General features: G+C 33.7%; 14 protein-coding genes and 3 pseudogenes across 20 annotated transcripts; 10 read left to right on the forward strand and 7 right to left on the reverse strand.

Annotated features, from left to right (window-relative positions):
- The first annotated feature begins 2500 nt into the window (after window positions 1-2500).
- Window positions 2501-4169, forward strand: LOC123898019 (1-aminocyclopropane-1-carboxylate oxidase homolog 3-like). Its single transcript, XM_045948861.1, has 3 exons — window positions 2501-3121; window positions 3272-3593; window positions 3760-4169. Exons 1-3 carry the CDS (start codon window positions 2610-2612, stop codon window positions 4009-4011), a joined length of 1086 nt encoding a protein of 361 aa, XP_045804817.1. The 5' UTR covers window positions 2501-2609; the 3' UTR covers window positions 4012-4169.
- Window positions 4170-8021: 3852 nt separating this feature from the next.
- LOC123899012 (F-box/kelch-repeat protein At3g23880-like) lies at window positions 8022-10805 on the forward strand. 2 transcript variants are annotated; one of them, XM_045950069.1, is made up of 2 exons: window positions 8022-9269; window positions 10688-10805. In XM_045950069.1, exon 1 carries the CDS (start codon window positions 8145-8147, stop codon window positions 9240-9242), a length of 1098 nt encoding a protein of 365 aa, XP_045806025.1. In that variant the 5' UTR covers window positions 8022-8144; the 3' UTR covers window positions 9243-9269; window positions 10688-10805. The 2 variants fall into 2 exon arrangements, with proteins under 2 accessions (XP_045806025.1, XP_045806024.1); XM_045950068.1 differs by having other exon boundaries at window positions 10641-10767.
- LOC123899013 (1-aminocyclopropane-1-carboxylate oxidase homolog 1-like) lies at window positions 10234-12758 on the reverse strand. The gene is made up of 4 exons (XM_045950070.1): window positions 12497-12758; window positions 11851-12403; window positions 10650-10971; window positions 10234-10517 (listed from the first exon to the last, which is right to left on the reverse strand). Exons 2-4 carry the CDS (start codon window positions 12390-12392, stop codon window positions 10266-10268), a joined length of 1116 nt encoding a protein of 371 aa, XP_045806026.1. The 5' UTR covers window positions 12393-12403; window positions 12497-12758; the 3' UTR covers window positions 10234-10265.
- Window positions 12759-15383: 2625 nt separating this feature from the next.
- Window positions 15384-17676, forward strand: LOC123898743 (F-box/kelch-repeat protein At3g06240-like). 2 transcript variants are annotated; one of them, XM_045949757.1, is made up of 2 exons: window positions 15384-16607; window positions 17182-17676. In XM_045949757.1, exon 1 carries the CDS (start codon window positions 15474-15476, stop codon window positions 16575-16577), a length of 1104 nt encoding a protein of 367 aa, XP_045805713.1. In that variant the 5' UTR covers window positions 15384-15473; the 3' UTR covers window positions 16578-16607; window positions 17182-17676. The 2 variants fall into 2 exon arrangements, with proteins under 2 accessions (XP_045805713.1, XP_045805711.1); XM_045949755.1 differs by having other exon boundaries at window positions 17191-17676.
- A 4671-nt stretch (window positions 17677-22347) lies between these two features.
- LOC123897614 (F-box/kelch-repeat protein At3g06240-like) lies at window positions 22348-24007 on the forward strand. The gene has a single exon (XM_045948327.1). It carries the CDS (start codon window positions 22640-22642, stop codon window positions 23732-23734), a length of 1095 nt encoding a protein of 364 aa, XP_045804283.1. The 5' UTR covers window positions 22348-22639; the 3' UTR covers window positions 23735-24007.
- Window positions 24008-25471: 1464 nt separating this feature from the next.
- LOC123899196 (1-aminocyclopropane-1-carboxylate oxidase homolog 1-like) lies at window positions 25472-28497 on the reverse strand. The gene is made up of 3 exons (XM_045950268.1): window positions 27668-28497; window positions 26643-26964; window positions 25472-26336 (listed from the first exon to the last, which is right to left on the reverse strand). The coding sequence occupies exons 1-3, from the start codon at window positions 28210-28212 to the stop codon at window positions 26085-26087; spliced, it is 1119 nt and encodes a 372-aa protein (XP_045806224.1). The 5' UTR covers window positions 28213-28497; the 3' UTR covers window positions 25472-26084.
- A 1938-nt stretch (window positions 28498-30435) lies between these two features.
- LOC123896853 (1-aminocyclopropane-1-carboxylate oxidase homolog 1-like) lies at window positions 30436-33116 on the forward strand. 2 transcript variants are annotated; one of them, XM_045947260.1, is made up of 4 exons: window positions 30436-31090; window positions 31762-32083; window positions 32410-32672; window positions 33057-33116. In XM_045947260.1, the coding sequence occupies exons 1-3, from the start codon at window positions 30567-30569 to the stop codon at window positions 32647-32649; spliced, it is 1086 nt and encodes a 361-aa protein (XP_045803216.1). In that variant the 5' UTR covers window positions 30436-30566; the 3' UTR covers window positions 32650-32672; window positions 33057-33116. The 2 variants fall into 2 exon arrangements, with proteins under 2 accessions (XP_045803216.1, XP_045803215.1); XM_045947259.1 differs by lacking the exon at window positions 33057-33116 and adding an exon at window positions 32865-32936.
- Window positions 33117-44660: 11544 nt separating this feature from the next.
- Window positions 44661-45761, forward strand: LOC123896854 (1-aminocyclopropane-1-carboxylate oxidase homolog 1-like). The gene is made up of 2 exons (XM_045947261.1): window positions 44661-45014; window positions 45339-45761. Exons 1-2 carry the CDS (start codon window positions 44736-44738, stop codon window positions 45576-45578), a joined length of 519 nt encoding a protein of 172 aa, XP_045803217.1. The 5' UTR covers window positions 44661-44735; the 3' UTR covers window positions 45579-45761.
- A 376-nt stretch (window positions 45762-46137) lies between these two features.
- Window positions 46138-48692, forward strand: LOC123896855 (1-aminocyclopropane-1-carboxylate oxidase homolog 1-like). Its single transcript, XM_045947263.1, has 3 exons — window positions 46138-46870; window positions 47498-47819; window positions 48259-48692. Exons 1-3 carry the CDS (start codon window positions 46362-46364, stop codon window positions 48559-48561), a joined length of 1134 nt encoding a protein of 377 aa, XP_045803219.1. The 5' UTR covers window positions 46138-46361; the 3' UTR covers window positions 48562-48692.
- Window positions 48693-50846: 2154 nt separating this feature from the next.
- LOC123897725 lies at window positions 50847-52278 on the reverse strand (annotated as a pseudogene).
- Window positions 52279-60728: 8450 nt separating this feature from the next.
- LOC123898860 lies at window positions 60729-61435 on the reverse strand (annotated as a pseudogene).
- A 2887-nt stretch (window positions 61436-64322) lies between these two features.
- LOC123895426 (elongation factor 2-like) lies at window positions 64323-69160 on the forward strand. Of its 2 annotated transcripts, XM_045945780.1 has the most exons (5): window positions 64395-64887; window positions 65146-65300; window positions 65391-65443; window positions 65576-65663; window positions 66508-69160. In XM_045945780.1, exons 3-5 carry the CDS (start codon window positions 65441-65443, stop codon window positions 68946-68948), a joined length of 2532 nt encoding a protein of 843 aa, XP_045801736.1. In that variant the 5' UTR covers window positions 64395-64887; window positions 65146-65300; window positions 65391-65440; the 3' UTR covers window positions 68949-69160. The 2 variants fall into 2 exon arrangements, with proteins under 2 accessions (XP_045801735.1, XP_045801736.1); XM_045945779.1 differs by having other exon boundaries at window positions 64323-65300.
- A 10931-nt stretch (window positions 69161-80091) lies between these two features.
- LOC123895541 lies at window positions 80092-81356 on the reverse strand (annotated as a pseudogene).
- A 4013-nt stretch (window positions 81357-85369) lies between these two features.
- LOC123895714 (elongation factor 2-like) lies at window positions 85370-88781 on the forward strand. Its single transcript, XM_045946198.1, has 3 exons — window positions 85370-85560; window positions 85628-85757; window positions 86188-88781. Exons 2-3 carry the CDS (start codon window positions 85667-85669, stop codon window positions 88626-88628), a joined length of 2532 nt encoding a protein of 843 aa, XP_045802154.1. The 5' UTR covers window positions 85370-85560; window positions 85628-85666; the 3' UTR covers window positions 88629-88781.
- A 99-nt stretch (window positions 88782-88880) lies between these two features.
- LOC123895715 (UDP-glycosyltransferase TURAN) lies at window positions 88881-94842 on the reverse strand. 2 transcript variants are annotated; one of them, XM_045946201.1, is made up of 17 exons: window positions 94718-94842; window positions 94473-94588; window positions 94079-94112; window positions 93605-93660; window positions 93380-93520; window positions 92141-92289; window positions 91753-91842; window positions 91053-91119; window positions 90896-90959; window positions 90700-90814; window positions 90444-90610; window positions 90251-90361; window positions 90106-90167; window positions 89823-89875; window positions 89646-89721; window positions 89291-89419; window positions 88881-89109 (listed from the first exon to the last, which is right to left on the reverse strand). In XM_045946201.1, the coding sequence occupies exons 1-17, from the start codon at window positions 94722-94724 to the stop codon at window positions 89092-89094; spliced, it is 1455 nt and encodes a 484-aa protein (XP_045802157.1). In that variant the 5' UTR covers window positions 94725-94842; the 3' UTR covers window positions 88881-89091. The 2 variants fall into 2 exon arrangements, with proteins under 2 accessions (XP_045802157.1, XP_045802156.1); XM_045946200.1 differs by having other exon boundaries at window positions 93380-93660.
- Window positions 94843-94913: 71 nt separating this feature from the next.
- On the forward strand, window positions 94914-102894 carry LOC123895716 (DNA polymerase zeta processivity subunit). 2 transcript variants are annotated; one of them, XM_045946203.1, is made up of 6 exons: window positions 94914-95017; window positions 95100-95180; window positions 96080-96192; window positions 97488-97677; window positions 101051-101265; window positions 102453-102894. In XM_045946203.1, the coding sequence occupies exons 1-5, from the start codon at window positions 94987-94989 to the stop codon at window positions 101248-101250; spliced, it is 615 nt and encodes a 204-aa protein (XP_045802159.1). In that variant the 5' UTR covers window positions 94914-94986; the 3' UTR covers window positions 101251-101265; window positions 102453-102894. The 2 variants fall into 2 exon arrangements, with proteins under 2 accessions (XP_045802159.1, XP_045802158.1); XM_045946202.1 differs by having other exon boundaries at window positions 94915-95017; window positions 101051-101270.
- Window positions 102895-137047: 34153 nt separating this feature from the next.
- LOC123898942 (probable BOI-related E3 ubiquitin-protein ligase 2) lies at window positions 137048-138872 on the reverse strand. The gene is made up of 3 exons (XM_045949987.1): window positions 138518-138872; window positions 137972-138392; window positions 137048-137796 (listed from the first exon to the last, which is right to left on the reverse strand). Exons 1-3 carry the CDS (start codon window positions 138571-138573, stop codon window positions 137155-137157), a joined length of 1119 nt encoding a protein of 372 aa, XP_045805943.1. The 5' UTR covers window positions 138574-138872; the 3' UTR covers window positions 137048-137154.
- Window positions 138873-143433: the final 4561 nt, after the last annotated feature.

A 143433-nucleotide genomic window follows, 5' to 3' on the forward strand; every position in this document is an offset into this window, starting at 1 on the left:
TTCAAATTCATTTCTTACAAAAAAAAAAACCTAATTGATTTATTCTCAAATTGATCTATTCCCAAATTGATCTTGAATCTAAGAAAAACAAATCTGAAAAATCTTAAGAACAGATACAACATCATCAATATCATTATAAAAAATTACAGATCGCTCAACCCATTCACTCTCCCTCTAGAAGTCTTCATCATCCCCTCATCGACATTAATGTCCTCTTTCTCATCGACACTGACAGACAACATCATCGTCATCACTCTCCTTTTTATTGTTGTTATTCAATTTGGTATTTTTCATGTTTTATGGATTAAGGTTTGTTCTTCATTTATTTTCTGCAACCAAATGTTAAAAATATGATCTTCCACTCTTTGGGTTTTGGGGTTTGTTGTTGTGGATGAATTTTACTTTGAAGGAGAGGGTAATAGTGATGGAGTGTATGATTGTGTTGATAGAAAAATATGATGAAGGATGGCGATGGTATTGAAGATGATTAAAGAGAGAGATAAAAAAATATCAATTACTAATTAATCACTACAAGAAAACAGCCATTTATTGGCGGCCAAAAGCCCTCAAGAAGAGGCAAAAACCGCCAGAAAGTGAAGATTTAGTGGCGGCCAACTGGTGGCCACGTTACGCCAGTAAATAAGGCGTCAGTAACGTTCTTGGCGGCCCAAGCAGTCGAAAACCATCCTGGCGAAATATATTGGCGGCCTAGACCGCCACAAGCCAGCAACTGTCACTTCAAGGACCACAGGAGGTACTGGCGGCCTAGACCGCCGCTAACATATGTTGTGTCACTAAAGCTTAGACTAGTTAGAGACGGCCTGAGCCGCCACAAAAGCTTAGTCGATTTTTAAAATAAAAACGTTTTTAATTAATTATTTTATTGTTTTAAAATATTAATTGCATTTAAAAAACGTTTTATTTTATTTAAATATAAAATTTAATAGTTTTAATTATTTTGTTTATATTTATTTTTAAAAACCGTTTTTTTATTTAATTTAAAAATAAGATATATTTATTTTAAAAAACTGGGTAGTGTCTGACTTTGGAGTTATTTAGACTAAGCTCTCAACCACGGCAACCGACGAACCATTCATGAGTCTCTAAATAAAGAACAGAAAAACTTGCATAAAAACAAGAGTGAAGAAGAACAAGAGTGAAATAATAAAGAGTTGGAGAATATTTAGAGAGATGTTGGAGAAATTTTAGATAGAGAATGAATTGTGGAAATGAGAGTTGTGAAGTGAATGAAAAAATATATATAGATTGGGAAGGAAACGTCGAAATCTGTGTCTTGGAGCTTATTGGCGGTCAAAGCCGCCACAAAGCCCAAGGACGACAGCATAGGCTATTTTTTTTTAAAATTCCCAACACATTTGCGGCGGCCAAGGCCGACAGTAACTGCTGGGCAGTTTCCAAAGCGCGAAGGGCTTTTTTTTTTTTTTTGAATTCTAGCCAAGTTTCTGGCGGCCTGAACCGTCACTAACTGAAAAGCCAGTTATAGACGGCCAGTACCGCTAGTAATCGTTTCGTTCCTTCAGTTTACTGGCGGCCTGGACCGCCACTACCAGAAAAGAAACTTTTTGGCGGCCAGGACTCCCGGTAAGTTTGACGATAATCATTTAAATAATAGTTTTTTAGTTTGTGGCGGTTTTTTATACTTATTGAGGGCTTAGGCCGCCAAAAATGTATAGATGGCCTAAACCGCCAGTAATTTTCGTCGGTAAATGACTGTTTTCTTGTAGTGAATATATTTAACTTTTTTATAGATTTTTTAAATTTTCTTAATATTTAAAATATATTTATTGTAATAGAAGAAATTTTTTAATGACATGGATATTATTTTGGTCAAGTATGCAATGTCATGTCATTAATGACCTTGATATGTCATCAAAATTGACCATAAAATAGAGTGGGGGATCAAAACTCAAGAAAAATTAAAATAGGGGACCAAAAAGTTGGTTTTTAAAATAGGGGATGAAAACTTCAAGAAATTAAAAATAGGGAGATCAAAACTGCATTAAAGTCTAGTATTTAATATAGAAAAATAAATAAATATTATTTGTAAATCAATCAGAATCACCCACCTCAGCAAATGTATCGATACATATCTGTTAAATATGCTTGAATCTCATCTCCAAAACCTAGCTCAAAGGGTGAGGTTGCCCTCACACATTTATACACTTCACATCCGGAAACCTAAGCAATGTGAGACTTCAAACAATCTCCAACAACACAACTAACACATTCAACAATATCCATATAACATGTATACCGAAGAATTCACCTTATATATATATATATATATATATATATATATATATATATATATATATATATATATATATATATATATATATATTGAGTACTCCTTATATGTCTCTTATTAGAAGGATGGATTTGAAGTACCTTTTTATAAGGACGTTTTTGTAATTTCCATAATTTAGGAGTCAAAAATACCAATTGTTACAAATTTTAGTGGAGAAATTGGTGATTCAATATTATTTATGAGACCATGCATGATAGTATCATAGTATAAATATTTCACAATTCTTCTCATTGGACAAAGAATTTTCTCTCTCAGACCATAGAAAACCAAAATCATCAACATGTCTACTACTACAGATGAAATTAGGCTACATGAACTCAAAGCATTTGATGAAACAAAAGCTGGTGTTAAAGGCCTTGTTGATCAAGGTATTCTCAAAATCCCAACCTTATTTCATAATCCACCTCATAAGTTTTCAAAGGCCACAAATTCAACCAAAAAAACACATACTATTCCTGTTATAGACTTTACAAATATTGGTAAAGACCCAAATGCAAGGCAAGAAATTATAAGCAAAGTAAGGGAAGCTTCTGAGACATGGGGTTTCTTTCAAGTGATCAATCATGGTATTCCTTTGAATCTTCTTGAGGATATGAAAGATGGTGTAATTAGATTTCATGAACAAGATAGTGAAGTGAAGAAAGAGATGTATTCAAGAGATCTAACAAAGCCACTGGTTTTTACTAGTAATTTTGATCTTTATAGTCCTGCACCACTCAATTGGGGGGATACTTTTGCATGGGACATGGCTTCTAATACTACAAAACCAGAAGATTTTCCAGTAGTATGCCGGTGAGAGTTTTTCATTTTTTTGAAACAGTCATAATATTCAGTTAGGTTTTTGGTTTTTTAAATAGAAATTTCTGTGTTTGTCTTGAAAAGATACAATTCAATTTTACAAATTTGGTACTGTTTGACTCGAAACGATACAATTTGTTGTAGGGATATAATTCCGGAATATGGAAGACATGTAATGAAACTTGGAATGGAACTCCTTGAATTAGTATCAGAAGCTCTTGGATTGGATCCAAACCATTTAAAGGACATGGATTGTTATAAAGGGAATATGTTACTTTGCCATTACTATCCACCTTGTCCTGAACCAGAATTAACTATGGGAACTGCTGGACATTGTGATGCTACTTTTCTAACTGTGCTTCTCCAAGACCATATTGGTGGCCTCCAAATCCATCATCAGGACAAGTGGATTGATGTACCACCAATACCTGAGGCTCTTGTTGTTAATATTGGCGATGTTATGCAGGTAGTTTTCTATTACTACATTGGTTACGCGTATCTTCTTTTGATGTTTATATCATCAGTGAAAACAGAAACAACAAACAAACATCAAAAGTTCTTATATGGTATCATTAGTATGTGAAATGAACTTAACATGACTCAAGCTAATTATAATTTTTAATGAACTGCAGCTTATAACAAATGACAGATTCAAGAGTGCTGAACACAGAGTGCTGGCAAATAACATTGCTCCCAGAGTATCTGTTGCATGCTTTTTTAGGGCAGACCTTAGATCACAGGAAAAGCTCTATGGACCTATAAAAGAATTATTATCAGAAGACAACCCTCCTAGATACAGAGAAACCAGTTTTGCTGATTTTGTAGCCTACTTCAATGCAAAAGGGCTTGATGGCACCTCTGCTCTTCAACATTTCAAGCTTTGAGTTGGCTAATGTGGATTGAGCTGGTTTATATATTAAGCATAATAAATGAATTGTAGAATTGTGGAATAATTTCTGAATATATATCATGTTCTTCTATATAAAATAATTAACACACAATATCATGTTTCCATGAATTGAGTATTAATTCTTTTTGTTCATTAAGTTGTTTACTACTTAATTAATTTCTTAGTAACCAAGCTTTCACACAAACATTTCTCTCACTGATTCAAATAATTCTATTTGTGTTAGCCTTGTTGGATTTCAACAATATGTCATTGCACACAAAATAAATCTTAAATTCATGGAAGTTAAGTGATTGTCTACCTAAACATTTTTGAAAAAAAGTTGATTAATTTTCACATAGATTGTGATCCCTTATCAATCTTCATGATAATTTTACGATTAAGTTCACGGTAAAATGCACTTAACACTTGATCCAATAGATCTCCTAGTAGATTTCTCTACTTTGAACAATTTTAAGATTAAGTTCACGGTAAAATACTCTTAACAAGTTTTAACACATAAATATAGTTCATTGAGACTTGGACTAAATTTCTAGCTATATTGACAACTTCACATATTGACATATTGATCTCTATACCGTATCAAAAAAATATTACAACATCCAGATTTTCTCTGCATATAGTTTTGTGAGAATATTTGATGGGGTCTGCAGTAAATACTCAAATAAGAAGAAGATGAAGACGAACATGATGATGGTGCACATAAATTCCAAAGCGTGTGCGGATACATTAAGCTCTAGGTTCGATTCGCCCCCATCAGTTTATGCAAACCGGATGCAAATGAGTTATACCGAGGAATCCCCTTCAGGATACTTTGAAAATCATGATATGAATTGCACACTCATATCAAGCATATCCATCAACACCACATAAAGAAGAGATTAGGCAAAAATGGTGGCAGCAAAACAAGTTTTATGGTAGTGGCTATCCAAAAGGACAAAAACACATTGCAGGATGTAGAAGTGTGGAAATAGCTTTTTGGGAGAGAGGGGTTACACTTACACTACACCACATATTTTGGGCACCGCATCAAAATATAAGGGTAAATAGGGTTTTACCCCCTGCAAAATAAGCTAATTTTGCATTACCCCCTGCAAAAAAAAAAATTGGGATTACCCCCTGCAATATTAAGATTCTCTCTTTTTATCCCCTGCTTGACAACTTGGCATAGAATCTTTATTTTTTATGAGGTGGCATGCATATGTGGCATTTAATTTTTTTTTTATTTTTTTTAATTTGCACATGTCATTTTTATTATTAAATAAACTAAAAATAAAAAAAATAATAATAAATTCTTTTCTAATTTCCCCTTCATCCCTACCATGATAACTTTCATCATTCAACAAGAACAACAACATCAACACCACCAAGAACAACAACAACATCAACAAAATCATCAACACCACCAAGAACAACAATCCAAAAAGAACCCAATTTTTTTTCTTCCAAAAATCAATCTCGGTAAACCCATAAACATAATCATAAATTTCTTTTGTTCTTCTATTCTTCATCCCTTTGCAACAACCCAATTTCTTTCTAACCCAAAAACATAATTCTTCTTCCCAATTCTTCATCCCATCAATTCAATCCCTAACCCATAAATTCAAAAACTCAGTTTCTGCCTTTATAGGAAATCTGGTTCCTAGTTCCTGCCTTTGTTCTCATCAATCATTTGTTTCGATGAATTCGGCGGAGTGATTCGGGGGATTTCTAGGTTTTATTTTAGAGAAAAAGGATTTTGGGATTCTGAGTTTGTGTTAGAGAAAAAATAATTTTGGGTTTTGAGAAGAAGAATGAGAAGGAGAAAGATTTGTGTTATGTTACAGGAAAAGATTGTGAGTTTTTTTTTTTTTTGTTAGAAACAATGGATTAACATATCTTTTTGAATTAACATATTTTATTTTTAATAATTTTTTTTTTGACGCAATATTTTTTTATTTTTTTAAAAACTAATTAAGTGGAATTTTTTAAATATTTGTCACAAATTTATTTAATAATAAAAATGACATGTGCAAATTAAAAAAAAATGAAATAAATGCCACATATGCATGCCACCTCATAAAAAATAAAGATTATATGCCAAGTTGTCAAGCAGGGGTAAAAAGAGAGAATCTTCATATTGCAGGGAGGTAATCCCAAGTTTTGTTTTTGCAGGGGGTAATGCAAAATTGGCTTATTTTGCAGGGGGTAAAACCCTATTTACCCAAAATATAATAATTATTTAAAAAAGATAAAAAGTAGTGAAAGCTAGGGGTGCTCGCGATTCGATTTGTATTGGTTTTGTGGTAAAAATCTATCCAATCCATAGTTAAAATTACTCGCGGTTCGGTTCGGTTTTGGATGGCTAACTAAAAAAAACCGATCCAATCCGATCTAATTTTGTGCGGTTTAATTTGGATCGGTTTTTGGACATCCAAATTACAAATTAAATTTTATTTAATTAAATATTAATATTATAAATACATGGTAAAATAATATATTTGATGTAAAATATAACACATAATATGTTAAAAATTAATATTTTGCAATGACAATTATCAAATATATTTGAAATCTATGAAATAGTAAAAATAAATAGATGAATTGAACTAATAAGTATTATTGAGAAAATTAAAAACCAACAATTAATATGTTAATACAATATATCATACTAATAAAAAGTTAAATAACTATTAAAAATTATGTATGCGGTTTGGTTCGGTTTTGAAAAATCAATCCAAAATCCGATCCGATCTAGCGGTTTTCACAAAAGGACATCCAAACACATCCAAAAATATTCGGTTTTTTGCGATTTTCGATTTTTTTAGATCGGTTTGCGGTTATTTTTTGGATTTGAGCACCCCTAGTGAAAGCGTAGGAGGCTTTCGCAGAATTCGTAGATTAATGTTTCATAGTAAATAGCACCGCTGTTAATAAAAATATAATTCGATCTAATTTTGTGCGGTTTAATTTGGATCGGTTTTTGGACATCCAAATTACAAATTAAATTTTATTTAATTAAATATTAATATTATAAATACATGGTAAAATAATATATTTGATGTAAAATATAACACATAATATGTTAAAAATTAATATTTTGCAATGACAATTATCAAATATATTTGAAATCTATGAAATAGTAAAAATAAATAGATGAATTGAACTAATAAGTATTATTGAGAAAATTAAAAACCAACAATTAATATGTTAATACAATATATCATACTAATAAAAAGTTAAATAACTATTGAAAATTATGTATGCGGTTTGGTTCGGTTTTGAAAAATCAATCCAAAATCCGATCCGATCTAGCGGTTTTCACAAAAGGACATCCAAACACATCCAAAAATATTCGGTTTTTTGCGATTTTCGGTTTTTTTAGATCGGTTTGCGGTTATTTTTTGGATTTGAGCACCCCTAGTGAAAGCGTAGGAGGCTTTCGCAGAATTCGTAGATTAATGTTTCATAGTAAATAGCACCGCTGTTAATAAAAATATAATTTTTTAAAAAACAAGTCATTCTCTATTTAAATTGTAAATAACAGGGTTGGGTGGGGTAGCTCAGTTGGTACTTGCTGACTGAGCAGGTGTAGGCTGTTGGTCAGGGGTTCGATCCTTGGCAGCAGCAATTGTATTATTTTCTTTGTAAATAAGTTGGTGGTACTTATAAACCATCAACTTTTTAAAAAAAAAAAAAAAATTGTAAATAACATAAAAAATAGTCATCATAGTAAATAATATCTAAAAAGCGACATATTTTAATCAATAACATTAAAATACATCTTCAATAATATCATTTTCAACTTTACATTTCCTTCGGAAAAAGAAAAAAAAAAAAAATTCTTGCCATTCCGCTCATTCCGTTCATTCCGTTCTGTACCATCAATACAAACATAGCCTTATGGAGAGATTGATACAAAATAATAATTAGAAAATAAAATAAATTTGATAGTTTTTGGATCTGGATTCACTGTGCATTTGATATTTCTATGCAGTCAATGGATCGCCACTGTTCCCATCATCTAATGCTCCATATAAGGCCACGTCATCTCCCTCCCTGACCATAAAACTCGTTGGAAAGGGGGAAATGGCAACCATTACCGACTGAATAGACATCTGCGGCGGTGCCATGGACACAGCGACGTATCTTCCTAATGAATTGATCATTCAAATTCTGTTGAGGTTACCGGTGAAATCTCTTATCCGTTTCAAATGTGTTTGTAAGTCTTGGTTTTCTATAATCTCTTCTGATTCTCATTTTGCAAATTCACAATTTCAACTTACCGCTTCAACACACACTCGTAGAGCTTTGTTTATAGAAACTGGAACACCTCATGAAACTGGATCTATTGATTTAGAACTATCACTTGATGATGATATCGTTTATGCTTCACTCAACCCCCCTAATTTTTTGCCCTCCAAACCTAATTCCTGTATTGAAATTAAAGGTTCATGTAGAGGCTTTATACTTTTGTACTACTATTCAAGCCTCTATCTATGGAATCCATCCACTGGTGTTCATAAAAGTATACCTTTCAGTTCCAATTTAGATGCACGTGAAGAAGTTGGTTATGGTTTTGGGTATGATCACTCAGCAGATGATTACTTGGTGGTTTCAATCTCATCTGATAGAAACTCCTCCTACTTGGAGTTTTTCTCATTGAGAGCTAATAATTGGAAACAAATTGATGAGGGTACTCACAGTCACTATTGGAATGCCACCGGAGATTGTCGCCAAGCAGGGTCACTCTTTAATGGGACTATTCATTGGTTTGCTCATTGTCTTGATTTACAAAAGAAGGTTATTGTTGGCTTTGATTTAATGGAAAAGAAAATTTTAAATATGCATTTGCCAGATCAGTTTGACCTTGAAATCGACTACCACAGTCGTTTGTGGGTATTTCGAGAATTTCTCAGTCTATGGGCTACGTGTTATGATAATCATACACTTGAAATATGGGTGATGAAAGAATACAGAGTGCATTCGTCTTGGACAAAGACTCATGTTCTTCCTACTGATGCCATTCCTCCTAGTTCCTTTTTCCCTATAAGCTATACAAAAAGCGGTGATATTGTTGCAACAGATGGTTTAACTGGATTTGCGAAGTATAATGATGAAGGAGAGTTGTTAGGGCATCACTTCTACTGTTACGATCCATATGGATTCGATGTGGCCATGTACACAGAGTCTTTGCTTTCACTTCCCGATGACAATGTACAAGGTTAAGATGATGGCACAAACAAGAAGAACTAGGTTGGTGAAATATTCTTCATATGGTTCTTGATATTTATAATTATATTGTATTATGTACTCTTGGGTGGCTTCATTTGTAGGGTAATATGGGTTTTGCTGCAATTGTAACATGAGCTGATACAATATGTCATGAAATTTTTATTGCTTAACTATTTGTGTTATGCTTATTTGAAATGTTGAGTCCTTTGTTTGTGTAATTTCATCGAGTTTTGATGTATGTTGTGGTCACTACTTGAAATTGTTTTGTATGATAAATTAGTCTACAAGTTTATGCATTTTAATCAAGAGCAAATTTCATAACATGCTTCAATTTAAAAAGATCATCAGAAACATCAAAGCTAAATCACCTCATGAACCTAAATAGTACCGGAATTACAACTTAGAGTTTTCAAAGAAAGGATTTAAGAAAAAGAAATGCAGTTTACAAGGTGATAAGCTTCCTAGGAGGGTGTTAAACTGTTAGCCATAGGCATAAATAAGGCAAAGAAGCTTTTTGTTAGAGTTTGATTAGATTGGTGGTATATCTTGTTTTAAAGTGAAAATTTCTTAGGCATTCCAATGACTAGCATACTGGTTTTGCCTTTGTTGTATCAAAAGTAGTGTATTTTCCCTACATATTCAAATCCAACTGGTTCAAATTCTGTGTACCTGGTTTGGTTGAAAAAGACAAGGAAAAACATGTACATATTTTATAGAGGAAAATGCTTCAAAGGAAACAGGATAGAGAGAGAACTATTTTATTGACAATTATAGAATGATATCAAAGCTTTATATGCGTGCAAATGTGTTCAGGGATGTGAAATTTGAACAAGAAACCAACTGGAATTGAGATGTAAGTTATAAGAATCAACTAGGTTGTGAAATCATGATATTTTGAAACCAAAACCAAACAACAGTTAGAAATAGGTCCAAGAATAAATCAGATGTACAATCATCATATTGAAAAAAAAAAATTATTGTCCAACTTATAAACCATCTCAATCCATATTATCCAACTCAAAGCTTGTAATGTGGAAGAGCAGAAGTTCCATCAAGCCCTCTTTCACTGAAGTAGGCTACATAGTCAGTAAAAGTGGTTTCTCTGTATCTTGGAGGGTTGTCTTCTGATAACAATTCTTTTATAGATCCATAAAGCTTTTCTTGTGCTTTCAGACCTGCATTGAAAAAGCATGCAACAGATATTCTTGGACCAATCCCATTTGCCAGTACTCTGTGCTCAACACTCTTGAATTTGTCATTTGTTATAAGCTGCAGTTCATTAACAATTATAATTAGCTACATTCTTTGGAAAATTTATACATGGTTTTTCACCTCACAAGGTTGTAATTATACTATGATCATCATAACACTAACACTAACATATACTAATAGAGAACTTGCCTGCATAAGATCACCAATATTGACTACAAGAGCCTCAGGTACTGGAGGTACATCAATCCATTTGTTCTGGTGAAGAACTTGAAGGCCACCAATATGGTCTTGGAGAAGCACCGTGAGAAAATTAGCATCAGAATGTTTGGTGAGTCCCATAGTTAATTCTGGTTCAGGACAAGCAGGATAGTAATGGCCAAGTAACTTATTCCCCTGAGAACAATCCATTTCCTTTATATGGTTTGGATGCAATCCAAGAGCTTCTGATAGTAATTCAAAGAGTATTGCTCCAAGTTTCATTGCATGTGATCCATATTCCATAAGTATATCCCTAAGATAAATCACCAAAAAATTGATTAAGTTCCCTATGATAGAAATATTATGTTATAAGTTAATCTCCTAGCCTTTTATAATTAGTTGTGAATGTACTTGAACCCCAGGGTATATGGTTCGATTCCCACGAAAGGTAAAAACTCTACTAGTGAGGAGGTAGAAAGATCGTGAGGTAACAGTGCTGGGACTGCCTAAGATGGGGCCCTAGGCTTGTTACAAGTGACATCTTTGATTCATAATAGTGATATCTTTGATTCATAATTATTCATGTTCTTTAGTGGACACAAAAATAAGTTAAGCAAATGAATGTATGTAATGTAAGTGTTAAATAACATCACATGTTGGATACTAGATACGTCTTTAATTCGAAGTGTCGGTGCCTACTTAGATAGAATTCTTGATGGTTCAGTTCGGGAAGGAAAATGGACCCGGACAGAACTGTTATAACAGTTTGGTAAAATTGAACCCAACTTTTATTGGTTATTCCTGAGCCGAACTGAACTAGTATAAAAGTTTCCGAACCGAACTGTACTTTTTCGATCTAAATTGATTCATTGTGAATATAACAATGCCAAATTGTTATTATAAACAGATATTAGGACCATTAAAACAATCTAAACTGGACCAAAATATTATGACCTTTTTAGAAAACCTCCAAAACTGAATTGTATCGAAAATAACCAAACTGTAACGGACATTTCACGAAAAGTTCTTTTCAGTGCGATCTGGTTTAACGATTCAGTTGTTTTTGCTTTTTTATGATAATCAGAGCTGGAGACACAATTTGTAGCCTATTTTGCTAATTAATACAAATATATTCAATATTGATCAAAGTGGCCTAAAATTTGAGGCAGTATATATATAAACAAGAACTAACCTGCATACCACTGGAAAATCTTCTGGTTTGGGAGCATTAGGAACAAGGTCACATATAAAAGTATCCCTCCAATTAAGTGCTGGTGAATTATACAAATCAAAATTGCTATTATAAATCAATGGCCTTGTTTGATCTCTAGTATACATCTCTTTTTTCACTTCAGTATCTTGTTCAAAGAATCTAAGGACACCCTCTTTCATATCCTCAAGAACTTTTAAAGGAATGCCATGATTAACCACTTGAAAGAAACCCCATGTTTCAGATGCTTCTTTTATTTTGCTTATAATTTCTTGCCTTGTATTTGGATCTTTACCAATATTTGTAAAGTCTATAACAGGAATAATGTGTTGTGTGTTGGTTGAATTTGTGGAGTTTGAAAACTTATTAGGTGGATGATGAAATAAGGTTGGGATTTTAACAATACCTTGATCAACAAGTCCTTTAACACCAGCTTTTGTTTCATCAAATGCTTTAAGCTCTTGCATCCTATCAGAGCTGAATTTGAACTTGCCTTCAATTTCATCTCTAGCAGTAAATCCCATCTTAGTGTCTTCTGTTTACAATGAATGAAAATATGCATTGTCACACACTAAATATATAGCAAGGTTAGATCTAAATATAATCCAAAGAAATGTTGCCTACTTACCAAGGTTTGGATTTTAAATTTCATCCAATTGTACATATAGCACTACTATGTTGCTTAACTCTTAATTTGCACCCACCGAACTAGTCTTTTAAGTTGGACTCTTCTCATGTTTTTAAGTCTTAAATAGTGATTCTTTTAAGGTACTCTACTGAATACTAATAGGCGGATGAAGCCGCTTGAAAGAAACGAGCTACCATCGAGTAGTACTGATACAGGAAAAGCCGTCGTGAATATCTGCTATTAAAAAAGATCGGGCAATATTAACCATTCCACCTATTGAACTAATCTTTTGTATTGGATTATTCTGTATAATATTGATAGTGGTCTGTTGTTTAGGTATTGTACAATAAATGCTTCTTATTTAGCTGCTTTATTAGATACAAGTTGACACGCCATAATTTATTTGTCACAATTTTTATTGATGGAATTTAATTGTCACGTGTTAAGTCGCCAGGTATATAAATAAATAAATAATAGCCATACATCAGCTAATTCAGCTCTTGTGGAATTAAAATTAAGGGTCATGCTAAACAGTGCCTCCGGGGCACTTGTTAAGCATACCAAAAAAAGAAATAAAAAATAAAATAAATATTGAAAAGACAACTTTTGATACTTTTGATGTATTGAATGCACGTATTTCGAGACAGAATTTCTATTTTTAAATGCTTAACCAGTGCCCTTCCTAAAATTAAATACAAGTTGACACACCATAATTTAATTGTGTCATATGTAGTTAAGCAGCCAGGTAGACAAAAAAAATACAACACAAGAGGACTGTAATAGCCATAGCCCACAGCTAATTCAGCTCTTGTGGGAAAAATTGTCAGCGTAAGGATTTGAATACTAAATTTACTAATTTATCTTCGGTAGTTTTAACCACATTCTAAGTTTTGTATCATTGTAATTTTACTAAAAAAATATAAGATAAATACAATAAGAAATGATATGCTTAAAAATTTAATCTAATTCTATAATATAATAAAATCGATTACTACCAAATTAACTAATTTATCTTTAGTAGTTTTAACCACATTTTAAGTTTTGTATCATTCATTGTAATTTCATTAAAAAAATATTTTAAAAAATATATAAAAAGAATATAAGATAAATACAATAAGAAGATGATATGTTTAAAAATATGAATAAAACAAATTATAGATATGAACAAAACAGAACAATCTATATGCATAAAAATTTTACTAAATTTTTTTTTAAAAAATAAATATAGAAAAAATATAAGATAAAAATAAAAAATTTCACTAAATAAATTTTTACCTTAATATAATGACAAACTTAAATATTGAATAAAAGTCAATAGACCCGTGCGATGTGTGATTCACACGGATGTTTAACTAGTTGCACATTAAAAATCATAACCAATCAATAATCTATTAATGTACATCTAATATTTTTTGAAAATTAAAAATATATAACTATTATTATAGCGTCTCAAGATTTTGAGGTCCGATACCGTCGCACATCCGACACATGGGTGTAGGCGGAGCCCGAGTAGGGAGTTGTTGGTGATTGTTCAGTGTCATAATCACATTTGAAACATTTGATTTAGCTGTAAGATTTAGGAAAGACATATCTTTTGCAAATTTCAAACTCTTCCGCATAGCTAAAGTTTCTCTTACATCTAAATCAGGTAATAAAAGAACTTGCCAATAGATAGCAGCAACCACAACACAATCACAATCTGTTATAAGTACATAAATCTACAACAAACGCGGTGCAAATAAAAAAAATATTTTATAGAAATACTAGATTAACGTTTCGTAATTTTTGTTTTTGATATAGTTCAAAATCATTTATTTAATTCTACTTCCAAGTGATTTGCGGGATCTTTTACTTACAGGTGAATGATCTATTAAGTTTAACCCTCAAATTGTGTATGAAATGATCGTAAAGAGACATGGCAACAATTAGGCGTCAAAGCTTCACACCTTTGGAATGAGTGGCATGTTGTACGGGAGGTCAGAGGTGCACGTAACCGGACTGTACAACAGCAACACACTATGTAGTGGCGAAAACTCAATGTTGGATGATTTAAGTGCAACGTTGATGCAGGTTTTTACAATGACCTAGGCAAAACTAGCACAGGATGGTGTATATGAGACTATCATGTGAGATTTATCATTGATGAAACATTATGGATGATGCATGAGAGATTTTATGTTATTGAAGGCGAACCATTAGCATTGCTTGGTGCTATGAAGGAAGTTGTTCGAAGAGGACTAACCAAGGTAATTAAAACCGAACCGAACGATCGAACCGTGAGTTGGCCCTTCATTTGGTTCGGTCAGTAAGAAAAGTAAGAGAGATATGGTAAATTAAATGCAATTTGCATTAAATTTCATGAGAATAAGTAAAAGTAAAAGTAAAATTTGAAAATGATAAAAATAAGTTGTTCTTACTTATAATTTAGGAAAAGAAAAAATGATTTTATTATTTCTTTAATTATAAATTGGAACAGAGGGAGTGTATCCGAAAGGAGAGAAAGAGAGCACCAGAGATTGAGAAGAATATAAATTGAAATTTGAAAGTGTTAAAAGAAACTTGCTTTTAATACATTCTCCTTATCAAATTATACGTCGCAGAAAAAAATTGTATGAAACTATAAGTCATATTACATTACCAATAAAATATTTGATGCTATTTTTATCGAACCTAGGACATTTATACATACTACTAAAATCTCTCACCACTAGACCAAACCTACTGATTTTTTTTTTTTAATTCTTTAATTTATTTTTCTCATAATGAAGAACAATTTTATAAATTAGAACATAATTTTTTTATCTATGCAACATTAATTAGTAATTACACTTTTAATTTACGTAGATATGGATGAAATATTTTATTTTTTTATTTTTTTTGGCATTGAAGAGAGCAAAAAAAACAAAATCCGGTTGAACACTAATCCCCTTATATTAGGGTTACGGAAGCAACAGTCGCACGCAGAGGAGGAAGACACATGATGAGGAAGGTGAAGAATCCAGTGCTCTATCTTCCTCATGAATTGATCATCCAAATCCTCCTGAGGTTACCGGTGAAATCTCTTATCCGTTTCAAATGTGTTTGTAAGTCTTGGTTTTCTATAATCTCTTCTGATCCTCAATTTGCAAATTCACAATTTCAACTTACTGCTGCAACACACACTCATAGAGCTTTGATCATATCAATTGTATCACCTCATGAAACTCTATCTATAGATTTAGAAGAATCTCTTGACGATGATAATGCTTCTGTTTCACTCAACCCTAATTTTCTGGCCTCCGGTATTGCTATTAAAGGTTCATGTAGAGGCTTTATACTTTTGCACTGTTCTTCAAGCCTTTCTCTATGGAATCCATCCACCGGAGTTTACACAAATATACCTTCTGGTTACAATTTAGATGCAGATGCAGATGCAGAAAATTTTTATGGTTTTGGGTATGATCAGTCAACAGATGATTACTTGATTGTTTCAATTTCATCTGATACAGACTCATCATACTTGGAGTTTTTCTCAATAAGAGCTAATACTTGGAAACAAATTGACCCGGGTACTTACATTCACCATACGAATACCATCTTCGATGATGATCCCAGAGTAGGTTTGTTCTTTAATGGGGCTATTCATTGGTTTGCTCATTTTCTTGATTTAAAAAAGAAAGTTATTGTTGCCTTTGATTTAATGGAAAGGAAACTTTTAGATATGCATTTTCCAGATCAGTTTATCTCTGAACTTGACTATTGTGGTTTGTGGGTATTTCAAGAATTTCTTAGTCTATGGTCTATGAATTATAGTAATGATACAGTTCAAATATGGGTGATGAAAGAGTACAAACTGCATTCGTCTTGGACAAAGACTCATGTTCTTCCTTCTGATACCAGTTCCACTTTGTACTTTTTCCCTTTACATTGTACAAAAAGAGGTGATATTGTTGGAGTGGATGATAATACTATATTGATGAAGTATAATGATGATGGACAGCTGTTAGAGCATCGCTCCTACGATAACGATCCATGTGGATATCATGTGACCATGTACACAGAGTCTTTGCTTTCACTCCCCGAGGACGATGCACAAGCTTAAGAAGATGATAGAAACAAGAAGAAGAACGAGGTTGTGAAATATTCTCCTTCATCTTTTTCTTGATATTTATAATTATATTGTATTATGTACTCTTGGGTGGCTGCATTCATAGACTAATATGTGTTTGATTGCGATTGTAACATGAGCTGATCCAATATGTCATGAAATTTTTATTGCCTAACTTTGCTTATTTGAAATCTTGATAGCTTTGTTTGTGTAATTTGATCAAGTTATGATGTATGTTGAGGTCACTAGTTGAAATTGTTTTAAATGGTAAATTAGTCTTACAAGTTTATGCATGTTGAATTGTTGATCCTAGGAGGGTGTTAATTGTTAAACAGCTAGCCATATGCATAAGAAAAAGAAGCTTTTCATTGGAGTTTGATTAGATTGGTGGTATATTTTCTTTCGAAGTGGAAGTTTCGTTGGCATCCAATGACTAGCATTCTGTTTTTGCCTTTGTTGTATTTAAAGTAGTTTCTTTTCGCTGCATATTCAAATCCAACTGGTTCAAATTTTTGTACCTAGTTTGGATGGTATTGTGTGTACCTAACTTGGCAAGATTATCCAATGATATCAAAGCTTTATATATGCATAAAAATATTGTGTGCAGGGATGTGAAAGAGATGTAGACATTGAGTAAGAAAGTGAAGTAGGTGGCGAAACAAGTGATGAGGTTCATTATAGCATTGTGTTACACACTGCAGAGTAGCATGGAGTAGGAAAAGAACGAAGAAGTTAGTGACTGATACAATGGGCAACACCTTCTAACAGCAGAAGAAGAGAAGTGGGTGATCCAATATGTGAAAGATCAAAGCAAGTCTGTTTTCATTTTGCTCATCTTGTAGTCGTGGCCAATGCTTATGTCTTTGCTGTCATATAACAGCACAATGTTGCCGGGGAATGCATATATGCATTTGTTTGCAACAATTGCAGTGGAGTTTTCATTATATGGTTGACTAGTTGCAAGTTGATTTGTCATTGTGTTTGTGTCGTTTGATGACTCAATTTAGAATTGAGTGTGTATGTTTCTTTCAGTTATGCATATTAACTCAATTTATCTCTCAATTGGAATATATATGGAATAAGTTGTCCACAATTCCCCCACTTTGTCAGGTTGGACGTTATGACTGGGGTTTGAACCCCGGTTAACTCCAGCTCCCCCACTTTGTGTGTGTGAGTTTTTAATAGTTTGTCATTTCGTCTATCTACTAAATAGGAAAAAAAAAGGACTAACTCGATCCTCATAAAAACGTAAGGAATAACACATCTCTGTGAATGTTTACTACTATAGAGCTCCATGGATAGGAGTTATATCAATCCATTTATTTGTCATGAAGAATTTGAAGTCCACCTATCTGATCTTGCAAAAGTATGGTTATGAAATCATTGTCTGTGTGATTGCTATTTGCCATAGTTAATTTTTGTACAGGACATGGAGAGGGTAATAGTGACACAGAACAATAACTCACCATATCTCTGCTAATATATTATCAATGCATCAAGTATACACATAGGACTATTTATAATGTAAGGACTAAAATGACGGATTTCATGTAGTTTAGAGACTACATAGGACTAGGAGTATTTTTCCCATATTTATATACTATAGGCACTAAATTAATCGTTTATTCTGAACCTTTCTAAAATAAATAAAAAAATCTGCATTCTCTTAACCTCAAAGATCCTATATCATTAGTAAATTATTGTTTAACTTAAATGATAATGGTGAAAGCAGTATTAAAAACAAACCTGCAAACTTCAAAGATCCTAACAAGACCTATATGATCAGTAAATTATTATTTAACTTCAATTATTATTTGTCAATAATAATAATGACTGCTGTATTTTATAACTTTCTTTTGAACTCAGTGAGCTAATGACTATTTAATGACTACTGTATTTTATTGACTAAAGAATTTAATTTTGTTCTCTTAAGTTTTTATTGAAAGATTATTGATCAATTGCATATTCAATCAATGATTTCGGCATCATCGTTGTATGGAAGCATGGACAATTGGACATTTCAGTGACTTTAAATTTATCATGTTATTTGTATGCATTTTGTCGTCTTTTCCTATTAACTTGGATGTTGTGAGTTTGTTGGCAGATTCATCCTTTTTGTTTTCAGCGATGTTGAATTTGTACTTGCATCTGATGTACTCTATCAATTATTGGAATGAATGAATATTGTTGTTATTTTTAGTCAAAAAAAAAAAGTTATAATTTGGTCCTTCAAGTTTTTTCATTTCATTTTGGTCTCTTAAATTACAAATATTAGAATATTTTCATATACTCAATCCGTTCTTTTTTAAGTGTTTTTTGACGTCGAATTTAGCTTTCCTATTTAATTGTCATTTTGGTTCTTTAAGTCTACGATTTGTCAATTATACATTTATACCCTTTGTCAATTACTCTTAATACATTTTATCGTTAATTTTTTTGAAATGATGCATGTGTGTCTAACACATCATATTTGGGGTTGTGCATGCATATCTCATTTTTCAAATTTGATTCATGAGGGGCGAGGAACTCTTAGATGGGCACAAACCCAAATGAAATACATTTAGGTACACATACATGAATGAGAAAAAATAAAAGTTAAATAAAATAGTCACATCAATTAATATTAATTATCTCTTTTATCTTTTAATTTTTTAAGATGATGTGAGTGTGCCTAAACAAAAAAGATTTGTAGTTGTGCCTATAAAAGTATTTCTCATGAGTGGCCTAACATATCATCTTTTCAGGGTCTCATTCCTAGGCACATGCATGTAGTATTAAATAGTACTCTTGGTTGGTGTATGTCATTGTCATGAGTCTTCAATGACAATAGTGAACTGATTAAGTACTCCATATTTTTATTACTTATTGAATTACAAACTTTTTTTTGTATTCTGAATTACAAACTTTAGTAAACCAAAAAAATATTACAAACTTTAGTTTTTTTTTTAACCAAAGTATTCCGAATAATTACAGAGACTAATTTCGAATAATTACAAAGATTAATTTTTTAAAATAATTGAAATTCATTTAAGAGATTTATTTCTTCCAATAAATATTTTCTATATGCAATGATAAAAAAATCAAGGTCTAAAACAAATATTGATTGGTCACATTATAAGACTCTAATCTCTTCTGTCGGACTCGGCACATGTTAATAAATTGAAGAAAAAATTTATTCAACCCAATTGAAAATTAATTTTAGAAATGGTGATGCTATACAGACTTAGTCCTCTCTGAACCGCAGGAGATATATAGTTGTCTATCATACGGCTCACCACCTTCACTTGCCTCTATGGGAGACTCGCTCCGGGCAGGTTCAGATTACAATACACAGCTCTATGAAGGAAAGGGTTTGTGGGTTGGGAACGTTTTCAATATCATTCTTTTTCTGTGAAGAGAAATACAAGACGAAAAAGGAACCCATCTTTTCGACCGGGAAATGCGAGTTTGTTATATCCACTTTATTGATATCTAGATGCCGTTAATTTATATAAAAAAAAGTGTGCAAAATTAGTGACAAAGTAATACTTTAGCAAAAATTCATATCTCATTTCATATATATACTTGAAGGGATAAGGATAAAAAAACTTGAAGCATTATGTTCTTTATGCCAATGGCAAGGACAAGGTACTGCTCAATTACAAATTTGTAGGACGCTAGTGAAGTACCTTTTCCTTAAGTCTTTTCTTAGCTGGAGCTTCCTTTAAAAGAAAACACAGGCATAAGATATGGTGTATAAGTCTTTGCTTATGCACACCATGCATAAATACCCAAGATTGCTTAACGCGCCCCCCAGTTTGCTTAATGCGCCCCCATAGTGCTTAGCGCACCCCTCAGATTACTTATCGCCCCCCCCCCCCAAATTGCTTAGGGCGCCCCCACCCCCAACATAAATAACACACAAAACCATTCCACAAGCAGAATGATTTTGGATTACAACCCTCTAAAACCATTCGACAGTAAAAATGGTTTTGGCATTATAAGTACATCTAATGTGAAACCATTCCACAACAAAAATGGTTTTGGGGGTGCGCGAGAAAATTTGGGGGGAGTGCATAAGAAAAAATTGGGGGCGCGCAAGAAAATTTGGGGTGCACTAAGTATATGGGGGGGCGCTAAGCAATTTGGGGGGTGCATTAAACAATTTTCATTATTTATACATGATGTATAAGGAAAAAGCTTATGCACCATAACCACTCCCGGAAACACATGCACGCACGCACATACACACACTAAATAAAAAAAGGATGCCCCTAAAATTTTGATGTCCTGTGCGATCGCTAGAGCCGGGTATACGGACCAAGGTCCGTGGGCCGACCCGTTTAACCCGCAGCCCGCACGGACTTAAGACCAATTTTTTTTGGCCCGTTTACATTTTTGCCCGTGTGGGTTGGACCGTTAAAACCGCGGGTTATGCGGGTTAAATCCGCGGGTTCGCGGGTTAGCCCGTGGCCCGCCTTCTTTTTTATATATAATTAATTACAAAATTTATTAAACATAAATAACTTAATCCATGTCCAAATTCAACTTTTTTAACCACAAAAAAAAAAAAAAACTTAGTCTAAACCCTAATTATAAAAAGCAACAACACACTCTAATTTTAATCAAGTAGACAACAACACAAAACATCAGGATTCAGACATGTTCTTCTACTTATAATCTTTTGTTCTTTTTCACTATCTTTTACTTTGTCTTAGCTTTATATACATTTGCTAGTATTTAAAAAATGCATGTCCAAATGGGTAGTTATTTTTCTTGGGGGTATTTTCCGCTATTATGTTTTGAATAATTTGGTTACCTTGATGTGATTTAGTTAAGTTGAATCTGTTAATCTTTTTATGTTTTTTTGGGTACATGTAGAAAGTTTTTCTTACTAAAATGGACGGTACAAATATGACGATAAGAATTGGTTGAATTTGATTTTAGTTGCATTACTTACAAAGAGAAGATAGATAAACTCAATGATATCACAAACTTTATTTATTTTTATTTGTTAGTTACAATTTATATGTTATAACATATAAATATTTTACTAATATATTTATTAATAATATATTTTTAATATATTTTTTTAAGCTTTCATTATATCAATATTTTACTAATTTAGTTTATTTTTTGAAAAAAATGATTTTTTATTTTTTTTTGGTAATAGTCCGCGGGTTAACCATTTAACCCGCGGGCTTATGCGGACCGGACTCGGGCTTAATATTATAACTCGTTTATATTTGCCGACGGGCTTGTTCGCCCCGTTTAATATGCGGGTTTATGCGGGGCGGGTTAATCAGGGCGGGCTAGCCCGCATACCCAGCTCTAACGATCGCTCTTCTCGAACACCCTCTTGAACCCTCCTGTTTTCCTTATTTATGAAATACTCCTAAATAGAAAAATGAAGAAGGTTTTGGTTTACGATTTCAAATTATTTGGTTGGTTCCTGTGTGTGTTATGCAGAACCACCAAACTCAAATTGTGCCCAAAGAAGCCTTTCTCTTGGCTTCTCTTTTATTTTGAGACGAGGAGTGCTAGCAACACACTCTTTAACGAACACACACTAACACACTCTCTTCTATTGGTTAACATTTATATGGGTCCACATTTTAATGGGATCCATGTGAATTTCAACCAATAAAAGAGAGTGTATTGGAGTATATTTGTTAAAGAGTGTGTTGCTAGCATTATTCTTTTGAGATACTCCCTCCGGCCTCATATAGACAAGATATATATATATATATATATATATATATATATATATATATATATATATATATATATATGAGTCCGGAGGGAGTACTATATAATATAGAATTTAATTTATATGTACCGTCGGTGTAAAGTTATTTTGCACATGCGTCCAATAAAAAACTGACACATCATGTATGATCATTAAAAATACATGATGTGTCACATTCATTAAATGACGTGACAACGTGTCATTGAATGTATGTATAAAAATAATTTATACCGACGGTGCATAACAATTAATCTATATAATATATACCCAGTAAAGAGTAGGGTAGTATCAAGAAAGAAACAATTGCAGTCGCAGAGGAGAGAGATCCATGGACATGATGAAGATGTTGTATCTTCCTCATGAATTGATCATCCAAATCCTTCTAAGATTACCAGTGAAGTCTCTTATACGCTTCAAATGTGTTTGTAAGTCTTGGTTTTCTATAATCTCTGATACCCATTTTGCAAATTCACATTTTGAAGTTACCGCTGCAACACACACTCATAGTCATAGAGCTTTGTTCATATCACGTGCGTTACCTTATGAAACTCGATCTATAGATTTAGAACTATCAATTGACGATGATAGCGCTTTTGCTTCACTTAACCCCATTAATTTTATGCGCTCCGAACCTTTTATTGATATTATAGGTTCATGTAGAGGATTTATACTTCTGTTTTGTTATCCAAGCTTCTATATATGGAATCCATCCACTGGACTTCACAAACATATACCTTTGTCTCGTATTAGGGTCAATTTAAATCACTTCTATGGTTTTGGGTATGATCAATCAACAGATGATTACTTGATGGTTTCATTGTCATCTGATACAATCTCATCATACTTGGAGTTTTTCTCATTCAGAGCTAATACTTGGAAACAAATCGACGAGGTTACTCATATTCACTATTCGAGTGCCACCAACGATGATTGCGAAGCAGGGTCACTCTTTAATGGGGTTATTCATTGGTTTGCTTACCGTCGTGATTTAGAAATAGATGTTATTGTTGCCTTTGATTTAATGGAAAGGAAACTCTTAGATATGCATTTGCCAGATCAGTTTGACCATGACCTTCGCAATTGTGGTTTGTGGGTATTTCGAGAATTTCTTAGTCTATGGGCTAGGAATTATGATAATGATACAATTGAAATATGGGTGATGAAAGAATACAAACTGCATTCCTCTTGGACAAAGACTCATGTTCTTCCTATTGATGCCATTCCCGCTGGTTTCCATTTCCCTTTAAGCTCTACAAAAAGCAGTGATATTGTTGCAACAGATGGTTTTACTGGATTTGTGAAGTATAATGATGAAGGACAGTTATTAGGGCATCACTCCTACTTTAACCAGACATATGGATCCCGTGTGGTCATGTATACAGAGTCTTTGCTTTCACTCCCCGGGGACAATCTACAAGCTTAAGAAGATGGCACAAACAAGAACAACAACGAGGTTGTGAAATATTTTCCATTTTTTTCTTGATATCTATAATTATATTGTAGGGTAATATGTGTTTAACTGCAACTGTAACATGAGCGGCTCCAATATGTCATGAAAGTTTTATTGCTCAACTATTTGTATTAATGCTTATTTGAAATATTATGTTAACTTTGTGCAATTCAATTGAGTTCTAACTTCTAATATATGTTGTGGTCACTACTTGAAATTGTTTTATATGGTAAATTAGTCTCACAACTTTATGCATCTTGATCAAGATCGAAATCAAAATTACAAGACTTTTACTCAAGGCAATTCATTAAAAATCACATATGTCTAGGGGTGCCAACATAGTTGGGATGTTTATTCATTACTTGATGTCTAGATCCTCTTAACTTATACTAAAAAAAAACATATGTAATTGAAGGGAAAAAAAGGTTATGTTTTATTATTTTGGTGTAATAACTTTTGCTTTTGCAATTTCTCTGTTTCAAACCAAAAAAAAAGAAACTGATTTCAAATTAATGCTCTGCTCTACACATGAACAATTAAATGAAATTTTAACACTTTAGAAAGAGTTTTCAACGAAAGGGATTTATAAGCCACTAGGTTTGGTCTAATGGTGAGGGATTTGAGTAGTATGTTATAGGTCCTGAGTTCGATCCCCAGCTCATTGTAAACAAAAAAGAAAGAAAGGGATTTATGAAAATTTTAACCTAAATAGTACTGCTATAATATAACAACTTCAGAAGTTTATTTATATAATATATTTTATATGGTAGATCAGTCTTACAAGTTTATGCATGTTGATCCTAGGAGAGTTTAATTGTTAAACCGTTAGCCATCTGCACAAGGCAAAGATTGTTTTTATTGGAGTTTGATTAGATTGGTGGTGTGGAAGTTTCTTTGGCATCCCAATTACTAGCATATTGTTTTTGCTTTTGTTGTATCATAAGTAGTTTCTTTTGACAGTAGGCCTGAAATCACTTGTTTCAACCGGTAAAGACGAATAACTTTTTCGCTGTAATCGTCAATTTAGTGAATCTCAATCGTATTTGACAGTTTACTGCACAGGAATTGCTTACAATACAATTTTGTACCAAGGCATGAGATTCTTGTGCAGTAAACTGTCAAATAGGATTGAAATATCAATTGTTGCAGGCACTAAAATTCTTGCGCAGTGACATGAAATGGGATATAATGATTAACATATTTGTATTGGTAGTACACTGAAGCATTGAAGTTAAGTAACAAAGTATTTGTTACTGCATAAATTCAAAAGTATCATGACAATATGAATTAAAAAATTCTGTTACATTAAGTACTTAAATACACCGAGTTAACCATAGAAAAACTCTGTTACATTCATCAAAGCTAAACAACCCCAACCTAACCTAAAACACAAACTCCACTAATAAAGCTGCTAAACCAGAAACAGACCAGCAAGTTTGTTGAACAGCAACACAACAGCAGAAGAAAAACCACAGAAACATGGCACGATCCATGAGTTTAAACATCTCTTGCATGTCTCTCTAAAACACGATCCAACATGAGTTTTGTTAAGGAATGAAGTGAATTATTATTAGCAAGTAACTCCTCATGTCTCTGGGCATCTATTGCAGAATCAAACCTCATCCAAAATTCAACCAAGCTAATAAAAAGAATTCTCACTTACTGACGGTGATGTTGTTCTCAATATCCCAGCCAATGAAATATGCATATTGACTCGATTACTTGACATTATATATAATGAAAACTTAATTTACAAAACTCAAGGGACTAAATCCGGACCAAGTTAATCCTTATAAAAACATAATTATATACAAGGAATAACACATCTCAATAATAAAGACTTTTTTTATTATAAAGTACTTGAATCATTCACCATAACACTTTCATATTACAGATTTAGAATATAATATACAGGTGCTTTAACATAACAATACAAATAGAGGTAGGGCTAAGCACGGACCCGCGATCCGACTCGAAACCGATATAGCAGACAACATATTGAAGCATTTGGTCGATGCGGTTCAGGTCTCGGGTAAACAATTGCGAAAAATTAGACATGGGCGGTTGCATGCGGGCGTATGCAGGTCTCTAAAATATAGGAGAGAAATGTTGTATTTTATAAGATTACAGAGAAAGTTAATTTTTATAGTGCTTTATTCTCTTTATTTTAGATATGCCACAAATGAACATGACATACACATAAATTGAAGCTGCATTTTCGAAATTCCTTATATTGAACATGGCAAATATTATTGTTTTCCAACTAATTTAGTTTATTCATTTATATCATGCTAAAAAACAAGCTCAATCCACAACAACCAACTCAAAGCTTGAAATGTTGAAGAGCAGAGGTTCCATCAAGTCCTTTTCCATTGTAGTAGGCTAAATAATCATCAAAAGTGGTTTCTCTATATTTTGGAGGGTTATCTTCTGATAATAATTCTTTTATAGGTCCATAGAACTTTTCCTGTGCTCTAAGACTTGCCCTGAAAAAACATGCAACAGATATTCTTGGAGCAATGCTATTTGCCAGTACTCTATGTTCAGCACTCTTGAATCTGTCATTTGTTATCAGCTGCAAGAACATAAACAATTGATCACAGCTAGCTAAATTATAATTAACTGCATTAATGTAACAATAAATCAAACAGATAAATTAATTAATAAAACGCACACAAGAGCATAAACGTGATCACATATTTCGGTCAATTGTGCTTAGTTGTCCGACAGTAGAGTGCCTACAATAGCTTTTTTTATAGTTGCAATTCTTAAGGTTACGGAGTACAATCTAAAGTTTACATACTATATATAGTTCAGTTCATAAAGATGCTCCTAAACCTTAGTAAGGAGTACATAAGCAAAAGCGTAATAGAGAACTTGCCTGTATAACTTCACCAAAATTAACAACAAAAGCCCCAGGTATTGGTGGTACATCAATCCACTTGTCCTGGTGAAGAATTTGAAGGCCACCAATATAATCTTGGAGAAGCACTGTGAGAAAACTACTATCAGAATGTTGTGTGGTTCCCATAGTTAACTCTGGTTCAGGACATGCAGGATAGTAATGGCCAAGTAACATCATTCCCGTACAACAATCCATGTCTTTTAAATGGTTTGGATTCAATCCAAGGGCTTCTGATAGTAATTCAAAGAGTGTAATTCCAAGTTTCATTACATGTGCTCCATATTCTAGAATAATATCCCTACAATAAGATGAAATCACCAGCAAACACATTGAGTGTATTCCAAGTAATTATATCCCTACAAGAAGATATGATTTAGGAATACTTTTATATTACTTTGTAGCTCTATATATGAGCCATATAGTTATGAATAATCAATATCGATGAGAAAGAGAATAAAAACAAAAGAATATGAGTGTATTCTCTATATAAGAAACTTTCTTCTAATAAAAATATATCCCATCAAATTTAAAACACACACACACACACACACACACCTAAAACAAAAAACCATATGTATTTGGCCTAACTCAACCATACGAAATTAGCCTACAGCGTGAGAGTTTGTTCTCATTGATAAACTTATATATCTTCAGACCTTTACTCATCTACGATGAGACTCTTAAGTCTTAACAATAACCTCGTAGCCTTTCATGGGTTAGAACTGAGAAGGGTAGCTCAGCTGGTTGGTTGAGCTAAGAGTTAAAGGAGTTGAAGGTCTAGGACTCAAGTCCTGACAAGGTGTAAAAATACCAAGTGCTGTGCTACTCAACTAGACATAGGACTGTTCATTTTTTCGAATTGAGCCGTACTAAATTGCTTTTATTAACTGATATTAAGACTGTTAAAACAAAATCAAATCAAATATTATGATTGTTTGAAAACCAAAAAATTGAACCGAAACAAATTGTACCGAAAAGAATCAAACTGTTAAACTCATCACCTGCATACTAAGGGCAAATCTTCTGGTTTGGGAGCATTAGGAGCAAGGTGGCATATAAAAGTATCCCTCCAATTAGGTGCTGGTGAACTAAACAAATCAAAATTACTATTATAAAGAAAAGGCCTTGTTTGATCTCTAGTATACATCACTTTCTTCACTTCAGTATCTTGTTCATGAAATCTAATTACACCATCTTTCATATCCTCAAGAAGATTCAAAGGAATACCATGATTGATCACTTGAAAGAAACCCCATGTCTCAGAAGCTTCCCTTACTTGGCTTATAATTTCTTGCCTTGCATTTGTGTCTTTACCAATATTTGTAAAGTCTATAACAGGAATAGTATGTTTTTTGTTGGTTGAATTTGTGGCCTTTGAAAACTTATGAGGTGGATTATGAAATAAGGTTGGGATTTTGAGAATACCTTTATCAACAAGTCCTTTAACACCAGCTTTTGTTTCATCAAATGCTTTGAGTTCTTGTAGCCTATTATCAGAATTGAATTTGAAGTTGGCTTCAATTTCATCTGTAGTATTAGACCCCATGTTTGTTGTTTATTGTGGGTTTGCACTTTGCAGTGAATTTAAGAATGAAAATTCACAATTTGTCTATGTTGAGAAGAATTGTTTATATTATACTATTATACTATGCCAATGCCCCTAAAAATCCATGGTCCCAAACGCATGGTCCCTACTATCACCGTTCTAAGTTCTAACTCGTGTCTTGTACCAAATTACCTACGTAATTGTTTTAGCCATATATTGCAACCAGGTTGTTTTAGCCATACATTGAGCCACCAAACAACTAAAGAACTTGTATATCTATCTGACTCCTTTGCTTGCACGACTATAAATATCCTATAATGTGTATTCATTTGCTTGCACGCCTAGAATATCGTTAATCTTGGTGAGTCTCAATAATACATAAAATGATTTTCAATTTTTCAAAAATTTGTATGAATGATCTATATGATATAAATTCTCAATTCCACAGTAAATTTTGTAAAATTCGTATTCGTACTTGGCAATATATGTCTTACGAGACATATAATATGCACAAATTTCAAATCCATGAATAACATTTATAGTCATATTGGTCTGTTATTATTTTCAAAGGTTAATAGGTTTTTAAACCTCCGTGCAATGTGGGCGATTTTTGGTCTAATCGCCTACATTGCCGGGCGGGGTGGGGGTAAATACCTATTATCCATTTTCCAAATTATTTTGTTTATGTTGAACTCAAAACCAATCTCACTGATATATAGGCGCACGATGAGCTCAGGCAAATAGGCGCAGGATGTGCGCAGAATGCACAGGGAATAAGCACAGCTTAGGCACTTTAAAACTAACTCCACTAATTTAGCAACTGTCAATTAACTACTCTTAACAGAATTTTAAAACTCTAACTAACATGTTGCTTCTCATACATGTAATCAGTTTAGCTCTTATGAATTAAACACAACAGTTTATTCATTTATATGATATTCTCAATCCACATTATCCAACTCTAAGGCAAAGCTACAAATATTCAAGAGCAGATGTGCCATCATGCTCTTTTGCACGGAAGTATAAGCTACATAATCAGAAAAAAAGTGGTTTCTTGTCCCCTGAAAAAAGTATGCAACAAATATTCTAGGACCAATGGTATCTGTCAGTAGACCAAATAGAACCTATATGAGGCAGAACCTATATTTAAACAAAATTTTGCTTGGTTCACTCATCTTATTCTTACTACCCACACACATATATGTGGCAGAATCACGTGCTTTAAGATTAAGTCTTACCCTCCACTGGAAGAAACCTAACATGTGTCCTACAAAATATAGAAAATTAGTCTCAAAATTTATGTATTTAACTTTTTTAAAGTCAAAATCTTATTTTTCTCAATACAAAACTTTCATTTTTAAGTTGCTTAACATAGGCACATATTAATAAGACCCTTATTATAATATAAACATAAATAAACTTGCCTATAAATAAAAAATACAAGGCTGGAAAACACAAATACTTGCCATAAAGTCTTTAAATAACTCATCCTTAGTTTTAATGGGATAGTATTTCCACTTCTCAAATAGAGCCTTATCTAACATTAAAGTTCAATCGTTAATTGATTCAATGATGATTGATGCTGAACTTGGTAGGGAGGATCACGGTTCGATCCCCCACAACTGCGATTGGGAGGGGGTTGGAACCACTTGATGCCAGAACTAACCGTCGAACCAGATTAAACTTGTGGTGAAAGTTAAAAAAAAAAACATTAAAGTTCAGATATTAAAATTGTTACCCGCGTAGATATAGATCTAAATACCCAGAAGTGATTATCACCGAAATAAAAAAAGACATCTTGAATTTCCCACAAGAGTAAAACTATAATAGTATCTGACTCATATGGCGGCGGGGGCTGTGTTTTCCTCTCTTTCTGCTAGATGGGGAGTGCATCGGTCGGCTATGTCCCTAAATATTTTTTTGGGTGGAATGGTTATCTCAAGTAATCAGTTGAGCTAAAAGATAAGAGGAGTTGGATGTTCGGAGTTCAAGTTCTAATAAAATGTAAAAAAATAACATAGTAATAATTTATCATTAAATAAAACAAAAATACAAATATTTTTTAAAATGCGGATATAGATCAACCGATACTTTATCCATTATCATCCTGCTCATTATATTATTAAGAGTATTGTTATTCAAACAATTCAAATTGACAACTTATTATTATTTATGAAAAAGAAAATGATTTATTGAAGGGGAAAGTAGCGGTTAAATTAGGTCCACGTCATAAGTAAGATAAGAGACCATGCTATCCTCTGCATTTTTCCACGCTGCAATACATACGTGTGTGATGTTAAGCCACGCCAAGACATTTTTCAGTTTTCACTCTCAACTCAAGTCCCACTGCAAACATGGGTTCTTCTAGTACTATTGAAGCCAAGTTCAAATTCAATTGTGATAATAGCCTACAAGAACGCAAAGCATTTGATGAAACAAAAGCTGGTGTTAAAGGCCTTGTTGATCAAGGTATTCTCAAAATCCCAACCTTATTTCATCATCCACCGAATAACTTTTCAAAGGCCACAAATTCAACCAACACAAAACATACTATTCCTGTTATAGATTTTTCAAATACAAGGCAAGAAATTATAAGCAAAGTAAGGGAAGCTTCTGAGACATGGGGTTTCTTTCAAGTTGTTAATCATGCTATTCCTTTGAATGTTCTTGAGGATATGAAAGATGGGGGGCTTAGATTCTTTGAACAAGACACTGAAGTGAAAAAAGAGATGTATACTAGAGTTAGAACAGGTCCATTCATTTATAATAGTAATTTTGATTTGTATAATTCACCAGCACTTAGTTGGAGGGATACTTTTGCATGTCACTTTGCTCCAAATGCTCCTCCAAAACCAGAAGAATTACCAGTTGTGTGCAGGTGAGTTCTGTTAGCGGCCAACACTAGGTGGGATTTAGTCCCACATCAGATAGATAAGACTCTTGAGAAGAGTTTATAAAGAGGAGGCAATCCTCACCTTACAAGCCGGTTTTGTAAGGATGAGTTAGGCCTCGATATTCGTGACATGGTAACAGAGCCTATCGGGTCTATCGTTGGGCTTCCGACATCGTTCACGCTTCAGGCCCATTGGGCCGGGCTGAAGCGTGAGGGGGTGTGTTAGCGGCCAACACTCGGTGGGATTTAGTCCCACATCAGATAGATAGGACTCTTGAGAAGAGTTTATAAAGAGGAGGCAATCCTCACCTTACAAGCCGGTTTTGTAAGGATGAGTTAGGCCTCGATATTCGTTACAAGTTCTTGTCTGTGTATGCTGCCTCAAATTTTAGGCCACTTTGATGGATATTGTATATACATGTATAAATTGAACTACAACTCTATCTGGTCCTTAATATAAGAGAAAGTTTACCATTTAAATACAATGAATAACTAATGTATCTGACAAATACGTTAGTTATTTAATGAAACTAACAATTAAACTTTCTCTTATATTAGGATCAGAGGTAGTAATAATAAAAAGCTTGGAGGTTAAGTTAAACATAGCATTTTTACCATAGGGAACTTAATTGCTTGATGACTTCATCTTCTTGTAGGGATATACTTCTAGATTATGGAGAACATGTAGTGAAACTTGGAATGACACTCTTTGAATTACTATCAGAAGCTCTTGGATTTAATCCAAACCATTTAAAAGACATGGATTGTTCTAAGGCGATTATGTTACTTAGCAACTACTATCCTGCTTGTCCTGAACCAGAATTAACTATGGGACTCACCAAACACTCGGATAGTAGTTTTATCACATTGCTTTTACAAGATCATATTGGCGGTCTTCAAATTCTTCATCAGGACAATTGGATTGATGTACGACCAATACCCGGGGCTATTGTTGTTAATATTGGTGATGTTATGCAGGCAAGTTCTTTATTACTATTTTGCTTATGTGTATTTCCTGCAATAACAATTGTGTTCTTTTTTTCCATCCAGTGTCTGTGATGTGAATCAAACTACATGGTAGTTTTTGCTAAGGGTGGGAATCGAACCTCTTACCTCCTTAGCACGCCACTCCAATTTTATAACATTAATTATGGATGTATATGAAATATACTCAAACAAGGTTATTGTTGAGTATGGCTCATATATTGATGTACTAATTTAGTATTGCACAATTAAGTTCTTATTGTATATGTGAAATGAGCTTAACATGAACGTAGCTAATTAGAATTTTTATTGAATTGCAGCTTGTAACAAATGACAGGTTCAAGAGTGTTGAACATAGAGTATTGTCCAATACCATTGGTCCCAGAATATCTGTTGCATGCTTTTTCAGGGGACAAGAAAAGTTGTATGGACCTATAAAAGAATTATTATCAGAAGACAATCCTCCCAGATACAGAGAAACCACTTTTTCTGATTATTTAGCTCACTTCTATGCAAAAGGGCTTGATGGCATATCTGCTATTGAATATTTCAAGCTTTGAGTTGGATAATGTGGATTGAGATGGTTTATTTAGTATCGTAAACGAATAAACTAAATATTTAGCAAAATAATAATAGTTCAATATGATTGTAGATGTTATTCTTGGACTTGAAGTTTATGATTAATGTTTCTCCAAGTACATTGCTGTCATATCTAAAATAAAGCTGTATGAAAACTATATCTGTAATAATATATGGAAGAAATTTCTATTTACAGGTAACATATCTAATGTGTAATTTTCTCTCTAAAACAAGAAATGAAATATCTTACTGCTAATGTTATGCATCACAGTGATGAAATTTCTATGTACAGGTAACATATCTAATGTGTAATTTTCTCTCTAAAACAAGGAATGAAATGTCTTACTGCTAATGTTATGCATCACAGTGATGAAATTTCTATGTACTGGTAACATATCTAATGTGTAATTTTCTCTCTAAAACAAGGAATGAAATGTCTTACTGCTAATGTTATGCATCACAGTGATGAAAATTTTTGTGGATCACACCCTGTTAATTTATATCTAATGTTTAACTTACTCGTTTTTTCACGATGTAGCTATCATAGATTTATTTTTGAGTGGAGGTTTTTGTTTTTGCTTTGGACAATCATTTTTGTAATGTCCAAACTGATTGCATCCATAACATTGAACCTTGCTCAAGTCACTTTCATTTATGGTGTTGTTTCTTCTATTTTGGGATGAGTTTCTTATCTGGTTTCTTCTCATCATCAATCTTTGAATTCTTCTTGAGATGAGTGCAAATTCTTCCTCATTATCTTCTTGAAGTGAACCATCATTATCTGTGATCAGATTGTTCTGAGAGTGTTCCATCACTTGAGACTCTAGAGCAATCATCATTTTCTGTGTAGGTTTATCTTCTTGAATGATTGATTCATGAGCTTTTAGAGATCCAATCAAGTCTTCTAATTTGAGTTGAGAGAGATCCTTTGCTTCAGTGATAGCTATTACAATATGCCTCCAATCTTTTGGTATGCTCATTAGAATCTTTCTTACTCTTTCATGTGCAGTATAGGTTTTCCCAAGGGAGTTGAGTTCATTGATAATGATTGTGAATCTTCCATACATTTGATCTATGGTTTCATCTTCTTTCATTTCAAACAACTCAAATTTTCTAACACCTATATCAATCCTTGTTTCTTTTACACGACTTGATCCTTCATGATGATTTTGAAGAGTTTTCCACATTTCTTTGGCAGTTTTGCATTCCATGATTCTATCATGTTCTTCCTTGTTCAAAGCAGATTTTATAAATAATTTTGCTCTAGTATTTAAATGTACCCGATCAGATTCTTGTGTGGTCCATTGATCTGAAGTTCTTGGAGTTGTTGAATTTTTAGTTGGTGGTGGAACATATTCTCCAACTTCAATTACATGCCACATGTTGTTGTCTTGTGATCTAAGGAACAACTCCATTTTATCCTTCCAATATTAGTAATCTTGTCCTTCAAATAAAGGTAGTCTTGTTGAGGAACCTCCTTCATTTATATACTTTAACATTACTTCCTTCCTGAATCTTTTTCTCTAGCACTTGTTAGGTGCTCAACCTTAGAGGTAGAGCTCTGATGCCAATTGAAGTAGCAAAGTTTTTCACAAGAAAGGGAGGATTGAATTGTGAACCTATTAAAATTTACCTTTTAAAAATATAACTCAACAGAAAACGTTATAATGATCTCAGAAGGATCTGGTTAGCAGTAAAACTAATTCAAAGTGAATTGTGTGCTTAGTGTTTGCTCAAAATAAAAGATAAGGGAAGAGAGAATCAACACACAACAATTATACTGGTTCACCCCGAATAGTATGGGTTACGTCCAGTCTCTCACGCTCCGTGAGTATCCGCTATAATCTTGAGATACTAGTAATCTCAAATTACAAACCTCTTTGATCTAAACCAAGATCAATAACCTTAAGCCCTACAAGCTTAATATCTACCTCGGTCCTACAAACTAAGGTGTCACTCAATCAATAGTTACGTATTGACTTGAGCCAATCTTTTTACAATGAATATTGTTCGGATCGCAAGCTTTCAAATGAAGAGAAAATCAAGTTGAGAAGCTAATAGAAGACTACACTCAGTTCACTCAATGATATACTGATCCAAGTATGTGATGTTAGAGAGCTGGAGTGAGAGTGAAAGATTTGATGACTTATTCGAAAAAGACAAGTGTAGATCTTTGAATTTTGTAGTTGAAACTCTTGAATCTTCAAAGCATTCAAGTGTGCTATTTATAGATGTTGTTTGTCCTTTGTTTCGTGGTCTCCAAGCAATTTTGAGTGGAGCACAAGACTAGCTGTTAGTCTTTAAAAAATCAGATCAAATATTATTCAAATAATATTTGATGAGAGAGAGCATGCTTCTTGAGAATGTTCTTAGAATGATGATGTCATGAGGAGGGTGAGGTTGAGCATCTTTGAGCTGTATGAACTTGTTCTCCAAGATTAAACATTGTTGAAGCCTTGGAAGATCAATTATAACAACTGGATACAGCTGGAGAGAATCTTTCGATCAAGAGCAGGAAATCTGCTTGATTCTGGAACGTTCTTAGATCGTTCTCCCAGAGTATTTTCTGATTCTTGGCCTAGATCAAATAGAGAGGTATGATTTGCTTGTTTTGATTTCGTGGGCCTCAAGATATTCATGATGATCATAAGATGATAGCTGGTCTTCTTATCCTTTTACTATTCGTGTGTACTTGCAAAAGTACAAGTAGCTTTCCATTGTAGATCAATGACATAGTAGAATATATTTTATGAAGTCATTTGAGAAGTACCATTTCAAACTTGTTGTCTCCTTTTCATTGGTCCATAAATGTCTTCAAATAATCTCTGAATAGAGCATGAGTTTGAGAAATAAAATGTCGAAGACATGTTCATGTTTATTCCTTAAACATGACCAAATAGGAAGCTTTCTTTTTGCTATCATTTAATCCTTGCCTTAAATGACTTATATCCTGTAGAGATTTTCTTCAATGAAGTCATTTGCAAAAGTGCTTATTTGTCTCTTGTTCAGATGATATCAATTAAGTGCTTATTGTTATTAGAATTTGAGAGGCCTATACTCAACCACAAAAGCTAGCCTAAGAGTTGAGGTTTGCACTACACTTATAAAGGCTATCTTTGTCATATCTCTAGCCAGTGTGAGACTTCTAACACACCCCCTCACGTCCAGAACTGAACAAGCTGGAACGTGGGATCAACAACGGGTGGCCCAAATATGGGAGATCTCCACAACAAACAACAAGTGGATCTAGGATAGGCTCTGATACCATATTAGAATTTGAGAGGCCTATACTCAACCACAAAAGCTAGCTTGAGAGTTGAGGTTTGCACTACACTTATAAAGGTTATCTTTGTCATATCTCTAGCCAATGTGGGACTTCTAACAATTGTTGGTGTATAACTTTGCACGTGAGAAAAAGTGCAGACTGAAGAATATTCTCTGATCATTCTCATAAACTTGCAGTTTTCAATCAATTTAAGTGTAATGATATATAATGAATGAGCTTTTGTTCCTGTCTATATTAATCACTCAAGAGCACTTGTTAGATCACAAAAAGATCAGAATTCACTTAAGATATAATTAAGATGTTTATTATCTTTAAATCATCAAATTAGTATTTTGCCTCAACATCTTTTTATACTACGTGTAACTAAACTACCATGATTGGTCCTTAGGGATTCTGATTATTATTTCTCTTGAACCATGTGATTATCATATGTTATGATCAATGAATTACAAAGTTAGTTTCTTCAATTATTCTTTGTGCTTAATGCTTTACATGACTTGATCAATTGTGTGATGATTTCAATTATTTGTTTTACTATGACAATAGGAATGAATGATCGATCTAGAAATAATTGATCAATTAACTTTCACTTAAGACATTTCAGATTGTTAATTTAGATTAAAAGATTAAAGTTTGTAAACCTCAATTGATCATATATTACCTAAGACATTAGGAATCGATGATCAAGGGAGAGGATTATGTTACCAAGACATTGGACATAATCATTTTTTATTTAATCTAATTTGTAATCATACACGAAATTACCAAGAGAAGTAGTAATTAGATGAACCAAAAGGATCAATCGCTTTTCTTCTATTGATTTTAATCTTAAGTTATTTCCAATTTTTATGATCGAAATTTTGAACCAAACAAATTCCCCCCCCTCCCCCCCACCCCCCCCCCCCCCCCCCCCCCCCCCCCCTTTTTTACATTAACCCCCGCAAAATAAGCAAATTTTCGTTTACCCCCTATGCAGTTTTTTTTTCTGTTTACCCCCTGCAAAAAATAGATTCACTCATTTTGCCCCCCATGTGTACAGCAGGACATGTGAATGTGCAAATCTGCTAACATGGCTTGTACACGTGGAAAAAATAATTAATATTTATTTTTTAAATTCCACGTCAGATAATATATTTTTTTTTAAAAAAAATTCCTACAAAATAAAAAAAACCGATTTTCTTTTTTTTTTTCCCAAAAAAATCCTACAAATAAATTTTTTTTCCTACAAAATTTTTTAAAAAATTTCCTGCAAAAAATAAATATTTACTCCAAAATAAAGTTTATTTTCAAAATAAAAATTTTAAAGATTTATTTTCAAATCTTTTTTAATTAAAAAAAACATGATCTTTATTTTTTAAAAACAAAACATTATTTTTTTGTTAATCTCTTTGAATTAAAAAAAATAGAAAAAGAAGTTTTATTCGTGTTTTCCTCTTATACCAAAATCATTTGCCCTAGAGCTAGAAAAATAGAAGGAAGCAAAAGACAATAACGAAGTAGAAGACGATTCCGGTGATTGAAGAAGACGACGACGAATATGATCACGACGGTGGAAGCAAACCGGCGAAGATTCTGTTTTTTTTTAAATCAAAAAGATTTGAAAATAAATTTTTAAAATCTTTATTTTGAAAATAAACTTTATTTGGGAGAAAAATATGAAAATTCGTTTTTTTATTTTAGGAAAAAAATAATAATTTTGTACGAAAAAAAACTATTTGTAGGAATTTTTTAAAATTTGTAGGGAAAAAAAATTATTTGTAGGATTTTCTTTTAATTTTGGAAAAAAAATTCGTTTTATTAATTTTGTAGGGAAAATATTTTTTGAAAAAAATATTATCTGACGTGGAATTTAAAAATAAATATAAATGTTTTTTTCCATGTGTACAAGCCACGTCAGCAAATTTGCACAATCACATTTCCTACTGTACACACAGGGGGCAAAATGAGTGAATCTATTTTTTGCAGGGGGGGTAAACAGAAAACAAATCTGCATAAGGGGGTAAACGAAAATTTGCTTATTTTGCGGGGGGGGGGGGGGGGGGGGGGGGGTGGGGGGTGTAAATGATCATTTACCCTTTATTTTTTTAAGTATGAATTCAATTTGTGTTTGAATTACAACAATCCCTGAGGATCGATAATTTTACTACTTGACGGCTATAATTGTATACTTGCAAATTATTCATCACCCACGTAGATATAGATCTAGATACCCAGAAGTGATTGAATTTCTCACAAGAGTAAAACTATAATAGTATCCGACTCATATGGCGGCGGGGGCTGCGTTTCCCTCTCTTTCTGCTAGATGGGGAGTGCATCGGTCGGCTATGTCCCTGATCAGTGCAATTTGGCACATATTTTATGGCTTTGTGCTTTGACATATTGGAAGCTTTTCTAGCCGAATATTAACTTTTTACCATGTTTCTAAACTTTGGGTAATAATTGAGCTCTAATGTATTTCTTTGATTAATTTTCGGATTTAATTGCATATTGATCCTTCTCACTCTACAGGTCATAACTTGAGCTACAAGTATCGGACTGAGGTGTGCGAATATGCTTTAGAAAGATAAGAGAAAGAGCTACAACTTTCATGTTGAGTTCAGAAGCCAGTTCAGAGCGCAAATGAGTCATTTACTTACGTTTTTATTCCAGACTTATAATAATAATTAATATCGGGTTAAACATTGTTTTTCGGCCCGATTCTTTAAGAGCCCAATTTTCCTATGTAATATAAATAGCAAAACACAGCCTAGGTGTGATCATTCTGAATTCACGCAAAATAGAAAAGAAAGGCTGCTACATTCTCATGGAAAACTAGCAACCCTAGGTTGATTCATTGGTATACGAAAACATCTTTCATGACTTCTTGAGGTTCGATTCTTAATAGTAATTCAGTTTATTTATTTACTGTCTTCTCTTATCAATTCATGCTCTTTATTTATTTATGAAACTCGAATATAGTGATGTTTAATCTCTGTTTCGAGTTATATATTGTGAGACTTTTCGGATTGATTCGTTGCTTGTATGACTAGTTCGAATAGGAATTGATATAGGTTTTTTTGCGCTTAGCAAAAAGGGTTGGTCGAATTCTGTCATGATACAAACCGTGTTCTAAGTGACGCTTGTTCACTACCCATGGTTAGTTGAACACATTCTTTACTTAATTGAATGAATTCATATAAAACTGTTTATCGCTTGTATAATCGGTCTTATAAACCAACCAAGGCATGAATATATAAACAATATTTTATGTGAACCGATGATAGAATCATAAACGAAGTTTTCCTAAAACAAATGGATTGATCGTCTTTTTATCAATTGAATTTCTAATACTCTTTCGATCTAAACAAACCCAAAACCCCATATTTAATTGTGTTATTCATGTTCTTATTTTTACTAATTATCATATCAGAGGTTCTTGTGAGACGACCTATAAAGGAATGAATAAAGTTGTATATTGCATTACTTTTGAGAGTTTACAAGAGGTGTATATATACACAAGTATAGTAACCTAATTGGAGTAAATTAAGGAACAAATATCTCCAACAATTAAGGTGATTGACTCTATAGACTTTATACAAATCCTAAAATAATAATGATAATAATTAAATACTAATTATGCTTGATATCCCCCCGCAAGTTGGGCGACCTGGAAGAAAGATGCAACTTGGATAGTAGAAACTCGAACCGGGGGCGAAGCAGAGGCTTGGTGAGAATGTCAGCAAGCTGGTCGTTGGTAGAGACGAAGGAAACACGAAAACGGCCACGTTGAACGTTTTCACGGACAAAGTGATAAGCTAAGGCGATGTGCTTCATTCTGGAGTGGAAGACAGGATTAGCACTCAGATGTGTAGCACCAAGATTGTCGCAGTAGATGACAGGACCAGCTGTAGGAGTGTGACCAAGTTCAGTGAACAAAGAGAGTACCCAAAGGAGTTCACTGGCCGTGTCGGCCAAGGCTTTATATTCAGCTTCAGTGGATGATCGAGCAACCGAGCGTTGCTTGCGGGAACTCCAAGAGATGGGGGTGTCGCCAAGGTAGAGCAGGTAACCAGTGGTAGAGATGTAATCATCTTTGTCACCCGCCCAGTCCGCATCTGAGTACGCATGAAAGTTCAGGGGAGTAGTCGCGGAGATGAAAATGCCTTTGTCGCAAGAGCCGGCCAGATAGCGAAGTAGGCGCTTGAGAGCCAACCAGTGCATAGTGCTCGGATTCTGCATGAACTGAGCAAGTTTGTTGATCGCGAAGGCAATGTCTGGTCGAGTAAGACTCAAGTATTGGAGACTTCCAACTAGTGCTCGGTATTCAGTCGGGGAGGGCAAGGGATCACCAGAGTTTTTGAGCAGCGGAGGAGTAGCAGTTATTGGAGTGGACGCTGGTTTAGCTTCTGTCATGCCCGACTTTTGAAGGAGATCAGTGATGTATTTCCGTTGTGAAAGAAACATGCCCGCAGCGGAAGGAATGACTTCAACACCCAGGAAATAATTGAGATAGCCAAGATCTTTCAATGAGAAACGGGCAGCGAGTGTAGCAATGAGACGAGACAATTCTGTCGAGGAGCTCCCCGTAACAATGATGTCGTCGACATAGACGAGCAAGTATAGTGTCGCGCGTGGTGTTCGCTGAATGAACAAAGAAGCATCGGCGGTGGAATTGACGAAGCCAATGGAGAGCAGGAATACACGAAGTTCCATATACCAAGCGCGAGGAGCTTGCTTTAACCCGTAGAGCGCCTTCTTTAGGCGACAGACATGATCAGGGAAGCTTTTGTTAACAAAGCCAGGTGGTTGAGCCATGTAGACCTCCTCGTTGAGCGTCCCTTGAAGAAAGGCATTGTTAACATCAAGCTGGCGGACGGACCATCCTTGTCGAACTGCCAGGGCGAGGATGATCCGAATTGTCACTGGTTTGACGACGGGGCTAAATGTTTCTGTGTAGTCACAACCAGGGCGTTGATGGAAACCCTTAGCGACCAATCGAGCCTTGTACTTATCAATGGACCCATCTGGATTTCTCTTGATGCGAAAGACCCACTTACAACCAACCAAATTTTGAGCAGAGGAACGACCAACGAGTTCCCAGGTGTTGTTGCGATGTAGGGCATCAAATTCAGCCAACATGGCGGAACGCCAGTCCGGATCACGAAGGGCTTGGGTAATAGTACTAGGTTCCATCGGGGATGAGGGACGGACATGGAGGTTGAGTTTGTGGATGGGTTTGACGATGTTGTTTTTGGACCGGGTGATGATCCCACCGCCATGGGGTTCAGTGGTCGTTGTGGGGGGAGAGGTCGTTTGTGGTTGTGGGGGCAATGTTGGCGGTAAGGAGGAAGGGGGGTCATTACTGGTCGTTTCATTGCTCGTTGTATTTGAGGACGAGGATTGGGATGTGGTCGGGGAGGAAATGCCAGGCGGGGAGGGAGGCTCAACAAGTGAGGTATCCGGGGATGTGGGATTGGTGCTCGTAGTAGGTGGAGCGATGGTCGGCAAGACGGGCAGTTGGAGTGGACCAGTCTTTGAGGTCGTGGACGTGATCGGTTGGGCCACCAGAGAACGGAAGGGGAATTCAGTTTCGACGAACTTGACATGGCGAGAGGTGTAAATCCGTCCAGTTGAAGGATCGAGGCATAGATATGCATGTTGATCAGCTGAGTAACCTACAAAAACACACATAGTAGACTTTGGAGCAAGTTTATGGTTAGCATAAGGTTTAATCCAGGGAAAACACAAACATCCAAAACATTTTAATTTATGATAATCCGGACTAATGCGGATGAGTTTAGAGTAAGGTGATTGGTGCCCGAGGATTGGGGTAGGGAGACGGTTAATGAGGTAGGCTGCAGTGGTCATGGCGTGAGGCCAGTAGGTGAGGGGAAGGCCAGCGTGGTGAAGGAGGGAGAGACCGGTTTCGGCAATGTGCCGATTCCGCCGTTCAGAGATGCCATTGTGTTCGGGTGTATGAGGGGGAGTGGTGTGGTGACTTATGCCATGAGTACTTAGAAAGGAACGAAGACCAATGTATTCGCCACCATTGTCAGTGTATAGGACTTTTATTTTGTGTTGGTAGAAGTTTTCAACTAGTGTTTTAAATTTGGGAAAAATAGATTGCACATCAGATTTTAGTTTCATGGGATATAGCCATATATAGCGAGTATAATGATCAACAAACAAACAATAGTAACGAAGACCATCAATAGATAAAACAGGGGAAGTCCATACATCAGAAAAAATTATTTCTAATGGATAAGTAGATGTAAGAGTAGATTCATGAAAAGGAAGTTTATGACTTTTATTAATTTGGCATGAATTACAATCTGATTGCGGAAATTTATTTGAACCTAAAGAAAAATGATGTTGAATAAATTTAAAGATGGAAGTTGAAGGGTGTCCAAGCTTGTGATGCCAGGAAGCAGAGGATTCCACTTGGACGGTGTGGGCGGAAGGTGAGGTCGTGGGCAACAGATAAAGTCCATTCACACATGAGCCTTTATGGGTTGTTTGGCGTGTCTGCAAGTCCATGACATAAAAAGAGTTTGGTAAGAAAACAACGGCAGAGTTAGTTTGTTTGGTGAGTTGAGAAACAGAAATGATTTGTTGTTTCATGGAGGGAACATAAAGAGCATTAGACAAGGATAAATCATTAATTAAAAGTGTTCCAGAGTGAGAGATGCTTAAACCTGAACCATTCCCCATGAAGAGGGAGTCGGGACCAGTGTATGGATGGTGAAGTGCCAGATTTGTAAGGTCGTTGGTCACATGATGTGTTGCTCCACTGTCGAGCAGAAAACCAGGCGAGGATGTGCCAGCAGTAGCGGTGTGTGCCTGGGCCTGGCTAGTGGTGCTCGGAGAAGAACGAGGAGGTGCGGGGACGCTGGGGTGTTTGGTCCGAAAGAGTTGGCAGTCAGCGAGGACGTGTCCCTTGGTGTTGCACCATTGACATCGACCAAGGAATGGTTTGCGATCACCTGGGCGTTGGTTGGTCGGTGCAGGTGCCTGACTTGGTCGAGGCTTGTTGTTGGTCGACCTTGCCTGAGCGTGCAGCGCAGTAACAGGAGCAGGTGATTGGCGTTGAGCAGCAGCAAGAGAGAGTTCCTGGATGAGGAGCTTTTCGAGGAGATCATCAAAGGTGATTGGAGTGTCCCTTGCGTTGACCCCATCAATGACTGCTCGGTAACCGTCATCAAGGCCGCGCAAGACATGGTCGGTCATGTCCTCGACGGAGACAGCAGATCCGAGAGAGGCGAGGAGATCAGCAGTTTGCTTCAGAGAGTGCATGTAGGTCGTGATGGATTGAGTACCTTTCGAGGCCATCCGAAGACGTTCCTTGAGTTGTTTAAGGTGACTGCGGGAGGCTTTGGCATAGGTGTTCTTGAGAAGCTCCCAGAGGTCGTGCGAGGTCTTCGTCTGGGACACCAAGGAGGCCACCTCGTCGGAAAGAGTGGTGAGGATGGCACCATAGATGAGGCGATCCTGGCGACGCCATGTTTGAAAAGCAGGGTTTGGTGATGTTACCGGAGGCGTTGCGGTGGTGGTGATCGTTGCTGTCGGCGCAGGGAACGATCCATCAGTGTATTTGAGTAGATCAAAACCATCAAGGAAGGCTTCTACCTGGAGTTTCCAATTGAGGTAATTGGTAGGGAGAAGCTTGGTGACACCGCTGAGGGTGATACACGCAAAGGGTTTGGAGGGTTCATAGGGGTTAGCTATGGAGCGAGAGCCATCGGAAGCCATGGGAGGCAAAGTGTTACGGCAAACGGAGAGAAAACGGCGTTTTCTGGTTTAACAGGGTAGGGCTGGAACGTTACCAACTGATACCATATAAAGGAATGAATAAAGTTGTATATTGCATTACTTTTGAGAGTTTACAAGAGGTGTATATATACACAAGTATAGTAACCTAATTGGAGTAAATTAAGGAACAAATATCTCCAACAATTAAGGTGATTGACTCTATAGACTTTATACAAATCCTAAAATAATAATGATAATAATTAAATACTAATTATGCTTGATACGACCAAGGTTTAAGTTTAACTACCTTGTTACTACGTTTTGTAATTATAATACTTATTTTTGACCGCGCACGACAACGATCAATCCCTAAATATTTTTTTCGGTGGAATGACTATCTCAAGTAATCAGTTGAGCTAAAAGTTAAGAGGAATTGGATGTTCGGAGTTCAAGTTCGTAAAAAAATAACATAATAATTAACATAGTAATAGTTTATCATTAAATAAAACAAAAATAAGAATATTTTTTTAAATGCGGATATAGATCAACCGATACTTTATCCATTATCATCCCTGCTCATTATATTATTAAGAGTATTGTTATTCAAACAATTCAAATTGACAAGTTATTATTATTTATGAAAAAGAAAATGATTTATTGAAGGGGAAAGTAGCGGTTAAATTAGGTCCACGTCATAAGGAAAATGATTTATTGTATGCTGCCTCAAATTTTAGGCCACTTTGATGGATATTGTATATACATGTATAAATTGAACTACAACTCTATCTAGTCCTTAATATAAGAGAAAGTTTACCATTTAAATACAATGAATAACTAATGTATCTGACCTATACAAGTCAGATACGTTAGTTATTTAATGAAACTACCAATTAAACTTTCTCTTATATTAGGATCCGAGGTAGTAGTAATAAAAAGCTTGGAGGTTAAGTTAAACATAGCATTTTTACCATAGGGAACTTAATTGCTTGATGACTTCATCTTCTTTGTAGGGATATACTTCTAGATTATGGAGAACATGTAGTGAAACTTGGAATGACACTCTTTGAATTACTATCAGAAGCTCTTGGATTGAATCCAAACCATTTAAAAGACATGGATTGTTCTAAGGCGATTATGTTACTTAGCAACTACTATCCTGCTTGTCCTGAACCAGAATTAACTATGGGACTCACCAAACACTCGGATAGTAGTTTTATCACATTGCTTTTACAAGATCATATTGGCGGTCTTCAAATCCTTCATCAGGACAATTGGATTGATGTACGACCAATACCCGGGGCTATTGTTGTTAATATTGGTGATGTTATGCAGGCAAGTTCTTTATTACTATTTTGCTTATGTGTATTTCCTGCAACAAAAATTGAGTTCTTTTTTCCATCCAGTGTCTGTGATGTGAATCAAACTACATGGTAGTTTTTGCTAAGGGTGGGAATCGAACCTCTTACCTCTTTAGCACGCCACTCCAATTTTATAACATTAATTATGGATGTATATGAAATATGCTCAACAAGGTTATTGTTGAGTATGGCTCATATATTGATGTACTAATTTAGTATTGCACAATTAAGTTCTTATTGTATATGTGAAATGAGCTTAACATGAATGTAGCTAATTAGAATTTTTATTGAATTGCAGCTTGTAACAAATGACAGGTTCAAGAGTGTTGAACATAGAGTATTGTCCAATACCACTGGTCCCAGAATATCTGTTGCATGCTTTTTCAGGGGACAAGAAAAGTTGTATGGACCTATAAAAGAATTATTATCAGAAGACAATCCTCCCAGATACAGAGAAACCACTTTTTCTGATTATTTAGCTCACTTCTATGCAAAAGGGCTTGATGGCATATCTGCTCTTGAATATTTCAAGCTTTGACTTGGATAATGTCGATTGAGCAAAATAATAATAGTTCAATATGATTGTAGATGTTATTCTTGGACTTGAAGTTTGTGATTTATGTTTCTCCAAGTACATTGCTGTCATATGTAAAATAAAACTGTATGAAAACCATATCTGTAAAATAATACACCGAAGAAATTTCTATGTACATATAACTTATCTAATGTGTAATTTTCTCTCTAAAACAAGAAATGAAATGTCTTACTGCTAATGTTATGCATCACAGTAAATTTATGGGCTTAATTAGTCTATTGGTCACTTAAAGACATTTTATGTTTCACAGTGGTCCCTTAAAAAAAAAAAAGTCTGGATTGGTCCCTTAAAGATACATCCGTTAGTCATAATGGTCCTTCCCGTTATCTTTTAACTCTAAATTTATATCTAATGTTTAACTTACTATTTTAGATTTTCAATATTTCTCCATTGCCTTTGAATATTTACATTTCATGAAGAAGAATCAAATAGAGAGACTCAAATGTCTCTTTAAAATATTATTAGGGCCTAAAATGTCTCTTTAAAGGTTCGGATTCACAACAAAAATGTGCTATCTATCATTTAATGACTGGGGTACCTCTAGCTGAATATCACACAAAGTTATATGGTTCACCCTTGCTGCTGTATATGATTTACTGAGGGGACCATGCATTTAGGGACAGTGGCATAATCATAGTACTAGTAGTACAATATAAGCAAAACTTCACAACATAGACAAATTAAGATTTTTCATCCTCAAGTCCACTGCAAACATAACAAACCATCATGGGATCTACTACAGATAATAGGCTACAAGAACTCAAAGCTTTTGATGAAACAAAAGCTGGTGTTAAGGGCCTTGTTGATAAAGGTATTCTCAAAATTCCAACCTTTTTTCATCATCCACTTGATAAGTTTTTAAAGGCCACAAATTCAACCAACACACAATACACTATTCCTGTTATAGATTTTACAAATATTGGTAAAGATCCAAATACAAGGCAAGAAATTATAAGCAAAGTAAGGGACGCTTCTGAGGCATGGGGTTTCTTTCAAGTGGTTAATCATGGTATTCCTTTGAATGTTCTTCAAGATATGAAAGAAGGTGTCCTTAGATTCTTTGAACAAGATACTGAAGTGAAAAAAGAGATGTATACTAGAGATCAAACAAGGCCTTTTATTTATAATAGTAATTTTGATTTGTATAGTTCACCAGCACCTTATTGGAGGGATACTTTTAAATGTCACCTTGCTCCTAATGCTCCCAAACCAGAAGATTTGCCAATAGTATGCAGGTGAGTTTTTGTTTGATTATCATAATATTTTATTTAAATTTTTTTTAATTGTCTTAATATCAGTTAATAAAAGAAATTTAGTAAATAGTTCAGTTCAAAAAAGTATAGTTTAGCTTTCTGTAAAGATAATTCTAGCTATGCACAAGTTCGGTGAACCAAACTGTATAAAAGTTCGGTTTGATTTTCATTCCTGAACCAAACTACGAAAAGTCCTGTATCCAACTGTGTAGCAGAACACTTTGTATTTAAAATGTGTCGGTGTCTGTCACCAACATATGTAGTTATATTCAATTGCCTACGTGTATTTAAAACCATATAAGACATGTTTGAGTTACCAACATAGTTATCACTATGTCTATACATGGTAGTGTTGTTTCCGGTATTTATTTCATAGTCTCCATTAAACCAACTAATTATAAAAGGCTAGGACGTTAATGTCAAGACTCAAGAGTCTAATACTAGATTTGTAAAGATCTGAACATAAGTTTATAAGTGAGAACAACTCTCAATTTACAAACTAGTTTTGCTGGGTTGAGTTAGGCTAAACAAAGATTCTATGATTTAGGTTAAACCTATTTCTACCCTACAGATCTTAATTAATTGCTTGGTGATTTCATCTTATTGTAGGGATATTATTCTAGAATATGGAGCACATGTAATGAAACTTGGAATTACACTCTTTGAATTACTATCAGAAGCCCTTGGATTGAATCCAAACCATTTAAAAGACATGGATTGTTGTAAGGGGATGACTTTACTTGGCCATTACTATCCTGTTTGTCCTGAACCAGAATTAACTATGGGAACCACCAAACACTTTGATAGTAGTTTTCTCACAGTGCTTCTCCAAGATTATATTGGTGGCCTTCAAATTTTTCACCAGGACAGGTGGATTGATATACCATCAATACCTGGGGCTTTTGTTGTTAACTTTGGTGAACTTTTGAAGGCACGTTCTCTATTACTATTTTGCTTATGTGTGTATATTTCCTGCAAATAGCTTTTGAGTTTTTTTCCCTACCATATTATCTCTGTGATGTGGATCAAAATCAAGCAACATAATGTTATCCTAAATAAATGCCTATAAGAGTTTATTTAACTGATACAGACTTCCTTCTAATACCCCCTGCCATGGTTATTGTGGAGTATTACTCATATTCACCGATAAGTGGATAGCTGCTCAAGCATAGAGCTGTAAGTACAACGAGCGTAGCAGATCAGAGCGAGAGCATCTGCCCTTTGGGCTTGGACTATTCGAATGTTCGGTTTTAACTAGGAGGTCAGAAAGGGGGCAAAGGTCTCTGAGCTACGGTTTAGGGACATATTTATAATCTAGAACGTAGTATTTAAACTTTGTATTGTTTTCCACATCTATTAATGAACTGCAGCTTATAACAAATGACAGATTTCAGAGTGTTGAACATAGAGTACCGGCAAATAGCATTGCTCCAAGAATATCTGTTGCATGTGTTTTAAGGACAGATCTTAGAGCACAGGAAAAGCTCTATGGACCTATAAGAGAATTATTATCAGAAGATAACCCTCCAAGATACAGAGAAACCACTTTTGGTGATTATATGGCCTATTTCAATGCTAAAGGGCTTGATTTTCAAGCTTTGAGTTGGATAATCTGGATTGAGCTGGTTTATATATTAAGCATGATAAACAAAATAGATAATTTGGAAAAATAATAATAATTTCCATGTTCAATACGATTGTTATAGTTTTATTCTTGGAGTTGAAATGTGTATTTTACTTATGTCTCACAAATATATTGCTAAGTACATTATCATGTGAAATGAAGCCACGCCAAGTAGATTTATATTTCTCTAAGTACTGGAACTTTCTGCATAAAATAAAGAGCATAAAGCACTATGAAAACTATCTCTAAAACAAGAAATGCTGCTTAATTTACAGTGTGCTCGGTCCACTGTTGCAGAAAAGTGTGGCCGTCAAAATACTCATTTCCAAGTTCAATAATCCTTTCTGCGTCGTTGGACTTTTACAAGTTTTTTAATGATAGCAACTCCTAGTCATTCAAGTTTTTCACGTGGCTAACTAAAGTTTGAATTTCCACTTAAAGAGGTGCCCACATTTAGTATCTGACACGCATCAAATAGAATTACCTCGTGGAAGGAACTTATGGGAAGGATTGATCAAGTTCTCTTCACAAAAATGACCATAAAAAAAATGCATTTTTGTTGCTTTTGATGTACCTAATTACAAAGGTTTGGATTTTAAATTTCATCCAATTAAACAAATAGTATAACCCATGAATAGGGAGATGGTAGTTTCTTCATTTTTGTTTACTACTCCATGATTCTATTTCAGCATACTTATGAGTCGCAAATCCTATCCCTGCATGTATCTAACACACTGCTATAATGAACCACATCACTTGCTTCACTGCCTACTTCACTTTCTTACTCAATGTCTAATTTACTTTCCAGCTCTTCCTTATGACTTCTATTCCGATTCTAACTAGTTGCCTACTTTGTCAGGGATTGACTACTATGGAAAAGAAACTACTTTTGATATAATAAAGGCAAAAACAGTATGCTAGTCATTGGGAACAGTATGATACTTCAAAAGAAGATATACCAACAATCTAATCAAACTCCAATAAAAAGCTTCATTGCCTTATGCTTATAGCTGGCTAACAGTTTAACACCAGCCTACGAAGCTTATTATCACCTATTGCAAACTGCATTTCCTTTTTCTTAACTTAAACCCCTTTCTTTGAAAACTCCAAGTTGTAATCGCAGTACTATTTAAGTGAATGAGGAAATTTAGTTTTGATGTTTTTTATGATCTTCCTAAAGTATTAAAATTTCATTTAATTGTTCACGTGTAAAACATTAATTTGAAATCAGTGTTTTTTCCGAGTGCAGCTTTGCTCCATTTTCTAGGGCTCCTTTTCCTCCTTTTCTTTTTATAGATTAAAGACACGTGGCAGCAATAGATCTGATGGCTAGGATTTAAAGAGTATAAAAAATTTAAAACAAAATAAAAGAAGGAAAGCGAGTTACGTTCACTGTTTGGTCACTCCATCTTCTTCTTCAACTCTGCCAGCCACCACAACCACTGCAGCACTACTGCCCCTTTCCGGCCGTTCCAGGGCGGCGGTTTTCCTCCCTTTTCTCAATCGACCATATCGTCGTTAGCATTCGCTGTTTTGCCGCCATGACCGAACCCAACCATCTGATAGCCGCTGCGAAGCAACCCAGCGTTGTTGCTAATATTCATGAATGATGAAGGTATTATTCCTTTTGAAAACTACACTTGTGTTTTCTTGGTCTCTTTGTTATTGTAATTGTATGTGGAGAAAGAAATACTGTAAAATTGAATTAGAATTGTGTTGTTATTGTGCTGCCATGGAGTTTTCACTCATTTGCTTCATTTGAATTCATGAAATTTTCACTCATTTGCTTCATTTGAATTCATGAAATTTTCACCATTTGAATTAAAACAGTGGCGGCAGCGGTGGCTGCGGCAAGGACGAAGAAGGAAAGAAGAAGTAACACGCGTTTTGAGTCTTTTGTTTTGTTCTGTTTTAAATTTTTTATTATTTAATTATAGTCATTAAATATCAACCATCAGATCTATTGCTGCCACATGTCTTTAATCTATAAAAAGAAAAGGAGGAAAAGGAGCCTTAGGAAATGGAGCAAAGCTCCACTCGTTTTTTCCTGGTTTGAAACAGAGAAATTGCAACAGAAAAAGTTAGTTCACCGAAATAAGAGAACATAACCTTCTTTTTCCTTCAATTACATATGTGGCTAGGATCAAATTTTTAATGAATCGCTTTGAGTCCAACTTGTGTAACTGTGATTTCGATCTTGATCAACATGAATAAACTTGTGAGACTAATTTACCATATAAAACAATTTCAAGTAGTGAATACAACAAACATCAGAAATTGATTGAGTTACTCAAACAAAGCTGTCAATATTTCAAATAAGCGTAATACAAATAGTTAGGCAATAAAAATTTCATAACATATTGAATCAATTCATGTTACAATTGTAGTCAAACACATTACCCTACAAATGCAGCCACCCAAAAGTAAATAATACAAAATATCAAGAAAAGTATGAAGGAGAATATTTCACAACCTCATTCTTCTTCTTGCTTGTGCCATCTTCCTAAGCTTGTACATTGTCCCCGGGGAGTGAAAGCAAAGACTCTGTATACATGGCCACTTGTAATCCATATTTATTGTTACAGTAGGAGCTATGCCCTAACAATTGTCCTTCATCATTATACTTCAACAATCCGGTATGATAATCTATTCCAACAATATCACCACTTTTTGTAGAGGTTAAAGGGTAAAAGTCCTTGGTGGGACATCAATAGGAAGAACATGAGTCTTTGTCCAAGAGGAATGCACTTTGTATTCTTTCATAACCCATATTTCAACATCATTATCATAATTCCAAGTCCATAGACTGAGAAATTCTCGAAATACCCACAAACCACAATGGTTAAGTTGATGTTCAAACTCATCTGGAAAATTCATATAAAAAAGTTTCCTTTTCATTAAATCAAAGGCAACAATAACATGGTTTTCTAAATCAGGGCAATAAGCAAGCCAATGAATAGCCCCATTAAAGAGTGACCCTCCTTGGCGACAATCTCCGGTGGCATTCCAATAGTGAATGTTATTACCATCATCATCAATTTGTTTCCATTTATTAGCTCTGAATGAGAAAAACTCCCATAATGATGAGCTTGTACCAGAAACCACCAAGTAATCATCTGTTGACTGATCATACCCAAAACCATAAAAATTTTCTTCAAATATATCTGAATTGAAACTAAGAGGTATTTGTTTGTGAAGTCCGGTGGATGGATTCCATAGATAGAGATAGCGGCTTGAAAAGCAGTAAAAAAGTATAAAGCCTCTACATGAACCTTTAATTCCAATACAGGAATTAGGTTTGGAGGGCAAAAAATTAGGGGGATTGAGTAAAGCATAAACGCTATCATCATCATCAACTGATAGTTCTATAGTTTCATGAGGTGTTAGAGTTGCTAATAACAAAGTTCTATGTGTTTGTGTTGCAGCTGTAAGTTCAAAATGTGAATTTGCAAAATGGGTATCAGAGATTATAGAAAACCAAGATTTACAAACACGTTTGAATCGGATAAGAGATTTCACCGGTAATCTCAACAGGATTTGAATGATCAATTCATTAGGAAGATACAGCAGTTGATTCATCGTCTCCGGCGTTGTTTCTCCTCTGCAACCGTTGTTTGTTTCTCCAGGGTTTTTTTTTTGACACATTTTTTTTTTATAGTGTTTGACACAATTTATTTTATGGTGTTTGTTTCTCCCATAAAGATTAGTACTTCACGCTATTTCTTTTTTTTTTTTAAAAAAAACTCTCAAATACCAAAATTATCCTTTATTAAAAATGAGAAATTCTTAGGTAGTCATCACCTAAGCATTAATGATTAGGCATAACCAATCACATAATTACAACTCATTATTATATGGAAAATGATCGGTGGTACGACAAAAGTTGTCGTCCATATTGCACGACTAGTGTGCTGTTTTCAAATTAATTTTTGTCTCTTATTTTATTTTGAGTCAAAATCATTGTTTTGGTTTGTGGTGCATTCTTAAATCTTATTAGTACTACATCACAAATATCTTTTTTTAGGTAGTGGTACTCCAAATCAATACTATCAATTATTATTATTAGGCTTAAATATTATTTTGGTCCCTGTATATCCATGAATTTTTTGTTTTAGTCTCTGTATTTTTTTTGTTGCAAATCTATATTCTAATATTTAAATGATGTTGTAAATAACATAAAACGTATCCATTTCAAACAAATAAAATAAAATAAATTAATATAATTAATATAATATTATAATATCATAATATTATAATATTATAATAGTATAATATTAATTATAATATTAATATTAATAAGGCATAATCTTATGGAGATAAGAAAAAACGAAAATAATTAATATGTGATTGAATGATACATTATTGTTCATTTGTGGCTTTCAATTTGTGTGATTTTATTTCTAATTTCAAATTCAATTGTATAAATTGATGAGTATTAATCCACAATTACTTTTTTAGGTTTACAGCATGCATAAAATAAGGGGATAATTATTTTGATCTCTTATATTTTTAGCTATAAATAGTGCTCTTGATTCTCACACATCTCACACCAATTTTGAATCACGGTTGAGTTTTTCAAAAGTTTTCTTTAAATTCTATTTTTTTTCCTCTTTGGGTCGTTGTCATTTTGTTCATAGTGCGTTTCTGAAGTTGTTGCAAAGTTATCAATACTAAGAACATTTTTGTTATAATTTGTAATTTGCTTCATATTATTTTTAATTGTTATTGTAGTGAGTTAGTCATTTAATTTGTTGGTTTCAGAATCATGTAAAAGGTTCATAATATTCCTTATTATGCTATCTATTAAGAAGTTCGCTAGATCATTAGTTCTACATAAGTATTCGCTATTTTTAAGCGAAAGATAATATATTGAGGAAAATCCTAATATGAACTGAACCTAAAGATAATATTCACTATTTTGAGTACATTTTAATAATATATTGAGGACACGTAGAGACAAGAGTAATTTTCTTATTCATTAATTCTATAAAAAAAAAAGCTCTCTATATATTATATGTTTAGGAGTTTCTCTCTCTTGATCACTTTTCACATGTGGCATCCTCTCATTTATCATAATCCATGTGGCAACTTGTGAGAACATCTTTTCCTATGTGGCAACCTTTGAGAATATCTTCAATAAAAATAAAAATTATGTGTGGTACTCATATAAGGAATGTTCTTTTCTTTGGTGTCCTTCTCAATCAAAATTTAATGCTAATTCAAAAATAATTATTCAAAAGGAAACAATTGAATACATTTTAATTTTTTTTAATAACATTACCAATTCTCTTTAATTTCTCTTTACAATCATTATGAATTATTCTTATTATATATTTTTTGACCAATCCATTTTTATAATCTTTTTATTCACATTTGATTTTTTTCATAAAAATTAAAATTCGAAATTTACTTTTAAATAAAAAAAATAATGTTTATTTTTCAATAATATTTAAATGATGTTGTAAATAACATAAAACGTATCCATTTCAAACAAATAAAATAAAATAAATTAATATAATTAATATAATATTATAATATCATAATATTATAATATTATAATAGTATAATATTAATTATAATATTAATATTAATAAGGCATAATCTTATGGAGATAAGAAAAAACGAAAATAATTAATATGTGATTGAATGATACATTATTGTTCATTTGTGGCTTTCAATTTGTGTGATTTTATTTCTAATTTCAAATTCAATTGTATAAATTGATGAGTATTAATCCACAATTACTTTTTTAGGTTTACAGCATGCATAAAATAAGGGGATAATTATTTTGATCTCTTATATTTTTAGCTATAAATAGTGCTCTTGATTCTCACACATCTCACACCAATTTTGAATCACGGTTGAGTTTTTCAAAAGTTTTCTTTAAATTCTATTTTTTTTCCTCTTTGGGTCGTTGTCATTTTGTTCATAGTGCGTTTCTGAAGTTGTTGCAAAGTTATCAATACTAAGAACATTTTTGTTATAATTTGTAATTTGCTTCATATTATTTTTAATTGTTATTGTAGTGAGTTAGTCATTTAATTTGTTGGTTTCAGAATCATGTAAAAGGTTCATAATATTCCTTATTATGCTATCTATTAAGAAGTTCGCTAGATCATTAGTTCTACATAAGTATTCGCTATTTTTAAGCGAAAGATAATATATTGAGGAAAATCCTAATATGAACTGAACCTAAAGATAATATTCACTATTTTGAGTACATTTTAATAATATATTGAGGACACGTAGAGACAAGAGTAATTTTCTTATTCATTAATTCTATAAAAAAAAAAGCTCTCTATATATTATATGTTTAGGAGTTTCTCTCTCTTGATCACTTTTCACATGTGGCATCCTCTCATTTATCATAATCCATGTGGCAACTTGTGAGAACATCTTTTCCTATGTGGCAACCTTTGAGAATATCTTCAATAAAAATAAAAATTATGTGTGGTACTCATATAAGGAATGTTCTTTTCTTTGGTGTCCTTCTCAATCAAAATTTAATGCTAATTCAAAAATAATTATTCAAAAGGAAACAATTGAATACATTTTAATTTTTTTTAATAACATTACCAATTCTCTTTAATTTCTCTTTACAATCATTATGAATTATTCTTATTATATATTTTTTGACCAATCCATTTTTATAATCTTTTTATTCACATTTGATTTTTTTCATAAAAATTAAAATTCGAAATTTACTTTTAAATAAAAAAAATAATGTTTATTTTTCAATAATATTTAAATGATGTTGTAAATAACATAAAACGTATCCATTTCAAACAAATAAAATAAAATAAATTAATATAATTAATATAATATTATAATATCATAATATTATAATATTATAATAGTATAATATTAATTATAATATTAATATTAATAAGGCATAATCTTATGGAGATAAGAAAAAACGAAAATAATTAATATGTGATTGAATGATACATTATTGTTCATTTGTGGCTTTCAATTTGTGTGATTTTATTTCTAATTTCAAATTCAATTGTATAAATTGATGAGTATTAATCCACAATTACTTTTTTAGGTTTACAGCATGCATAAAATAAGGGGATAATTATTCTGATCTCTTATATTTTTAGCTATAAATAGTGCTCTTGATTCTCACACATCTCACACCAATTTTGAATCACGGTTGAGTTTTTCAAAAGTTTTCTTTAAATTCTATTTTTTTTCCTCTTTGGGTCGTTGTCATTTTGTTCATAGTGCGTTTCTGAAGTTGTTGCAAAGTTATCAATATTAAGAACATTTTTGTTATAATTTGTAATTTGCTTCATATTATTTTTAATTGTTATTGTAGTGAGTTAGTCATTTAATTTGTTGGTTTCAGAATCATGTAAAAGGTTCATAATATTCCTTATTATGCTATCTATTAAGAAGTTCGCTAGATCATTAGTTCTACATAAGTATTCGCTATTTTTAAGCGAAAGATAATATATTGAGGAAAATCCTAATATGAACTGAACCTAAAGATAATATTCACTATTTTGAGTACATTTTAATAATATATTGAGGACACGTAGAGACAAGAGTAATTTTCTTATTCATTAATTCTATAAAAAAAAAAAGCTCTCTAATTTATTTCAACGAGAAAAAAAATAGGATTTTGCCGTCAATTAGGGAAAAACATGGATTTGTTCCTTAAAATTCAATCACACAGAGTATTAGAGTATTTCAATTATTTTATTCCTTAAATCCAAACCATGAATTATATTGGATTGAGTTTCACAGGGACACCTATCCATAAAATTAACAACTCAGTTATTATGGTCAAGTAAAATGTAGGAAACTGTTAAATTTTGAGAAATGGTAGTATAAAATTAACAGGGACTGAGTTGTTAAATTTTATGGTCAAGTAAAATATAGGAAATAAATGTTGATTTGAGAAGATGTTCATAATTTTGGTTGATTTTGATCTTATCCACTTAATCTATTGTAATTATTATTTCTCAAATCAACATTTATTTCCTACATTTTATTTGACATTTGGTTAATTTGGAAATTCAATCATTTCTCAATTATTTATAAATCGTATTTAATGCACCTATTAAAAATAAATTAAAAAGGAATTAACTCAAATTCAAATATACATGGTGATTTGTACCAAATAAAATATTATTATGTGAGGGTTATTGATAAAAAAATAACATACATGGAAGTATTAAGCAAAGAATATCTTTTTCTGTATATTCGAACATTTCACCGTGTTTATCTGTATATTTGCTCATTATATTTTTCGTATAGCAAAATAAGTGTAAGATGTGCTAAAAGAAATTGAATTTATCAAAATAATAAATACATCTTGATTTACATATAAAACATAAAATGTACAATAATATATTAACAAAAAAAAGAAAGTATGTTGACTTTCATCTACAAAATAATATAGAATTTAATTATTTAATTTTTTTTATGATGTTATAACATGTGAGTTGGAAACGGAGAGTCGAGTATCACTATCACTCTCTATTCCGTCATTCCTCTCTTAAATATTCAAAATTTGTATCATTTATCATATTTAAATAAATTATTACATTAAATATAAAATTAATTTTACAAATAATTAAAAAATCAAAAAATATTAAAATTTTAATAATTCATATTTTTAATGCGTCAAAAAACTGATCTTATATTTTTTATTGAGCATTAACCCGTGCGAATGCACGTGTAAGTTATACTAGTAAGTCCTTGTATGTTCGCGAATTGTTGGTTTTAGTCCCTAAAGTCAAAATCCGCAGGAAAATCTGCAGTTTTCATGCAAATTTTCCTTCATATTTTTCTGCGGATTTTGACTTTAGGGACTAAAACCAACAAATTTTGTACATTCAGGGACTTATTTGCAACAAAAAAACATACAGGGACTAAAATAATTGTCAAATAATTACTTTATAAAAATTAATATAGTACATGAATTCATGCTAATTGAAAAGGTTGTGAGAAAATGGCATCTCAACAAATGCTTATAGAGAACATCCGAATCATTTTGAGGAGGAATAAAAATTATATAAGAAGTGATGATTAGTGTTTTTTCTCGTGAGATCTTGAAATTGAACCCCAAACTATAAATATTGGCTAAATTACAAAATACAATCATTAAACCTAAAACTACAAATCGTTCTATATAATAGACATAATTAAATTATTGAAATCTAGCATCGAATTTCTTGTTGCATGAAAAATTATGCTTGTAACTGTTCCATCTAAAATAACGACTATGTCCTTAGGATCATGGATATATATGGATTTAACGCATAAAAAATCACCTGAATCACATGAAGAAAAAAAATTAGATCATGAGAAAAAAATATGAAAGAAAATAAAGAAGAATAAAAGAAAGAATGAATGATGGGAGAAAGTTGGAAAAAATGTATCAGAAGAGTTGTTTATATTTATACTGAGATGTGGAATACAATATTAATTAACATTCCTTAATTTGTCATTTTGGTTCCTACCATGATATAATTAGTAACAGAGTATTAAAACAATTAAATAGAAAATGTGTAATAATTAAGGCAATTGTGAGAATGGTGGTAGTGATTGATTAATAATATAAGATCAAATTAATTAAGAAGATAAGATCGAAATCAAAATCAACCAAAATTGGATATGTAAACCTTAAGGAGTTTTAACCAAACGACACATAAGCAAATGTGGTCTTAGAAGATGCCATGTAAGATTAGAAAAAAATTGGTTGATCAAGAGAATGCCATGTATGAAAGTTTCCATGAGAAAAAACTCCTAAACATATAAATAATTGATATTTGTTTACACACTATACAATCAAAATGTTTGCATGCCACTCATGCGGTGGTCATGAGTTCTAGTACTGTTGACCCTGTTTTTGATTTTCTATTTTCTTTCTTCTTTTTAAATAAATCATGTTCCATACCAAAATTTGAATCCACACTCTTAAAGACAAAGTATTTTCTCAAGCCACCGAACCAATAACATTATAACACTATTTCATAAAAAGTTTTTTTATATATCAACACAAACAATTGACGATTTCTATTTTTTTTCTTCCAAAAAACAACACAACAATTTTCAAATAAAACAATCATTGTCTTTTAATTATATATGTAATATGATAAAATATATAATTTTTTAATGATCAACTTTGTACAAGTATTAACTGTAAAAAAAAAACTTTGTGCAAATTTTTGTTTAAAGTAATAATAATTTCAAGTCACTTGACACACGTAGAATATTATTCAGGATATGCAATTTAATTTTTATTACATGATCAAATTTATGTTTTGTATTACTTAAATTTTTGTATGAAATATATTTTTTTTGACAGCCCCCTCGGAGTTTATTTCCTCGTTCCGCCACTGATATAGACTACTCTTCATAACCTCAAGGTGGAGATGAACTACTCACGCCTGCATCATGAGCAACACACAATACTAATATATGACTATGAACTAAGAACAAGAACAAAAACAAACTATGGATGAAAAGGATTAAGGGTTACAAAACAATAAATAGCAATACGGAGGGGCAAACAAAATGAGTTTTGATGTCAGTTGGTGGTAGGGATGAGTATCATGAATAAACCAAAATAATCGTTCATAACCAATCCATAATCAAATACCATAACCGGATATTAAAAGTTAAAACCAAATATCATAACCGATTTGGTTTTCACAAAACCAGTTATAAAACCGGTTATGTCCATAACCACTTTTATAACTGGTTTTTGCTTTTAAAAACCGGTTTTGGTTTAATAACTGGGTTTTTTTTTTTTCAAAACCGGTTTTTGAGAAAAAAAATCAGTTTTCAAAATTGATTTTTAAAAAATTCTGTTTTTAATTTCAAAGTTTTTTCAGGAAAAAAAAGTATCCGATCTTTTTTCAAAAAAAAAGTTTTGATATTTTTTCGGAAAAAAAGTTTATGTTTATGGAAAAAAGTTTTTTAGCATTTTTCTACTAACTTTTTTTTTAATAAAGACACAAAATAACCCTAAATTGATTATGTGTCAAAAAATAAAAAAGGGGTAAATTGAGAATTTCATACGTATCTTCTTTTCATATATTGTATGTTGGTTCCAAAAGTATAATAAATTAATTCATATGGCTTAGTGGTAAATGCAATAAGAAGTGTAACTAAAAGGTTAGGGTTTGAATTTTGCTAAGAATTTTTTTAGCATTTTTCTACTATTTTTTTTAATAAAGACACAAAATAACCCTAAATTAATTATGTGTCAAAAAATGAAAAAGAGATAAATTGAGAATTTCATACGTATTTTTTTTTCTTTTTCGTAGATTTTTTAGGTTAACGGTATCACATCACATCCTCCATGGATACAGCCAAACGTTGTTATGGCAATGTGAATAAACATGAAGCTCATATAAATTGAATGCTATAGTTGGCTTAACTTGTGTAATTTATAAACAAATGGAAATACAATTATTTTTTGTCGATATCAAGATCGGTGTATATAAATTAAACTGATAACTAATGATTTTAATTATTACTTTGGTATTTGGCAATGTCTGAAATGATTTTTTTTTATCAAAAAAACGTCTAAATGTTGAGAGTAAGAATTGATTTATGGAAAATGTTAACCGGTGTCTCCGGAGTACTGGTTAAAGTAACTAAAGATAGTAATATTATATTGAAACTTGTGAAGTCAACATCTTAAAAATTTAAATTTTTGTTTTTTCAAAACAATTTTTTTCTTCTATTTCCCTTTTTAGTTCCTTAACTAGTGCCCCGGGGCACTAGTTAGCATGACCCTTGATTTATTTATAAAAGCAAGATTCCTTTATAGTTATATGTCTCTTTATTATTTTAGGATAATTGAGATTAAAATTATGGCATAGTCAAACATTGGTTTAATCTTCTAAACATTCAATCTCTTTGCAATTTGTACTTTCATTAATTATTATTCTTTGAATGATCGACAAATAAATTAATTTAAAGAAAACATTATTAATATTAACATATGGATTGATAATTGTGGGTTAACACAAATGAAAGGGTTTATTGTTTTTTTTTTTTAATATATAAAAAGTAGTCATTCAACAATGGATGGATCAAATTAAATCATCCTCTAAGAAGAGTATTCATGGGTTGTGAAAGCTTCATTATGTTTGCGTAGATATACGGGGTTTTGATGAGCTCTTAATTTGATTTTGATTTTGTCATTGGAATTAAAAATAACCATTGAAATTGAAGTTAAACAAAATAATATAACATGAATTTGTGGTACTTCTTCTTACATTAATATAAGTGGTACTACAATTTAAAGATATAATAAAGTGAAAGACATATAATTTAGAGAAAGATGTTCATCCTATTATTATATGCATGAACATGAAGTAAGACTATAAGTTCATGTTTTTGTTTTATAGTATAGTGCATGAAATACGATACACACATCCATGCACTTTTGTTTTCATGGGTGTCTCTTACGCACTTCATTTTCACTATCTCCTCGTTGTCCCCAACCTCTCGTACCTTTCAATTCCCAACCCTCTCCAATGTGTCCAATTTTGTTGTCTCTTCCATTTTCATTGTGTTCACCTTTTCCCTTTGAACCTCCACCATGTCTACCTTCTTTATCTCCACCACCATATCCTTGTCTTCCTCCCACCCTCCAACCTTCCCACTCTCTCCATTCATCTATTTCAATTTTTGTTTTGAATTCTTCTGTTGCACTTGCACCATCTACAAATAACACAAACTCTTTTTATTAAATATAATAAAAGAAAAAAGCAATACAATTTATATATAATAATACATTTAATCTCATCTTTTAATGTCTTACTTGCCACAATAGAGATATGAATTAGTGCACATAGAAAGAATGTGAAGATAAAATGCTTGATTTTCATCCTTGATCAATTAAGAGTATAATGTAGTAAAATATGAATATTATCAACAACTATTTATAGTGATCGTCAGAAATATATATATATATCATTTGGCTGATTGTAAAGATAATAGGTCATCAACACTTAATTGAGCAGTTGAAGGGTTGAGTTAGAAAATGTTTACCAAACTAGGTAAGAAGATTTTTCACACAATGACAACTAACAAGTGATTAAGACGTTCAATAATTTATTTAATCTTAAACATAATTATAGTTATTGTTCGAAAACTATGCCAATGTGATGATGAATTGATGGTACTTTTATTTGAGCTCAAGGCCTTGTGTTCAATTCTTGTTTGATAATTGCTTTTTTTTCATGATCATGAGGTGTGTCATAATGGTAAGATTTTGACTTTGTAACCTCAATTGTTAGAGTTGTTGCTAAATTTTATCGTCCACCTTATTTTTTATGATATTGTTAAATTGGATGTTTAGTCCCTTACACATTTACCTTTAAGGGTAGGCAACAAATGACTACCCAACTGAAATTTGCTATATCCGACAACAAACTGAGACTTGTGGGCGGGTAGTTTCTGGTGAAAGGATGGATGAAACATTTTAAAACGATCCTAATCGGGCAGGTGTGGGTCTCATTAAAGAATTTTTTCAGTGACCTAAATCGACCGATCTATGCAGAGATTTTGTATTTTTTTTTAGTCATGGCTGCACTTAGATTTTTTGATTGATTTTCTTTGTATAAAATTAAAAATAAGAAGAGGAAAGTCATGTCTTGAGAGTTGTGACTTGTCATCTTAGCACCACAACTACTCATGACATGCCCTGTACTCTACACTAGATAGCAACAACTTTATTCCTTTCGACATTCTAAAGACAAAAAGAAAAAATAATTTTAAATTAAAACAATTAAAAATAGATATACACACATCAGAAAAAGTTCATAAAAAACATACACCAACATGTAAGGAAAAACAAATTTCTTTTTAAAGGAGAAATAAATGCTTCTTTTTTTGTTTGCTCAAAGTCTCAAACACACACACACATATATATATATATGCAAAAATATTGGAAGAATCAATTTTCTATAGTAGTGAAACGGTATCGAATTTCACAAAAAAAAAACGGTATCGAAGTAAAGTAACCAAGTCATTGAGTTCAAGTGGTTAATGAGTTTCACCAAAAAGAACGGATTTCGGGAGAACTCGAGTTCGATTTCTGGGTGGAACAATTTTTTGGCCAGACTTTACTTACCTCGTAACCGAACTCTGGACTACTAGGACCTCTCTTTTCTAGAAACTAGAGAATTATAAAAAAAATATCAAAGTATGTATGATTCCATGAAAAACATTGAAGCAGTGCCCAACTCTCTAACTCTTTCTTATCAATTCTCAATTTCTCTCTATTAAGACTTCAACTTATTTGTTTCTTCACATTTCTCTAATTTGATTTGTGACTAGAATTTTTTATTTTGACTCTCTACGTTTAAAAAATTTCAAGTTGGTTCATTATTTTGACATCACAGTAATTTAGTCATTTTATTTGTAACCAAAAAAAAAAATTAGTCATTTTATTCAAACTTTCATTTAAATCATCCATGTAGCTAACATAGGTGCATACATGGATAACATAGGGGTGCCACATGGGAGTTATAAATAGAATTAATTCCAAATTTATTCGAAAAGTCAAATTTATACTGACATTAGTAACGTAAGAGATCAACTTGAAACTTTTAAAACATAAGAGTGTCAACTTGTAAAGTAAGTTGATATATCCCTAAAATTTGAGAAATATTTCTTCATTAACTAATATACAGACTCAAAGTTACGAGTTTGACTTCCATCAGTATCATTGAAGGGAGGGTTAATGTAACTTCATTTGTAAGTACATTTTAAACCTCAAAGTTTTCTCTAAATTACATTGGAACATGATCACCTCACCCTAATTTTTTTTTACTAAAAAAAACAATATTCATTCGTTCAAATTGATAAAGAAAACCAGATACAAACATAAATTCAACATCACTAAAAAATAAATAATGAATCTACAAATAAACTCATAACATCAAAGTTAATAGCATTAAACAACGTACTCATGCCTATAAATAATGACAAAATCAAAGTAATCGAAATACTCATGCATTAGAAATTGATCGATCAATATGAACCAAGCGACCATCGCACCAAAGCAGAGAATTAAACAACATCGCACTGAGACGACGAAATCACGAAGGGAATAAACACAAAAGAAAAATTTGATTCATGTAAAAGTCACTTATTTAAATTAAACGAGAGGGAAAACATATCACCTCACCCTAACATTTATTTTAAAAAGAAGGGTTAAAAAGTTTTCAACCCCTTAAAATATACAAATTTTGATTTTAATCTGGATGTTTTTGTCCTACCAAAAATTTTCATTTTATTTTCTATCTCTAATGACCGACTTATATTCATGTTAATTTTGAGATCGTAACCTTTTTATGTAAAACATTTAAATGTCTATATTTTTTTTTAATCAAACAAACTTAATGCATTTCATTAACTATTAAATGTTCAATATATAAAGGAATAATCTCAAATCTATGGAAGCTAGCCCAAGAATTGGCCACCCTAACAAAAGTATGAGCAACCGAATTCGTTTGCCCCCTAACAAACTACGTCCATTAGAGACCAAAATTACGTCCATATTATGATAAAGAGATGTGAAAAAGAATGTCAAAATTACGTCCACTAGAGACCAAAATCAATTTTTTTAAAAGGACAAACTAAAATAAAAAATCATTACATATTTTTGAGAAAAAAAAATTATTAAATTATGTATCCTTAAACAAACAAAGAATAAAACTTTTATGGGCAATGTTAACTTGTACACCTAATGCACATGATAAAGAGTAATAAATGATGGTCGGTCCCACCTATTTTATTTTGGACAAAGAAAAAATTAACTCCAGTCAAATAAATATAAAAAAGTGTGCTTTTATTTTTTATTTTGCCTAAATTACCCTCATCTTCTCTTCTCTTTCTCGTTTTTTCTTATGACTCCTCCATTTCAATAATATAATATTCCGCCACAGCGCCGCCATGATAGATCACCACTCCGTTATGCTTTTCTTCGTTCTGCAAATTAGTTCCCAAATCTTTTCAAAGTGGTCAAAATAATTGCAGAATTATTTTTTTTACAAAAACGCGGGATTGCTCTTCTCACAATACCCTAGTTCTTCTTCACCGTTTCAATTTCCCTTTGACAGATCAAAAACCCAGTCTCTCTTCTCCTCACAATATTGTTTCTCAAAACAATTATTTTTTCCATATCTCTGTAGAAACAAATCTTTGTCGCCGTGAAACAACTTTCCATCTTTCTTGTGTTTTTTCTCCGACTTGCCGTCGTCGTTCCCTTTTTTCAGTTTGAAATTGAAGAGTTTTGGATTGAAATTGAAGACTGATTGTAACCAATTTTAAAGTTGGAAAGCTTCAGGGTAATAGAAAAAGAAGATGAAATATTATATGTTACTTCAATTTCAGGGTAATAATAGAAAGGAAAAGCCTCAGTTTTTTTTTTTTTTTTTTTCATATATGAAGAAACGTGATATTGATAGAAAGAAAGAAAATTTGACGAGTTGTGACAGATTCTCAAGTGGGTGTAGGGCAATTTTGTCTTTAATTTTTTTATGAGACATACTTTATGATACTGCTTATTTCAAAGTAAAATAAATGAGATCTACCGTCATTTATTACTCCTTAACATGTGCATTAGCACCCAACTTTTATTTGGGCCATGCAGACACGTACCCATCTTCTCCGGCCCAACATTGCATTCTGGAAGCAGCAACCCTACCAATAAAACCCTAATCAACTGCTCATTCTCATTCTCTCTCACAGCCGTCTCGTCTCCTCCTACTGCTCATTCTGTCGGTGGAGATCGGCATTCACTTTCGTGTAATTCTCTTTCATTTTTTCTTCTTTTTCGATTTATTTTTCATACTACTTTCAATCTATTCTAATAATCTTTTGTGTTTTATGTTTCAGTTCTCAACTAATTCTGTTTTCTGTGTGGATTATTTACAAGACTAGTCAAGATGGTAACTTATACTCAGATTATTATTTTTGTTTAGTTTTAATCGAATTGAATTTCAATGTATATGAATATGAATATGTGATAATTTATAATCTGAATTTGATTTGATTTGATTTGTGTGTGTTTGAATTTGCAGGTGAAGTTTACAGCTGATGAGTTACGTCGTATTATGGACTACAAACACAACATTCGTAATATGTCTGTCATTGCTCATGTTGATCACGGTATGTTTTTTTTTATTCATAATTTCTTGTTACTTTTTTTATTATTGTTTTGATCTTTACTTTTGTGTTTGATTAACATGAAATTAATATTACTGTCATGATTTATATATTTTTTTATTACTGTCATGATTTATATATTTTTTAATATTTGATCTAGAAAAAACTGTTAATTAACAGATTGATGTTGATGTTGCTTGACAAGAATATATGAGTGTCATGATTGTATATTTTATATTTTTTTAATAAAATATTTGATAGTGAAAATCTATTTATAATATTTATAGGAAAATTTGTTTTTTAGTGTTTATAAAATCCTTTTTTTTTAATGTCAGTTTATAAATTTCAATTTCGAGCAATGTTGTCAAATTGGACTGCTACAGTGTAGTCGAATTTAAACGAATTTTTATTGTTGTGTCATGCTATAGTAGAACTGAACAAACCACTATTTTTCATGCACCTGATAGACAACATTATATTCTATATTAATTAATTGCATTATAGGGACTAAACTTGAAAAATGGTTATTTTACAGGCACTATAACATGTTTATTGATACTATTTATTTCAATTATAAGTATCTTTTTTATGAAAATGATAATGATGTTGAATTATTTTTTCACACAATTGTTTAGTTTTTTATTCGGATCCGGTATCATAAGTCATATCGTTTCTACTTTTTCGGGGGCCTCTTTCCCGCCCCCTTTTTTTTTTTTTTAATTGCTCTTTTCTAATAAGCAACTGCTAATTGGTTTGCTGTTGATGCAGAGTGTTTTGTAATATTTTGTGATGTTATTAGAACTATTTTTCCTGTGAGAATAACAAATGATTGTGTGCCCATTTTCAGGAAAATCAACTTTGACAGATTCCCTTGTTGCTGCTGCTGGAATTATAGCACAAGAGGTTGCTGGAGATGTTCGGATGACAGATACCCGTGCTGATGAAGCTGAGCGTGGTATCACTATCAAGTCAACCGGTATCTCTCTATACTATGAGATGTCTGATGAGTCTCTCAAGAGTTACAAGGGAGAGCGCAATGGGAATGAGTATCTCATTAATCTTATCGATTCCCCTGGGCACGTCGACTTCTCATCTGAGGTTACCGCTGCACTACGGATTACTGATGGAGCACTAGTGGTGGTGGATTGTGTTGAGGGTGTCTGCGTACAAACTGAAACTGTGCTCCGACAGGCCCTTGGAGAAAGGATCAGGCCTGTTCTTACAGTTAACAAGATGGACAGATGCTTTCTTGAGCTCCAGGTTGATGGTGAGGAAGCTTATCAGACCTTCCAGAGAGTTATTGAGAATGCTAATGTGATCATGGCTACATATGAAGATCCATTGCTTGGTGACGTTCAAGTGTATCCCGAGAAAGGAACTGTTGCTTTCTCTGCTGGTTTGCATGGTTGGGCTTTTACACTGACCAACTTTGCAAAGATGTATGCCTCCAAATTTGGTGTTGACGAGTCAAAGATGATGGAGAGGCTTTGGGGTGAAAATTTCTTTGATCCTGCCACTAAGAAATGGACAACCAAAAATACTGGTTCAGCTACTTGCAAAAGAGGGTTTGTTCAGTTCTGTTATGAGCCTATAAAGCAGGTTATTAACACTTGTATGAATGATCAGAAGGACAAGTTGTGGCCTATGCTGACAAAGCTAGGATGCAGCTTGAAGTCAGAGGAGAAGGACTTGATGGGTAAGCCTTTGATGAAACGTGTCATGCAGACTTGGCTCCCAGCAAGCAGTGCACTTCTTGAAATGATGATCTTTCATCTTCCCTCTCCATCTACAGCCCAGAGGTATCGTGTTGAGAACTTGTACGAGGGTCCCCTTGATGATCAATATGCTAATGCTATCAGAAACTGTGACCCTGAAGGACCTCTGATGCTTTATGTGTCAAAGATGATTCCCGCTAACGATAAAGGAAGGTTTTTTGCTTTTGGACGTGTATTTGCTGGTAAAGTTTCAACTGGTTTGAAGGTCAGAATTATGGGACCAAATTATGTCCCTGGGGAGAAGAAAGATTTGTATGTGAAAAGTGTTCAGAGAACTGTCATTTGGATGGGAAAGAGACAGGAGACTGTTGAGGATGTGCCCTGTGGTAACACAGTTGCTATGGTTGGTTTGGATCAATTTATCACCAAGAATGCTACATTGACAAATGAGAAGGAAGTCGATGCACACCCTATTCGTGCTATGAAGTTTTCTGTCTCACCTGTTGTCCGTGTTGCTGTTCAGTGCAAGGTTGCTTCAGATCTTCCTAAGCTTGTTGAAGGTCTCAAACGTCTTGCTAAGTCAGATCCTATGGTTGTTTGTACTATTGAGGAGTCTGGAGAACACATTGTTGCTGGTGCAGGAGAGCTTCATCTTGAGATCTGTTTGAAGGATTTGCAGGATGATTTCATGGGTGGAGCTGAAATTATTAAGTCTGACCCTGTTGTGTCATTCAGAGAGACTGTTCTTGAGAGATCATGCCGCACAGTGATGAGTAAATCACCAAACAAGCACAACAGGTTGTACATGGAAGCAAGACCTTTAGAAGATGGGCTTGCAGAGGCCATTGATGAAGGCACAATTGGACCAAGGGATGACCCCAAGAACCGATCCAAAATCCTGTCCGAACAGTATGGTTGGGATAAGGATCTTGCCAAGAAAATTTGGTGTTTTGGACCTGAGACCACTGGACCCAACATGGTGGTTGATATGTGTAAGGGAGTCCAATACTTGAATGAAATCAAGGATTCTGTTGTTGCTGGGTTCCAGTGGGCATCAAAAGAAGGTGCTTTGTCTGAAGAAAACATGAGAGGCATATGCTTTGAAGTATGTGATGTTGTCCTCCACACAGATGCTATCCACAGAGGAGGTGGTCAGATCATTCCTACTGCCAGGAGAGTCTTCTATGCCTCACAGCTGACAGCCAAACCCAGGCTTCTTGAGCCTGTTTACATGGTGGAAATTCAAGCTCCTGAGCAAGCTCTTGGTGGTATATACAGTGTTCTTAATCAGAAACGTGGACATGTCTTTGAAGAACTACAGAGGCCTGGTACTCCACTCTACAACATCAAGGCATACCTTCCTGTTATCGAGTCTTTTGGATTCTCCAGTCAATTGAGGGCTGCAACATCAGGACAGGCTTTCCCTCAGTGTGTGTTTGATCATTGGGACATGATGTCATCAGATCCATTGGAGGCTGGCTCACAAGCTGCAACACTTGTTACTGATATTCGTAAGAGGAAGGGCTTGAAGGAGCAGATGACACCCCTCTCTGAGTTTGAAGATAAGCTTTAAATGGAAGACTATTTTTATTTTTATTACTATTTTCTCGTTATTTAAACTGTTGCCTATTTTTGAAAGTTCAGTATCTTGAGTTGTCTTTTTCGTTTTTCCGTGAATTGTGTTGTACTTTGGATGATTTGTCTGAGTCGGTGTATTTTTGGTCTGGTTTGGATTTGCGCAATCGTGCTGTTCAGCCTTATATTATATGCACATTTTATTTTAAACTGTCTTTTTCAATAACTCTCTTACTTTTATAAGGTGGTGTGGAAATTGATCAAATTATACCACTGCTACTGCCAAATAGAGTAGCATCCTTAATAAGGTTGGCTAATTACCAAACCAATGACAGTGATATAGATGAAATGCCATAAGTGCACTAAGGCACATTGTGCCTTATTAATGTGTACTAGGTCTCCAGGTTTTCCCCCATAGTAATACCCAATTTGATTCACATTGCCATGAAGGCATTAGGGGGCATTGTCCCTTAATATGTGCCTTAACTATGTATTCTTCCTTTGGATGGATGGAACTGGACATGGTTAGCATAGCTGTGAAGTATAATAGAAGCAGTATCATTCTGAGTTATTTTCTTGGCATGTCATTGAACTATGCCATTTCAGAGAAGAAAATCCATATACTTGACACAAAGAATATGGTTTTTGGGCACTGTAGGTTTCATTCAGCCATGCCACGTTGGATCATAGTTGGTGGGCCATGGAGTGTTGTTTTAAAATGGTATAATTCTTTTTTTTTTTTTTTTTTTTTTTGCGACCTGTGTATGGAAGAAACTTTTACGCGTAGACGGCTCGGCTAGGGTTCCGAATCAGAAAATTCATTGAATCTGGTCGAATTTCATCTTTATGTTGTTGATTGATTGATTCGTCTAATGGGTTCATCTGGGGTGGGTGCATCTGGTGGAGGTTGAATTGCATGTTATGATTTTTCCCCCCAAAGAAGATTAGGGTAATTTGAATTTTGAATTCTATAACATTTTCCCTCCTAATTGGATTTCTACTAATTCACTGGCCTATAAATTGAGGATGGGGAAGAGTTGCGATGCACAAATTGAGACCAACAAAGTATAGTTAGGGTTTGACAGAGGTTAGTGATTTTTACAATTCTGTCTCATATCTTTGGTTGTATTTCATAGATGGTTATATCTTTATTTACATATGTATTATGCATATTCTAATTTGTTGATTATTGTTCATAGATAGTTATACCTTTATTGATTGTTGCTAAAGATGTGGAAAGTGATGCCCTTGCAACTCATATCCTAAATAAGCTTCGCGAGGTTTGTTTTCCCTATCTGTAGCATATTAGTTATTAGGTGCTTTAAAATTTTGGATTCTTAGTTTTGCTTATTATATTTGGTATTTGTTGCATGGTCTTACTCTTAGGTATGTGCCATCAAAGCCCATGTTTTTGGTGAAAATCGGAAATCTGGTCTCCAGGATCTCGTGAAAGTGGAACTGGAAGGAAATGTCTGGCTCTTGCAAAAAGGTAACGAATTTGCTTAATTGTTAATTTTAATGCACGGTTGGGTTTTGGTATTCTTTATTGGTTAATGTTCGTGAATTTTTGGTTTTGGTAAAGGATGCACTTTCCTTGAATTCTTGGGTTTTTTTTGCATATCAAAATTCATGAAATAATGATTGCTTCTTTCTCTGTTAGTGTTTAAAGTGTTGAGATATTAGGATATGTCCTCATTATCTTTTGTTATTTGTTTTTGGAAGGGAATAAGATGTACCTTTTCCATGAATTTTGTCCATGAATCTGGTGATTGCAGGCATGACGCATGTGGTCTTTAGTATGGATATTATGGAGGAGCAGCATGCTACATGATGATTTTTGTTGCAAGAACAAGGTTGGTCTTTTTCTTCATTCTCTTTTTTTTGCTACATGATGATTTTATTTTTTTTGTGTTTTCTCTCATTGTTTTTCTGTTCAGATGTATTTAATTTCATAATATAACTACATAATTACATTTGCAGTCTTTATCAAGTTTTGATCTCTGATGTGTACCTCAAATTACATAAAGATTGTTCATTTTTGACTTTAGTAAGAAACTACTAATGATGAAGTTGTTCCAATTGTTTCTACCCAGTTTGTTGATGGAGAAGTGAGGAAAAATTTCTCCTTTTTAACTTTATATGTTTGTCTGGTTGGATTGAATTTAATAATGGATGGCACATGTTTATCTTCTTTATTTTATGCAGGTAACTTATTCAAACAAAATTCTTAATAAATATGAAAATAGCAGTCCAGCTCCATATGACTCTTGCTTCCAATGTGAAAAAAGAAACACAAAGAATGGCATGTCAACATATGTTGTGAAGTTTGTATATGCTAGGAGACATATTTAGATCCGTGTTTTGATTTCAGATCCATTGGTTGCTGTGAGATTATATATCACTAATGGATTTTGTTGCAGTGAAAGGGAGTATAATAAAGGAGACGAGATCGCGTGGTATGCTGATGGAGATAAGATTGTTAGAAATGAGTATAATCCAGCTACTGCTTATGCATTTGGTATTGTATAGAATCATATCATGTTGTGTTATTACTTTTGATTTTGATTGATTTTGTTGTGGTTTCGAGTTTAATTAGTGTAGAAATGAGAAACTGTGGATGTTAATTTTATAATTCTGATTTTTTATTACTGACAGAGTGACAGATAGAGTATTTGGACCACATACCGTATCAGATGAGGTGTATGAAGTATTAGCCAAGCCTGTGGTGAAAGTTGCCATGGAAGGTGTCAATGGTATGAAATGTTAATTCTCGAATTGAGTGTAATTTATAATGTGATATGTGAGCAGAGTCTAATTTTGTACTACCATGTCATTTTCATGGATTGATCAAAGCTGCTTTAGTTTTATTTGATATCTTTATTACAATAACTAGGGTGACTGGTTAGTTATATATGCTGCTTAGTGTTAGAGTGGCTAATGAGTCAGCTGAGTTTTGAGGATAACTTTTTTCCTTTTATAAAGTTGTTTTGGTTAATGGAAAGTAACTTTAATTCTAAACATTGCAGGGAGACATATTTAGTTGAGATAACAAAACAAAATGTAATGTGTTCTATATGTTCTAAATGTAATGTGTGTACTGGAATAATGGACCATGTCCTCTTGTGTTCTATATGTACTAGATGCTGTACTAACTTCAACTTGAAGACATGAATGTGTTCAAGGCATACAAGGCATGTGCCCCAATCTCTATATAACTCTGGTGAGGGGCATTCCAGGGACCAAGAAGCAACATAGGCGCACTTTAGAAGCACTGCGCCTTGGGAAGTGCAATCAAAATGTCATGCGATGGAACACACCTACTGTTAGGGGAATGATCCAACAGGTTTTCGACGCATGCTCTATCAAATCCATTTTGAAAGGACCCATCTCTTTGTATACTAACAAAATAACATTGGTTACTTTTCGTAGTTGATATAGGTCAAGAGGTTAGTTGTTGTTGAGACAGAGGAGATGTACAAGGCCTGCAAACAGAAGGACGAAGCCCACGGAGCTCTTCGCCCTCCATTGATCATAAACCATAAACCTGTTTCTGCTTAGGGTACCCTGTAGTGTTTGATGTGTTCTTAAAGATATGATCTTCTTACTACTAGAAGTCTACAACTTTCAAATGCCTAAGTAAGAAGTTGTGCCTCAGATGGTTAACTTGCTTTGAAAATCATGTTAGTTCTAAATCTATAATTTTGAAGTTGTTTCAACTGATGCAACATTAGTCAAATTTAGGCCCAGAATCAATTATTCTATAATTTATTTTTCTATGTGTTTCTTCTATGTAATGTAATCTAATGTAATTTTGTTTGTGTTTTATAATGATGTAGTTCCTAACGTAAAAAAAAAATGGTTTTCTTGGCATATGATCAAATTTTTCAATGTTTAGTATAAAGTTTAGTGTTTTACTCAATCTAATTTTTAGTTCTTATAAAAGTGGTTTTCATAGTATCATAAACGTGTATAAGAAAAATCATTATGAAATATCAAAGCCTTGAAAAAAAAATCTTTATAAAAAAGTCATTTTGAAATATAAAAGTGTTGGAAATCAGTTGCTATCTGCATGCATTTGCAATACATGCTATAGTTTTTTATTAGAAAGCGGGTGTTTGTAAGAAAACATATATATTTAGTAGTTTGGGTTGGTGAACTATCATGTTTAATAAATCTGTAAACTGTGTATTCTCTTTATAAATCCCTGTTTCGTGATAATGTAGAAACAAGAGTTAGAAACTTCGTTCATTTTATAACTTTGTTTTAATTCATTTGTTATATATTGTATACATGAAAAGAAAATCTGATTATAAAAAAAATAATTAGTGGTTCATAATTCACTTTCTTAGGCATTCGACTTTAAATGTGTTTTTATAAGATATATGTTTGTTACGATAAAGTGGGGGTGTTATTATTAAAAATAATTCATTTGAGTAATTGGTTAGTGAAAAAGTAATTGTGATAAAATGGACCTTTTTATGGTATTACATAAAATATTATTTGGGTTTCGCAGCATGAAAAGTCAAGAAGTCAAGAATATTGCTTATGGAAATATACAAGACATTATTTTGATTCATTTTATAATATAATAGCTGGCTAGGCAGGCGCGTTTCGCGTCTACCTGTGTCTAACTTATATCCAAGAAAAAAAATCTTTATGTTATGGTCAGTTTGTTAATAAAAAAAATTTGTGTTAAAAAAAATGTACCTTATGGTGAGTTTGTTAATAAATTTTTTTTGTTGCTACTAAAAAAAATTAAGGATATTATTGGTATTATGAAAAGTTTACACCAAAACTCATGTATCCTCTTTATATATAATATAGATATAAATATAGATATAGATATGCAATAGAATAAATCCATATACATGACAATAAATAATGAGCCGTAACTCAAAAAATAAAATACTGGGCCGTGCGTAAGCACGGGTAAAAAACTAGTAGGAAGACAATTACAAATCAAGAGCTTCATATCAATCTGTTCTGAGCCTTTAACTTACGTGTGCTAGGGCTTGTGTATCTGTGTGTCACTTAATGCGGCACATCACCACATAGCACCTAGATAAATATTTTGATAAGTTGGGTGAGAATTTTTAATTTATTTTGACGTAGGAACTTAATTATAGTGGACGAACTCAAAAAATAAAATACTGGGCCGTGCGTAAGCACGGGTAAAAAACTAGTAGGAAGACAATTACAAATCAAGAGCTTCATATCAATCTGTTCTGAGCCTTTAACTTACGTGTGCTAGGGCTTGTGTATCTGTGTGTCACTTAATGCGGCACATCACCACATAGCACCTAGATAAATATTTTGATAAGTTGGGTGAGAATTTTTAATTTATTTTGACGTAGGAACTTAATTATAGTGGACGAACTCAAAAAATAAAATACTGGGCCGTGCGTAAGCACGGGTAAAAAACTAGTAGGAAGACAATTACAAATCAAGAGCTTCATATCAATCTGTTCTGAGCCTTTAACTTACGTGTGCTAGGGCTTGTGTATCTGTGTGTCACTTAATGCGGCACATCACCACATAGCACCTAGATAAATATTTTGATAAGTTGGGTGAGAATTTTTAATTTATTTTGACGTAGGAACTTAATTATAGTGGACGAACTCAAAAAATAAAATACTGGGCCGTGCGTAAGCACGGGTAAAAAACTAGTAGGAAGACAATTACAAATCAAGAGCTTCATATCAATCTGTTCTGAGCCTTTAACTTACGTGTGCTAGGGCTTGTGTATCTGTGTGTCACTTAATGCGGCACATCACCACATAGCACCTAGATAAATATTTTGATAAGTTGGGTGAGAATTTTTAATTTATTTTGACGTAGGAACTTAATTATAGTGGACGAACTCAAAAAATAAAATACTGGGCCGTGCGTAAGCACGGGTAAAAAACTAGTAGGAAGACAATTACAAATCAAGAGCTTCATATCAATCTGTTCTGAGCCTTTAACTTACGTGTGCTAGGGCTTGTGTATCTGTGTGTCACTTAATGCGGCACATCACCACATAGCACCTAGATAAATATTTTGATAAGTTGGGTGAGAATTTTTAATTTATTTTGACGTAGGAACTTAATTATAGTGGACGAATTTCAATGCTATTGCGATTTTTTTTTTCTACCTCAACATTTAACCCTTTATTCCTACAAACAAACCAACATTTCCACTTTACCCTTCTTTAAAAAATTAGTTTTGAACATTTAGCCACGGTTAAATATTTTTCGGAATCCTAAGTTTTCTGGTAGCAAGTGTAAACCCGAACAATTGGAAAAAAAAAAGTTCCGGGAAGCATTAGCCATGGTTTAACCATGGCAAAAATTAAAATCTGAAAAACTTAAGGAAAGTGTTCCGAAAAATAGTTGTTCTGCTTTACACTTGCTACCAGAAAACTTAAGGAAAGTGTTCCGGAAAATATTCCATTTAACCGTGGCTAAATGTTTAAAACTTAGTTTTTAAGTTTTTCACAAGGGTAAAGTGGGAATATTGGTTTATTTGTAGGGATAAAACGTTAAATGTTGGGGTAGAAAAAAATTTCCTGCTATTGGAAACGGAAAATAATTATTTTAATTGATACAGTATTACATTTCATTCAATAAATTTTGATGATTTGGTTCTATAAGTACAATTCAGTTGGGCTGTAAGAATTTTATATGTTTGAATTTCAGATTTTGTATACTTCTGTATGAGTTTAGACACTAGACTATTTAGAGATTAGAGATTTTTTTTTTAAAATGATCAGTAGAACTGTGATAAATCTCATCGAATTAATGTGTCTTGGGAGAAGTATGCAAGAATGTCAGGTGTTAGTGTTTTTTTTTTTGGATACAAAAGGGGCCGAAGCCCATGTGTTAGTGTTTTATATATAGGGTCTATTTGTTTAAGTTTTTTTTTTTTGTGTATAATATTCTTCCTTAAAAAAATGTGTATACTATTGTAAAAAATTATTTTCTTCAAAAATGAATTTTAAGTTGAAAATAAAATAATTATTTTGATAAACTTTTGAAGATTTATTTTAATAGAAGAGATAGAAAAAAGATAATTTATGGTGCTTATAATCTTTCAATTATATTAATGAAAAACTATTTTATCATGCATAGTTTTCAAGTTGATTTTTCAATTATATTAATGAAAAACTATTTTATCATGCATAGTTTCCAAGTTGAATGATTTTTTTGATCATGGCATATATTTTTCTTTAAAAGTCTTTGAAAAATATATTTTACTAAATTATTTATAAAAAAAATATTTTTTTAGAGAATCTAAGCAACCCATTATTTTAATTTTTGAAAGTATTAAATTGTTTTGGGTTAGATTGATTAAAAATTAGGGTGAGCACGAATCCGCAACCTGATTCGAAACTGATATAATTGACAACACGTCGAAACATCTAGTCGGATGCGAGTCGGGTTTCAGGTCAAAAGTTGTGAAAAATTGGTTATGAATGGTTAAATGTGGGCGAGTGCTGCCTTTAAAAATCTATCTTTTGGTAACCGAAATTGACCGAACAACCACTACGCAAATTAATTTTTTTTTCTCCTCTCTCTCAATCTTTTATACTATTAGCTTTGGGTTTGTCTAACATGTGCAATATTGCACATGTTAAAGTAACTAAAAATAGTACTCCTTAATAAGTGTGCAAAAAAGAATTTTTGCTTACAAAAGAGGCCGGAGTAGTAATTATTTAATGAAAAATGTAACGCCCGGTTTTTATTATTCGTTATTTATGTGTTTAATTAATTGTTGCGATGACTTTTAATTAATTCAGTGGCGAATAATTATTTATCGAGAGCTAGTTTATGAGACGTTTGTGAGCATTAGGCCTTGGGCTTTGGCCCATTGGGCCTATGCATCACAAAATGGGGAGAACTATTAATAGCTCAAAGTAGAGGGAGAAACTCATTTTCTCAACATTGTGAAGGAGGTAGAGAGAAGAGGAGAGCTTGAAGAAGAAAGAGCTGAGGCAAGAGGAAAGCTTAAGAGATAAGAGAAGGACTCAAGATTTCGTCGGATCTAAGGTAAGAGAGTTAGATTACATATTCTTGAGTGATTATGGAGAGGGGAGGATGTCGATTCCTCCATTCCCAAACAGTGATGGAGCCAGAAATTTTAAGTAGTGGAGGCATCATATACATAACTTCGAAGCATTTTATTTTGTAGAGCATAAATATACATCACAAATGTTCTTTATAATTTGATGTTTTTTTAATGCTTTTCTCAAAAATTTTGTTTGGCTTTTTCACCACCAGTTTAATGTGGTTCAGGGGTTAGTTCTGACATTAAGTGGTTCCAGCCCCCTCCCAATCGCAGTTGTGGAGGATCGAACTGTGTTCCTCTCTACCGAGTTCAGCGTCAATCATCACCGATCCAACTAACGATTGGTTGCTTTTCTCATGTTCAATCTCAATAAAAACATCTCTGCCTATATAAGTAACTGAATAATCATTTAATTATCGATCTCTCGTACTATTTCGCAACTCTTTTGGATGATATATAAGGGCCATTTAGTAAATAATATCTCATAAATTAATCTCTTCTCTATCACTTAGATGGTAATATGATATTTTTGGCCTCAAACTAGATCATTAGGAAGCGTTTTGGAATATAATTCCAAAAATCTTATTACTACAAAGAAAACCACAAGCTATGTTCAAATCATACTACAAATAATCAAACAACTTAAAGCACAATACACACCATCGAAAAGAAAGATAGAGGCACTACTACCATGAGCTACCAAAGAAAACAAAATCATTCCACAACACAGGTCAAATACAACAAATAGAACCTCCTACACACAAACAATCCATATGCTCTATATAAATAAAAAAAAATTAAAAACTTTGTGTGGGCATGTGCCTTCACACTCTAATACATGCATCCGTCCCTATTCCCAAACTCTCTACACTCATTTTCATTTTGGTTTTGTGGGTGATTTTCCTAATAAAAGTGAAATCTTTGATCACAAACATGTTTATTAAACTCTTTACAAGTAGTATGAACGAATTTGTCGCTACTAGAAATCTCAGTTGTAGAGACCGAACTGGCGACAAATTTAGAGACCGAACCGGCGACAAATTTCGGCGACCGATTTAGAGACCGAATTCAGAGACCGAACTCAGAGACTAGCATTTGCGATGCGTAGTTTGACGCTATTAGCGACTGATTTAGTGACCAGTCTTAGCGACTGTTTTTGCGACATATTAAATTCGATTTCTATTTCAGTCTCTAAGGAGTTTTTTTTAATTATTATTATTATTAATTAATTTACAATCCCTAAAGTAATTTTTTAAATCTAATTTAATATCTCTAAATATGCACACAACAATATGAATATAATATATTTCAGTATTACCAAATAGTTATAAAATTGAGATTAAATTTGTTCGAATCTCTGTAAAACGTTTAACAATTTTGTAAAACGTTTAAAAAGAATATCTCCTATATAACTTCAAATATTGCTTCCGATATGATGATCCCCCTGCAAAATGGTAAAAAGAACGAAAAATCAAAATACTGAATTCAATAATAGATAAAATACACTACAAATTCATAAACAAACAAACAAATTTATATTCAAACTTTATTTCATTCAATCTCAATGTAAAACTTTTAAGATGGAATACAAGTGAGAAAAATTATACTAACTTTCGTGAAAGGTTCATATTGGATCTCTTGCAAAAAATAAATCACTTGAGATAGGTCCTACTCTTATTGATTTGTTAGTCTCAATAATAATGCATCCTCCACGTGTACTTAATTATTTTTGTGACTACCCTCACATAAATTCAACTCATGATGTCCATTATGGAATTCATCACAGGATTAACAATTCTTCATCAAGTTTAATGTATAATAAATAATCCATTAATTATGTAGTACTGTACCACTGTTTTTATTATACTACTCCGTCCCAAAATATAAGCAAAAATGAGTCAAAGAAACTTGATGTATTTGGTTAAAGATTTGGACCAAATAAATTCACTTTTGTTGACCAACTTTTGCTTATATTTTGGGACGGAGGGAGTATTGTGCTAGGTAGTTTTTTTTTTTTTTTTGGTTACACTGTGCTAGGTAGTTTTATCAATCTTAATATAAGTGATAAGTGTTATATTTTACGAGCTTGTTATATGTTGATGAAGGAGGTGTGAACTTTTTTTTATATTTTAGATCTATTTTAATTTTTACTTCTCTTTTTCTTTATTTATTGTTATCTTTATATATAAAATTTGAAACGAAGTAACTACATCTCACTCGCTTTGTTGTTTATTTAGTTCTTCTATCCTTTTTACCTTGTGTATGATGTATTGAAATATTTGAAGACTAGGAATTTTTAGATGAACGGAGTTTTAGATGTAGCAAGTAGCAATAAAGCTTCAATTTAACCTGTCACAACCGATCCGTTCTACCTGCCACCCGTGCAACCCGCACCCGAACAAACTAGCGATGTAGACAGTCGAAATTAAACTCAAATTAAGTGGTCACAATTTTTATCAGTTTAATGATTTTTGACCCGAAACTAACTACATTCAAGCCTATTAAATATGACCATCAGATAAGATTTTATATAATCCCTACTATTTTTCACTTTTTTCTTTCTTTGTTTCATTCCCTCTTCATATATAAATCAGAGAATTGTTTTTATTAAAAGAAGTTTTAATAAACAAAATATAATTTGAATTTTTTCATAATATTAACGGGTTGGTCCAAGTGGTGAAATACTTAAACAACTTAAATAAATAAATAAATAGTTAAAAGTTTTTGATAAAAAAAAAACCTAAATAAATAGCTAAGAGTTCTATTTTTGACTCTTGCTTACGGAGAAGAAGACTTACTTTGAAGAAACTATTTTATGTGTTTAATAGGTCATTTTTTATGAAGATTAATCACTTAAATATATAAACTAGAACATCGACCCGTGCGGTGCACTGGTCTGATTAGGTGTAAGATATGTAATGATTAAATAAGATATGATAATTTCAATAATTTAAGGTATATGAAAAAAGTTGAGTAACATTAAACGATAGTTCAACAATAATTTTGGATAAATATTCATACAAAGAAAATTATGTTATATTACGGAAGACTTCCTTATAGACCACATTCGAAGTCTTAGTCGTATCTTCACCGTCATTATTGATGATCAATATTTTTAATCCTTTTCTAGAAGTAACTCTTGAAATTGCAACATACAATTGATCATGTGAAAACACTGGCGACAGAAGATATATCCCAACATGCTTTAAAGATTGTCCCTGACTCTTATTAATAGTCATCGCAAAAGAAATCATTATAGGAAATTGTCTCCGTTGAAATTTAAAAGGAATTCTCACGTCAGATGGTGTCATAGAAAATCTAGGCATGAAAACCTGATCACCAATATTACTTCATGAAATAATTTTTCCTTCAAGAGCACGTTTTCCCAATCTCGTAATAATAAGTCTTGTTCTATTGCATAATCCTAATTTTTTATTCAAATTCCTTAATAGCATAACTCGAACTCCAACTTTAAGTCTCAACTTGTGATTTGGAAGTTCCGACGTAGAAATCTGTTCAAAAATTCGGGAGTATGAACATCATCCACTGTTTGACTGTCTATATTTTGTGTGAGTGGAGTATCATAACTCAAATATGTTTTTTCTTCACCAGGAATTAAATCCAACATATAATCATTTATTGTGTCGACTATTGAATTTTTAGGAGCTAGTATAACTCTATTTTGGAAATACGTTATATCGTTCATGTTTTGTAAAAGTTGGGGATATGTGCTTTCAATGATAGAAGCAAGAGGATCACCTGAATTTGGAATCAATAAATCTGATGGAATGTCAAGTTCTAAATCATCGTCGTTGTCATATCCAATTTCTCCATCGCCAACACCCAAAACCCATTCAGAAAACAAATTTCTTTGTTCAACGTCTGCACTCGAAGAACCACCGAGAAGCATCATGTTTTTACTCAATGTTAAAACTTCACAAAAATTCCAAAGAACCCAAGAATTAATAGTAGCATGAACAACTTCTGGCCTTGTACCTTTTGGTATTAATGGTAGAATTTGTCTAAAATCTCTGCCAAAAACAACAATTTTTCCACCGAAGGGAATGTGTTTATTTTTTTCATCGATAGACTTGAGAATATCTTTTAAAGTTCGATCAACAGCTTCGAAACAGTGTTTGTGCATCATTGGTGCTTCATCCCATATAATGAGCTTTGGTTTTTGTATTAATAACGCCAAAGGGCTTTTAGGAACTATGGTACATGTTGAAAACTCGTCAACATTTAGTGGAATAGAAAACCTTGAATGTGTTGTTCTACCGCCAGGTATAAGCAATGCAGCGTTCCCACTTGAGGCAACTGTTAAAACTATCTCACCTTTTGAGCGTAATGCGGCTGACATGGCCCTCCAGATAAATGTCTTCCCTGTATCGCCATAACCATAAAGAAAAAACACACCAGGTTTGTTTTCGTTAACTCTTGTCATGATTGTGTAATATACTTTACGTTGCTCTGAAGTCATAGTTGACATCAATCTAACATGTTCCCCAACTAATGATTGTCTGTTATAATTCAATTCGTCGTGTATTAAACTATTTTGTATATCAGGAACTAATGATGTGGTTGCTCTAGGCATTGGAGGATAATCTTTTAAACTCTTCTCACAACTACGTAACATCATCTCAATATCTGCTAGTGCATATTGTATCAATTGATCATCGATTAATATTAAATCTGCAATGTTAAAATAAAAAATAATGAATGTGATTAGTGACATGACTATGGTTGTGTTGCAAAAAAAAAATTGATTTAACATAATTGAGTTTGATAATAACTTTCCAAATCACACGTGTTAATAACTTTCCAAATATCACATGATAATTATTCTCTAAATTTATGATGCGGTAGAAAAAAAATCATTGATCAAGAAAGACATAAAAATATTTCGTAATGAATAATATAGTCAACAATAATTTTGATATGATATACTTTTAAAATTGATGATGCTTATCAATTATTGCACATAATTTTAATCACAATTGGTATACTTGCCATAGTGGTTGGAAATATTGTCTTGCACTGAAGGGTTGTGGGTTCGGGCAAAAGTTAATATGCATAAGGGGATGTTTATGCATGGTGCATAAGCCCAGAATTACTCGCGCGCCCCCCAGAAATTTCTCGCGCGCGCCCCCCAGCCCCCCCAAAGGCTCGCTATCCCCACCCCCTTTCTGCTGATGCACACGTTTTGTTTTTATTTTTAGCCTACTAGGCCTGAAAGCCCAATTGCTACGCGCGCCCCCCAATTGCTACGCGCCCCCCCCATTTTCTAGCCCCCCAATTTCTAGCGCACCCCCCCAGGTTTTTTTTTTTTTTTTTTTTTTTAGATTTCTAGGCTTTTTTTTTTGTCTCAGAATCGAATTTGAACGGCAATGAAGAACGTATGAATTAGACTCGAATTGGATAGCTTGATTTTTCTTTTTGTGATGAGGTTTTTTTTAGTGATACAATATTTGTGTTTTTGCTGAATGGAGACAAAGTAGAGTGATTAATTTTTTTTTTTTTTTTTTTATAATTGTTGAGTGATTATTGGTTAGAGAATCTTGAGATGTTAATTTGGTTCAGTAATAGTAATAATAATGAAGGAATATTATTTCAATAATACAATAAATTCAATATTAAAAACACAATATTGATTTCAATAAACACATAAAACCATTTTATAATACAAATGGTTTCACTTTTTAACTATCTGAAACCATTTAACCAGCATAATGGTTTCCAGAATTTTTAAAACCATAAAAACACAATATTGATTTCAATAAACACATAAAACCATTTTATAATACAAATGGTTTCACTTTTTAACTCTCTGAAACCATTTAATCAGCATAATGGTTTCCAGGATTTTTAAAACCATAAAAACACAATATTGATTTCAATAAACACATAAAACCATTTTATAATACAAATGGTTTCACTTTTTAACTCTCTGAAACCATTTAACCAGCACAATGGTTTCCAGAATAATTGTAACGAAAATTCACTGTTCATCTTTTCTTACGCGAAACAGTGAAAACGTGATCACTGTTCATCCGCGATCTTTGTTCATCTTCTTCACCTTCTCTCACGAACTCCGATTCCAATTCATCTAAGAAATTGCAAAACTCCGATTCCGATTCATCTCAGAAATTGCAATTCGTTCTCGTTTTCGTTCGATTCAAGAGAATTGATTTGTAAGATTCCGATTGGAAAACGAAGATAGCGAGAGCGAAGAAGATTGAAGAGCTTGCAGCGGTTACAGCGATGATGGTTTGACATGATTTTAGTTTAAAACTAACTACTAAAATAATTAACCATACATAATACTCTGAAATTTATCCCTAATCAATAAAATAAAATAAAATTCAATCAATCAAAATTAAAAGCGTGATAAAAAAAATCTGAGGGGTGCGCTAGAAATCTAAAAAAAAAAAAAAAACCTGGGGGGGTGCGCTAGAAATTGGGGGGGCTAGAAAATGAGGGGGGGCGCGTAGCAATTGGGGGGCGTGCGTAGCAATATGGGGGGCGCGCTAGAAATTGGGGGCTAGAAAATGGGGGGGCGCGTAGCAGTTAGGGGGCGCGCGTAGCAATATGGGGGGCGCGCATAGCAATTATGCATGGTGCATAAGCTTGGGCTTAAGCACCTTAACCGGACCCGTGGGTTCGAATCCTTGTCAAGACAAAATTGTATTATTTTTTAATAAAAATTTCAAGATAAAATGGAGGGAAAACAGGAAAAACAAATTAGGGTTTAAAATTTGCTTGTGTATACAAACTAATAATATAAAAGATATGAGTACTTCGTACTTATAATAGTCAGCAGTACATTTTATGTGATTAAGGTAAAATTAAATGAATTGGTAATTGAATCATGTAATAGAAATAAATAATATAAAATTAATGTTGATACGACAACTTTTTACATTTTCAATGTATTGAATGCACCAATTTCAAGACAAAATGTTGAGTGGGCTAATTTAGCTTTTAAAAAAAAAAAAATTCAAGACAAAAATTCTTTATTTATATGCTTAACCAATGCCTCAGACAGGGACACTATTTAACATTTTCCATAAATAAAAAAAGAATAGATCTATTCTTTGAGAATATGAGAATAGATTACTTGTCAAAGAAGAAATGAGATTACTTTATTTTATGACCGACTATGAGTAGGATAACTCTATTCTTTGTTAAAAATATAAATAAATATCAACTTTTAAGATTACGCACGAAATTTTTTTTTTTTTTTTTATATCAGAAAATTTGTTATTTTGATCGTTAATATAATGTGACGGTAACCAATGATTAAATTGATAAAATTTCATGTTTATAGATAGTTATTAAGCAAATTAACCTTTTTATTTATTTATAATGAAGTAGAAGATCAAACCTAGTGACTTATTAAGCAAAGTAACTTTGTACCAAAGTGAATCTGTACCTGTTTGTTTCAGATTTTTCACCCAAAAAATCTATTTTTTTTTATCTTTCTTGTGTTTGTTTCAGATTTTTTTCAAAAATTATTAAAAAAATTATTTTTTTCATTAAAATGAGAATTTGTTTTCAATAGCTTTTATCAAAATCCTATTTTTTATCATTCATCATCCCTCACCATCTTAAAAAAAAAATAGATTTTAATGATTGTAAACAAACGGCATATAGCTTTAAATTTTCTTCAAAATCTCTACAAAAATAATTTCCTTGAAAATAATTTTTTTCAAAAAAAAAAATAATTTTTTTTAAATCTCAAACAAACATGCCCTCTATGTCATATATTTCAATTTATTAAGTATATTAACACAACACTACTTTGTTTAAAATAAAAAACACAACACTAACTATTTTTTTTTTTTTTTACTATTTTGACATGTAAAGACAACTTAGATAATAAAAAACTTCAAAAATATATATATTTAATACACTGAAACGCCTTCTTAGAAGAATATTTTAAGGATTCGGATTCCAAGCAGTCGGGTTGTTGGTGCAGTCGTGCATTCACGCTATTTATAGCCGTCCGATCAAAATTGAACAGTCATGATTTAAAATTGTATTAATTGACTGCATTTCTTTAAACCATCTGATCGTGATCAAACGGCTATAAAGTGACTGCACTGAAAATTCAACTCACAGAATCCATTTCCATATTTTAAGAATGGAACTAAACTAAGTCAAATTTCTTGCACAGCACTCCAAGAAACTTCCTTGGATGGACAACTCAACAAAAATAAACTATAGCTGCCCAAGTTAATAATTCTCACTTACTATTTATTATATACACACTTCCCTTATTTATTTATTTATTTTTTTTTTTTGGTACAAATACTACTTCCTTATTATCATAAACTGACCGGGAACTATAGCCTGCCCAAGTCAATAATTCTCACTTATTATTATATATCGTAGCATGACCACTTTTACATTCATATATACCACGTAGCAACCTTTCTAGTAAATAATTCTAAATTTTTTATTTCAGATATTTGACTAAATTTATTTTCCAAGGTTTGACTCCAATCTTACTAACAAGAAGTAATAGAGTACTGGTCAGTTTTAAGCAAGTTTTGATTTAAGAGGTTAGTAATCATATTCTTTAAACCTTGTTTGCAAGAATCTTTTATGTTTTTTTTTTCTTCCTTTCAGAATCAAGCCCTTATTTGCAAGAAATAAAATCTGTCAAAGATGGTGAAGTTCACAGCTGATGAACTTCGGGCGATCATGGACCTCAAACATAACATTCGGAATATGTCGGTTATTGCTCATGTTGATCATGGTATGTTACTCCGATGCTTGTAGCTGGTATTAACTGCTAAGTTTTTAGTACTACACCTAAATCTTTCGAAAATTTATTTCTGGACGTTTAATTTTCTGTGTTTATTTAGCCGTTCAAAAATAAACTTTCAGACAACATTGCCGTGCGAAAATAAATAAGCTTTCGAAAAATATAGGTGTAGTAGAGAAAGCAAAGGGAACAATACTTGCACCTTTTTGTTGATTGATGTGAGGCAATTCTGTAATGTTGTGATTATTTTGTTTCTTGATAATTACTACTTGACAATGTAACTGAACAATAGCTTTTTTTATTTAGCATTTGTATCTTCTTTGTTTAGAAATTGAAAAGGAAAATATTTTCATATTCTGTTTCAATTATTAGGATTATTTTGTAGATATTTCAGTATTTTAATTGAGTTTCTTGAATGCAGGAAAATCAACTTTAACTGATTCTCTTGTGGCGGCGGCTGGTATTATAGCACAAGAGGTTGCAGGAGATGTTAGGATGACAGATACCCGTCAAGACGAAGCTGAGCGCGGTATAACAATCAAGTCAACCGGTATCTCTCTTTACTATGAGATGAGTGATGGTGATTTGAAGAACTTCAAAGGTGAACGTGAAGGGAACAAGTACCTTATAAATCTCATCGACTCTCCTGGGCATGTCGATTTCTCATCTGAGGTCACGGCTGCACTTCGCATTACTGATGGAGCACTTGTGGTGGTGGATTGTGTCGAAGGGGTATGTGTACAGACTGAAACAGTGTTGAGACAAGCACTGGGAGAAAGGATTAAACCTGTTTTAACTGTCAACAAAATGGATAGGTGTTTTCTCGAGCTTCAACTTGATCCAGAAGAGGCATACTTGACAATACAGAGGGTCATTGAGAGTGCTAATGTGATCATGGCTACATATGAAGATCCATTGCTTGGTGATGTTCAAGTGTATCCTGAGAAAGGAACTGTTGCTTTCTCTGCTGGTTTGCATGGTTGGGCATTTACCCTCACAAACTTTGCGAAGATGTATGCCTCCAAATTTGGTGTTGACGAGTCAAAGATGATGGAGAGGCTCTGGGGTGAAAATTTCTTTGATCCTGCCACTAAGAAATGGACCACCAAGAATACTGGTTCAGCTACTTGCAAAAGAGGGTTTGTTCAGTTCTGTTATGACCCAATCAAGCAGATTATTGAACTTTGTATGACTGATCAGAAGGATAAGCTGTGGCCAATGCTGCAGAAGCTCAAGGTGAATTTGAAGTCAGAGGAGAAAGAATTAACAGGAAAAGCTTTGATGAAGCGTGTTATGCAAAGCTGGCTCCCGGCTAGTAGTGCCCTTTTAGAGATGATGATTTTCCATCTTCCTTCTCCTTCCAAGGCTCAAAAATACCGTGTCGATAATTTGTATGAGGGTCCCCTTGACGATCCTTATGCTTCTGCAATCCGAAATTGTGATCCTGAAGGACCTTTAATGCTTTATGTTTCAAAGATGATTCCTGCCTCTGATAAGGGTAGGTTTTATGCTTTTGGTCGTGTGTTTTCAGGTAAGGTTTCAACTGGTACAAAGGTCAGGATTATGGGACCAAATTACATCCCCGGGGAGAAGAAAGATCTGTATGTGAAAAGTGTTCAAAGAACGGTTATTTGGATGGGAAAGAAGCAAGAAACCGTGGAGGATGTCCCTTGTGGTAATACAGTTGCCATGGTAGGTTTAGATCAATTCATTACCAAGAATGCTACTTTAACAAATGAGAAAGAAATCGATGCACATCCTATTCGAGCTATGAAATTTTCAGTGTCACCTGTGGTAAGTGTAGCAGTTACATGCAAGGTAGCATCAGAAATTCCCAAGCTTGTCGATGGCCTTAAACGGTTAGCGAAGTCAGATCCCATGGTGGTGTGCACAATTTCAGAGACTGGAGAGCATATCGTAGCTGCAGCTGGTGAGCTGCACCTTGAAATCTGCTTGAAGGATTTGCAGGATGATTTCATGAATGGAGCTGAGATTTCAATATCCGACCCTATTGTCTCTTTCCGCGAGACTGTGCTCGAGAAATCTAGCCATATTGTGATGAGCAAGTCACCAAACAGACACAACCGTTTATATATGGAAGCAAGGCCAATGGAGGAAGGGCTTGCACAGGCCATTGACGATGGAAGGATTGGATTGAGAGATGACCCGAAAAACCGTACTAAAATACTGTCTGAAGAGTTTAGTTGGGACAAGGATCTCACCAGGAAAATATGGTGTTTCGGTCCCGACACAACAGGTCCCAACATGGTGGTAGATACATGTAAAGGCGTACAATATCTGAATGAAATCAAGGACTCTGTTGTTACTGGATTCCAGTCGGCATCAAAACAAGGTCCAATGGCTGGCGAGAGCATGCGTGGGGTTTGTTTCGAGATTTGCGACGTTGTTCTTCATTCCGATGCCATTCACAGAGGAGGTGGTCAGATCACTCCAACAGCTAGAAGGGTGTGCTATGCAGCCATGCTTACAGCAAAGCCGAGACTTCTAGAGCCAGTGTATCTGGTGGAAATACAAGCACCTGAGCATGCTCTTGGAGGTATATACAGTGTTCTTAATCAGAGAAGAGGGCATGTTGTTGAGGCAATCCAGAGGCCTAACACTCCACTTTACAATGTCAAGGCACATTTACCTGTTATCGAGTCATTTAAATTCAATGAAGCACTGAGGGCTCAAACAGGAGGACAAGCTTTCCCTCAGTTGGTATTTGACCATTGGGATTTGGTGCCATCTGATCCACTGGAACCTGGGACTCCAGCAGCTGCACGTGTTATCGATATAAGAAGAAAGAAAGGTTTGAAGGAACAAATAACGCCTCTCACCGACTTTGAGGACAAGCTTTGAAGTTCACTTCTTAGAAACCATTTTTCTACAATTTCATTTTTGTTTCCTGTTTTTCATATTTTGTCTGTTATTTTAATAGTACTTTCTAGATACTACCAATAGTTGTTTATATCTTTAATATTAATACAATTTCGTCTTTTAATTTTTATCTTATCTTTTCCATTGTTAATTAAATTTGGGGAGTGAGTTCTTCGACGCTTATACCACAAGCACTATATGTCAAAAGCAGACACAAGTTCAACAGAAAACAACTATAATCTAATCTGTAAGCTTTAGTATAAATAACCTCACTTTTACTAAAATATATTATGAATCTCAGAATCAGGACATATTAAAAGAAAATGAATCCTATTCCTAATTCAAATAAAGCAAAATTTTCAGACTTCTATTTACAACAAATCAACAGATCTACCAAATTTTGCTGTAAGCAGTTGAACATGTCTTCTAAGAACACGAAAAAAAATCAAGATCTTGATATAACCTGCAAATTCAAATGCTCTTAATTTTAGGTCAACAGGAATACCCCTTTAAAGTTTAAACCAAAGCAGCATATAAAAAAGAGTGAAAATAGGATTATCTTTGAATCAAATGTATAAATTGTTAACTGCCGCAAGATTAGATGACCGGATTATGAAAAGTAAAGTCAAACAATATGAACTTGCCTCAGTTATCAGTGGTTTTGCATGTTCTTCCCATTCAGTAACCCACCTTGATGAAGAACCAGTATCTAGTGCACCTGATTTGAGAACCTTCAAAGAATCGCACTCGTCGGGGAATCCTTTGAAGAGCGTCTATGTAGATTCAGCAAGAAAACAAATTAGTATGCTCGAGATTAGACATAAACATTGTCCGCGTTATGGATCAAGAATTTAAAGAGATAAAACAATCTAAAATAAATAAAATTCAGATATTACAACGATGCAAACACTTAATGCGACAAATACTAGCTAAGATTTAGTGTGAAAAGATTGTATATTATCTAGTGAATACCATACATGCAATCATTAACAAACTTACCAAAAGTTCGTCAGCTAGCTCTGAAGATGAAGAGAAGAGAAGACCATTTTTGTCAACACTAACCAGCTCTTTAATGCTTTAAGAAAGTAAAAAAATTGACCAATAAATGAAACGAACATAACGTCTGAACTTCAAAAAAATACAAACGTCAATTTTCAAATGAAGTACATAGCTTACCAAGAGTACGAAACAGCACAAACAGGCAATCCACAACCAAACATATCAACAACCTGGTACCGATAACGAAGAAAATTTAGAAATATATTGAATGAATATGTTTTAATGCAATAGTCGTTTCGGAATACGATGTCAAAATTTGATATCATACTCAAAATATAAAGCTAACTTCATCATGGAAAAGAACTACTTCCACACACCGACGCAAAATTGATGACATGAAAAATAGCTGGTACATATCACAGCACTTTTTGTTTATCCAATGATATATAATAAAGGGTACCTTCATCGGAAGGTCTAATCCTGATGAAGAAGTATGCAGACAAACACCCAGATCAGCTGATCCTGAAATTACTCAAAGATGTTAATATCAAATAATTTACAACACTGCAAGAAATTTTTTAAAAATCAAAGAACACAAAACGTACCTAGCAGTAATGGATAATCATCAGCCGACAGCCACATAGTACGGAATGCCACACGTTTAAGTTTCAATGTCTTTATTTTAGCCTCATACTTTGCTTTTTCAGGACCTTTACCTTTATCAAGGAAGATATTCGTCATTAAATAGTTCCTCATGATTATCAATGCTTCAGAAAGGGAAAAAACAAAAAATTATACCGGTGATGACGAATAACAATCTGGGATATAAACATTGTTTTCCATCAGATATTTCTTTCCAAATGACCTCCTCATCTAATGAATCATCTTCATTTAATATAGCAGCAACACGTCTGTCATACATTAAAGCAGCTTCTAAGAGAATGCCAAAATCTTCATCGGGAGTCCTGTATCGGGTTATACGATGTAAATAAAGCATATATACCGATAATTTTAATGCTACCAATGCATGAAATTCATTGTAGGATACACTTACCAGCTCGTGCTGCTTACAACAAGTGCAGGCCGGTTTGGCTTCAAACATATGTTTGAACCAACCTCAGTTGTAAACAGGGTTTCATTTTGGATTTGGCTACTCAACAGTGAAGTTCCTGCAGGAAGCAAGAACGTTAACAAAATAATGTGCCGACAACTAAGATCAATATAACTTGGCATTGTAAAACCTATCTTACCATTACTAACACAATCTCCAACACCAAGAGGATCATAAAAGTGTTCATTCAATCTGCAAAACAACTATAAGCTAGCTATATTATATTAGGAAACTTTGAAGAATGCTTAATGTGTAACACCATTCACAGTCACGAGACAACCGAACAACTATATCACCTTATGCCTTTCCTCCAGTGAAGTTGGATGAAAGAAGTCGGGAGGCTGGTCGTACAATACCGTAGCACTATGAAGTCAAGGAATGAACACTGGATCAGATTGCGTCACAGTTCATAGGAATATTAATATGTTAAAGAAACAATATATTTGAACTTGAGTTAAATATTATGTTTTTAATCCCAATAAAATTATCAATTTTCGTTTTTAGTCCCTATAAAATTTCCATTGACTTTAAGTCTCCAAAATATTTTTCGTCAACACTTTTGGTCTCCAAATTCCATCGCATATTGGTTGCATCACTCCTAAGACCATCATATACGTGTTAGTTCAGTGTTCTCCTTGCAACACGTTCATGTGATTGATTTGGGGAATTTGAGGATTTTCTATCGTAAAAACCTTGAATCCCAATATTTAATATTATCTCAATTATAAATAATAAATAGTGACTAAATTAATAAAAACACGTGTTAGCAAATAAAATATATGTCATTAGAAAAGCTCATGTGGCAAGTGCCACGTAGAGTTCTGTTAGCCACATACATAGGTTGAAATTTAACAGCAGAGACCGAAAGTGTTGACGGAAAAGATTATGGGGACTAAACGTTGAAGAAATTTTTTATAGAAACTAAAAACGAAAATTAATAATATTTAGGGACTAAAAACATGTTTATCCATTTGAACTTTTAGCAAACTCTCTTACTTAATTCCCCAGTTTTGAGCCAATTCATGCTGCATTGCTTTTGTTACGCATAGAGAAGCGTCTGCCATTTTCCCATAATGCTTCTCAAACCTAAATGGAGTCAACAAAAATAATCACATTAGAATCAAGTTTAAGACAGAAAAGTCATAAAAGACCCAAAAGAAAAATCCATATCGGTTATTATTGTCAAATTTGAACAAATTGTCAAATTTGAACAAACCACTATTGTTCTTACAGTACTTAGTACAAAGTGATGTCAAATAGAGGCTACAGCGGCACTATAGCACTGCAACATAGTAGAATTTGAACAAAATGCTATTTTTTGCAATCAGAAGTTGACAATACTGATATTAGCAAAATGGAAAAGTTAAAAATGCTGAACTAATACCATTTGTATAAAGAGACAAAACGGCTATTCCTTCCCAGGGACAGTCCAAGTAGAGTATATCCGAAATTATGCCAATCTATGACAAATGGTGAATTCCTAAACCAGCTAGCCCATTTTACTGCTACCAGAGTTGGAACTGAAGGAGGATTCTGCACAAACAAGGGAATGAGGGAAGTGAAGTACAAAACTACAGAATATGAGAGAAATGAATAATTTCACAGTTGATTCTAAGAGTTTTATGCAATGGTGTCTCTCATATTCTGATTTTCCTAGCAGGTGATAAAAAGTCAACGAGGAGATTGTAAATGAAACATGGATTGATGACAGGTTTGATTTTTGACTCAGAAGACTACCAGCATTGGGAGTGGCAGCCATACGATTATACCTTGCCAAGGTAAGAGTTTCACGCTCCAAACATGTTTTATGTAATTCTCTTACTTTTTGACAATAATATATAGATATGTTTGTGTAACTGTTTTAAAGTGTAAACCAAAATGAATGCATATTTGTAGTTTCAATCCAGTGCTAGAACTAAAAAAGATTCATGGAAAAAAGGCTACTATTTGTAGGGGATTCACGGCAAAGAAAGCAATGGGAATCTTTTATCTGCTTGGTAGAATGGATAATACCTCAAAAGCGGGAAATCTATGAAGAGATGGCTTGTTCATTCAGCCTTCAAAGCCATAATAATGATGCCTACTCAATAATCTATTAACTTAATCAGAGGCTCTATTGGCTCTCAATCATGTAACTTTTAATCTAACCAAATAGTTCCTCCGGTCCTTTTTATAAGAAATAGTTCACTTTTTAGGTCCATTGAATAACCGATGAATCTGGTCTACATATAGACCAAATTCATCGGATATAGACCAGATTCATCGGTTATTCAATGGACCTAAAGAGTGAATTGTTTCTATAAAAAGGACCGGAGGGCGTATCAGAATAAATTTCCTTTAACACATAGAGTGCTTAACATCATCTATGCAAGATAGCAAAGTTGGGCAATATAGAATCTCCGTGTTAACCCAAACCTTAAACTAATCTAAAACAAACTACTAAACGAATATGGTTTTTAATATTTATTTAGCTTCTGGGATGTTTGTCAAAGAATGGTCACATCCATTTTTCAAGGTACACAACTACACATGTCTGGTAACATCAAAATTCTAACTTAAGCAAGAACAAGTAGCATCGAATACATCAATAAAAGGAGGAAGAACACGTAAAATTGTAACCAACCTGGACAATAAAAATATCAGGAGAAGGTATCTTGACAAAAAGGTACCAAAGAAGCATGAAAAATTGAAACAAGGGCTTCAATAAAAGCATGAAAGGTTGAAGTATCTTCGGTAATCCCTGACGGGCTGTTGGCCACTGCTTCTGTAAATTTGAGAATTTTCCAAAAAAAACTACATCAACTTTTTTTGTAAAACTTATCCTCAAAAGATTAGTCAACACACATACCATTTGGTAAATATGAATAGATGGGTTGGCCAAAAGTGAAGTATGAGGCTCTGAACCTGTTAGAAATCATTGAACGCAAATTTATTAATTCCAAAACATATTCTACTAATAAAAATGTAACTCAAATGGTTCAATTTAAACCATTCAAATACAGAAATAGTAGAATTGAGATCATCTCCGGTACTAGACACCTCTGGTAGGAGAGAGACCAATGCTGTCATATAACAGCGTTATAGCATAGTGGATTTGAACAAATCGCTATGTTTCACATAAGCAATTTAGTACAATGTATTGTCAAATAGTGACTATAGCGACACTATAACAATGTAACATAGCAAAATTTGAACAAACTGCTTTTTCCGAGGTTGACAACTCTAAGAGATAAAAAGAAAAAGGTTAACCATCAATCTCTTCTGTTTATCTCTCCTACCGAAAGTGTCAAGTATCAGAGACGATCTCAACCCGAAAAATTACCTCCATATGCAACAATGTCAACCTCTAGGGAAGCCTGGAATGACACAGAAAAGGCAATAGATCAATCAACAGTACACATAAAATCATTACAAGAATCTCATAAGTTAGAACTATATAGTCCAATAACACAACACATAATACACATGTAATGGAAAATCAAACAACATATGCAAAATCAAATCTAGTCAATACAAAAAGATATTAATTTCTATGAACCCAAAGTGTAAAATTATTTTACACAAATATCTATACAGTGAGACGTGATCGAATACATGGGCGGTGCATACAAATTAAATTTCATAACAAATTAAAATATAACATCAAATTATTAACCCAAAAAGATAAAATTCAAATTATAAAACTTTTTTGGAAATTAACAAGAAATTGAATAAACCTGATTGGCAAGTGAAAGAGCATGGTATTGCATTCTAGGGCTACGTCCAATATCACCCAAAACAACAACACAAGCTCTCCCTCTTCTTCCTCCTTCCATCTTTTCTTTGCTTTTTCCTTGCATTTTCAAATTTCAATGTCAAATCTCAAAATTCAATTAAACCATTCATCAAAATCCAATCTTTTTTAGTCGAAATTAATCAAAATTCAAAAGAAAAGAAAGAAAAATAAATAAGAATATCTCACCTGCCATTTTCGTTGTTGGTGTAGTGACAGAGAGTCAAGTAGCATATAGATGAAAGAAGAAAATCAAATTCGGGTTAAAACCCGACCCGTAAAGTAGTGATATCACTGATATGAGTATGACCCAATTGAATACGGGTCGGATTCTGTGGTAAAGTTGTAATTTTTATGAATTTTATGCCCTTTTTGGAAAAGGGGTTTTTTGGTTTATTGAGAGGGTTTGGAGAAAATTATTATCAGAATTGAAAATTGAATAATGGGAATTTTATGGAATGGAGCGAAGAGAGAATCAAACTCCACAAGGTTTGAAATTTTTTGTAATCAAAGTTTTGATTTTGATTATTGTGTTTTTATATTAACAATAATTGTGGATGAAAATTTGCAGGAAAAATAGCTGGTGTTTTGGTTGAATTTTTGGAAGTTGCTATTACTTCTGTTGTTTTTCTCAAAGGGATTTATCCTTCTGGTTTGTTCGTTCATCTCCATTAAGTTTTTTTTAGTAAATCTTTTCAACTTAGGGCCTGTTTGGATAAACAGCTTATAGCACAAGCGCTTATCATGATTAGCACTTGTGTAAGCTATTTTAATAGCAAACGATAAAATAAAAATAAATGTTATATATGCTACAAGCTGTTTTCCTAAGCTATATCGGAGAACTTATGAAATAAGCCGAAAAGAATTTTTTTAAATTATCATAAGTTCTCCCAAATAGTTTCGCAATGTTGGTAGATAAGCTCAAATAAGTTCATGCTTGATAGAAATATAATAAATAGCAGCTATTTGTAATTTTTCAAGTTAGTGTGTTTGTCTAAAAGTGCGTTGAATTGAATGTAAAGTGCTTTATGTGACTATAGATTCATGTAGAAGTGGGTTGGACCATAGATTCAAGCCAAAAAACAATTCTAGTTGCAGAAGTTACAAATTGTTTGTAGCTTCAAGATGGAATTAATTCTGGAAGCAAAATCAATTCAACTTGAGAGCATCCAAACATCTCAAAATTAATTATATACCTCTAGAATCAATTTTAACTCGTCCAAAAGTGTAACGAAACATACACTTAGTCTTTTTGAATCATTACTCTCTCTCCTATTTTGAAAGCAACGCTGCAGCTAATTTGATAGATTGAGAATAATTTATAAACTGCTTATCATATTTTTAAAGTTTAAGGACGAACATGAGAGAGTGGTAAGTTAGGGACCAAATTGAAGGGTTTCTCTTTTATGTTTGTTTGGTTGCTTGCAAAAAGAAAAGAAAAAAACAATGATTTGTGGCTGCACAATGCAGTTTTATTGTAGATATTCCTTTTTGTTTATTGATAACGAACAGAATAATTGATTAGGATCATTTTTTGGTTGTGGAGAAAAGGTGCTTTTGAGAGGAGAAGGTATATGAATGTTGTGGTTCAAAGGGCTTGTCATCCTCAGCTTAGATATTACATACATGCCACTGTTTCAGGACTTCTTCCCTATATACAAAAGGTTGGTCTTCTTTAGTTGTTTGATTTTGGTTGAATGGGATTTTGATATTGTTTCATTGTTGGTGATGGCAATCCAAAAAAGGCATTTGTACTGTTTGTGTAAACTAGTTTTACCCCTAACGTTGAATAAGAATAAACTTTTTTGCGGTTACAAAGTGGGCTTATGTGGCAATATTCATGAGTTCTAATTGGATGTCGACTTAAAAATATTTTATACTATCAATGCATCACCATTAAGATTGAAGTTACAAACTGTAGCTTTAAGATTGACGTGCATTCATGTTTTTTTCGCTTAGAAAACAAACAAACAAACAAACAAACACATGCCAAGAGTCTAAGACTTATTAGTTATTATAGTTTCGGAGTAATATGAAGGTTCGGTCTTAGAGCTTATCTCACCCTGATATGCATACCTACAAAAATTTCAACTTAGAGGGGAAAATGAGGTGCATTCCTAGCTACAACAGCCATTTTACCATAAGATCACTACCTCAATTACAGTGTCTTACCTCAGGCCATTGTTTCATAATTCGCTCATCCCTCCTAAGATCGCGAATAGGTAATGCACACTGGTTTGTCACAGAGGTGAACAGTTTTCAACATAGGAAACCTAAAGAAGATGAAGGAGAGAAAATACTTATCAAAGGAAAAATCTCAAGGTAGAGTGAGAGATAACTTTAAGGAAGATAAGCAGTGCTGTAAACATGGAAAATTAAATACATTAGAATTTCAAGGCTTAGAAAAACTGGATTAAATACATTCCCTTTTGTGATTTCTCTTTAATTTTTTTTTATTTCATACAGATAAAAACTAAAATGATTCCAATTATTTTTATTTATGATATTTTATAGCACTGAATATCTAGTTTTTAATAAGATCAAAATAATATTGGTAATTGCTGGAGTATAAGCATTTATGTTTAGATTATAAGCAGTTGTTGGTATCATATTGTTGATTTAGCTATTGGTTAGGCTATTAGCTGTTGTTGGTGTCATATTGTTGCTCCATCGATTGATACCGTCAAGGTATAAATAGGAGATTTAGCGCTAGCGTTGAGCTCATGCAAACAATTTCACTCACACACTTTGCAATGAAAATAAAAAATCACTTTGTTTGAACAGGATTCATTAGATAATTACTCCTTGTGATTCTTCTAAGAGAGATATGTTGTAAAAGATATAAATAATCCAATAGCTAACCAAAGCTAGACGATCACATACAAAAACACACCCAACTCCCCTTGCAACTGCGATATTTTGTCTTGCTGATTTACATCCATTACCTTTCATTTACTAGGGCATGGTTGAAAGAGTAGCTGTTATTTTCTTCAATGCTCATAATGTTCCATTGGAGAAGTTTGTTTTCAAGCTTGCAATGGACCTCTCCTATGGTTCAGCTGTGGAAGAGGTTGATCTTCAGTTCTCTCTCAGATCATTTATGAGCAAGTTGTCAATCTCAGAATCTCTTACTAAGAAGCTTCCTCCTGGTAAGTACAAAGTATAAAGCCCATTCATTACAAATTATTTAAGAGAAAAAAAAAACATTCTTTTTAAGTGAAAAATCATTTTTAGTGGTGTTGATGTTGTCTGTTTATGCTTTTTAAATTAATTAGAATCTAAAAAAGAACTTATATGATTAAAATGAGAAGTTGTTTTTAGAAACTTTAGAGAAAAACCTGATTTTTATCTTTATAAAAAACATAAATCGACCTGTGCTTCACATAAAAATCTCTAAATTATTATATCTGATATTTACTTTTATTTCAATCTTAAACAAATAGGCCTATACTCATGCTGCAAAGAATTGTGTTTTCTGTTCTACTTTGGCTTAATTGAACTTTTAATCTCTCTGCTACGGTCTAAAATGATTAAAGTTCTGTTGAGAAAAACATTCCACATTGGGTAAAATAGAGAAAGATAAAATGTTTATAAGCAACGTAGGGTGAAGTCTTAATTGGTTTCTAGACTATAAAGGCATAGTTGCTAACTCACGAGTCAACTCGTAGACTCGGAAGAGTTTATGAGTCTTGTTGAACAAGTGACTTTAAACAACACAAGAGGGGGGGGGGGGGGGGGGGGGGTGAATTGTGTACTCGAAAAGATTGATTAAAAATAAGCACTTAAAAAAATTTAATCAAATAAAATAAAGTGCTTGAAAATAAGTTTATATAAATTAAAGAATGATATGTAAATATGCCAAAAAGAAATAAAAGAAATGAAAAGGAAAGGAGAAAGAACACAAAGAAATTATCCTGGTTCGGCCAAAAACAAAGGGCCTACTCCAATCCCCAAGGAAAGCACCTTGAGATTTCACTAAATCAAGCTTTTATAACAGGATAAGCTAATAACCTTTACAATCGAGAACTCTCAACACAAACAATGGGATATCACCTCCCTTGTGCAAGAGCCTCTAAACCAAGAGATATCACCTCTCTTGAAAACTTCGGGATCACACCCAATATAAAAGAAATTACAAGATTGAAAGATTACACCAAATGTGTAGATATAACAAATTGAAGCACAAGTACTACAAAGTAAACTATGTAGTATAAAAGAGCTCTCAAGAAAATATATTAGCAAGTGTAAAAATAATGAGAGTGATGAGTATTATTTTTTATGATTTTGATGCCAAAATTATCGTTGTTGAAAGAGCTGTCACAAACACTTATTTACAGTGAAAAATAGTGTTATGCATTAAACAAAATATGTCCGTTGTAGCTCAATATGCTATTGCAGCCAAATAGCCGTTGGTAATTAAGATGAAAAAAGCCGTTAATCCATTTCCATATATAACTATAATTGAATGTGCCTTTTAAGAAGAAAATAAGATCATGAAGGATATAATCCATTTTGGTCATGCTACATTCAATTATGTTAAAAGGAATATCACGCTGCACAATACTAAAATTGGAATTAAAACTGATTATGCTTTTTTTTCACAATTGAATATTAGTTATGTCATGCAAAAATATTATTTTTATAAGCTCAAAATAAATTATGCAATTTTCTAAAATAATTATGCAAAAATATTTTTATGCAAAATCACATGTAACTAAAAATCATTGTGAGTGTGTGATATATTTTAAAGAGAGCTTTTTCAACTACTCACATAAGGGTCCTAAAAATATCTGGATTACAACTCGATACATCTATGACCCAAGTCTTGAAAGCTTGATCCTCTTTTCCGCTTTTTGCATCATTGTCATGCTTAGACTTCTTTTGTCAATCATCAAAACCACAATGTTCCTGTCAAGGCATATATTCACAAGTCTAGGAGGCCAAAGTGAGTTGTCTCACACTCAGACTCATTTTCGCTCGGACTCGGTCAAACTCGGATAGAATCTTCATTTTGTTGCTACTTTTATGCTTTTTTCTGTGTGTGCTCTGTCCAATCTCCAAAAATAGCATTGTGTCATTTTATGGGTTTTTTAAAGTAATTTTTTATTTTCCATAGACTCTTACGAGTTGAGTCTACGAACCCTTCACGAGTCTACGTCGACTCGCAAGTAACAACCTTGCATAGACGTCCCAATCTTTGATCACAGGAGTTCAATTTACAAAAACTCCTTATTAAAGGATTGGAACACTTAACTCAAGCTCATGAAACTTAAACTGACTCAAACCTTCTAAAGTAATCTATAAATAGATTAACCTCTATTGTAACTTTAACTGAAATCATTTCAATCAATTTCAGCTGAAAATTCAGCATTCATTTACAATAAATTCTCTAAGTTCTCATCTATGCAAGATCAGAAAACTTTGATCTGAGGAATTTTAATACTTCTCCAATTAGGCCTATGCTAAATAGCCATCACAATCTTTGATCACTAGAGCCCAATCTACAAATACTCCTCCAATTGGACCTATACTAAAAACCCAACACGGTATCTGAGCCTAATGGCCTAGTATAACTTGTACTGATCCAACTAAAAAATATAAAACTAGGCATCCAGGACTCAAGAAGTACAGAACAATCAACTGAAATAAGCTTGAGACAGTTATGGTATGCAAGTCACAAATGGGCACGGAATAGACTAATTTAGTTGAACTTAAGGGGCAGTGTTGAGAAAATAATTCCTGATATCATATAATAGGCAATGCTAAAATTCAACCAGTTTAGACCTTTTGGACCATAGACTCCACAAGCCTTGATCACTGTTTTGTACAAACACTCCTCCGATTAGGCATATGCTAAATAATCCAACAGTTCTAAATAATTTCTCCTGTAATGAAATCCTCAATTTTTATCGAAAATTTAGGTCCTTATGTTGTTCTGGCATCCAATTTACCTGTAGAAAGTAGTGATGTGGCCAGCAATTTACATACATGTTTTTACTAATTAAGAAAATAATCTTCATGGATCCACTAATGTTTTTAATTTATTTAAATGTGTTATTTCATATTGAGTAGTTTAAATAGACTAAAAGTCACTTATAGGTCCATTGAGATCCCAACTCAGTAAAGTGTCATGCTATGTATATAAACCATTTGCCAGGTCATAAACATTTGTGAGTAAACTGAACAACAAAAATACAAAGACATAATTTTCAACTAAAACTGAAAATTTTACTGCTTAGAACATTTGAGAGACCTAAAATGCAATTTAGTTTATCTTTTGTGAAATCTTCTCATGTTTTTCTTGTTGTAAATTTGTAACCATCTCATTCACCCTAGCATTCCTATATCTCATCATCAATTACAGTTCATATAGATTGCTACTATAGAATCAAGTGGAAGTGGTTTGCTACTTATTGTCATTCATGAATATGGATTGGAAATCATGTGCTGAATAATATCATTTTTGTAGTATATATTATAGACTGAAACCTAGGTCTAAACTATCGTTTCAATTCTAAACAGATTGCAGATGGGAGATAACTGCTTACTTTCGATCCATTCCCGAGGCAGGTACAAGCAAGGAAGCAGACTTGTGGATCCCAACCGACACAAAGCAGTGGCAACAGCCTCCACTTATAACCCCTATCAAGTCAATGAGTAGTGAACCTCTATGCCTGCAACTGTACTTGGAGCATCCATGTTTATCGGAATCATTGCTTTGAGAAGGGAACTTCCAAGTAAGGTGAAAATGTTTTTCATCTCATTGTGTTTTTTATTCATTAGATAATCAGCAGACTCTTACTAAATATTGCTAGCGACTTCCACTCAAAGTTGTCAAATCGCGGATAATAGAAAATAATGGTTTGTTGAAACTCTCCATAACGCTGCAACAGGCAAAATTTGACAAAACTTTCTAGTAAATAGTGTATCGCGAAACAAAAGCGGTTTGTTCAAATGCTGCTAGGTTATAGCGCCACTATAGCCGCTATTTCACAACACTGCTTCCAGTAACTAATCAATAGTTCCATTGTGAAGCTTGGTAGCTTAAGAATCGCATGTACATTTTTAAAATGGAAATAAAAATATTATGAAGGTAATTAAATAATAATATAATTAGTTACAGTGGAGTTAATTTTCTTTTTGCTTGATCAGTGGCTTATATTTGTAACCTAGATACTCAAAACATGAAATACACTATCATCAAAGACCAATAAAAACTTGAAGTCCTGCATTGAAAAGAGATAAAGTCTGAAAAAAGTTTATAAAGAGATGCAACCTTCACCTTACAAGTCAGATTTGTAAGGACGAGTCAGTCCTACTATAAAACTCAATATGGTATTAGAGCCTATCCATTTGGGCTCACCAAATTATTCACAATAGTGTTGGGCGTGAGAGGGTGTTTTGGGAAAAATCCAAGTTCCACGATGAAAGTAGATGTCTGGAAAGAGTTTATAATGAGATGCATTTCTCACCTTACAAATACAGCACGTCTCTAAGGAAAATTATTACACACCGTAACTGTGTTAATGCAGTAGTCATTATCGACTGTCCGGTCAATAATAAATGGTTGAGATTAAAACTGTGTTTAAACTACACTGATCAACCAGAACCGTCTAATTGCTTTTGGACGGCCGAGATCGCTTACTACGTGTAACTGCGTGAAGCAGTGCAATCAATCCAGATCCCGTCTCTAGACTCTTGAATCATCATGGCCAACCCCTCATATGATTGTGTTCATGGACCACAGCCATTAGGGTCACATTGACAAGAATATGTCACCTTTTGAACAGTCCTAGTAAACAAAACAAGATTTTTCAACTTATTCATTTATATTATGCTTTAAATTTTAAAATGTGTGGATACTACTATTGTACCTAAATATCAACTGTTTCAACATATTCTGAAGCTACTTTTGATCACACAGGAACACCTCATTATTATCTCCCTACACCTTTGTTTACACATGCAATGGTCATTATTGGGGGCTAGTGGTTTGAAAGCATATTCTCAATCTGTGGAATATTAAAAGAACTTTTTTACAAGCACTAGAGGGCTTGCATTGAACTCTTCCCAAATGAAAAGCTGCTTACTTTTTGCTGTGATTTGAAGGTAGGAGATAGGATTTTGATGATGTATTTTTTTGGATGGACATTGTAAAAAGCATCATGGTTAATTTAGTATATTTTAATTGGTTCAAATTGTGTGACTTGAGAAATGTGAAAATTGAGGAAATCAGGAAAATTGAGAAGATCCATTCTCTAGAGAATTCTTACTTTTGAATAGCTTTTTTGGTTTTATGTTATAATGTCATAAGCAGTAATACTTGTATGAATATTTTGAAATATTTATGAAAATAGTTTATGACATATCTATAAGCTGTTTTCAGCTTATTTTAAGTTTTTCTAAATAGTTTATTTTAATTAGTTGTTTACAATCTATGAATTGTTTATACCGATTTTTCCATTCTATTGTAGAAATAGTTTATACATAAGCTCTTAACTAAGTTGTATACCCAAATGTCCCCTTGGTCCCCTAAACTTTTTGTTGGGGCGTCCGCAAGAGCTCATAAGAAACATCGGATCATATGTTCCAGGATCACAAGAGAAGTATCATATTCATTTACGTCAATTCATGTATTGCATATAATATCTGAGTTTCAAATATGTTTACTCAAATTTCGCATATATTTACACAAACTCAACTATCATGTTAACTTAAATAAGTTTACATAATATTTGAAAATTTGATGTTGGAGATTAAAGCTTTCTAAAACATGATAGAGGATGCAACTTGAAATTATGAGGTCAAACAAAAAGTTTTCTTAGAGGAATCATATACCATAACATGAAAAAGCAATCACTAGATGAGAAACTCTTTGATCTTTTGTTACATCATCAATGAGAAACAATTCCATGCAACTTTGTGTTTTTCTTTTCTTTTAATGTTACTTTTCTTTTTGCTTTGCATGAATTTGGAAATAAAAAATCTATAGTGCTTAAAGTTGCAAAATCAACTTAATAGATATCAAGAATATAGAGTAAATATGAGGTTCCATTTGGAGAATTATTTATAGTGTACATTGATTGAGAAGCCACTATAGGAACCGAATCCAATTATGTGAATTTTTTATATGAAATATGAAAAGCTAGGGACTAATGCATCATGTTATCTACATTGGTGGAATTGTGGTCATTCAAATTGTTCTACTTTGTGTGTTAGAATTATATGAATATCATATGATACTTAATAGAATAAAGGTGCTTCTTTATTCCTTCCTACTATCAATGTTTTTAACTTGGTATATATTTTTAGATCTGCATGATTTGTCAACTTGAGGTACCAATGCTTTTTCTAATATATGAACATAAATTTATGTATATATTCATTAGCAATAATATCGACAATAATACAAATGGTAGATAATTAAAACTATAGTGATTTTTTTTTTTTCAAGACTATATCCTATATTAGGCAAAATTTAACATAAAATTTGTACATGTTGGTGGATAAGAAGGTGTTGAAGGAATTTTAATGATTAAACCATGAATCATCATATTAGAGAACAACATAACGCATACTTTTTATCATTGGTATTTCAGAATTAGATTATTCACCTTATATTAACTGTCTGATAGGATAACAGTTACATAGTCAAATAGTTGAGGGCAATGAGTCGGTGACCTCTCATTGAACTTAATTGAATGACCCAACTCATCACAATCCATTCAAAATTAAAGCTCAATGATAAAATTCATCAATAAGTGCTTAATAACAATAGATCATAATTTATATTAGATAATAATTTCTAATAATAATTGATTATTGTGAATCTATATCCATAATTGATTAAAAATAATTAATCCAATGTTTTATAAATAAATAAATAAAAATGTTTTTGAATAGAAAGGTCATTAGTTCCAATCCTTGTAAATCTTTTTTCTATTTTTTATGTCTACTATTTAACACAGTTTTATATACACATATATTACTAGTATATTACCAATTAACAAATTATATATTATATAAAAATCTAAAAAAAAAGAATTATGGAGTATTATATAAATATAATTTCTTTTCTATTTTATTTTATATAATTTATAAAGTTTTGACATCCCCAACTAAATTTCTCAAGATATACCATTCACAATCGTTCATATTTCTCCTTGCCAAGACTTAAACTCTAAATCCCTAATTGTTTAACCCTTAGCTTAATCGATTGAGTTATTTATTCCACCCCACAATCGCTCATGTCACCACCGGGATTTGGCTCAAGTAATAGTTTGATGCAATGGATGTTCTCATATACATTTATTTACACATAAGAGTTTTTTTTTTTTTTACGAAAACATAAGAGATTGTTGGAAACGAGTTGAGATCCTCTCCATTTTCAATTATTTCCATTTCTTTTATTATTATATAATTTTGGAAATATAAATGCAAAAGTGTGACATTAAATGAGGTAAAATCACTTTTATGCACCCCAAAATATTTTAAAACTTTGATAATAAAAGAAATAGAAATAATTAAAAATAGAGAGGATTTCAACTCGTCGTAAACTCAAAATATCGAGTTAGGTTCTTAAAAGAAAAATCTCTCAACCAACCCCACTAGCTTTTACATTTTGGGTTAACAATATTCAATATTGAACGGTGTGGTTGGACCATAGCCTTAAAATTAACCTTTTTTATACCTACATGAAAAAAAAATACATTAATTATTATCTATTGGTCTCATTCATACATGTCATTTTCAAGTTTAAACCACTAGGATCTGTAACTAAAAGACACTCATTTCGATGTTATTTCGTGTCTGTTTGTATTAATTGACGTATGCATTTATGTCTATTTACTTCACATGCATATCCATTTTTTCATTTTTTAGTTAGCAAAAAAACAAATTAAGTCTATTTCATTTCATCATCTCTTGTTTTTTCATTGTAGCATCACTAATTAAAACACCGACTTGTATTTTACTACATTTTTTTTTTCTCATCACTCATCATTTTAAGCTATGCAATTATTTTGTTTGTGCTTATCTTCAAAAAAAATTAGTTGAGATTAAGATATGTACACAAATCGTAACATCATATCATATTAGCACTCATTTTCAAGATTGTGTGATCATCTTGAATTAGAGAATTAGTGGGGTGGAATTTTTCAATTATTTCCATCACATTTATATTCTTCTCAATTAAATTATACACCTAATTTTCTCAATAATTAATCAAAGAAAATACTAATTTTAAAAAAATAATCGATCGTTAGTTAGTTCAGTGATGATTGACGCTGTATTTTGTATTGAGGACCACGATACAATCTTTCGTAATTGCGATCGGAAGGAAACTTGAACAACTTGATGTCAGAGAACTGACTTTCAAATCAAATTAGGTGGTATAGTGAATCGGATAATGGTAAAAAAAAATGAAAAAATTTAGCTAGCCTTATTTTATCACACATTGTTGTCAATTTATGACAAGAAACTAACTAGAGACTATTGAAGGAAGATGCCAACAATTATCTGCACATACATTTAATTTTATAATAATGTGTTATGTGTCATTATTAATTGCTGGCATATAATAACCCTTATGACATGAATGAATCATAAGCACATGGAGAGTGTTAACCTCATACAACACATTCTGTGATGACAATGTAAAGTGGGGGCAATATATAGCATGTGTAGTCACTATCTCTTATTCTATTATAAGGCTAAAAGAGTCAGATATTATTAAAAATGGGACATTGTTTGATCAAATAGGTTAGATTTGTTAATTGCTATTCAAGTGGATCCTAGTGTACAATCAGGCCCAACACATTAAATCACACACCTATCATACTTTTCTTCAATATGGCCCTTTTTGTTTTTACACAAGTACAATTAATTAACATTTTAGGTACTATAGTGTAATATCATAATTAAGAAGCTTCATGTGGCAAGTGGGTAGTTGATAGACTCAATGACCTCAATTATGGATAAGTAAAAGCGATGGATGGAATCTAAGATATTGGGTTTAAGTAATGAGTTATTTCTAGAACGAATTGTTTGGGAGAATCTCTTAATAAAAATAATTTTTGATTAAATTTTACTTACCACACGGTTGAACTCTGAATTACCAAGTCTCTTTACCCTAAAACCAGAAGGTTAATATAAAAAAAAACGTGGTGGATGGAAATCGAAAATAATTATATATATAATTTGTTTTATAAAAAATGCCCTTTTAATTATTTTTTAAAATGACCTATTCTTCAAAAGGGATATTTAGTAAGTAGGGTATTTGGGATTTTTTTAAAAAAAATTATATTTGAAAAATTCATTAAGTTTAGCTAGAAGAAGACAATGCAATTCCAAGATGGGGTGTACTAGCATTTAAGTTGCTATAGCATAATGGTGAAATATTATTATCTATTTATTGGATGGTAGGGTAACCTTGACTCCACTAGGGCCAACTCAAAGGAAAGAAACATATATTACCATGATCAAAATTAAGGGTCTACTTCCATAATGTTGTTAAGATAGAATTGGAACATGAAACATGTTACCATTTTTGTCCACATGCCCTAAAAATAGTATGCTTAACATCCAAGTCTAAGTGAATTGAATAACTAAGATGTTGAATTTTGATGTAAGTTTTTTTATCTTTTCATTGATCCTCCACTAAATTACTGAATTGTGAATTGATTTGACATTTAATTAGTGGAAACAACATTGATGAGGAGACATTACTTTAGTGTGAAAACACTATAAACCCCATTTTAAAAGCATGAGGAAAAGGATTGAAGTGATGGTGTACCTAAAATAATGTAATTATTTCCATGCCTTAATTATGATTTTACATCTTGATAATTTGTTGTTCCAAAAATTGAAAAGGAAAATAATAGAAGCTAAAGTCATTGTGGAAAATCCTTAATAGGAATCTGCCAAAGTTATGAAATTGCTATGTCAATTCCAACAAACAAAAAAATTTATGGTCCATTATCAATGTGGGCCTGATTTTTGCTCATTCATCAAAAGAATTGTGGACAACACAATGTGATGCACTCTTTCATATTGATGATAAAACCAAATATTTTTCCTTCATAATATATTGGATCCAAAAGTTATAGATAGTTGAATCTCAATTCTCTCATGACTCAATGTGAGACTTTGAAAAAGGAAGAAGGGGATAGGGAACAAAAATTAAATATTTTCATCTTTTTATATGATACATATATATAATTAAGTGGAAAAGAGAAGGTTTATACATGGTACATGTTTATGTTGGCCTTGCTATCATTAATTAACAAAAATTACTTCACAATATTTTTGATGTTAATTATAGTTAGTCTAATATCATCTCACTACACTTTCGACTCAATCGAATAGTCAGGCGCCAACTAAAGAAAAAGTTTTTGCACGGACTAGGCTCATCATCTGATGCATAACTTATTTCATAACCACCATCCATCACCACAGATGTAGATTTCATGTTAACAATTTCTAAATGTATTACAACCTTACGTTTCGAACGGGCTTACAATATTAATGTGAGTTTAAATACAATTTATGGAATTAAAATATAAACTATTAGATCTTGATCAGATTATTGAAACGTATCAAAAATTCTAGTAAATTATGGTGCTTACAATTTAGCTTAATGTAGACAAGAAGGAACTATTAAAACTCTTTTAGACAAAGTCCCCACTGAGAAGAAAAGGGGATAAAAAAGAGGAAGAATGGCAAAGGCATAATCATTTTACCCAAGATGGGGGGAGTTGGGTTTGTGACCACAAACTCCAATAGTACATATTAATGGGATGAGTAAGCCTAGGTGGACCTTAGCACATGGAAAATTATGTTAGTGGGGAAAGTTGATTGTTACACTTGCACATACCAACATGTCTAAAGGCAAGGGAAAAACAATAGTTAACAATGTTTGTTACTCCTTTTTATTCTCATGTTTCTTTAAATTTTCTCTTTTCAATGTCTCATCCATAGTGGGAGAGAGAGAGAGAGAGAGGAGGCTTATGCTTTCAAAAAAAAAATATATATACACAATAAATAATAATGTCCTATTCTTTAGCATTACTCCACCTATTGCACCAAATCCATTCATGTAAAGTAAACTCATGGAAGGTCATTCAAAATTCCTCTATAAAGAAATGCTCATTATGCAAGATATGATTTCTAGGTGAATGATTTATTGTGCCACTTTTCTTTTATGAACTAGTTGATTCTTAATTGTTTGTATATATATCATGACCCACCATGGCTTTTGTTGACAATATATAAATATTATCACCCCATTATCCTTACAAAGTAAATTGAGAATCATATCATAGAATGTGAGAAAGTTGTAAAAGATCAAATTTAAGATGCCAACAAGGCATTTCCCAATATAGAATTGCATCCCCTAAACAATATTTTATCAAAAAATATAAATTAGGATGAATTATAAAAATATAAAAAGAGGAGACCAAGTAACAATGTTACACATAATAACCAATTAGATTCTTTTGGTAGACATTTTTATTGAGAAAGGAATATGTATATAAAAACAGAAGCCTCACTCACATTGGCTTAAAATTAAAGAACTTTAGATAATGCCTATGAGTATGACAATCAAGATTAATTTAATTTAGAAAATATAAATTACATTTTTTTATAATTAAAATTAGGCCGACCTCAAATATCAATATGTCATTGAATATGATTGAAAACCAAGAATTCCATTCTTTGGACTTTTCAATATATGCTTTTCACTATAGAACCTTTAGACTTAGAGATACACAATTGTTATGGAGACATAATTGAACATGCTACTTTAATTTGGGAGCCAGCTTCATTTCAATTAATAGTTCACCATAGATTTTATCATCATATATTATAATTCATTTTATTTTTAAGTGACTTGTGATATGGGAGAGAATTAGTGGGGTCCTTCTTTTTAAAGAAGAAAACATGTGTTAGGATAGAACAAAAGGAAACAACAAAATCAATTCTATGATGATGGACCTAGGACTAGTACATGAGCATGCCCTCTTTCACAAGGGAAGAAATTAAGTTAGGTTCCACATCATGGACCCCTCAATATATGCCTTCTTTAATTACATCCATATTATATGCTTTGTACTATCCCAATATTTGGAGTAGGTCCATCCATCCCCCAACTGAAATTTTGGAATATATATAAAGAATAATAGTATATTTCTCTTTATTTTACTTCAATACACCAACTTGTATTAGTTTTCTCATATTTTAACGTTAAGAATCTAACATCGATGTTTGAATATATGTTTATAAGTAAAAGAAATCATCATCGTGCAAGTCAATTTCGTAGGATGAAGATTGCATCTTTTCATAGTATCAGCGCCTTTCCAAGATTCATTGGACTATCTGTTATTGAGTCACCCTAAGAGCTAATCCTCATTCTAATTTGTAAGATGAGGATTATCCTAACTTATAAATATATATTCAAATCATTTCGCAAGTAATGTGAAACTGTAATATTTATCACGGATATAGACAACTTATGTGACACACATTTCTAACCCTTTTGCACAAAGTCTAACACGTCTACACATTGTTGAACAAGACAAATAAAAGAAAGCAACATGGCATGGGCCTAGATTAATAGAAAGGTCTCCTATCACATTAGCTTCTCAAGAAAATTTATATGTATATTGTGTGATGTAACATTGGTTTAAGTATCGTTTTCTTAATTGGAGGATAGGTGCGTAGTGTGTACGTGAACCTGCCTAGCTTGGATATAATTGATTAATTTAAATTCCTAAATAATTAATTAAGTACTAACAATTGCAATTTTATGAGTGGATAGATAAATATGTTTAATTAATGAGCAATTTAATCATAAAAATGAATTGTCATTGGGAGGTGAAGAAGATGGAGAAGGTGGGTTTTTTTAGTTTTGACCCCACATAAAATTGATGTGTGATTCTATGTAGAAAAGGGAACAAAAGCAATGAAAGTGAATTAGTTTATTCACACGTCTTTGTCTTAAAAGGGAACATGGTGCACAATGGTATATAGTGTTTGTTGGCTTGCTTTTTCCTTTAGATAAATATTGTTATGAATTTAATTCATATGTAATGTAGTGTTCAAATATTTGACTTATTTCATAATTATTAACCAATTTTTTTTTCAATATCCAGTTTATTGACCGTCTAATCATGTTTGGTCGTTTGGATCATTTTAGACATTAAGTGGTTTCATTCTCCTCTCGATCGTAGTTTTAAACAAAATATTTAGGTATATACACAAAATAATAAACATCAACAAAAAATAAAATAAACTTTTTTATTACTTAAGAAAAGTGTCTCATTTGTGTATATGCCAAAGTAACTTACATTTGATTTTGTGACCGTATAAGATAAGATTAGATTAGCTTCTTTAATATTTGGTTGATGTTTTAATGATGATTTGCGTAAAAGCATTTCAAAGCTTGAAAAAGTTTGGGGGATTCCAATGTGCAATGCACCAACTCAACCAAAACACCTTCATAAGATGTACCGTTTGACAAATCACAATTATGTTAACAAAGACACCAATTTAAACACAATTACCATTTTTAATTACTCCCTCCGACTTCATATATAAGTAAAAGTAACATTTTTTAGTTTATTGAAAAAATGATGTATTTAGTCTATATTTTAGACTAAATACATTCATTTTTCAATAAATCTAAAAAAATTATTTTTGCTTACATATGAGGCCGGAGGGAGTAGCAATTAGTAAAGAGGTCAATGTGGATGCACTAAGAAAAATATTATGCTTAATTAGTTTAAAACAACCGTCCTTTTCCATTGCAAGTTACAACAATCAACAATAGTATAACTTTTAATTATTATTATTATATTCCTATTTGCCTTGGTTTATTTATGTTTAGACTATATGGTTATTAATATTGAACATGAGCCAAATGTTCAATCACGCTTAGAGTCAAATCATGCTTAGTTTTCTTAAATGAGTAACCCATATAAACAATTAGAAATGACCGAAAAAATAGATTTTTATAATAATGAGAAACAATGTTCATTGTATCAATTTGGCGGTTCATGATGGCTCATGCTATAAATAGACGGCTAAATAATGGTACCAATTGTTGAAAATAAATCAAGAACAACCTTTTAAATTTTATTTTCTCAAAAAAAAAAACCTTTCAAATTTTATCAATTATTTAGTCAAAAAAAAAAATACCATCAATTACCCAAGAAATAATATAGCACATGTCTTTTATAATTTAACTAAGATTTTGAATTTGATTCATGTTTTAAACATACAACAGTATTTTACGACCAAAAGAAATCATCAATTAGGTATAGTGCATAAATAATACATCTAAAAAAAGAAAAATGGGAGAAGGTGAAAGAAATAAAAAAAAAAATGCTTAAAGAAAAAATAATAATTCCAAAAAAATATATAACTCCAAAACGAATGCACTGAAGAAAATTTTAATGTAATATTTTAGCACTCCTTTTTTATGTAATATTTTAGCACTCCTCTTTTTTTATTGAATTAGCACAAACAATTCCCTTTCTAAGCAATTAGAAGACAAGCATGTGACATAGTAAGACAAGGACCTCTAAATTTCAAAGTACAATAGTTGAAAATTTCAATAAAAAATTGAGAAATAATTAAAAAAAAAATAAAAGGACCGCCAAGAATATGATATCTAACAATAACATAACAAGATTCTTAATGGGCAAACAAATTCAACACGGCAAATTGATGGAAAATAGAAAATTCATCCATCATTCATTTGATAGGTCACTATATCCATTGCCAAATATATGAATAATTTGTCAAAAATATTGTTGTCTAAGCATATAGGGTGATGAAGTGACCCACTTGAATTATTCTACAATTTATTATTGAAAAAGAAAATAGTCAATTTAATGAATAAGATCCATATATAAAAGGTGGGTGGTATAGACAATTTCAAAGAGAAAGGAAAAAACAAATGATAATATTCTCAACCATCATATGAGTTGTCAATGAATTATGAAATAGAAAATAAATAAAAACACTTATTTTGAAAAATATTAAAATCATTCAATGATTTTAGTTGTGATCAAATGCAGGCCCATAAATTACAGAAAAGAAATATGGACAATCTTTCTCCATCATAGATCATGTCCACTAGTGTCTCAATTGTAAGCCTGCAATGAATGCAAAATAAGTATATTTTAAGATAAAAAAGTTACATTATTTATAGTTAAAAGCATGCCCAAAGCAAATCATTTCTTGTGATTAAGTAAAGAAAATGGTTAACAAGTGATTTAATTAAGGACACTAGGAGTATCTGTTAATGAATCAAATATAACAATAATAATATTGTAAAAGTTGCATAGTCAAATTATTAAAAGTAAATAACTTTTTAAATATTATTTTTAAATTTTTTAATAAATGACTTAAGAACACTTGTTAGTATAACCTATTAATAAATTATTCACTGCCTAGGTACCTAGAAACATCCCTTATAATTTTATGTTATCTCTTACTCATAGTACTATATTTTAAAATAATTATTCAGGTGGTAAGTCCAACTCTGCTAGGTGATTAATTAATTTGGCCATAAATGAAAGTACTATGTATTAAATTTACCCGTACCCAATCACTATGAACATAACTCAGTCTATACTCTATAAAAATATGGAGAATGTTAACTTGTGCTCTTAAGGCACATGTTAAGGAAGTAAAAATAGAAATTATTAAATGTTAATTTGTGCATTTTGACTTTTGAAGTATTAAATTTCTTATATCATTAAATGTTGAATTTCTATTTTGGTATATCTTAACATGTGCCCTTAGGGCACATGTTAACAAGACCCTAAAAATATTGCATGTAATATGAATAGCAGATATTGAAATCTAAATTATAGTATATTTGCTTATTCATTTTTAAATTATAGTACTTTTTAGAATGAATAAGCAAATATATATCCTAGTATTTAAATTTCAATCTCTGCCTTTTGAAATTTATGTTTTGAAAAATAGATTTTTAATCACTTAATTACTTAAAAAAGAAAAATATACACATACTCATGTTTAAAAAGACATAAGGTTGTAAAAAAGATGGAATAATCATCTTTGTGCAACTATAAATTATAGTAATTTATAGTAATTTGTAAGATCTTTTGGGGACTTTATTATATTGTGTTAAATCATTATATTGGATTTAGAATAATAATAACACAAGTGAATTTAAACATTATATAATTTTACACAAAATTTTAACATAATTAATATATAAGTTTTATCACTTTTAAACTCATTTGATATTTCATCGTACTTGAATAGTAATAAATGAAAAACATACATTTGAATAAATAATTTATAATAAAAAAATGTACACGATATATTGAGAATGGAATCAAAGCAATTGATTGATTTTTGCTAGAGATTATTTTGATCAAACAATAAAATTATTTAAAAAGTCTAGTGGTGAGAGGTTTGGGTGGTATGTATGAGGTCATAAATTCAATTTTCATTCACAATATTGTAAACAAAAAAAATACCAATCTGCTCGGTAGAGGTGGAGTTTTCAGTTAGCTTTGATCATGTGCTAATTGTGGGTGGCGGTCTGAAAAAGGACAATTACTTGTTTGGATTGGTTAATGTGTAAGCGGCTTGTGAAAGTCGTGGTAAACAAGAGCGTTGGATTCGATTGTGCAAGTTTCTTAGTCACCAGTCTGCTTGGTGCGTTTGTGGAGATTTTAATGTTTTTCGTTCAGAGGAGAGGACGCGGCAGGATGGGGACACTTGATGATAATTCTAATTTTAACAATTTCATCCAGGAGGCTGTGATTATTAATCTACCTCTTGTGGGGAGGCAGTTTACGTGATTTCGAGGGGATGGAAGTTCTATGAGTAGATTGAATAGATTCTTATTGTCTGAGAGTTGGTGTATGCTTTGGCCAGACGGTTATCAAACTACACTAGTTCGAGGTTTGTCTGATCATTGTCTTATTTTACTTTTGGGGGGCGAAGTCTTTTAGAAGGTTGAAATATTGGCCTACTTTACATGGTTATCACGAGTTTGTTCATGAAAAATGGCATTGTATTCAGGTGAATTGGTGGAATGGTTTTGTTCTAAAAGAAAAGTTGAAGTTCTTGAAATGGTATTTAAAAGAGTGACATGCATATCATGGGAAGAACTTGGTAGACAGACTAAAAGATGTTAATGAAAGAAGGTTAACTTTGGAAGTGAAAGGGAAAATTGAAGATTCGTCTATTCAAATATGGAAAATTAAAGGCTAATCTCATGTTGTTTGAGTTTATTTCGGGGTTGAAGGTCAATTTTCAAAAACGTATGTTGGTTGGTGTGAATATAGCTCAATCTTGGTTGATAAATGCAGCATCAGTGCTCAGTTGTAAATTGAGTCATATTCCTTTCCTTTATATGGGTCTTCCAATTTGAGGTAATGTGAAACAACATTCTTTTTTGTCTGCTTTGGTTGATAAAACCCGTTGTAAATTATCTCTATGGAAAAGTCGTCATCTCTATCTATGGGGGTCGATTTGTTTTACTCAAATCAGTTTTGTCCTCAATCTCGGTTTACTTCATTTCCTTCTACAAGGCTCCAACAGGTATCGTTTATTTACCTTAATATATTTTTAAAGCTTTTTTTGTGGGGTGGGAGTGAGGAATTTAAATGAGATAAAATTTGTTTCGATAAGGAGCAAGGAGGTTTAGGGATTTATAGAGTGTAGGAATTTAATATATGTCTTCTTGGCAAGTGGTGTTGGAGGTTGTTGCAGGAACCTGGTTAGGTGGATGGTGGGGGTAGTAGAGCTTCTAGTTGGTGGCGAGACTTTAATAGTATTATGTGCGGGAATTATATGGGGGATGAGAGGTGGTTTGGTGATAATGTAGTGAAGAGGATAGGGGACACAGAGGGATGACTTTATTTTGGAAGGATAATTGGGTGGATGAGATTTCGTTGAAGTCTCATTGTTTGACTTTTGTTTAGATAAGGATGTGACGGTGGTAGATATGTGTAGGCTCGGTTGGGGTTTAGGAGGGAATGGATGGCGGTGGCGTATGCGCTTGCTTGCTTGGGAGGAACAAATGTGAGGAGAATCTTGTACTATTATGGCTAATGTTATGTTGCAGGTTGATTCTTCTAATGAGTGAGAGTGGATGCCCGATACTGATACAAATTATTCACTAGGTGAAGCTTATCATTTTCTGACTCACTTGTATCCAATAGAGATGTTCACTCATAGCGATCTTATTTGGAATAAGCTTGTACCATAAAATGTCTCCACTTTTTGCTTGGCGATTTGTTAATGACATGTTACTGATGACAGTCAATTATATGATATTTTTAGTAATAATTTATTGTAGCTTTAATAGCAATTAAAGCCCAAAAGCAAGCAAATACCTGAAAAAGTGAAGTTACTTGGCCCAGAAGCAAGAAAAGTGGAAAAAACATCAAAAAAGGTCAAAAACGTAATAAACAGCACATGTCATCGTACCTACAATGAGATCCAGCGTGGTGCGATGAGAATGCGGTTTAAATTGAAGAAAATCTGCAACAAATCTTTTCCATCGTACCACGATGACTTGTCATCGTGGCACGATGAAGGCAGTTGAAGAAAGCAGAAAATCTGGAGATGATCTTCTATCGTACCACGATACGATCCATCGTGGCAACGATGAGGCGAAATTACATGTCATTGTGGCCACGACGGGTGCAATGGACGCGCAGAAAAGCCCAAAACCTAGCTAAAAAACTATAAATCGAGTTCTCATCCTTCACTATTATTCATTCCAAAATATTGAGAGCTATTCAATATTCACTCTAGAGTTAGGAAAACTCTAAGGAGGAGACAAGGAGGGTCAAAGAACTCCAAGGCCAATAAGTTTCTTTTCTTTATTGTCTTTGTAATTTATTTTTCCTAGGTTAGTGGAGTAGATGAACTCCCTTATGAATGATTGGTATTGTATAATTAGGTGTTAAATTCAATTGTTCTCACGTAAACTATTTTATTTTTCGATTTTTATTCTTTATTTTAATATTAATCACATTAGAATAAACTCTAAGGAAAATTAGTGGATATTGCATAGGAAACGAATCTAATTCTCCCAAACGAATGACGTACACTTAAATCTCTTAGGAGACCATTAAATTCAGTATATGTGGTTTGAGTGTAGGATTAAAGCTAATAAAAGAACAATCAATTCTACCCGAGTTAGGGTGAGAACTAGTATAGACATATGTGACAACTTGTGACACCATTGAGCTTCAAGGGTAAGGATACCTAAGTACAATGATATGAAACAGTGGAACCGGATGGGCGAGGATAATTATAAGCAACGTAAAGGCAACCTATACTAGGCTCTAATCAAATTGTAATAGAAATAGGCAAAGAGTGCTCCCAAACCTATTTTATAAAGATTAATGCTAATAGAGGGGAATAAGAGAAATTAACAACTAACTACCAAGCAGGAATAAGTGAGAGATTCGAAAACACTTAACCACCCTGTGTGGACACACACAACATTTTATTTTTATTGTCCTTTACTTTTCTGCTATTTATTTTCATGCAAAACTCTCTCAAACAAACAAAGCAAATGAAAAACACTTTTACCTTCTAAATTCCTAAGCGAAACTAGTAATTTTGGCACAATCCCTGTAGAGAACGATAACTTATCACTTTATTACTTGGTTGCGATTCTGTGCACTTGCAGAGCCACCATCAATTACCCACAAAGTTTAATCTATTTGCTCGTGGATGCTACCGTAATGATTCTCTATTATGCTCAACAGATTGTGATTATTGAGGACATTCATCTTTTATTTCTTAATTGCCCCATTTTTGGTGATGTTTGGAGTGACATCATTTCTTGGTTAGAGATCACGTGTGTTCTTCCGGATAATACAATTTCGTTGGCATATCAATTTTCTGGAGCTCATGTTTTTTAATAATACTAGGATCTACAAGCCATTTGGTTAGTTTCGGATTGATCTATCTATTTGGAAAGATAGAAATAATAGAGTCTTTAATCACAAGGAAGTTACTATTGAAAGGTTGATCTTTAACATCAAAATTCAAGTTTGATGATGGCTTATAAGGAATTTTTTTTTTTTTTTGATCTAAATCGTCGGATGCTCTATCCAAAAGTTTGTATGAGATTCAACACAGAGTGATGTTTTACTTTAGTTAGTTTGATCGACATGAAAATAATAAATTAATAGAAGTTTTGTAATCCCATATTCTAGAACATTCCTTTTTTTCCGTTTTATTTTGCAAAGTGATCAACTTATGTTCGCAAAGCTATCAATTTTCGACTGCTATTATTTTGTACTTTTATGATTTATTATTATTTTTTCTTCTATTATGAAAGGTTTAGTATTATTATTTTTGTTGAATTTACTTTTTTGAGTTATCTATCTAATACTAATAATAATAATAATAACGATCAATTTTTATTTTTATATTGTTAAAATATATTATGCAAAATAAAATAAGTTATTTTTTCAAATTTTACCTAAAATCCATAAAATATGGTAGGTTTTGGTTGATGTTAGTATCTCATATCATATGGCATGGATGGACTATTAAAAAACAAACAAAAGAAAAAAATGAAGTAAAAATCACGTTAAAATTTATGTTTTTATAAAATTTTAATATTTAAAAAAATATAATTAACAAATTCCTAAAAATATTAGTACTACATTTAAAAAATTTTCATAAAGTACTCCGTAATTAACTTTGTGCAATGTAGGACTAGTAGTAGTATTAAATTGTGATGAGTGGGAATCAGATTCACGTGTTTTGTAGAGCTGCCGGTCACAAAGGGACAGATGGTCCTAATCGAAAAGGGCCCACATAGGTCTTAAAAAGATCCCATCCTACAAAAAATAAAAATCTCTTTCCCATTATTTTTGTGTTGTCCTTGTTTGGGACTACTCACTAAATGCTACCTTTGGCATTTGTACCTGACCTAAGTGGGGTCCAGTATAAAGAGGTCGTGGTTTCTTGTGTCCCCAAACTGCATCAAATCAACAAACATCATATTTTTCTGTATGCGTACATAAATCAAATTTGGACTATCTTAGCAGTGTTTTAATTTAGTGGGACTATACCATAGTAATATGGTGGTGACTGCTCGATTGATTTGGAAAATTTGCTTTTCACATTCAACGTGGAACAAGGTCACTACTGCTACTGCTAGCTACTTGCTTTTCCAATGGAGTACTAGTAGAGTCAGGAGACTACTGTATTAGTATATTATTCGTTATGATTTTTAATATAAGAGAAAATTTATTAAAGTGAAAAAATATTTAATTTATATGTTAGATATATTAAGGTTTAATTAGTAAAATAGTTCCTTAAAGATATTTTTGATTTTATATTGGTCTCTTAAAAAAAAAGGTCTGAATAAGTCCCTTAAAGAAAAAAATGTCTGAATAGGTCCCTTAAAGACATCTTTGTTAATCAGTTTGGTCCTTTCCGTCCATTTTTTCGAGGACCAAACTGATTAACGGAGATGTCTTTAAGGGACCAAACAGATTAATGGAGATGTCTTTAAGGGACCTATTTGAACATTTTTTTCTTTAAGGGACCTATTCGATCATTTTTTTCTTTAAGGGGCCAATGTAAAATCAAAAATATCTTTAAAGGACCATTTTACTAATTAAGCCGATATATATATATATATATTAAAAATTGGAAGTATTCTAGTAGTACTAATTTAGTAGTATTGTTTTTGGTCTCCTTTATAAAAAATTCCTCTTTATTTATTTTTATTAAATAATTAATATAGTATTTAGTTATAATATAGAATAAAGTTTTGTTTTAACACTATTATAAAATAAGATGTATCGGTTATTCAATAAATTTATTAGGTATACTCATAGAATTTTATATTGGATCTAACTCAATTCTACAAAATTGACTTATAAGGTGAGAATTGTCTCTACTTTATTAACATATGTTTAGGCCTTCTCGACATCGATGTTGAATTTCTTAACACACCTCTCACGTTCAGTAATATTAGACTTGATGCGTGTGTATAAACCGTGGGTGACTCAATGACGAAAACTTGATAACAGGTTACCTAATGAATTTGAAGAAATTTTGATGTCGTCCTTAGATTTTTATGTTGTACTTAATTTAACTATACAAAATCAATTTATAAGATGATAAGTGTTTTTACTTTATAAACTTACGAAGTCTTCTCCACACCAATATGGAACTACTTAACCTATGTAGTACTACATTGTAATTATTTGATCTTATGAAAGAGGGAAAAAAAAGTGCTAGTACTATTTGGTGTGGGATGAATGTGACTTGTGACTAAAGATATCTGATTCCAATGTGATTTACATGGTTACTTACTTTTCCAATTTGTACGTCTCATTTACTATTTGTTTGGTAATTTTGTGCTTAGAATGAAGATTAAAAATTTAAAGTTTAATTAGTAAAATGCACCCATAAAAATATTTTTGGTTTTATATTGATTCCTTAAAGAAAAAAAAGGATCGAATATGTCCCTTAAAAAAAAGGTCTGAATATGTCCCTTAAAGACATCTTCATTAATCGATGACCAAACTGATTAACGGAGATGTCTTTAAGGGACCTATTTGAACATTTTATTCTTTAAGGAATCTATTCGAATCTTTTTTTCTTTAAGGGACTATTGTGAAACCAAAAATGTCTTTAAGAGACTATTTTACTAATTAAGCCAAAATTTAATTTTTGTATGCAGTGTAAGTTAATTAATATAGAAGAATAATTTTATTTAGTTTTTTTATTGTTCCATAAAAATAGCTTAATTTGTAGAAATATTGCAATATACTCCTATAAGAGTTAAAATTTAAATTTGAAATTTCTTACTTATTTACTTAAGAGGAGAATTTCTGATCACTAGAAAATTTGACAAAAAAATATATAATACGGACCAATTTTCAATTTATGAAAATTTAAAGGACTGTTTTGAAAAAATAATAATTAGGGGTTCATTTGCAATTTTTTGAAAAAATTATAGTGGGCTAATTTGAAATTTTTTAACATATGGAAGAAGAGTGATTTAGGATCAATTCTAATCCGAAATCACCACTCTTGATTGTTTTTTATTTCTTTTTATTATTTAAATAAGTGAAATAACTGATTTCCTCATATTTTTAGGTTTAGTTTGCGTTTTCTTCTTCTTGGTTTTTTCGCCCGATGTTGTTTTATTCTCGTCGCAGAGCAGAGTTGTTTGTTTTGATTTTTCGTATTGGTGTTTGTGTTGATTTTCAGTATTGGTACGGTGTTTGTTTTGTTCTGATTTGTTTTGATCTAAATTCAGTACAGATTCAATGACTTTAACTTCTTCAACATTGCAGATTCGAAGACATGAATCTTCCGAACATTTGAATTTTTTCATATCAATTTTAGGCTTTGTCATTAAGTCATTTTATGTTATTAACTCAGATGCTATTAGCTTGTTCGCAGATTCATTCTTAAAAAAAATATTTTTATATTAAGTAGTTTATCATGTGCACTTAGGATACATTTTAGCTTTTGCTTAACTATAAAATACTAAAATAAATCTAGTTGTTTCTAACAAATGGTTTTATCCAAAAATGACATCCACGTTTTGCACATATTAGTGTTAGTTATTTGTATCTTTCTTATTAGTCAAATTAAATCTCATGTTAATAGCGACTGATCATTTGCTACAATTGACTTGTTCTTGCCACCCAAATCCTCACGACTCTTGCCTCTTGTTCCATAATATTATCTATTCAACATCTTTCATCATCTAAAATGCTTGAACCGTTTTTCATAATATACAAATCAATTGAAAATTAAGTGTCGTATTTTATTATGGAGCCGAATATTTCCGGCCATTACCATGTACACAATCAATGTTGAAACATTATCATCAATATTAATTCATAATAATATTTAGAAGTTGTTCCAATATCTATGTCATGTAGTTGGAGTTTCAACAATGTTAATATTTTTTTAAAAAAATTATCAATGATTTCATTTGTTAGTTTACCCCCATATAAGTTTTATGGCTCTTGCTTATATATATTAAAAAAAAAATTGTGGCTCTCTCGTTGTTGAAATATAAGATGCAAATATTGTTAAAAAATGGAAACATAAACGCAAATATAGAAGAATAATTTGCATGACAAATAATTGATGACAGATCTTTTACATTTACAATTTAATATAATTGCATGGTGTAAATTTTGTTTCTAACCAAAATATAATTTAATTTATTCTTACTAAAGGTTTACACTATTTTTTTCTTTTTTTAAAATAATTTCTTTTGAACAAGGAGTTACTTTATATTTTTTATTTTTCATTTTTCTAATGAAGAGTAAGAGGTTCGTTCATACTACGGGCGAATACCTCTAGGATATTTGTACTATATATAAATGCTTATTGTGCCTTAAAGCATGTATGAGAGACTGAAATTTAATTCATCTAAATTTTTTTATATATTATAAAAAATAACTAATATTTTTTTTGGGTGAAAAAATAGTTACACATTTTAAAATTCTCAGCTTGCTTGTTAGTTGTTGGGAATGAGAATTTAAGGGAAACTTCGACTACCAGCTCCTCTTCACTTTTGAGGATGTGTCCGCGTCGTTATCCTTACTTTTTTTTTTGAAGAAGTTAAATTAGCCCACCCAAATTGATGCCAGAAAGAATCGAACCTCAGACCTTAAGAGGAGCACACTTCCAGGTCCAAAATCAATACCAATGCACCAACCCAAGTGGGTTCGTTATCCCTACTTTTTGAAGACCCGTTTGTGAAAACTATCCAATTTGTACAGGGCTCTTTGATTCCTAGAGTCAATTATGCAAAGAAATCTACAGACACTCGTGCTTACATTACACTTCTGCTTTGAGGGCTTTCCATAGTTCAATGAGATGTCAAATTCTGAAAGCTTTATAAGTGAGAGGATCCATAAACCTAACACATTAAGGTTTTGGGTTAAAGTGTCGTGTCCAACTCACTGGTGAAGTTGTTCTTAAGGTCAATGTGGATGATCCCCTTGACTGTCCTCTCGTGATAACCCAACAATCTAGAATCTCAAACTAAAACATTGTACTCAAATGATTAATAAATTTCACGAAAAAACAAATCGTTCCAAAAACTCAAGTTCAAGTTTTAAATAAAATAATTTTTTTAATTAGGTTTTACTTATCATTTGGCCAAATATCATTTTTTTTTGTTTTACAAATATCATATTACTAGCTAATATATCCCTTAATACTCCTTCCATCCCAAAATATAAGAACTAATTGACCCGTGCACGTACATCAATACTTAATTTTAATTACGAATATATTTAATTGTGTATTATTAGAAATTATAGAAATTTGATATTTTGAAAATACTCGTCGAAACAAATCAAACAAGATCTTATACGATAATATTTACATTTATATATTTTTAGAAAAATACAATCAAAACAAGATATATAAATAATGCATTTAGTCAAATAAAATCTTATAAAACAGAATGAAGGAGTAATAATTTGAGGGGTAAAAAGAAATCTAGATTGTCAATAAAATAATTTAAAAAATGAGTAAAATAGTGATAAGCAAACGCATGGCCCAAGATCCCCACCTCTTTAGCTGATCATTGACTTAAAATAAAACTCATTGACCAGTCACGTTCAACTCACATGCTTCTAATCAACTCACATTTTAATCAATCTCCTATTTTTCCCTTTCTTCTGTTCCCTATTTCCCAGGGTATGAAAATACGCAAAACACTGAAAATAGTACTGATCGTGTAGACCAGAATGATGCGACTTCGCCGGCGTTTTGCGGTGGTTGAGAGCGTTTGGGACCCCTGTTGGAGCGGAGGGGGGTTGTGTACCTGCAGGCACTCCGACGCTCAAGTCAGTATGTGTGTAAGGTTTTCTTAGCTATAACAATGCGTACCTTTGCAAATGAAGTGAGATGCATATATATAGCCCCCAGCGCTGGGCTAAGGCCCTTGATGGCATTAATGGCCATCAAGTGGCTGCCGGAAAACGGCTTGGAGGCCTTGATGGGCAGTAAATGCTCATCATTCCGGTTTACGGCCGTTACAATACGCAAGGGTATCTGACCGTTAGGATGTGCTCGGATGGTATGTGTGTTCGACACCATCTGATGCTCGAGCTCTAAGCTCGGCCCAGAACAGGAGCCCCCCAAGTCGTTATGCTCGTAGGCGAGGGTAATGACTTGAAGCTTTATCGGTTCATCTCGATTTGCCGAACGTAACAGATCCGAGTTGGGCAGCTGAATTTTCGCAGTGTCCCTATGGTCAAAGTCAAGCTTTGGAAAGGGAAAATCGTTTATTCCCAGTGGTCAATCCTAGGTTTCTGCAGCCGCCTCTCGCATTTATGGGATGTCAGGTGTGGTGACTGGTCCTTTGGGCGGCAAGTTTTGCTATAAATACTTGCTTATCCTTTGGCTTCCCATATCCTGAGTTTGAAGGCTAGCGATGGATAATAGGGATTCCAAGAAGGTTGTTGCTGATGGCTCTGAGTCTCGAAGAGGGAAAAAGAGAGTGGAAGTTCCTAAGCCTGCACCGGCTCGTTCTCAAAAGGGGAAAGAAGCTAAGGTGATGCTCCCTTCCTCGGATACTTCTGATACCTCAAGTTCCGACGAATCGGCGGATTTCATTGGGGCAATCGAGGAGTTCCTGAGGGCTCATCAATCTCCCCACCTCTATCCTCCTGGCCCTGCCTCTGGTGAAGGAGGGTCTCAGGTTGGGAAAGAGGCTAAGATATGGCCAGAGGAGGTGTTGTGGACTGATTCGGATTCCGCAATTAGCTCAGGTTCCGAGCACGAGGATTAGGTGCTCGGTTCCCTTGTAATTCTCTTCCCTTTGTAGTGGATTTATCATTAATAAAATAATTCTCCTTTGATTTTTCCCGAGCATAGTTTATTTGCACTCATGCTTTATATATGCCTTTAATTTAAATGATGTTGAGCTCATATTTAAATGATACCGAGCAGACTTTTCGACTGAAAACCGTACTCTCTTTTCGAGCATGTTTTCGATTTTACCAATTTGTCGAGGATCACGGTGTTCCTATTCGGTTGCTGCGGCCTTCCCCGTATTTTTAGCAAAGAAATAAGGGGAAGGATTCCGAGGATCTTGCATTTCCTTATTTGGTCGCAATTTTCTCGGGATGTGGTGTCTTGGATTTCGCGAGATTTGCGCGAGCAGACGGGTGTGACTTGAAAGGACGAGTCGCTTCGTTTCCTTTCGCCACGTGTAAAGGCTATGAAATAGCACTCGAGTGACTATTCTTTGAGATTTGAACTTCGAGGTCGTTTTGGACCGTTGGATTTTCGCGCCTTTTCGTTTCTCCTGAGATCAAATCTGGGCCACTTGATCGTGATTGATCCGGACCGTTAGATCGATCCTGTGGTTCAGATGGGAGCGGCGCGAATTTTCCTGTACGGATGCGTTGGCCTATATATAGGAGGGAAGGTTTTTCGTTTGAAACTTTACAGTTTCTCACCTACTTTCTCCATTATTTTGCCTTTCCGGTTCAAGCTTTCTCTTGGTGGTTTTGCTCTTCTTCTGCTCTTGTACTACAAACTCCTCATTCGCCTCTTCCTTTAACCAACAAGTAAGTGTTTTATCCTTTTAATCTTTGAAGATTTTGCTTGGATTTTACTTTAGACTGTTGTATGTAGTTCACGCGGTAGGGGTTTTGCAATTTGGCTTCCTGTGTAGTTTGGGTAGCCCTTTTGATGGTTGTAGGTGGTGATTAGCACCCTTTTCCCCCCAAAAGAGGGGTTTTTCGCGGTTTTCCGGCGAGAAATCGCTTGTTTTCACCAACTGACGGTTGGGTTTTTAGCTTAGAACAGTGTCGAGCACCACATGCATTTCGTGCTCGGTTGTTTACATGAATTTCGCGTTCGGATAGATGATTTGTCATCTTTAGTTTCCGCGTAATCTTTGTTTGAGATCCTCGCCCTTTCGCTTGATTTGGCGGTGGAAGGGTGGATTTGAATGTCGAATTCATTTTTCCTTCCTCTGCTTTTTCAGGTTTTCTAGATGGCTGAGGGATCTCAAAGTGACTTCACGTTCATAGACCAGCAGCCTTCCTCCGCGATTCGCATCCGAGCTGACGTTTCGTGGGTTGCGGATGAACCCCGAGAGACGGAGTCAGTTTATCAGGGTTGCGAGAGTGACATCCCGGAGACGATGTGCACGGATATACAAACTCCTCCCACCGAAGATTTCGAGGTGCGGATTCCCACTGCTCGCCACCGGATCTGCGGCAACTGGGCTTGGGGGACGATTCCTATGTACGAGATTGCCTTTAAGCATCTGGGAATTCGGTTGCCCTTCACAGATCTGGAAGTGTCCATCTTTCGGCATCTTCGGTTAGCCCCTTCTCAACTTCACCCGAACTCGTTGGCCTTTATCAAGGCTTTCGAAAAAACTGCAGAGTATTTAGGCCTGGGCCCCACCTTGCCTTTATTCTTTTACCATTTTGGCCTTCAACGGAGCTGTCCTCGGGGGGAACAGGCGAAAGGGAAGCTTGCGAAGGGAGCCCCAGTACCGAGCACCAAGCATGGATGGGTTTCTTTGAGGCAACGGAAACGCCTCTTTGATATGTTCGACGAGTCGGTTCGGGGGTTCAAGTCCGTGTTTTATGGAGTTAGGCCAATCACGACGAAAGGTTGGAACAATTTCGTTCGTAGAGGGCATCGCATTGATGAGCTTGGGCAGGAAGTGCTTGATGAGCAGGGTCTCCCTATAGAGGAGGATTTTGCTAGGTTCCCGTTCTATTGGCGCAGGGATCATTATTCCATGTCGACCAAAGAATTTGTTTTTACGCTGGGAGCGTTGTCAGCTGAGGAGAGAGCTGATTATAAAAAATTATTAGAGTTTGTGGAGGGCTTGCCTCCATTCCTTCTGAGTGACTCGAATGGCGAGCCTTTGCTTGGGGAAGATGGTCGAAGGTTGACCTGCCCGAAGGTGATCGCTACGAAAGAGTTGCTCGCTTGCGAGACCTCGGAGGAATTGACCGTTTTTTGGAGTATGCTCATTGCTTTCTTTTATTTATTTTTACCAACTGTTACTGCTTTTTCTATTTGCTCGCCTTCTGTTTTGCCAACTAATGCTCTGATTTGTGTAGGTACAATGACTAGTGGATCTGCTGCTCTCCGCAAAGCTCGTGCTGCCAAGAACAAGAGGGAGGCGAGCAGTGCTGCTACAACTTCTTCTGCCCCTCAGTCTCCCACGGCTTCCAACGTGGATCGCTCGAAGAGGACTCGACTGGAGGAGGAAACCTCTTCTCGTCAGGATCATGTGGTTGTTGATCCTTCTGGTCAGGATGATCCTCCTCTCTCCGGACCTCATAGGTTGACTGCTGGTGTCCCTGCTGAAAATTTTGTCCTTCCTCCACTTTACGCTCATGAGAGACTGCTGTCCGGAGAGACCAAAGTGAAGGTTGATCCGGCAGATGAGGCCATCCTCTCGGATATGGGTCCCGAGGGTCTCCGGACTGAAATTGCCGCTCAATCGATGGCTCTGCTCAAATTAGTCGGGGTGGCGACTTTTTTGAATGGCCGGGAATGCAAGTATCTAGAGGAAAGGGACGAAGCTCGCAAGGAGTTGCCGTTGTTGCAGCGGAGGTTGGCGGAATCCGAGGCCTCCTGTGAGGTGTTCAGGGAGGAGCGTAAGACCCTCTCGGCCAACCTTAAGGAAGCGGAGGATAGGCTCAAGACAGTTTCGGAGGAGAGGGACAGCGCTGTGCAGAAGGTTGAGGAACAGAAGGCTATGATTGGCGAGTTGACAGGGAAGTTGGAGAGGCTTCAAGTCACCGGGATCGTTGAAGATCGGGAGAAGGAGCTCGATCCTCGAGGGGAGTATGCTTCTTCCTCTCGTGCTGATATGCTCGCCAAGATCCAAGAGCTTGAGTCGAACATGGTGGCTGCTGCAGCTTTTAGCTTCAACAACGCAGTGGCTCAGCTTAGGATTCTCAACCCTGGTTTGAACGAGGAGGGTTTGGATGAGGAGAAGGAGGTGAGAGATGGAGCCATTGTCTCCCCTCCTGATGATGAAGTGTAAATTTATTTTTTCTTCTTTGTTTTGCTCGGGCACTTGCCCCTTTTTGATGTAACCAACAATTATGGCCCTTCGGGGTTTTTAACTATCAGTACTTTGATTTATTCACCTGCTCTTTTACCTTTATCTCGTCTAGATTTAGGGTTTGTATGGCGATGTTTTTAATTTCCTCCGAATGTCGAATCGATCGTTTGTATGCTCAACGCTTTTAGGCTCGTGCTTTGATTATATTTTCGTTATGACGACCTGTATGCTTGATGCTTTTATTTGTTTGCGCTCGACCAAATTTGAGGTTTTTAACTTGGTGATTTTCCAAACATTCTATACGCCGAACTATTTGTTTCTTCGCGCTAGTGTGTGTTTGGATGGTGGTCATCGTTGTGGTATCTGGTACCGTTAGATGCCAGGCTTAGAAGGTGCGGGGAACCATTCTAAGTGTTTGGAGATGTTAATCCAAACTAACAACGAGGAGAGGGGCTGTTGTTAAGCTTTCCTCCTCGGGGTGTGAACATCCCATCGCGAGCTGGGGTTCTACCGGGCGTGTACTACGACGATGGTGCTCCGTGGTCTAGAGCTTTCCTCGCCAACATCATCGAGCTCAAAACGTCTCGACTTTGTTTTATATTTTAAGATTCATGCCCGTACCTAAGCACTCCTCCGTTGTATAGGCGTGTTTCTCATGGGCGAAGACACAGCCTCCGTTGAGGGATGGTTTTGACCTTCTCTCAACTGTAATATTGTTTGAGCTTTTCGGCATTCCAAGGTCGGGGAATTTCTTTTCCGTAAAGATCTTCCAAATAATAGGCACCGTTTTCGGTTTTGGCTCGAACACGATAAGGTCCCTCCCAATTTGCCGCGAGTTTACCTTCACGAGAATCTTTTTGGTTGCGTCGGAGTACTAGTGTCCCAACGTCAAATTCTCGCTTGATGACCTTTTTGTCGTGCCGCTTTGCTATTTTTTGTTTCAAAGTAGCTTCTCGGAGGGCTGCGCCGTCTCGGAGTTCTTCCAAGAGGTCGAGCTCTTCTCTGAGCATTTCATGGTTGTCTTCCCCTTCGAGGGGTACTTCTGTTCGGAAGGAGGATGCTCCGGTTTCTACTGGAATTACGGCCTCTGTTCCGTACGTCAGTCGGAAGGGCGTTTCTCCCGTTGTAGAATGTGGAGTGGTTCGGTAAGACCAGAGTACGCTGTGTAGCTCCTCTGTCCATTTTCCCTTTGCTTCATCCAACCTTCTTTTGAGTCCTCGTAGTATCACCCTATTTGCAGCTTCGGCTTGGCCGTTCGTTTGTGGGTGTTCGACGGAGGTGAAGTGTTGGGTTGTACCTATTTTTGCCATGAATTCTCGCACTTTCTTGTCCGTGAATTGAGTCCCGTTATCTGTAATGACAACTTGAGGGATCCCAAACCTCGCAAGTATATTGCGTTTGAAGAATCGCAACACGTTGAATGTTGTGATGTGGGCGAGAGGTTCGGCTTCGATCCACTTCGTGAAGTAGTCGACGGCTACTATTAGGTATTTATTTTGTCCTGCTGCCGTTGGAAACGGTCCTAAGAGGTCCATCCCCCACCAAGAAAACGGCCACGGGGACGATAGCGTTCTTAGCTCGTTTGGAGGGGCCAAGTGCATATCCCCGTGACGTTGGCATTTGTCACATTTTTTGACATGCTCTTTTGCGTCTGCTTGCATGGTAGGCCAATAGAATCCTGCTCGCAAGGCCTTTCTGGCCAAGGAGCGCCCACCGATGTGTTGACCGTTTATTCCTTCGTGGATCTCGCCGAGGATCGAGGCTACTTCGCTTTCCTCGACACACCTTAGCAGAGGGATGGAAAATCCTCGGCGGTACATTTTTCCATTTAGGATTACGTATGCGCAGGCTCTTCTTTTTACCTTAGCCGCCTCCTTCTTATCAAGTGGGAGGTTTCCAGTGCTCAGAAATTCGAACACGGGTGTCATCCAGCTGTTGGCGTCGATCTCGCATATCAGGAATACCTCGGTGGGCTTTACTATGCTTGGTTTGGATAGCGTTTCCTGAATAAGTGATTGATTTCCGCCTTTCTTTTTCTTTGTGCTTGCGAGCTTTGATAAAATGTCTGCTCTTGCATTGTGTTCGCGAGGAACGTGCTTGATTTCGGTTTGTCTGAATTTGGTTAATTTTTCTTTGATTAAGTTTAAATATTCCGTGAGTCGCTCGTCTTTTGTTTGGTATTCCCCGGTTATTTGTGATGCGACGAGCTGTGAGTCCGTGAATATTTTAATTTCCTCAGCTTCCATATCCTGAGCCAACCTTAATCCTGCCAAGAAAGCTTCGTATTCGGCTTGGTTGTTTGTGGTTGGAAAGGCGAGCTCGAGTGAAACTTCTATGAGCGCTCCTTCACCGCTTTCGAGTATGATACCCGCACCACTCCCCTGTGGATTCGAGGATCCATCTACGAAGATGGTCCATTTGTTTTTGTCCGGGGTAGATGGTGTGGTCATCTCGGCTATGAAGTCTGCTAGCACTTGGGCTTTTAAAGCCTTTCTGCTTTCGAAAAAGATTTCGAATTCGGACAACTCGAGCGACCATTTTAGCATTCGTCCTGTCATATCCGGCCTCGCAAGGAGTTGCTTGATCGGTTGATCAGTTCGAACCACGATGGAGTGAGCTAAGAAATAGTGTCTTAGCTTCCTCGCGGCCATGACTACTGCTAAGGCCGTTTTTTCAATCTGTAAGTACCGGAGTTCTGGTCCTTGCAGAGCCTTGCTCACGAAATAGACAGGTTTTTGCCCTTGCTCGGTTTCTCTTATGAGAACAGCGCTGATGGCCTCCGATGCTACGGCGAGATAAAGATATAGGGTTTCCCCTTCGTTGGGTCGCGTTAGGACTGGGGGTTCGGATAATGCTCGTTTTAAGTGTTGTAGCGCATCCTCGCATTCCTTTGTCCATTCGAATGCGGATTCTTTTCTAAGTAATTTGAATAAAGGTAGCGCGTGTTGAGCGGATTTTGCGACAAAACGAGATAAGGCGGTGAGCATCCCGTTTAATGATTGGATAGATTTCTTTGAGTCCGGCGTAGGGAATTCAAAGAATGCTCTGCATTTATCGGGGTTAGCTTCGATTCCTCTTTCAGTTAAGTAAAACCCGAGGAATTTCCCAGCTTTTACGCCGAACGTGCATTTTTCAGGATTGAATCTCATGTTATACTTTCTCGCTTGGTCGAACACTCTTTTTAGATGGGCTGTATGATCGACTTCCTCTTCGGATTTGACGATCATATCATCCATGTAGACTTCGAGCATGTCACCGATTTCATTATTGAAGACTTTGTTCATCATCCTTTGGTATGTGGCGCCTGCGTTTTTAAGCCCGAAAGGCATTACGTTGTAATAATAATTACCGGATTCGGTCATAAACGCTGTTTTCTTTTTATCGATTTCAGCCATTTTTATTTGATTATAACCCGAGTACGCATCCATAAACGATAGTAATTTAAATCCTGATGAATTATCTACTAATTTGTCTATGTTAGGTAAAGGGTAAGCGTCTTTAGGGCAAGCCCTATTAAGATCGGTATAATCAACACACATGCGCCATTTTCCATTCGATTTCTTAACAAGTACAACATTGGATAGCCAGGTGGTATACCTAGCTTCCGAAATGAAATTTGCCTCGAGGAGGTCTTTTACAGCTTTTTCGGCAGCCTCCGCTTTTTCGGGAGACTGCTTCCTACGCCGCTGAACAACGGCACTAGCCCTAGGATCTAAAGTCAGCTGGTGACAAGCGACCTCAGGGTCGATACCAGGCATCTCTGCAGCGCTCCAGGCGAACAGTTCAGCATTGTCCTTAAGGCAAGCGATCAGCTGCTTTTTGACCAAGTCGGGGAGTCCAGTTCCAATCTTGATTCCTTTGAGGGGGTCTTCGCCTAAGGGCACCAGTTCGAAATCTCCGTCCGGGATGGGGCGGTAGATTTTCTTTTCAGCATCGGTGAGGTCTTTTTGTTTTTCTTCTTGATGCTCCTTTTTTGTGAGTCGAGCATCGATGTCGACGGAACCTCCAACAGTGTTTACCCCCGGATTTTTCTTTTCAGTTTTCTTGGGGGTTGCCACGGTGCTCAGATTTTTTGCCGCAGCCTCGAAGCATCTCCTCGCAGCAGCTATGTCGCCGTTGATGGTGGCGACCTGGCCGTCCGGTGTGTAGTATTTCAGCTTTAAGTGAACGGTGGACGACACAGCAAACAGCTCCGCTAAAGTAGTTCTGCCGATGATGCAGTTGTACAGCGAAGGACAGTCGACGACCATGAATTGTGTCCTCACGGATTTCATAGCCTTCTCCTCACCGAAGGTGACGATGAGATCCACGTATCCCCAAGGTTTGGTAGTCGACCCATTGAACCCCTGAAGGTCGGGTCCTACATATGGAACCAAGTTCTTCTCTGACAGCTGTAGAGTTTTGAATAGCCCCGAGTACATTACGTCGCACGAGCTCCCCTGATCTACGAGGATGCGGTGGACGTCGAAGTTTGCCATGCGAGCCCTCACCAACAGTGGTATTTGATAGTTTGGTGAGCCCCCAGGAACTTCTGATTTGTAGAAGGCCAGCGGGTCGGAGTCCCCCTCAGGTTTGGTGATGGTGATGGGAGTCACCGAGCAAACGTTCTCCAGCTCCTCGAACTTCCTTTTTACCGATCCGAGGGTGATTTTGTTTAACCCTCCACCTGTTATCACCAGTGCTTTTGGGAAATTTTCCCATGAGCCATTCAGGTGGGCGTTGAAATGCCTTAGGAGCGCTCCCTCGTCTGACCCCGGGGATGGGAGTGGAATTTCAGGTGCTGAGATGGCAAGCGCCTGAGGGACGATGCCTCTGTTTTCCTGCTCGGGAACATCAATGGCCATTGCGACCTCTTGAGGCTCCCGCCTTTGTTGTTGTTGTTGTTGTTGTGCTTGTTCGTCGTTCTGAACATATCTTCGGGCATAACCCTTCTGTATCAGAATCTCGATGGCATCTTTTAAGTGGACACAGTCCTCAGTGACGTGTCCATGGCTTTTATGATAGCGACAAAATTTCGTCCTATCAGTATTTGCCTTCATGGGCTGCTGTCTCGGGAAGTGGATCCCAGCCTTTTTGAAGTCCGCAGCGGAGACTTCGGCGAAAATGCGATCTCTTGACGCATTCAGTGGAGTATATGTTGTGAATTTTCCCCGAGGAGGTTTGGAATCTTTTATCCTTTCCTCCCTTTGCTTTTCGTTACCTCTTCGTGAGGTCCCAGCTTCGTCCTTTTCATGGTTCCTGGTTTTTTCTTGACTTTTCGGCCTTCTTATATCTTTGGCCCTTTGTTTCTCCTCGTAGGTGATGTACTTCTTCGCCTTTTCGAAGAACGCGTCCAGCGTTTTCGGCTCTTCGATACCGACAGCTTTAGCAAAGTCGCTGTCTGGATGTAATCCCCTGTCGAGGAGATACAGCTTCATGCTCTCATCGACCTTCACTTCAACGGCTGCCTTGTTGAACCGTTCGAGGTAGGCCCTTAGGGGCTCGTTTTCGCCTTGGATGATGGCCTCGAGGGTTGCTTCAGTTTTTGGATGACGCCTCGAGGAAGTGAAGTGAGCCCGGAAGCGGGCGCACAGGTCCGACCAAGAGTCTACGGATCCTGGCGCCAAGCTCTTGTACCAAGCCATAGCGCCTTTCCTCAGAGTTGTGGGAAAGAGCTTACACTTGATAGAGCCTCGTACATTTCTGTACTCGAGGAGAGCTTCAAGATTTTCGATGTGCTCGTCCGGGTCCGTCGAGCCATCGTAGGTATCCATTGCCGGTGGTTTTTCGAGTCCGACCGGTAGGGGGAGTTCTCGGATCCTTCGGGAGAGGGGGCCTTGGTGATGGTCTCTCTCTTCCGGGGATCGGTTCCTTTGGCGACGAGGAGGGTTGTCCCTTCTAGGGGAATGTCTCCTCGGCGGGGTGGAGTTTCGAGATATAGCCTCGTTTCTCCTTTCGCTTCTGTGGCGAGGTGGTGAGCGAGACCTGGAGTAGGTTCTGCTCCTCACTGGTGTGGGTGAACGGCGAGCTGGACGAGCTTGCGCCGTGATCCTCGACTCGGCAATTGCGTCGATGCGACGGCTTTGTTGCTCGAGCCTTTGATTCTGCTGCTCGAATCGCTGGTTCTGTTGCAGCAGCAAGTCTGACTGGCGGTTGATTGCATTGACCAGCGCAGCCATCATTTCTTGCATGGGAACGCCCGGAGGGATAGCCGCTGCCGGAGTCGCCTGTGGCGGGGTAGCCACAGGGATCTGCGGTTCTTCTGGGTTGTAGGGCTCGTAATGCGCGTTTTGCTCTCCCTGGCCATCTTCCGTTACGGAGGCGAATTGGCCGTCCCCTGGGTGGTACGCTGCGTAATCCATCGGTGATCCATGGTTCTCCGCCACTTGCTCCGGGATTTGATGGTTGTTAACGCCAGCCATTGGTCGTGAAAGGGTGTTTTGAGGAAGTTTTTTAGTTTTTGGTTTGAATAAACAGGGAAACTATCGTTCCCACAGACGGCGCCACTGATCGTGTAGACCAGAATGATGCGACTTCGCCGGCGTTTTGCGGTGGTTGAGAGCGTTTGGGACCCCTGTTGGAGCGGAGGGGGGTTGTGTACCTGCAGGCACTCCGACGCTCAAGTCAGTATGTGTGTAAGGTTTTCTTAGCTATAACAATGCGTACCTTTGCAAATGAAGTGAGATGCATATATATAGCCCCCAGCGCTGGGCTAAGGCCCTTGATGGCATTAATGGCCATCAAGTGGCTGCCGGAAAACGGCTTGGAGGCCTTGATGGGCAGTAAATGCTCATCATTCCGGTTTACGGCCGTTACAATACGCAAGGGTATCTGACCGTTAGGATGTGCTCGGATGGTATGTGTGTTCGACACCATCTGATGCTCGAGCTCTAAGCTCGGCCCAGAACAAGTACCGTTCTTTCGGGAAAAATAAAAGCCATTTCATTATTCAGTCGTGGGTAGGAATCAGAAAAAAAAACTGAAACAAAAACAGTACAGTACACTTCAGCACTGCACTGCAGAACTGAACAGACCACAACAACAAAAACAAAAAACGAGTAATCATAGCTTTGTTTCCCATTTTTAACCGCATGCCGTAAAATCTCTCCACTGCACCACTATCTTTTTTGTGTACATACACAATTATTACTTTCACAGAACTACCGTACCCTACCCTTACTTTAACATAAAAATAAATTACTTTTTTACCAAAAAAAATTATTAAAATTAATTTTTTAAATTGAGTAAATTATACTTTTTTTTTTTATAGTAGAGGGCTAAAGCCTAAAAGAAAGAAAATTATACGGTTAAACGAATATTGATAGGCATGCAAGTCTCAGATATGTCGTCAAAAAGAATTCTCTACATATCTAGTTTGAGGTTAGTTTTGGCATGAAGTGGTTTTACCTTCCTCCCAATTTCAGTTGCAGAGATTGAACTATGGTTATTTCTACCAAATTTAACGTCAATAATTAAACCAACTAACGATTGATCAAACTTAAAATGTTGATTAAGTAAATGAAAACTACCATCAAAATTTCTTCTTCGATGTAATGTCTTTATCGACTGAATTAAGTTTACGAACAATAATTTATGATTTTATTTTATTTTGAAAAATTTGTTTCAATGTGAGGTAGACATAAAGGGAGAATATAATTAGGGTTGATAGTGGTTTGCTCATGGAGTCCCTATTAACAGTGATAGGATAGTGAAATAAGGTCACACAGTAAGTTGTGTAGGACACGCCTCACTCAACTACCATCACTTCTGATTTTTTTCACTCCCCAAAATGATCTATAGTATCCACTACACCGCCACCTAAATTAACACCATCACCTAATCAATCACAAATTAAAACGCCACCGTCTTCTCTTCTCAATCAACACAACACAACACAAGACTTTTATTTATTCACCCAAAAAATAAACGTTGATTTAGTCATTTAAGATAAGATTAAAAATAAATAATTTAATTTTATTAATGCAGTGTGTGTTGGGTAGCACGGGTGAAGAAAGAACGTGTAGGATTGTGATTAATGAATTAATTGTCTTTTGGTTAAAAGAGTGAGTTATTAATAAGATATGGCCGTTGCAGACACACTACTAAAACAACACAACAACAACAGCGACATTTGCGCGCGTCCTACGTGTCAGCTTTTGCCGCACACTCGTCCCTTTCTCGTTGACTCCACGCGCTTATTATCACGCGCTACATCTAATCTATCTATCCTTTCGAGGTTTACCTCGTTTCTCTATTGGGGGAACTGTCAGGTAGATAGATCAATGTGCTGTGGGTCCCACATTAATTAGATTTTTTTATTTTCACTTTTTACCTTCCCCTCTTTTTTCTCTTTATTGAGTTACCCTCCACCTCCACTTTATAATGCGCCAAAATAGACTCCATAATGATGACACACCATATCACACCACAAATGCACAAAGCAAAAATCCAGTGATATGTAACAATCTAACAATGGGTCAATAATAAGCTTCTAGTACATTACACAAGCAAAACTATCTTCTACTCTTCATTTTTTTCACCATTATATCCGATCTACCGAATAATCTGATTTAGAAGTCATTTTTGTCATTTAATGATTTCAATCCCTTTCTGATCGTAGTTGTAAAAAATTAAAACGTGATATTTCTTATCAAACTCGATACAGTATCAATTACCACTGAACAAACTTACAATTAATTACTCCCTTCGTCTTTATTTTAACTATTTTTTAGGTTGAAAATTAAATGTAGAATCTCTTTAATTAAATCAAAGAAATTAAAAATATTGATAGTAATACGGAGTAATAAATTTATTGATCGTGAATTTACTTTTTGAAGTTTGTCGATTAGAAGACAAATTATTTAGAATTTAATTTATATGCATTGTCGGTGTAAAATTATTTTGCACATGCGTTCAATAATATACCGATACATTATGTATGATAATTAAAAACACATGATGTGTCATATTCATTAAATAATGTGGCAACACGTCATTGGATGTATGTGTAAAAAAAAATTACACCGACGGTGCATAACTATTAAACTCAATTATTTATATTACTATCATAAATATTGTGAATTGCTAGAAAAAAATATGTAAAATAATTAGATATATATGTTAGTAAAAAAATAATTATTTTGGTTCAAAATTAATAAAAATCTTGTAAAATGAACATAAAGTTTTTCAAGAGGATCACAATTCACAACATAGGATGTACAAACAAAATTATTTTGTCATGTGAATAGATATCTTTTTTTATTTATTTATTTAATCAATAAATCCATTTAATCTAATACTATAATTTACTGATTCAATAATAGAACAAAATTGTATTTTTTTTTTTCTAATGGAGAACAAAATTGTGTATGATGCAAGATATTTTCACATATTCATTTCACCATATACCGTACTTGATGTAATGATAATGCAATGAAAACATAAAGAAGGAAAGATTGAAGAAGAGATTTGGGATCAAAATGACTTTTTTTTACCATTCCATTAGTGAAAAATTGTTTCTTTTTTTTTTCCTTTCTCTAAACAACTAGCTAATGTAATTTTTCCCATGTTTCATTCAAGACATGTTAACATGGATACTAGCAGTTTTACAAGATTTACAAATAGGACAAATGTTAAGAGAAGACCCACAAACACCACATAAACAAAGATGTCTACAAGGCAAAATCAACACACAAGATTCATCTTTCCCACAGTTACTGCACAGTTTCATGCTATTCACAAAATTGCTTCCACTTTCACCACCACATGAGTTTCCCATAACCTTCATCACTTCAATTCTCTTACCATTATTATTATCTCCTAAATTTCTCCATTGATCCACAGCATTTCCATCATCATTAATACTCTCATTGCTATCACAACATGACTCTGCATCATCCATTAAAGCACCCGCCATACCCGCCGGAGAAATTTCGCCATTTTCATCTCCGCCGCCGCGTTGTGCAAGAAGTTGTTCTAGATTGGACCTTAAAGCATTGGCTGTTGCTTCATTGCTTTGTGCTAAATCACGCCATATTTGATTCTCCATGCAAAGTGACTTCACTCTTTCTTCTAAAGCCCAATTCATTTTCCCAATTTTCTCAATTTCTTCTTCTTTTGCTTTCAATCTCTTTGTCACACTCATGTCAATAGCTTGAATCAACCTCATCGCTTGTCTCTTCCTTTTTTCTTCAATCTCATATTTCACTTTCTCCATCTAAACAAAAAACATAAAAAAATTAGAATTTTTTCATAAACAAAACAAAATTTGAGAAGAAAATTTTCATATTAATAATGATAACACAAATGGGTCATTTTAGAAATTAATTTTAAAATGACCCATATCAAAAAAAATTAGATTTCTCACAAACAAAAACAAAATTTGAACTTACTTGTTGTGCAATGAGTTGATCAATATCAAGTTGTTGTCCCTGGATCTGAACAGAAATATCTTCACCAAGAAAAGAGAACGATGAAGAGGCACAACTTCTGTTGTTGTTGTTGTTGTTTTGTTGAGTTGTTAATGTTGTAGGAGAAAGATAAGAATTTGGGAAAGGAAAATTGATTGAATTTGAATAGTCTCTAGAATCTCTAGAACGTTTTCTTAAAGGAACATTATAAGTTAAACCGCTGTCGGAGTTCATAGCTGTTTTTTGAGGTAATGAATCGGTTGTTATGGAGTTGTAAGGTGGTAGGATTAGTGTCTCCGTTGCGGTTGTTTTGATTGAAGATGGTGGAATTGATGAGTAACCCATTTGTGATATGTTGTTGTAGATGTTGTTCATGTTTGTTTCAACAGGGTTCATCATTTCTCTGAAAAAAAATCAAAACTTTAGAACATTAAAAAATGAAATAACATAAGAAAAAAGTTATGAGTAATAATCTTTTATATACGTTAGCATAATAGAAAAAACGAACAAGAAAGGGTGAAGATGTACCGGTTGGTTATGAGTTGAGGGGAGAAGAGATGAAGATGGCGAGATTCAACGGCCATGATTGAAGGAAAAAGAGATAGAGAAGTTAGAGAGAAGAGAGAAAGAAAGGGTGAAAATGTTGTTGTTGGAGATTGATGATTTTATGGAGTGTTGTGTTTAGTTTATGTGTATGTATATGCGATATTGGCGTGGGTTTTATTTGGAGTATTAGCTGGTGGGTTTGGGATATTGTGCTTTGGTGTGAGAGGACAAATGAATGAAAGGAAGGAAGATACAAGTAGTGAATGAGATGAAATGAAAACAGAAGGAGAAAATAAATGGCTTGCTGACAACTCTATATGGTGGTGGGGTTTTTCAAAGTTTGCATTGGTATGGTCCACATATTATTATTACTCCTAAATTTTAGTAAATCGCTTAATTGATTATGGTGGGGTTTTTAATAGTGGGTTTTTTTAATCCGAGTCAAGTTTAACACAGTTGATAGAGATATGTTTTATACTATATGTGAGAGTCGAAGTTTAAATTTTAAGACATTTCGATTATAGTATTTGGTAAAAATTAGTAGATGGTTGATAAATTAGTTTATAGCGAATGAACTTATAACAAGCAGTTTATAAGCTAGTTAATTAAATTTGTAGTGTTTGATAAAATTAACGGTTGAACTAGCTTATAAATAAAAAATGACATAAAAAATAAGTATATGTTTAATTAATATTTAATTTTTTTACGAGTAAGATGATTAGGATAAAATTTGAAGAAAAATGATAAGATATAAGCTCATAAGCTAATTGAAATAGTGTTTAAAAAATAAGCTATAAGCTCTTTTTTTTTATCATATTAGCATATAAATTACTAAAATAAGCTCAAAATATGGCATTACCAAACATAGTTTTTACTTATTTATTTGAAGATAAAATTATAACCACTAAACTACTAGAAAATAAAAATGCATAATAAAAATTTATTTTGATTGAATTGATTATGTAAAATACTTTGACTCCCATGCATGTTAAGAAATTAAATAAATTCTTCTAAAAATTTGTAGAGAACCGTATAAAGACAGATATATATTTTTTAAAAGGTATTATAATTATGAATAATGAGCAAGTTTTGCATTGATTTTACTCTAAAAATATTAAAATATTATTGCATTAATTTTAAGATAATACTATATAATATATATTTGATTCTTTGACAAGTGTTCTAAAAACAGACATTTTCCTAAAATAATAACCAAAGAATTGCAAATAGTTGGATTTTCCACTTAAAAATAACATATATACTATATTAATCTATTATACTAGTAGTAATTCAGATTCAAGGGTAAACTATAAATAATTATTTCTTTTGTCCCTAGTTACTATTTTTTCAAAATATAAAAAGTCGTCAAATACATTTAAAACAAAAGGTAATTAATAATAGTTATATATATTTTAGTAATTTTTTTTATTAAGTCAATAATTTTTTTAATACTCTATTAAAGTGGTATACCTCTCTTTTCAATACTTTTTATTAATAAAATAATGTACTACTACTAATAATAATCAATTTTAGGAAAGAAAAAAAAAAGATATTGTATGTACAGTAGGAATATTATGTGTGAGCGACTTTTTTTAGATATTTTTTTTCTTTGCTTAAAAAAAAGCAAAAATTCTGAGCAGCCAGCAAAGCAAGAAAATGAGACAAGTCAAGCCAAAGTTATTGCCAATTTCTAGGGATATTTCAGTAAAAAGATCCGTTTATATCGTAACTAGTATTGGCTAAGCAAGGGCATTAACTATTTTCACTTTCACACTTTCTCTTTTAACCAACGGTTAATTAGTAAAAAGAAGTTAACCTCGCCACGTAATTATGCCAACAAGATAACGCCACGTAGGAATCTCACTAAAATCCAACAACACTTTCATCGGTTGTTGTTTTCTTATATTTTTTCTGGTCGTCCAAGGAAGAACAACGTGATAATAGGTAGGACCCACGAGAGTAAAAGGAAACACGTGTGTGGCAGGGTTATGAGGGAACAGTGGAAGATGAAAATAGTGGGGCACGTGTGAAGTGCCAGCGTGGAATTAGCCGTGGGACCCGGTGAAAGAGTACGGTGTACCCGGAGAGAGAGAAAGGACTTTTTGGCAGTTTCTTTAGTAGCTTTTTTATTTTTACATTAAAAAAATGAAAAATTGAAAATGTTGTTGTTGGTTGAGTCATGGTTGTGGCATGATGGAATGGGAAACGTTGTTGCTTTGTTTTTGTTGGACCAGTCTATGCCACGTGTCATTTGTTTTATGATTTGTTGTTATTGTGTTGCTTTGAATTGATTTTTTTTTTTTTTTGGTTGTGGTTTGGTCCATACTCCATGCCCTCTCCATTACGTTTGTTTTGGAAAACCGTAGCCATTGGAAATTTCAAACTACTTTGATTCGGCCTTGGTTAGATACTTCATCATATCTATGCTTTTTTAAATGCTTTTAACGTGATTGTAATCCGTAGGTTAAGTTGACAAAATAAATATAATCATCCGACACTCTTTAAAGATTAAATTTAAAGAAATGATTTAGAGTTTGTTTGGTAAGTAAAAAAAAATTAGTTTTTATTTTATGATTTATAAACTAAAAGACCTGTTTGGTAAAAGTTTTTTTAGAAATAACTTTTAGTTTATTTTACTGATTTATAATTTTTTTTTAGAAGTTATTTTAAGTAGCTTCTGAACTTACACCTTATATCTTCTAGCTTATCATTTTTTCTTCCATTTTTACCCTTATTAATTTATCAAAAATTCAACTTTACCCTTATAATTTATTATGATTTAAAACAAAATGTATATTTTACGTGAATATAAATCATATAATTTTTTTTAACAAACCATGATTATTGATCACCATCAATACTCATATGGCAATTTTCATGCTAATAATTGAGTTCCTGATCTAAGTTGGTCATCGTCAAAAAAAAATTATTATTATTATTATTATTATTATTATTGTACCCTTATTATTATTGTTTTGTACCAAAATACAATAATATATCATACGTTATTTTTAATTAAAATATCAATTTTTACTATGAGTTTTTAGGAAAACCATGATTTTTAGAAAATGAAATTCTAACAAATAAAATTACTTTAATAATATAAATAATGTAGTATATTAGAAAATTTAATTTTAAAATTCTAAGTATATTAAATATTGATATAAATTATCTTATGAATTAACAACGATACCCTTTTATGTCATTTTACATTTATCAGCTAGTTAAACCGCTGATTTTACCAAACACTTTAATTAGCTTATCAGCTATAAGCTATCAGCCATCAGCCATCAGCCAGAAGCCATAAGCTATCAGCTAGCTTATCAGTCAACCGCTATTTTTGTCAAACAGAGCCTTAGTATAATATAATTTCCAATGCGTTGACTTCACATATTACCATATAAATTTCACAAAAATTACTATTTTAGGTGTTTAACGACACCTTTCAAACCACCGAGACGCTTTTCTACGAAGGACGAAACTGTGACGGGTTAATCACAAAGCGGACAATCTCTCATAGATGTGGACTTGAGGTCGAATTGCAAGATAAATTCAGGACAAAGTTAATGCTATAAAAGATACCGTAACTTTTTACTCCTTTATTAGTAAGGCATTAAATCTCTCGGAGTATATTTTTAAGGTATTAAATTTACAAGTTTCTTTTTACCAAAAAAAAAAAAAAAATTTACAAGTTTCAATATAAAACTTATTTATTAATAAGTTTAACTAGTGCTCTGAGACACTGTTTAACATTTTCCAATAAAAATATAAGTCACGTTAACATGTGTCTTACTCTTATGTTAAGGTATCAAAATATAAAAAATTAACATTTAATAAAATTCAAAAATTTAATGCTTAAAATATTGAATGCACAAATTTTAAAATAATACTACTACTTTTTTATATTAATTTTGTTAACATGTACCTTAAGTCATAGGTTTATATTTTTCTAAAATTATCATCTCAAAAAAAATATTGATCAAGGTTATTATTTTATGTTAGTGTAAAATAAAAAAATCTTAATTATATTTTTAGTCCCGTATTTTTATTTTAGGTTTTAAGTTGGTCCCTGATCCTTTCTGCAGATTTTAATTTGGTCCCTCCCGTCAAATTTTATACTATTACCCTTAAATTTGGACACGTAATACTTAAAGGTATTACATTTGCTTGATTTTATCCATCAAATTTTTAATTGTTCAATTTTGATTCCAAATTTACCCCTTCTGCATTTAATAGTCCTATTGTTTTTTTTTATTGAAAATTGTTAATGTGACATTTTTTAAAAAGTATTTATGATAATTAAAAAAATTCTGTCAAAAAAATATAATTAAAAATTTGTTTAAATATTTTTTGTCAATTTTCAATTTTTTTAAATTTTAAATGCTGCATAAACAATTTTCAGGCAAAAAGTCAACGAGACTAGCAAATGCTTTAGGGCCTGATTGGTTCGAGGTAGATGGAGGAGAGGGGAGGTGAGAGGGGTAATCTTGAAAAAAAAGATTTATTTTTATTAATTTTTTTTTTAAAATTTTTTTTTTTAAAAAAAATTAAAATGTTCCCTCACAATTTAAAATATTCTACTCCCTCCGTCCCAAAAAGAATGACTCAGTTGACCGAAACACGCATGCCAATGCATAACTTTGGCGACTAATATCTTTAATTGTATAATAGTAAAAATTATAAAAAATTGATATTTTGAAAATACTCATCGAGACGAATCTAACAACATCTTATATGTTAATATTTATTTTTATTTATTAGTAGAAAAATATGGTCAAAACAATATATATGAATAGTGCATATATTCAAAATGGGTCATTCTTTTTGGGACGGAGGGAGTATGAATTTAAAATATTCCTTTTGCCAATTTAAAACGTTTTTATAACCAATCAAATCTC

This window comes from Trifolium pratense, linkage group LG7 (assembly GCF_020283565.1).
Source record: "Trifolium pratense cultivar HEN17-A07 linkage group LG7, ARS_RC_1.1, whole genome shotgun sequence".
Taxonomy (NCBI): Eukaryota; Viridiplantae; Streptophyta; class Magnoliopsida; order Fabales; family Fabaceae; genus Trifolium; species Trifolium pratense.

Coding starts and splice junctions, on each gene's coding strand:
- LOC123898019 (XM_045948861.1), top strand. CDS start 2,610: ATGTCTACTACTACAGATGAAATTAGGCTACATGAACTCAAAGCATTT. Junction 3,122..3,271: donor GATTTTCCAGTAGTATGCCG/GTGAGAGTTTTT, acceptor AATTTGTTGTAG/GGATATAATTCCGGAATATG. Junction 3,594..3,759: donor ATATTGGCGATGTTATGCAG/GTAGTTTTCTAT, acceptor AATGAACTGCAG/CTTATAACAAATGACAGATT.
- LOC123899012 (XM_045950069.1), top strand. CDS start 8,145: ATGGACACAGCGACGTATCTTCCTAATGAATTGATCATTCAAATTCTG.
- LOC123899013 (XM_045950070.1), bottom strand. CDS start 12,392: ATGGGATTTACTGCTAGAGATGAAATTGAAGGCAAGTTCAAATTCAGC. Junction 10,972..11,850: donor GATTTTCCAGTGGTATGCAG/GTTAGTTCTTGT, acceptor GATTTATCTTAG/GGATATACTTATGGAATATG. Junction 10,518..10,649: donor ATATTGGTGATCTTATGCAG/GCAAGTTCTCTA, acceptor AATGAACTGCAG/CTTATAACAAATGACAAATT.
- LOC123898743 (XM_045949757.1), top strand. CDS start 15,474: ATGATGAGGAAGGTGAAGAATCCAGTGCTCTATCTTCCTCATGAATTG.
- LOC123897614 (XM_045948327.1), top strand. CDS start 22,640: ATGGACATGATGAAGATGTTGTATCTTCCTCATGAATTGATCATCCAA.
- LOC123899196 (XM_045950268.1), bottom strand. CDS start 28,212: ATGGGGTCTAATACTACAGATGAAATTGAAGCCAACTTCAAATTCAAT. Junction 26,965..27,667: donor GATTTGCCCTTAGTATGCAG/GTGATGAGTTTA, acceptor ATCTTATTGTAG/GGATATTATTCTAGAATATG. Junction 26,337..26,642: donor ATTTTGGTGAAGTTATACAG/GCAAGTTCTCTA, acceptor ATGTTCTTGCAG/CTGATAACAAATGACAGATT.
- LOC123896853 (XM_045947260.1), top strand. CDS start 30,567: ATGGGTTCTTCTAGTACTATTGAAGCCAAGTTCAAATTCAATTGTGAT. Junction 31,091..31,761: donor GAATTACCAGTTGTGTGCAG/GTGAGTTCTGTT, acceptor ATCTTCTTGTAG/GGATATACTTCTAGATTATG. Junction 32,084..32,409: donor ATATTGGTGATGTTATGCAG/GCAAGTTCTTTA, acceptor ATTGAATTGCAG/CTTGTAACAAATGACAGGTT.
- LOC123896854 (XM_045947261.1), top strand. CDS start 44,736: ATGACACTCTTTGAATTACTATCAGAAGCTCTTGGATTGAATCCAAAC. Junction 45,015..45,338: donor ATATTGGTGATGTTATGCAG/GCAAGTTCTTTA, acceptor ATTGAATTGCAG/CTTGTAACAAATGACAGGTT.
- LOC123896855 (XM_045947263.1), top strand. CDS start 46,362: ATGGGATCTACTACAGATAATAGGCTACAAGAACTCAAAGCTTTTGAT. Junction 46,871..47,497: donor GATTTGCCAATAGTATGCAG/GTGAGTTTTTGT, acceptor ATCTTATTGTAG/GGATATTATTCTAGAATATG. Junction 47,820..48,258: donor ACTTTGGTGAACTTTTGAAG/GCACGTTCTCTA, acceptor AATGAACTGCAG/CTTATAACAAATGACAGATT.
- LOC123895426 (XM_045945779.1), top strand. Junction 65,664..66,507: donor CATTGCTCATGTTGATCACG/GTATGTTTTTTT, acceptor GCCCATTTTCAG/GAAAATCAACTTTGACAGAT.
- LOC123895714 (XM_045946198.1), top strand. CDS start 85,667: ATGGTGAAGTTCACAGCTGATGAACTTCGGGCGATCATGGACCTCAAA. Junction 85,758..86,187: donor TATTGCTCATGTTGATCATG/GTATGTTACTCC, acceptor TCTTGAATGCAG/GAAAATCAACTTTAACTGAT.
- LOC123895715 (XM_045946200.1), bottom strand. Junction 92,290..93,379: donor CTGATATTTTTATTGTCCAG/GTTGGTTACAAT, acceptor TTGTTTGTGCAG/AATCCTCCTTCAGTTCCAAC. Junction 90,168..90,250: donor TGATTATCCATTACTGCTAG/GTACGTTTTGTG, acceptor GAGTAATTTCAG/GATCAGCTGATCTGGGTGTT.
- LOC123895716 (XM_045946203.1), top strand. CDS start 94,987: ATGGAGCGAAGAGAGAATCAAACTCCACAAG. Junction 95,018..95,099: donor AGAGAATCAAACTCCACAAG/GTTTGAAATTTT, acceptor GAAAATTTGCAG/GAAAAATAGCTGGTGTTTTG. Junction 97,678..101,050: donor TACTAAGAAGCTTCCTCCTG/GTAAGTACAAAG, acceptor AATTCTAAACAG/ATTGCAGATGGGAGATAACT.
- LOC123898942 (XM_045949987.1), bottom strand. CDS start 138,573: ATGGCCGTTGAATCTCGCCATCTTCATCTCTTCTCCCCTCAACTCATA. Junction 138,393..138,517: donor CCTCAACTCATAACCAACCG/GTACATCTTCAC, acceptor ATTTTTTTTCAG/AGAAATGATGAACCCTGTTG. Junction 137,797..137,971: donor ATCAACTCATTGCACAACAA/GTAAGTTCAAAT, acceptor TTTTTTGTTTAG/ATGGAGAAAGTGAAATATGA.